General features: G+C 34.3%; 4 protein-coding genes across 6 annotated transcripts in view; all 4 read right to left on the minus strand.

Moving 5' to 3' along the window:
- Positions 1-2,134: 2,134 nt before the first annotated feature.
- LOC133197522 (arginine-glutamic acid dipeptide repeats protein-like) lies at positions 2,135-75,774 on the minus strand. Of its 3 annotated transcripts, none has more exons than XM_061333599.1 (24): positions 75,646-75,774; positions 73,749-73,959; positions 72,674-72,744; positions 66,098-66,203; positions 40,578-40,674; positions 38,919-39,072; positions 36,020-36,153; positions 34,769-34,868; positions 34,355-34,453; positions 26,987-27,067; positions 14,079-14,208; positions 10,965-11,063; positions 9,100-9,296; positions 8,695-8,832; positions 7,558-7,725; positions 5,985-7,060; positions 5,655-5,811; positions 5,326-5,494; positions 5,079-5,190; positions 4,840-4,967; positions 4,438-4,641; positions 3,413-3,595; positions 2,508-2,677; positions 2,135-2,307 (listed from the first exon to the last, which is right to left on the minus strand). In XM_061333599.1, exons 1-24 carry the CDS (start codon positions 75,760-75,762, stop codon positions 2,221-2,223), a joined length of 4,188 nt encoding a protein of 1,395 aa, XP_061189583.1. In that variant the 5' UTR covers positions 75,763-75,774; the 3' UTR covers positions 2,135-2,220. The 3 variants fall into 3 exon arrangements, with proteins under 3 accessions (XP_061189583.1, XP_061189582.1, XP_061189584.1); XM_061333598.1 differs by lacking the exon at positions 3,413-3,595 and adding an exon at positions 3,649-3,978; XM_061333600.1 differs by lacking the exons at positions 3,413-3,595; positions 66,098-66,203; positions 72,674-72,744; positions 73,749-73,959; positions 75,646-75,774 and adding exons at positions 3,649-3,978; positions 43,968-44,270.
- Positions 75,775-92,472: 16,698 nt separating this feature from the next.
- LOC133196933 (E3 ubiquitin-protein ligase TRIM45-like) lies at positions 92,473-94,032 on the minus strand. Its single transcript, XM_061332779.1, has one exon. It carries the CDS (start codon positions 94,030-94,032, stop codon positions 92,473-92,475), a length of 1,560 nt encoding a protein of 519 aa, XP_061188763.1.
- Positions 94,033-102,382: 8,350 nt separating this feature from the next.
- Positions 102,383-118,004, minus strand: LOC133196934 (uncharacterized). Its single transcript, XM_061332780.1, has 10 exons — positions 117,811-118,004; positions 116,888-117,193; positions 116,380-116,598; positions 115,162-115,173; positions 109,544-111,232; positions 108,955-109,193; positions 108,117-108,353; positions 107,630-107,826; positions 106,232-106,447; positions 102,383-105,137 (listed from the first exon to the last, which is right to left on the minus strand). The coding sequence occupies exons 1-10, from the start codon at positions 118,001-118,003 to the stop codon at positions 104,300-104,302; spliced, it is 4,146 nt and encodes a 1,381-aa protein (XP_061188764.1). The 5' UTR covers position 118,004; the 3' UTR covers positions 102,383-104,299.
- A 23,167-nt stretch (positions 118,005-141,171) lies between these two features.
- Positions 141,172-144,179, minus strand: part of LOC133197524 (protein mono-ADP-ribosyltransferase PARP12-like) — a 9,481-nt gene continuing 6,473 nt past the window's right edge. Inside the window, exons 3-7 of the mRNA XM_061333603.1 lie at positions 143,922-144,148; positions 143,603-143,833; positions 143,196-143,392; positions 142,563-142,778; positions 141,172-142,195 (exon numbers count right to left, since the gene is read on the minus strand). Of these exons, the coding sequence (XP_061189587.1) occupies positions 141,775-142,195; positions 142,563-142,778; positions 143,196-143,392; positions 143,603-143,833; positions 143,922-144,148 (1,292 nt within the window). The 3' untranslated portion in view covers positions 141,172-141,774. The remainder of the gene's footprint in view (positions 142,196-142,562; positions 142,779-143,195; positions 143,393-143,602; positions 143,834-143,921; positions 144,149-144,179) is intronic.

Consider the following 144,179-nt stretch of genomic DNA (forward strand, 5'->3'; position numbering starts at 1 on the left):
GCAGACCATCACTCACTTCTCATCTGGTTGTACACACGACAATTCAAGTGAAGGTCTGATTTAATCAGAATATAGTAACCACCATCATAATAAAGACAAAGCATGAACCTTAAGGCTTGTGTAGTCACTAGATGTCGAAAACATACATACATTTTGTAGCTCTATGACGATACAACCTGACTCTGTGTAAGGAAGAAAGAGCCCCAGACTACAATATGAGATTTTTCTTTAAAAATAATATTTTGAACAGAAGATGGAGCTCATGAAATTCAACCATACGCAACATTACCGCTATATTGCAAAAAAATCCCACTTTTCATTTCCGGTGCTTATTACCGCTACATGCCTTGCCATCAATAAGACAATTGGTGATTTCAACTCATTATACCGCTACTTACACAAATATGCCTGCGATGGCGTCAAATAATTCAATATAATTCACTCACAATGTAGTCGAAGTGCAATTAAGTACAAGTTCTATTAAATATAATTCATTCAGCCTGTAGTCAAAATACGACTTTCAAAAATTCTTAAGTGTGAAGATGTGTAGAAAAAGCATGCCAAAAAAATGTCTTTTACAAACAAAATGACTAAGGATTTTCAATAATAAAGTGAAAAAAACTCATCATACTCTAAGTTCTACTTTCAACTCCACGTGGTGAGCAGAGGGAATGGATCTTACATGTACGCATGTACATGTACTTTATATCTGTACATGCGCTGGCTAACGGAATAGGCATTGTAGTGGTAATGAATGAATCGGTAATGTACTACTTTGTAGCGGTAATGAGTGTAGCGGTAATGACTACAAGAAATGTAGTGTTAATGTAATGCATCCAATATTCTATGAAGAAAACATTGTTATTAATTACTTGTAAGGGTTATTTCTCTTAGTGAAAGGTCATTTTCTTACACTGTATAAAATACAAGGAATTTTCAGAATTTTTACACTGACATCTAGTCATCTATAACAGGTTTCTTTCATAAAATTGTCTCTCCACCCAAGTAACTAAACCATAATCATTAATGACTACTAGTACGCCTGAAAATAACGAAACACAATGTTTATTTTATATCCTCACTCTGAGGGATATCTAATTTTATTATTTTTTCATCTTTTCCTTTAAATTTGATAGTTTGTAATAATATATTTAAGACACACACACAAGATACAAGTATTACAAAAAATGACATAAAAATATTTGGACTTCTGACATTAATGGATACACAGCACTATGTCTTTATAAAGCCGGAGAAGTCCAGGAAAATCATCACACTGCAGGCCAGCGCTGCCTCAGGTGATAAATTATTGCCATTAAAATAATGCAACACTTCTTGTAGGAACATAACTTATTTCCAAGTGCTTTTGTGTTACTGACTCATTCAATGTAAAATCACATGCACATCTTGTCGAATAAAGTGTCTGAAACATTCCATTTCAATTCCAAATGCTGATTTTTGATACAAAAAACATTTGGAATTCCAATTTAAAAAAACACTGTAGTTCAACATAAATCTAATCTCAGTTTGTCAAGGTTCAAAACTGGATTAGTTTAAAATCAAGCCCTAGTCTACATAAGCAGTGCCCATTAAAATGACTAATCTGCAACAAATATGTGCTCACTTTCTAATTATCATCAATTAAAAAATAAAAAAAAAAGTTGCAGTCAGACAAGTAAGTTAATTGAATGGCAGATATACATGTATCACAAATGTACATATATACAATGTGGATTTCTATAACTTAGCACTTTTCATCGGAATGCTTCATAAAATATGTCCCAAAATTAGGTCAGTTTTAAGAAAATTCACAACTTAATGGTTAAAAGTCCTGCTGAAAGAGTTGTAATCATGTTAATTGGGTGTTCGAACTAGATTTACGCTTGCTGATTGTGTGTTTTTGAATCCATAGTCAGCTGCCTTCACAGAGAATATAACTACAAGATTGCAAGAAACTGGACTCTGTAACACAATTAAACCAGTCGCAGTCTATAGGCTGTCTGTGGTTTGTTCTGAGATCCTTGTATCACATTATAACACAGAACTGATCAGGTACTGAGTATAGATACTCGTATATAAAATACTGTCTGTTCCAACACTTTCCATACTAACTTCAAGCTATTTTTTGTCATTGCAGATCCATTTTTTTCTTGTTTTAAACTGACAAGAGTGTCACAAGTCTTTGCACCTTTAGAGTTCACCCTTTGGGGTAGGCCTGTCTCAGTGTGGGGGCAGGTGACCAAACCTTTCCCTCTCCATGGCCAATTGTCTTTGGATTGCTTCATGTTGTGCGGCTTGTGCTGAAAGCTGCAAAATGAACTAGATATCAGTGAAGAACAGTCACCAAAGAGGAATAACTCTTACAAAATCCAACAACATGAAAAAGGCATTTGCAGTTCAACACCACTATTAACATATGAAAGGAGGTAGAAAGCAATATTTTTTTTTAAATTATAAAGCAAAATCGAAACTCTATTAATTAGTTAAAAAATTTTCCGAAGATTTACCTGATGGGCCAGACCTGGATCTGCATAAGCTCTTCTATAGAATTCGTTCTGTAACATCTCTTGTTCCCCACGAGACAGGAGTCCAGCGTGGGGAGGAATGCCTGCGGGCAGGGAAGAGAGGTGAGCTGAAGGTGTACCTGGAGCAGCACTCACTGCCAGGGGATCAGCTCCTGTGGAAGGCATAAAAATTTGGTGTGGAATTGCACAGTCATAGGAATGTGATCAAAAAATTTACATTTAAAAGTGCATTTCAAAATTATAGTAAGAACTTGTATAACCATATCAGAACTACTATTTTTCAGTTCACAAATTTTGATTTCTTATGTCTTTAAAATGACACAAGTTAAAGGACTCAAAAAGAGGCCTTTGGAAATCATAAATCATATTCCAGAATTTGTACGACAACATATCGATCCAGATCTCCGAGTTCAAATTTTGAAATTTTCAAATTTGGATTTAAAGACATTTAATGAGCCATTTTTAAACTGCATTTATAAACTCAATGATGACAATCATCAAAAAATATTTTCAAGCTGCTAATTAGCATCTACAGATAAAGCAAAATGTCTAGCAACAACAACTACTCAAAACTTCAGTGCTAGAAGTCTAAAACACTTTCTATGGAAGTTCTATGCAGGAATTTACAATTGCTAGCTGTAAAAGCACTGATAGAAAAATCCATTTTTTCCCCCTTAGTCTGGAGCTTCAAAACAAAATTTCTTTAAAAAACGACTTACCTATGAGAGCAATACAAAAGAAAGCAATTTTACCTCTACAGATACCAGTTATGTGTAAAAGCAGCAAGCAAAATATTTTCAGATTTTATATGGCTCATTAAATGCATGTCTGATATTTTTTTCTTCGAGCACTGATTTTTGAAATTTCATGTTCAAATCAAAACTTACTATTAAATTGATAAACCAATTGTGAGGCAGCAGGGTCGATAACTCCGCCTGCCCCCCATTCATGTTTGGAGCGGAGGATACATTCATTAGTTACCCTCTGCATGTAGATTTGTTCATTAGTAAGACGTTGTGTACAAATTTGGTATATCATTCTTCCAGTCATTTGATCACTACGCAGAATATCTGCAATGGAAATGGTTTTACATCAATAGAAATGAATCCATCAGTATTCTTACCTGGGCCAAATGGTGTCAGAAGGGAATGAGGGGGTCCCCCTATGGGGTGGAAAGGTGATGGGGGTGGAGGTGGACCTCCAGCGTTGTTCTCCCCTGGATGTAGGTGTAGATGGGTGTGGGAGTGGGAGTGTGTATGAGAGTGGGTCCCAGATGGCCCCACCCCAACAGGTGGAGTAGGAATTCCTAGACTAGCCATTTGTAATCTGACCAATGGGTCAGCTGAAAGAGCCATTCGCTCCGCATGGAGACGCTCGGCAGATAACCTCTCTGCCACAGCCGCAGGTCCATGGTGGAAAAGTTCAGATGGAAAATGGGCACCTGGGGGTACTCCTAAATTTAACACAGTGATAACATAACAACAGATGTTCAGAAAATCTGAGATTAAAGTCTTTAACGATTCTCTGCCCTGAAATGTTCAAATCATTCAAACCACTATCGTAACAAGATACAATGTTTTCAAACAAACATTAAGAAAATTCAATAAAACTGTCCATTGATTTTTAAATTAAAATACTATAGAAGTACTTTTTTTCCACGTGGAATTAATATACGCTATACAAGATCCATGGCCAATCGTACTCGAAGTACATGTACATTTAAGGCATATAGAGGCATTTTAGAAATACATGTAATTTTCTACCCAAGGATTGAACAGAAATTGTGATTCCGCGTAATTATGACCCCCCTGGAAAAAAAGTACGTGTACAGTACCGATATATATTCACATGAATTTTATGCTTACTTCATCAAAATTTTCAATATCATGTTTAATAAACCATGATTCATTACCCAGTCTCTCTAGCCGCTCTCTCTCCCTCTGCATCAGGTCACTGGCGATGCTATTTGGAGGGTAGACCCCTGGTATATGTGAACCAGAAGGACCACCAGGGTGTCCCAAGGCTGCTGGGGGAAAACTACCGTACCTCCTCTGGAATTCTAACCACTGGGGATCCATTGGACTTGGTCCATGGGGTGGCAGTAAACGCTCCAATCCTGTAAACAGTTACCTTGGTAAATGATTTTTTAAATTTTTCTTTCTTCAGATTAATAATATTATTTCTGGTTTAAATTCCTTCAGTGGGAGAAAAGCATTAGGAATATAGCCGTAATATGGAGTTGCAATAAGATATACATATAGGCAGCACTTAATAAGTGCAAGAGCTAGATTTCCATTCATCTACATCAACTTACCCGGTGGCTTCATTTCCAAATCCTGCTTCATTTTCTCCCTCATCTCCATTTCTCGAATCTCTCGTTCCCGAATTTCTCTCTCCCTGGCATCTCTCTCACGTTTGTCCCTCTCAAGCTCCAGCTCCAGCCTGTAAAGAACATAATTCATGTTGTGAAAATAGAAAAGGTGTTCTAGTAATATTGCCTTGAGTTCTCACAAGTAAGATCATTTTTACAGCTATTGCATATTCAATCATTACCTTTCTCTGGATCCAGGGGGATACATTCCCATCCTGTAATTCAGGAGGGGGTCCATCCCTGGGTGATAGGGTCCATAGGGCCCACTTGGATGGGACATAGATGGTTCACCCCCTATCATTGGTTAAAAATAAAATTAAACATGATATGTTATCAGAACCATTCAAAATTATTTTACTTCTGTTACAAAACCTTACTCAGGAAAATAAATGGATTCAATTGACTAATTTGTGCTTTTTCTCTACCTACCCATACTTATTGTTGGTTTCTTGGCATATTCACTGAGCTGCCTCAGGGCTGGTGTGTCTGGAGGATATGACCTGGGGGTCTGTCTATCAAAGTGATGTGGTGTGCTGATCAGACTACTTGTAATCTGGGCATCTGCTGTGGAATTAGGGGGTGGGGTCTCAAGCTTCTTCTGCAAGACAAAATATTTCTAATGAAGACTTACAAAAATTCACAAAGTACAGACTTGAATTCTTGTAACAAAATAAGCTACACAAAATTTTCTAAGAAATCTGATCTGTTTGTGAAATGGCATAAATATTGAATATAACACAACCACAGTAAACTGGTACCTTTTCCTCTGGCTTGACTGGTGTCTGCTGGGGTGGGTTTGAAGACACTGATCCACTACTTTTCTGTTTCTGAGCCAGTTTGGAATCTGACAGAGCCTTCAATACAATATCACACCGGGAACAGATGTTGGAACCTCTGTCCAACACTTTTATTAAGCTGAAGAAAACAAAATTAACAATAAATTATAACGAACTTTACAGTAACACTAAAGTTCTGGGGTTTTTTTGTTTTTTGTTTTTAAATTTTGATTATCTCATACTGCAGAAATTCAATTAATATTCAATATTGCCTGAGTAAATGCTCTTCTGTACTAAAGTTGATGAATTTACCGATACTTTGTGTCCTTGCTGCCTGTATGTACTTCCACATTACACTGTACAGGGGGAGGTTCTGGGGTGGGGTCTCTTGTGACCACACCCCCTTCTCTGTCACTGTCACCATCATCCATGTCAATCTCTTGAGACTTCTCAGATTTCACCTCTGTCTGACTTGTCCCACCCTCCTCAGTGCCCCTCCTGTCTGTTGGTGGTTTGTCAATCCCAGATGACTCCAATAAGGAGGGAAACTGTTTTGATCCTATAGATAAGTCCAAGGTTGGTTCAGATTTCACATGACTGAGATCAAAGTTAATGTTTTCTGCTTTTTTGCGATTGTCTGACTCAATAAAGTCTCTTGGTTTGAAACCTGTGCTTGTAAAGCTTTCCAGTGGAGGTGGTGTCACCCTTTCTTTCTTGATTGTGTTCAAGTCTCTCATACCTGAGGAGCTTATAGCATTTTGATACACTGGGGTCACTGAAGTAGAGGCCAGGGTTGTCTGCTGCTCCAAGTAAGGTGACCTTGATACAGGAGCAAAGCTAGAGTTTGAAGAGAATTTTAGATCTGGGACAGACAATGAAGTGCTTGGCTCCTGAGTGGCCACAAACACTGGTTTGTGTAGGCCTGGTTGATTGGTTGACTCCTGCTTTTGATTGCCAACTTTTGGTGAATGCAGGGCTGGTTCAGGACGAATGGCAGATGATGATGATGTCACTGATGTGGCTGTTGAAAGTGAGGCTGTACTGTCAGAGGATGATAAGGAATTCACTGAAGTAAATACTGAGTGAGAGAAAGAGTTTGAAGTCACATGGATGGGATCTGGATGAGAACAGAATGGTTTTAAAGGGAGGGACAGTGGTGTCTTGGTTTTGGTAAGGTGCTGTGTGATAGGAGGGGTGGAGGTTAAAGGTTTGGGGGATGGGGGTTTGGGACTAGATGAGGAAGGAATCACAGGTTCAGGATGGACAATGGCTCTAGCTTGTGAAGTGTCATTATAACTGCTAGATGTAGACTTGGAGGACAGACTGGTTTTCACTTCAGTGTTGTCCACAGATCTGGGTGTACTGGGTGGAGATGAGCTCAAATCATCCTGAAACATAACAGATTTGATGAATTTGTAAAGAAATTACTTCTGAAGGTTTTGAGGAATATAATCAGGGCATTGATATAATTTAATCTGTGATGCAACCACTTCTATAACTATTCTTTTGAATTTCCCATTAGACTCTTTAAATGTGTACATTTACTACCAATAACAAAACAATCTGGAGCAACAAACCAAATCTTTCTTTGTATTAAGTAAGTATAGAATATTATGTGTGGTATGTGTTAAATTTATGCCAACTACACAAGAAATCTTGCACATAAATATTCCCCTGTGTACCAATGCCTATATATATAATTCATTAGGCACTTAAAATACATTACACTGGTATCATGGAAATAATTGCCATATACATGCCTTATGCTATTACTGTTTAATAACAAACTGGAACCAGAACATGATATATTCATGTCAATGTGACACATTCCTATCTAGGCAGGTGCTCTTTCCCTCCCCCAGCTCAATAAACAGGTGCCCCCTACCTGATTGTTGTCAGCATCCCCTTCGTTACTAAGATCCTCCAGACTACTGCTACTGTCTGAGATAGAGTCCGAGTCTGATCGGTCCTCTGCCCTCTTCTTTTTAGTAGACTTATCGTCACTGTCAGAGTTGGCCTGTCTTTTCTTTCCTTTAGCCTTAGGTTCTTCTTTCTGTAAAAGGGTGAAAAACCTTAGAATATGTATTTAAAACACTTAGAAGGATTATATATGAGAACATAATATAAATACATGTACATAATAAAGCCACTCATAAATTACCAAGTGGAATGAAAAAGATGTTAATGTACTTTTGAACAACTGGATACCAGCATCTTAAGTGTGTGGTCTGTGTTCAGAGTCTATCACATTATGTAATACAACATATTCTGAGAACATGGTATTTCTGGAATTATATACATTTCCTTAAGATTTTGGTGTTCTGGGATTAATGAAGAAGTCATTTACAGATTAAAGTAAGATAATAACTGACATCACAGTTATAATGAACTCTTGTATAAATTAATGTTGAACATTGTAAAGTGCCAAAAATGTTAATTGTAACAAAATGATGGCTAAAAAACAAATAAAGCTGAACTCTGGTATCTTGAACACCAAAATCTCAAATACCATGGATATGCCAAATGATTTGAAGTCCCAACTATTTTTTTCTATATGTATTTTAATTTCAGTATCTCAAATCCTTGGATATCTTAAAGTTTTCTTGCTATCTATCTTTATGTCTTTGTCTGAGCTGCTGGTACTACAGCTACTGTTACTACTGGGAGATTTAGGATTCAGTTTTACCCTCCCCTCTAACTACTAGACACTAACCTTGCTATCTCTCTTTATGTCCTTGTCTGAGCTGTTGGTACTGCTGGGAGATTTGGGATTCACTGTTTTACCCTCCCCTCTAACTACTGAACACTTACCTTGCTATCTCTCTTTACGTCCTTGTCTGAGCTGTTGGTACTGCTGGGAGATTTGGGATTCACTGTTTTACCCTCCCCTCTAACTACTGAACACTAACCTTACTATCTCTCTTTATGTCCTTGTCTGAGCTGCTGGTACTACAGCTACTGTTACTACTGGGAGATTTGGGATTCACTGTTTTACCCTCCCCTCTAACTACTGAACACTAACCTTACTATCTCTCTTTATGTCCTTGTCTGAGCTGCTGGTACTACAGCTGCTGTTACTGCTGGGAGATTTAGGATTCACTGTCTTCTGGTTATCTTCTGGGTCTACACCGTTGCTTTCTTTCTTTTTATTTCCTTTACCCTGGAAATTAAATTTAATTCTTAGTCACTTTTAACATACCTTTCATTATTTGTTTGGAATTGACTATAGGTTCTTTTATTTATGGAAGATGGTAACAGGATATTAAGCTGGTGGCAAAGATTAAACAAGAATAAATTTAAGATGCCATCCTTTCTTTAATAAAAGCTCAGATTCAATCCCTTTTTGAATATAGTCGATATAGTCTAACATGTTTTTTGTTCCTTCAATTGATTAAATTTTTGTAGTATCTTTGCATATCTTTCTTACTGTTTCCCTTGATTGCCTTGTTCGCATATTGTGGCGACCTCCCAGCACATCAGCTTCCTCTTTAACTGGCTTAAAGAGGAAGGGGGGATCTTCAGGGCTTTCTAGGGGGCGCTCTTCTCCATGTCGCTTGTAGTACAGGCGACACTGTGTGCAGCGAAGACTTTTGTCTTTACCCGCATGGTGCCAGTCTTTGGAATCTAGAAAAAAAGAAATAACTATATAATGAATCTCCTGGAGACTGTGTGAAGTCACATTTCATCCTGCTCCAAAAAACAAATATGTATCGATCAATCTTGACATAAGCATCAAAAGATTTCTCGCCAAAAACACAATTCTATTGCAGGAGAAGCTCTTAAAGATCATTTCTGTTCAAATGAAAAAGATGATGTATTATTTACACACGTCTGAAGTCAAACCATCATGAAAATTGATAGCTGATCCAGGGTATTATTATGGCTGTTATATACCTTCAAACTCGCAGAATCCACAATAATTGATATCCCTACATTAATGTGCATATAGCCTTGCAACAGTCTACCACACACATGGGGAAAGTAGCCGCAGAAATAAAAGTCGACATCAACTGTCTTTAATAACTCCATCTCTGCTACACAGGCTCTTTATAGATCTCGCACCTCGCAGATCACATAAAACATCGCACACAACATCACAAGATACTTTTGTGATGGTAATTTCTGTGCAATAAAGACTATTTCATTTGATCTGTTCACTATCTAAACCCATGCTATCAGTCTGCTCAAAATCATTAATACCAAGTTAAGAGTTTAAATTTCTAGTAAAAACTGTCGGTTATCAATTTCCTTCATGTGTGTAATCAGTTACTCCTCGCTTGAGGTGCCGCAAAGCTTCAATCAGTTTCACCTCAGCGAGTTTGCTGACAACTGACAGATTAAGTGTAAAAATAACAGGATCCCAGCATGCACTCTAACCATTCAGAAGTGGGGTGTAAATAGTTCTTAGCTGTCATGTTTACATCCCCACTGAGGGAAAATGACAATTACATACAGAGAATTGGAGGTCCTCTGGTGTATACCACTGTCCAGGATGTGAAAAATCATTATAAATCCGTGTAATGTAAACTACCAACCACCGTGAAACTTCTGTATGTTTAACACTTCTCGGTGGCTACCTGCCATTGTGTCTGAATTTGACCTTTGACTTCATAGTCATCTCTCATCTTACTGGAGAATGCAAACCCCAGAGGTCAACCAAAACTGCAGAGGCTAAATCCCCCCTTTGTTGCATACCTGGAGTTTCTCTATTGATCTTATTTCTAATTACAGACCCTGCACACCTGTTCTAACATACAGGGTCAATTTCTGACATTTACTTAAGTATGATAAAATGCTGGTCTTGACATGAAAAGTCTCAATTCTCTTGTCAATATTTTTGTCTTATGTAGGTGTTGACGGTTACGATAATTTCTTTTAGTCATAAAAAGGCTGCACCTCAACATGAGACCACAGGTCACTAAAATACACCTGCCTAACGAAGGAGAGGTTTCCCTGCTGTTGGAAAAACATTTCTGGTTTGACCTTACAAAATGTCTTGTTTAATATCTCTCCTTAGAGAACAAAGATCAGTGTGCATGCTGTACAAAGACGGTAATTCAATGTCGTAATGATATTGTGCACCTGTTACAACCCAATGAAGTCTTATCATGTGACAACTGGTCATGTCATCATGAATAGGCATAGTTTTACAATTCCTCATCATTCCATCTTTTGCAAGTAATTGATCTTGTGAACTTTTCCTAAGTCTCAAATTTGCATCTACATGTACTAAGATTAGCAAGTGAAAAAGTGCTTTTAAGACATGTGCATAGGTACAATCAATGATCTTACCTGTGGTTAAACAATGTCTACATGTGTATCTGTTAAGGTCTCTACTTCCACCACTGTCATCTGAATCATCCGAACACTCACTAGCTGAACTCTGCTCAACTACAAAACACATCAAAAAAAAAAATGTTCATCAAGCTACTTCATTACTCAAAAGTGAATTAATTTTACTTGTATATTTTTTAAATCAGCTTTACACAGAATACATATAGACCATATCAAAAAGAATATTTTTTATACAGCTTGTCTGCCTCCTAAGTGTATGAACAGAACAATACAGCTGTTCTTTTAACAGTTACCCTGTGAGATCTCTATGGGTTTCGGTGATAGCAGATTTTCCTTAGAAGCGTGGAATAGGCATTTTGATACGTGATAGATGCTGGCAATTTCATTCCCTTATGTACGCCAGATATATAAATTATTAAAACAATACACTTACAACAAATTATAAAGTATCCTTTGATCAATATAGCATTTACTGGAATATCAGAAATTACCCTTTGCGCCAATTTACCAAAGGCCTTAGCAGAAGGAAAGGCATCAAAAACGGCAGTTTCTCTGAAGATTGGGCTTTTTACATCACACATCAGAAAAGATATAATGATAATTATGATGCATTAGGTGTTGTGTCTTATTGCTGTGGTATTGCTTAATAAATGTAGCTACGGCTTTGAGGAAACTGTTACGAGATATGCCAACAAATCAATAGCATAATGAATTGCCACATAACTCGCCCAACTTTGATGCACATTTCACACAGAACAAAAACTTTCAACACAAAGCAGAAAACAAATTTTTAATTATTTCAGCAAGAACTGCCTACTTCATGTTTCAACTAAAGCTGTTATCAACAGAAGATTCATAAATAAGAAAGGACATTCTGAAAATGAAATTAGAAATATGATAATGTAGCTTGCCTTGAGATTATGTTAAATAGCAAACTCATCCCCTTGTCAAGAACTTGTTATTTTGTTGGGGTTTTAAGAACTGGCAAGTTTTGTGATCATTAACAACATAAGCAGCCACCTCCTTGTCAGTTTGATACCCGATCCCCCAGAATATCATTCCACACCACACTTGTAAAGATTTATAACCATATAAGTACACAATAAAAGAAATTGGATACCTTGATTACAAAGCAATCTTTCTGTTAGCAGTTAAAATTTCTGTCTCACAAAAACCTTTTTGCGCTTTTGCAAGACATTTATGCTCCCATTGTCCTGTAGCACAAATTTTTTCCATGTTAGCAGTTAGAGTTTCTGTATCACTAGAACCTTTCGTGATTTTGTCTATCATTTATGCTCATGCTGGCACCACAAATTTTACTGGGAGTTCTTACCCAAAAGGCCATTGCAACAATTGGAAACTTTACCCATAATTCCTAGCTTTACTGTAGTGTTAGATCCAATGTCAAACAGCTGCATGATAATATTTTTTTTTAAAAACTCCAACCACATCTGTTGACATATTTCATTGTAAAAACACGAACACATTCCTTGCAGGTCTCGCGGTGGGATGAAAAACACATTAACGAGGATTTTGTATTACATCTTCAAACATGCACAGTACAGTACTGCGACTTCTTGTAACATTTAAGAGCCCTCTTCATGTGTGGTATTTTCTAATTTTTATTCTTCCTTCTCTAAGGAGAAGGTGTAGTTACAAAGTTATCCTTATATAGCCCTTTTGAATGTAATCTAAGATCAGAAATGTATGGTTTATGTATAACTTACTTCAATAAAAACTTTAAACAAGTACTACGCCATCATCCTGTTCATGTCACTCCTTAAACAAGATTCTATCATCAAGTATTTCCCTCTCGTTTTATAGAAGATCTTCCTTTTATTCTAAGCTAGGCCTTCTAAGTTGTAATCCTACTGGTATCACACTGATGACAACCTTCTGAATGATCTTCAATAATATAGTTTCTTTTCTTTCTTTCTTTTTTGAAGGATTGATGGTTTTCCATTGCACAAGATATTCTTTTCAGCCTCCACCCACAAAAAAGTTAGATCCATGTACAATGAAATCATACCTTATTGAAATTGTTCCTATATCATCACTAATTTACACTCAAGACCTAATCTAACTTGGTTCCTAAAATTTTCTGAATATGAACAGAAGAAAGAATGTGTGTGTCCATTGTTTTTTTTTTTGATATGGAATCTATGTGTAACTGTTCATAAAAACATTCATTCTTCTTGATTAAGAGGCTGTGATTAGTGAACAACTGTAATTAGTGATATTTCACTTGGTACAATTTCCTGTTGCTCTATCTGATTTGGTATTACTGTATTTTGTATACCCACTATTTTCATTAAGTAATCTAAATCAATGATATTAAGTATTAGTATTCTGTAATGAATAACTACAATGTAGTGTTGTTCCACCACTCTCTTGGCAAAACAATGGACCTTAGAGTGACAATTTCCAGGATTGCACTTTTTTCCCCACTTGTTCTATCTTGTATGTAGAATTTTGTTCTCAGTTCCACTGATTACTTAGTGTTACAATCATGTTGTATATCTTTAATGATAGATATCTAGAATAGTTATCACCTCTGTAAAAAAAATTCTAGGGGGATCTATTGACACATGGTATAGTTTCCTCCCATGTGTGGTGAAGTTTTTATATGCGCTTTATAATCTTTATCCATGATTCTTTAGTGTAACATACCCATCTCAATTTGATATCACTTTTTTATATGTCAAACCTGTCAGATAAATTTCTTCTTGATCTAGTGACATTTAGTGTATCAAGCACTTACTTCCAAACCTAGTGTTTTTATAGTACTCACCTGACCACTTGATGGCGGTCGGGTGGATCTAGTGTTTTTATAGTACACACTACCACTTGATGGTGGTCGGGTAGATCTAGTGTTTTTATATTACTCACCACCACTTGATGGCGGTCAGGTGGATCTAGTGTATTTATAGTACTCACCACCACTTGTTGACACCTGGGTGGATCTAGTGTTTTTATAGTATACACTACCACTTATCTAGTGTTTTATAGTACTCACCACCACTTGATGGCGGTCGGGTGGATCTAGTGTTTTATAGTACTCACCATCACTTGATGGCGGTAGGATGGATCTAGTATTTTTATAGTACTCACCACCACTTGATGGCGGTCGGGTGGATCTAGTGTTTCTCTTATAAGGTGGGCGTCTGTGTCGTCTGTGAGGCCGATTGCTGGCAGCTGCTGGCGTTTTCTTCCAGAAGTAGTAATACTCAATCAGTTCTCCCTGAAAACAGATTCAGCAAATTTTAAATGTCTGCAGTATCACAACTTTGGCTGAAAATCATCAAGTCTTGACACTCTTTGTCAACAACTCCAAGTAGACTCGATAAGTTGTAAGCAATTAATACCTTTTTTTTAACACCACACTTGTAAATCTTAATCAAATCCCATAAAACAGGAACCCCAAACTCTAATAAAGATTAAGGGGGATAAACTTCATGCTTTACAGTTCCAAGGCAGACAAAAAAAGATGAGCACATTTTTTTTGTTAACACAGATCAACCGTTGGAGAGGTTCCCTGTATGTAATAAAATAGGAACCACAAGCTGATAAATGATAATAATGTGACACCTCTTCTCTGCTGTATAGCCATACAGACACCTGTTACAATCACAAATGGACAACCACATATAATTTATATAGCTTTTATCTGATTTATATGTGCATTTGTCCAGAATATTCATGTTGATGCTCTTAACACCTGCTAAAGGACAAACATTTAACTGCACGCAAATCGTAAACACAAACCATACTGGTATAAATCTCTTCCATATATAAATATGGATTCGAACATCACAAATACATGTATGTGTGGTCCTATATTGGCTTTTATCTGATTATGTCTGCCAGGACTCTAAAATTATTATATTAATAACAATCTGTATACAAGCAGTTAAAATAGGAAATGTTTCCTTACACAAAATAACTTGGCCCCATTATTTTATGATACTTTTATTATAGCTTATATAGATTTTATGACATTAGCAATCAATAAAACCAGTGAAGCAAAAGGCCATTTTTACTCATCCTTTTTATCCAATTTATTTGTGAAAAGAAGGAGATCTAAAAATCTTAAATTTAATCTTGAAGTGAAATCGAAATAAATGAAATTTTCATTGCATATACGACATTTAAATTTCCATGCTTGGTGTCATTAAAATTATGATCTCATTATATATATATGTACAAATTCTAAAAATTCAGAGCCTTTTAGTTTTGGTTAGAAAGTCATAAAAGCAAATGAAATCCAGAAATAACAAACAAACAAACAAACTAGCACAACGACTAAACAATCAAACCCTATAAATTTACAGTTTTTCATGTTTAATTTAAAAGTTGAAAAACCACTTTCATAGAAATAATTCTGGACTTCTATGAAATTTGTCCAGTCTGTCTGGTTTACTCTGGTGAAGTTTGACTTACATAGTTGAACAAATTATCAGTGCGACAAAGTAATAAATCGTACAATGTTCTATTCTCTCAAAATAGCGTAACTATAAATGCATGATGACCAAAAAAAAAACAAAAACAAAAACAATAGAAAGATATAATATAGAAGGGAAAATTTTCATCATGAATTTGGATCTCTTATACTAATAAAATTTAGAGAGTGCATCCTGCCTTATTGAAATTTGACAGTTTACAAGTGAAAAATACTCTTGTGGGAAAGGGTTTGATAAAACAGCAGTATATACATGGGGAAGCATTATCTAATTTCCTTACAATTTCTATCATCAAAGATGAAAATTCAAGTGAACAAGGGATACCTACAAGATAAGTCTTGAAGTTTTCAAGGGTAAAATATAGCAAATTTTGCCTCATAGAAGAACGTTCAAGAGATCAGGAGTTTTGAGAGAATTTAAGAATGTTCAAATTGCACACTTTTTGCTACTCTATGTACATTTATAAATGGGTTACCAAAGCAAACTAGTTATAGGTAAGTGTGTGAGGGCATGTTAGCAGAGTCACCCAGAGATAAAGATCTACCCATCATCAGCCAGCTAAAAGAAGGAATTCCCTGGCTGGGTGAGGGAAAAAATCTTAAATGTCTACAGACACAGAGTAGCATTCTGTCTTAATCACTAGGGCTACACTGCTGACTTTAATGAGCCGACAAATTGCTACCATTTCACCTATTTATCAGCATTTAATTGGTAAGCTACCACTGCAACGGACCATAACTAACAAAGAGAGAGAGCCACAAAATTCTCAATCAAGGGCAGACAACTGTTAAAAACATAGTCAAAGGTATAACAAGCCGGGATAAAATTGAACAATATCCCATATATCCTTCTATTGTTATGAAACAGAGTGTTTTCAAAAAAAAGAACCAGTATAAGTTGGGAGACATCAAGTTGAGCATGTCAAGTCAGTCAATGCCTATACACATACATATGTCAGATTTATATGTACTGTATTTTGACTGACAAATTGAAACACAAATGAATGTATATACATAAACTGTCATAATTCTTTAATATTAACCAATTCTGAAAAGGAATGAAATTCAGCCCACTAGCCCAACACTGAAATCAAGGTTCCAATTCTAGGTAATCTAAACCATCTGAACATCTTTCCTTAAATCAAATGTCTCCATAACTCAAGAAATACTTTCCTGTCCAATACATAAAAAATCTCCTACATCAAATGTAAGACAGCATCAATGCTGTGATCCAGGTCAGAACTCAAACCGCGGGGGATCTTATGAACTTTACACAGGCTCTTCACCAACTAACTGTTCAAACTTTTAAAAATTTCCAATTCTATGCCACAAATACGTAAACACAGAAACATGTAAAATTTTTCATAACCAACCACACATGATTTCAAGTTTAATGAAAGCTATGGTTAACTCACAATAAATTTTGGGGCAGCAGATGCATTTTCCTCAGACAAAATAAATGTGCCATACGTGTCAGGGCACTCTTAGTTCAGCTTGGTACAAGTTTCCTTATTCCCTAATATGCACTTGCAAAGAATAATTGCTGATGTAAATAATTTAATTATTGAACAGTTTTTGAATAGAAGATAATTGGAGTGAATATTTTTTTTTCACAGCTCAAAATCTGCATCTGGTTTAGTGTGGACTTTTGTGATATATTTCAGAAAATATTTCGTACCCATGTATCCTACCCATGCTGTGACTATTCAAAGCAAAAGAATTCAAAAAATGAATGTTTAGGATTTGGAATGAATTATTCACTGGCAATAAAATGTCACCAAATGAAGCAAAATATAAATAAACTCTGACATAAATATCACCTCTATGACATATAAGGTCCACATAACTGATTGTACACAGTACAGACCAAAAGTTGTGTGTATTACTAATGAAGTTGTTATGTATATGTACAACAGCCTATTATCTTCATCAAATTTATGAAGTTGATCATAAGGCAAACCTTAAACATGTGATATATGATTTCATTTATTGCATATGCCATGGGAATATTTTTTTCAAAAAGAAAAAAAAAACTGCTGAAAGAATTCCCTTCTAAAAAATAGTCCAGTCTTTCGAAAAAATTACAACCTAAAGAAAAAATCATATCAAATTAAATCTCTTTATACATACATAATCAAAACAAAGTTCTATATTAACATGCATATTAAAAATAATTTGATTTAACCAGGAAAAGCATAAACCCGGACGCTCCTATAACACTACCAGCCCTTTAACTGTGCTCCTTCTTCATACCTGATAAGGCTGAACCTTTAAACATGCAATAAAACATTTAATGGATCTGTCAAATTCCCTTTCCTCTGATCATATTGTGTTACATTGTCTGCTCCTGGCCAAAGAATGACGTATGACTTAAACACAGGTCTCAGTAAGAAAAGTTTTAACATAACTGTGGACTGTACTACACTGATGCAGTGTTCGTCTGCTCCTTGTTTATTATGGCCTCATTGTGGATTTCAAACTTCAAATGCTTCTTCCCTCTGTCTCATGATCATTCTTTGGAAATTGTAAAAATTTTGCATCAAATTCAAAGAAGCTCATTAATACTTACATTTGCAACATGAATTGCACATTTAAATGCCTTGAAACAATCTACTACAACCCAAAACACATACCAAGTGGATGTCAAGCACAAAATCCAATATGGCTGCCTCCTTGTGCTAGCCGAGCCTCCGTTTAAACATTCAGCCGACTAGGAGAAAGGAAAGCTATTAACTGTGTATAAAAGACCAAGTTTTCTATAGCACAGGCTGTATTTAACTTCTCAATACAGAGGAACGTTTTGTCAACTACTTTTAGGTGACGCTAAGATTGTATGGTTTGTAATCTTATTAGTAATAAGTGAAGATATTTATATAGGGACTTTGAAGAACACAATCATTGCTATTGAGCGTTTTATCAAGTTAATATTTGTTTGTGTAGATATTACACTGGTATTTGAACTGTTCTATGGATAATTATACACAACTTACAGATCCTAAACAACCAACATTGTCTTATGTAAACCTCAAACAAAACAACTCAGAAAGTTTACACAAGTGTGATACAACTGTCAAATTTGACTGATGCAATTATGCAGAGCACATTTTTCATTGAATAATTATGAGTAACAAGGTAAACTTTCAAATTATAGGAAAAATTAAAAATGTTATTATTTTTCTAAATTGCATAAGCCTATGCCAATTATATTCATTAGTTTTTCAGTGATTTTAGAACCACTTATGTTTAAGAAAGCACAAATGAATTAATCATAAATTCCTTATTTTCAATTTTTTTAAATCTCTTTTATATTAAAAAGGTGAATTATAATGAAAGCAATAAAGAAAACTCAAAAACTGGAGACTAAATGTTTCTTACTCAATAATAACAGTGGTCTGGGTAGGTAGGAAATTAGGTGACCATGCAAATACTGGATGGGAAAAACAAGAGGCCCATGGGCCACAGCGCTCACCTGAGTAACTTTGGCCTTGCTGTTTTTCACCTGATTTCTCTCTCTCCCCCCTCCCTCGTAGTACTTATTGTTGTCCCCCCCACCCCCGAGGGTCATGATTTGAACAATTTAGAATCTACACTACCCAAGAATGTTTCAGCTTTTCTGGCCCAGTGGTTCTTGAGAAGAAGATTTTTACTACATATTTCAATGTAAAACTTGGATTCCCTATTGTGGCCCCACCCTACCCCCGGGGGTCATGATTTGAACAATTTAGAATCTACACTACCCCAAGATGCTTTCAAATAAGTTTCAGCTTTTCTGGCCCAGTGGTTCTTGAGAAGAAGATTTTTAAATATTTTTACTATATATTTCTATGTAAAACTTGGATTCCTTATTGTGGCCCCGCCCTAACCCCGGGGGTCATGATTTAAACAATTTAGAATCTACACTACCCAAGGAAACTTCAAAATAAGTGTCAGCCTTTCTGGCCCAGTGGTTCTTGAGAAAAAGATTTTTAAATATTTTTACTATATATTTCAATGTAAAACTTGGATTCCTTATTGTGGCCCCGCCCTAACCCCGGGGGTCATGATTTGAACAACTTAGAATCTGCACTACCCAAGGATGCTTCCACATAAGTTTCAGCCTTTCTGGCCCAGTGGTTCTTGAGAAGAAGATTTTTTAAAGATTTTTACTACATATTTCAATGTAAAACTTGGGATTCCCTATTGTGGCCCCGCCCTAACCCCGGGGGTCATGATTTGAACAATTTAGAATCTGCACTACCCAAGGATGCTTCCACATAAGTTTCAGCCTTTCTGGCCCAGTGGTTCTTGAGAAGAAGATTTTTTAAAGATTTTTACTACATATTTCAATGTAAAACTTGGGATTCCCTATTGTGGCCCCGCCCTAACCCCGGGGGTCATGATTTGAACAATTTAGAATCTACACTACCTCAGGATGCTTCCACATTAGTTTCAGCTTCTCTGGCCCAGTGGTTCTTGAGAAGAAGATTTTTAAAGCTTTCAGCTCAGGTGAGCTAAAAATGATTGAGTCTATAAAATACTCTTATGAGTGGTAATATTCAGAATCACAAAAATTTAGGAAAAAATAATATTCCATATTGTACAACTTTTTGTGTCACAGGATCCTTCATTAAACAAATTAATGTTCTATACAGTACTTTGACCCTACAGTTTTTAGATTGGCTGACAGTTGTTTTTCTTTCTTTCCCTTTAACAATTTTTCACTCAATATGGGAAGCCACCAATTGCCAGTGGAAAGCTGCAAATTTAGACTTGCACTCATCACTCATGGCCATTGAGCAGTAAGCTCTGTTTACAGAGTCTCATCCAAAGGGAAGATCTCCATGTCCCATGGGATTTGAACCAGCAGAAGTAAGGATAAACTCTGTATTAAATTATAATTTATGAAATCAAGTTGTCTGGAGAATATTTCAACTTCATATTTTTTCCCGAAAATTTCATTCTGGTTCTGTTCATGAAATTCAGAAATATGTATAATCTGCAAATGCCTTTCAACTAATTCTAATATTAGATACTTTTTTCATGATCTTTGATTACAATATAACATTACTTCATATGAAATCAATTATAAATATGAATGATGGGTTTTAGATTTCAAAGACTTTGGCATTTCTCTGTCATCGCTGTTTCACCATATACATAAATGCTATCTTTTGGGAGCCTTAGCATCTGCAGTCTCTTGCTTCACTTTTATCACTAGGAAAGTTACCATATAGCATTTTTTAGCGGGGTGCTAATTTTGGCTTATTTTAGCGGTTTTGAAGTAGTCTGCTAAAATTTTAATCGCTAAATATGCACCCTTGTGCATAAATACTAAACGAAAAGAAGTCTACTTTGATCTGTATGCTGTTTAACAATGTATCTTTCATCTGGTATTAGTTTTACTCAAACTCTTGTGTAAATCGGTATCAAACATAGATAAAACGTACTGAAAACTCATCTAAAAGATGAATTTTCTTTCTTGTACAATGCCATGGAACTGTGTGTCCACCAAAAAAAGTTCCACCAAAATTATTGGCAGTCCTTTGAGCAAGCATTAAATGCCAAATTTTGCACCCGCTAAAGAAATCCGCTATACGATATTTCCCCTATAAATATATAAATGTAGACTTCTATATAGACCTGTGACAATCCAATTTCTTTGAGAGTACCATGCTAATATGGGAAGATGACAGGAGATGTGATCTTAAAAATACATGACCAAGACATCTATAATTTTCCCCATTTAAGTGGCTGGTGCTTTGATTATCAGATCATTGTACCCTGGAACCACAGTGCAGCTCTGTAATTAAGACAGCCAAATGGACCCTTAACCCTTCTTCTGGCATTTTCCTTCATTCAACCAAGCCCCAGGAAAGATCTTTTTATTTCTGATGCATCATCCCTTAAGAAACCTGTGTCATGCAGTTCAACCATAAACCAATGACCAATCAAGCATGGTTGGACAAATCTGGATTTTGTTTCTGCTAAATATACATTACCAAACAGCTGTTGTTTACAATTGTCAACAACCTGAAATTCTGTTGATCTCACAGCTTAGACACTGAGCTGCAGGAAAATTAAATCAGCTTTTCTTTTGCCCAATTCTCCTGTCATTAAAATGATGCAATGTGTGTGTTGTTTGTATAATAATGGCTGCACGCGTTGCATGCATGCAGGTGCTAGCAGCAGCGAGAGATCCTGTAGCAGGTATCAGAAAACTGATGTGCAGCAGAACTTAATCATAGCGACCACTCTATAGTCGGCTTATACCGCGACAAAACCAGCACAAAGAGGCTATGTCGTTTTTTGTAATTTTCCCTGAATGTACAACAAATTGAGACAGGAAAGTATTATTGATTATGTTAATTCTGTATCCCAACTCCACGCAAATTAAGTCGAAACCACAGCACATGGTAAGGCTGGAGTGAAATGTGACAGGCTGGATTCATATCCTCTCATTCTTGTATTGAAGAGCAATAAATTTCACTGGGGTGGATCGCAGATAGAAATAGATGATCCCATATAATCATCCATTTATTTGTCGTCTTTTCACTCTTCCACAAAAGGAAGCCCTCCATAATGGTTTAATAACAGAGGCCACAGAAAACTGAAGCTGATCTCCGCTGTCTACACACTTGATTCACTGCGCTGGAGATTCAATGTCGAACCTTATAAATTCAGTTCATGTTGAAAACAGTGTTTACAAGTAGCTTTATCTTACAAAAGAAAAGTGATTGATTTTTTGGTGTGTCCATTATTATCTTCCATTTAACTGTTTTCTCGTTACCAGATTTAATTACTAAAACATCACATTAACTGTTAAGTCAATAACTTAGGATCTAAAACAATTACATAGATATGACTTTAATATCACTATCACGTTTTATGACGAATGTTTTGCCACTGAAGGTATAGTACTCTGACTTCATTCTGTATGTATTTACATTTTTTCCTAATTATCAGGAACAAACATGCCACTAATTTTTCACATGTTTTGTACAATTAATCATTTACATAATTCTCTACACATTAGGTGTAACAACATAATTAATAAACATGACTACATTATGACACGTATCAAATTACTTACCACAGCGCATTAAATAAATGTCATCGAAAAGGAAGCCCGGGCTTCAGATTCTCCTACTTATACATAACATAATGTCATACAGATACAGAACATGATATCTTATGTCACTAGAAGAAGATTCTCTCATTGTGGCTAGCCTTGTGAATTATCATTTTAATATTAAGTACTCCATTATCATCTTTCCTGGATTCATATGAGAATTTAAAATATTTTATACAGAATCGTGATATAATAATAAAACAGGCGAACAGAGTTCCATAAGTTATTGACCAAAAACATTCTCTCTGATATACAATAATATTTTCTTTAATCAATGCATTTACAAGATAAGCCTTCAATTTACTCTTTCATAATTTTTTTTTTCTAGTGGACCATTTGTATTTTATATACATGTATATCTATACACTGTTAATTTAAGTAGAGGAAGCAAAAAAACAGATTGCAGGATAAATTAAACGATGCTTACTCATGTTAAATCATTATTAAAGGAAGTTGGGAAAAGAAATTTTCTAGGAAATTCCATCTTTTACCCTCTATATAACTCTATATAACTTACATGGTGAAAAGAACTGGATTACTGCAATACAATTTTATGAATCGTTCAGACTTGATAATGTTTGATTTTTTTTTCTACGATTTCCTTTGTCAGTACCGGTAATTCATATGTAAATATGACAAATATTGGACCCTGGGTAACATATCTCAATGTCCTGTTGAAGCTTGATCCCAATACGTCTCCAAAAATAAATTCTCTTATTCATTTGCGTAACCACCTGATACTAAAGCATGTCTAGCGAAAGCTTAAACAGTAATAATCTGAGATTATCTTGGAATCAGCTTGCTGAATGCTCTTGACTGAGTGACAGTAACTAAATGGATTGTACAGTAAACCCACACGGCCTCTACCACACTGCTAAAAACCCCAAAGTCCCAGAAACAAAACTATGCATATCCTCAATGTAGCAGTGCAAGTCTTTTAAATTTCATATACAAAAACTCTGCATAGGAAGAAATGACAAGGATTAAGATAAGAAAATAATGAAATAGCTAGACCCCACTTCCCAGACAACAGGGCAGATATAAGAGGGAGGTATCGATTGATTCTTCACTGAAACAAATCTCTTGTTAATCAGACAAGTGTATCACACAGTACATCTGATCATCACGAGTTGGATATATTTACAGGGAGAACATAGACATTTTAACAACAATCTAACGGCACTGAAACTTTTGATAAAAATAACAGTACTCCCAGATAATGCTAATACCTGTAAACGACTTGTCAACTGAAATACTTCTGATAACCCTCACCCAGTAAATAAGATTATCTAGCATGTGTGGGGACAGCCTAGTATTAGCTCATGTGCTAGTATGAGATTGTTTACACTGGTCGAGATAACAAAACTAAGAATTTGGAACACTTCATATTACTGCTTAGTGTTCATAGCCATCCAAGAGTTATCCCCCTTACTCCAAGACAAATCACATAGCAATGAAGCATTTTTTTTTCACAGAATACTTTGTGATTTCTTCCATCTCCTTAACATACTTAACTTACTAACAGAAGAATGCAATATAATTTACCAATTAAAGAAAAAAAAACCCACTCTTAATAGCCCTATGATGTGTTGTCATGAAAAATTTCATGAACAAGACTTTCTTGAAAATCATGACCACAAAAAAATAGATTCTAGAGGTCCACTGAAATATAAATCAGTTGATAGGAAATGATTAGAGAAGACATTTAAATGAACAGAGAGACCTGTCACTGCCAACATATTGCTTCAAACAACTTCAGAAGTTTTTTTTTGTTAAAATTAATACCATCTCACGACAAAAAACATAAATCATTCCATTTCTTTTATGATTTATACATTCATGTTAAGCTTATCTCTGATTCAGTTCACTACTGAAAGACATTTCTCTCTGTTCTGTCACCTCAAAACGTTTCTTTTTTATGAAGTGTACTATTGATCCATTACTCCTGCATGTTTAACAAATAAGATCAGTGCGGGCTGTAATTCTGTCATAATTGTTAGCATTAAAATCCACCATAAAGGATAGCAGTCAAGCGTTTACTTCATAACATGTCCACAATGGCAAGCTTGAAATAGTAGTCATATAGAAGAGTAAAGGTGAAGATATGATTGTAACAAAAGACGCCTTAAAACACAACATTGACAAACCTCTGATGGCTACTCACAGATAACTACCGCTGTCTGTCTATAAGACACACTTTATCCAAGTGACCTATGGCTGCTTCTCATGGACCTTTTCTAATTCTTCTTACGAATTTATTAATAGGCCATTACCTTCTGATAATAACCCAGATGACTTGCCATTCTGTTATCATAATATATAAAAAATGTTAAGCAAAAGGCTAGATGTTAGCGAGGATTCATTTGGCTGCAGTTAAAACTACCTAAACAAGAAAAAGACAACTTCAAACAACATAGGATCCAAGCACAGCGAACAAATTTCTTCCAATCTACAAAATATGCTTTGATTTTTTACATCCTTACAAGATATCACAGAAATACTTGAAGCTTTGATTTTTCAATTCAGTTCAACATATGTGTGGAAAGGGATCACAAACAGCTGCACAATACCGTCGCAAGTTTTAATTTGTAAAAGTGAACTTCATACATATTTAAATGTTGATATATTTGTAAACTGGCACTGTGCTCTGGCATGTTGGAGCAATTACCGACAGAATCTCCTGCTGTTGGAGATGTGGAAATAATCCATTAGGTTTATTTTGTATGGAGGTGTTCAACTCCCAATTATCTGTATCAGTCTGGGTGGTTAACAAAATCAAAATGGTGAGGCATATCATGATATTAAAGTGTCCATCCTTTCTTTTCTTTTTTTTTTTTTTAAATAAATTTCAAATAATTACATATTAAATTATTAACAGACTTTTAAATGAGTTATCATAATCCTTTAGAGGTTTGAGAAGGCAGATCTCATAAAACACCAATTCTGTTATTTAGTATCAGAAATGTTTTTATACTACCATTGATCTTTTAGAATATCTTATAAATATTCATGAGGATGTTTAGCAATAAAATACATCCCCTGGGACCAGAAATCATTCCTGTCGTCTTCAATGAGATGATCTACCTTGGGCCATCATATTAAATACATATAGAATCATTAACACTTAACAAATGAAATACTTTTTTTTTTGGCTTTCAAACAGTGAAACATAGCCCTCCATCACTGGTTATCTGATCATGAAAAATCTGGTAACTGCTATAAAATATTCAGCATTCTCTATTACAGTGCAGACCATATTGCAGTGCTCAGCGAAATGTATTGAATTCATACAAGTTCATCTGCATATGTCTGACAAATGACATGTGATTATCATTGTTATGGGGGACATGTTTGTTATATGGGTAATTTGTTACATGATAACACTCTGATCACTTTACTCGGATGTGTGATAAAAACAGCTGTTATCAAGTGTGCATATTACAGTGTAATGATATGATAATCAATATCAAACAAAATGACAAAGAGAAACTCGAAATAAACATATATCATTTTCATTTGCAATTCCAATTGGTGGTTATAGATAATAACGCCTACAATACTGCTACTTTTAGCTTTCAAACCCATCTCTGTAAATAAAAGTTATCTGCAATAAACAACTTTATGGGGAAAAGTCAGTTAAGATCTACATTTGTTTCTTAGAATTTTTTGTTATTTTAATCAGTAATTTCATTTAAGCATTGACTCATTATTTTTTGAAAGATAGTCTCATAACTGCAACGGTGTGTGCAAACAAATTGAGTAATACGCGTTAGCGCATTATGAAAATTTGTTTGCACACACCGTTGCAGTTATGAGACTAAATCTTTCAAAAAATAATGAGTCAATGCTTATATTTACATTTTTAACTCTTTGCCTAGACTGCAAATGTGATTTAGATTTCAACATCCCTGTATTATCCTTCGGTTAAGTTACAATTATTGGAAGAGCCATTGCAACAGCTTCTGTTCAATGCGAGCATGAATTTTGATTTTCGCTTATGACGTTGCACTTCCACGGCATTCAACATTTGTGACGTCAAAATAAAACGCATACTTAAACCTTTCGAACCCCTGTCCTTGTTATGGTGTTTTGATTGCCATAGCTTTCATCACATTATATAAGCAAAATATTAATTTATCTTTCTTTTGCGAGTTTATAAGAACTAAAATATAGACTAGAACTCTTCCCCAATTACCGATAAACAGATATAAGCATATAAATAGAGACAAGAACGCTTCCCCTAGTACCAATAAACAAAGACAAGAATGCTTACCCAAGAACCAATGAACATATATAAGTTCCAAAAAAGATGAGAAATGCTTTCTCAAGTACCAAAACACAGACATAAGTTCAAACATAGACAAGAATGCTTCCCCAAGTCTGGAAAACAGATTTATGTTCAAAAATAGACAAGAACGCTTCGATCCCAAGTATCAATAAACAGATACTCACAGTTTCCTTTCCTGGGAACAGTTCTTTTCTGATCTTGAAGAAATCTTTCCCGTACGTTCTTAACCCTTTCACAAAGCGTTTCTGAAAGAGAAAAACGAGAAATAAATTTGATATATACGTACATTGATGTCAATAGATACTTCTCATGTTTACCAACATTTTTTTTGGATCTGATTTCAATGTACATAATCTATTTTGTTCATGGTGCGTAATCAAGTTACAAACAACATTAAAAATACTGCCCTTAACCTGTTAACCACACTTAGGTGTGTGAATAAACCAGCATATTGTTTTTCATAAAAAAAGCATGTGTTGCCATGTAACCTATGTATTACAAATTGTGTGGAATTTTAATGCTACAAATAAGTGTCCAATGAACCAGGTTATCTGATTAATTCTACGACAGTGTCTCAGGTAGCCACTAGAAAGCAATATACATAGATCCAGGCTTCTCAGGTGTATATTCCCTTTACCAGGTATTCAAGAAATAGGGGCAGTTTTCTGTTACAGGGCAAGTCATGACTTAATGTGTACAAATTATCTTGCCTTTACCAAACATTACATCAAGTGATTGCCAATGTTATAGGAAACTCTAAACATCTTCAACAAACGTTCAAAACTGCTACCAAACATTCACCCAGCCGGCTTTTGATAAGTCACTTCAAATTACTTTATTTAGCCAAAGAACCAAACCCGACATCAAGTGTCCTATAACTTGTTAATCCTTATTTATAACTATTAAACACCAAACTGTCTAGCAAGCTATTATCCTATTGGGATCCGGTCTAAACAGATTAGCAGGGCTTAAATCTTAAGAATTACACCTCAGGAAATCAAATCTACATATTGTATTGCCTCAAGAATCATTTCAACATATAAATCCAGAGAGGCCTTGAAAATGATCTATTTTTCACCTAAGGGTCCTGAAATTTTTTTTTTATTTATGCCACATGCCCTTGAAATTTCCTGGATTTTTTCCCCTCTAAAGTGTGAGACACTGCATTAAAAAACCAGAAGTCTCTGATGAGACTGTAGCTCTACTGGTCTGTACATATACATGTAACAAAGAAAAAGTAGCACTTGGATTTGAAACTTTCCAACCTGCAGCAATAAATAGAATTATGTATCTTAATATAGTGTACTTGTGTGCCAAGTTAAATTGAAATCAGATCAAAACTGTAGGAGGAGTAGCGTTTTAAAAGAAATTCACAGAAATTTCTATTTTTAGTAACCATGGCAACATCATTCATCCAAATCAAAAACTGATGCTTTGAATTATGTATCTTAGTGTAGTCTACTTGTGTGACAAGTAATATTGAAATCAGATCAAAACTGTAGGAGGAGTAGCGTTTTAAAGGAATTTCACAGAAATTTCTATTTTCAGTAACCATGGCAACACTGCTCATCGAAATTAAAAACCGATGCACTAAATTATGTATCTTAGTGTAGTCTACTTGTATGCCAAATCATATTGAAATCAGATCAAAATTGTGGAAGGAGTAGCATTTTAAATGAATTTCACAGAAATTTCTATTTTTAGTAACCATGGCAACATCGTTCATGGAAGTCAAAAACTGATGCACTAAATTATGTATCTTATTGGAGTCTACTTATGTGCCAAGTTGTACTGAAATCAGACCAAAACTGTAGGAGGAGTAGCGTTTTAAAGGAATTTCACAGAAATTTCTATTTTTAGTAACCATGGCAACACTGCTCATCCAAATCAAAAACCGATGCACTAGATTATGTATCTTAGTGTAGTCTACTTGTGTGCCAAGTTATATTGAAATCAGACCAAAACTGTAGGAGGAGTAGCGTTTTAAAGGAATTTCACAGAAATTTCTATTTTTAGTAACCATGGCAACACCGTTCATCCAAATCAAAAACTGATGCACTAAATTATGTATCTTAGTGTAGTCTACTTGTGCGCCAAGTTATATTGAAATCAGACCAAAACTGTAGGAGGAGTAGCGTTTTAAAGGAATTTCACAGAAATTTCTATTTTTAGTAACCATGGCAACACCGTTCATCAAAATCAAAAAACGATGCACTAAATTATGTATCTTAGTGTAGTCTACTTGTGTGCCAAGTTATATTGAAATCAGACCAAAACTGTAGGAGGAGTAGCATTTTGAAAAATTGTTTACAGACAGACGGACAGACAGACAGACAGACAGACAGACAGACAGACGGACGGACGCCGGACACCTTACTATCGCATAAGCTCTTCTGGTCTCTGACCAGTAGAGCTAAAAACCTTTTTTATTCTACAAAAACTACTGCAAATGGCATATTTTACAGTCAATAAACATATAAACTTGCATTAAAGATCGACTTCTAAGTTATATACTGTGACTATTCTGGACATGCTCTGAACCCTTTCTTCTTTGTATTATTTTTCTATATCACTAACTACTGAGAGAATTAAACAAACAGCTTTTATTACTCACAGGAAAAAACCAACATGACAATGTATTCTGAGGCTTTAATCACGTTGCTTTATGCATTTCAAATTAAAGGTATGAATACCCAATGTGCAGGCACAAGAAAGAGAGAAATCAAATATTTACATTCTACAAATTTGTTCAATTATAGAGTGTTTATAAAACAAGATTTTCCTCTGAACAAAAAGTAATATGTATCCTCTTGGTAAAATAAATTCTAACAATATTGAAATTTAGCATTTAAACTGATACAGTATGTACAAGAGATTTCCATGTTTTAATTACTGACGGCAGGTTTAAAAGAGAAAAAAGTTCACATAAAGAAGTCTAGCTGAACCACAAACCTTTAACTATGTCTGACATTTTAACAATTTTGAATGATTTATGGCCATTGACAAGGGATGACTGTAAAATTATATATTCTTCAAAGAAATAAAACTGTTCTTGAAAATATTTTGAACTAAATGGCTAATGAGCACATAAAATATAAGGTTTGATTTTTTTTTTAAATTAGATCTATGTGTTGCTGGGTTACAAGTTTTTTAAAGCCACATCATCAGCAATTTTAATTTGTACATGAAATTCCCATCAAGATTTTAACCAAAAACCAAACCAAAAACAAAACAAAAAAACTCACAAATAGGAAGAATCAACACTGTGATACAATTTAAAGGACTTATCGCATGTTTCTAAATTATTTGAATTAAAAGCGTAAAACGTTCCTTATGACCACAGTTTATAAATTTTGTGTTTTTACTGCGGATAAACCGCGGTAATTAACCAATTATTGACTCAAATGAAAACCCCTGAATTAAAAATCTAGGTTAATTAGATAGCAATCACGTGACCCTGTGACGTCAAAGGCGACAATGGCTGATCAGCTCTTCACGTAAATCTTACTAAAGTATACGCGATACAACCTGAATTTTCTGCGTTATGGACGACCAAATCACTGATTTTATCGATATGAAATTTCATATCCAACCTTATATTTTAGAATTGTCAGCAAGAAATAATCTGAAAAATCCGTTAACATTGTAAAAATAGCAGCGACGATAGCGAGGGAGAAGCGGCGAAGACGAAGAAACTCGCCATCACAATACAATTTGATTTGTCATTTTATCACATGTATTAACTTTCTTGATTCACAAATTTAATATTACATAACTTTATTATTCTTCGTTTTTAACATAATATTAACTTATGCAGGTATGCTTTCATATGTTTTGTAAAGGATGACGGTCTTGAAAAATAATTTTCCGATCACGAAACATTGCCGTAATCAGACCTACAGATTCTAAATGTTTGGAATAAAAAACGAAAATATCTCAAAATTCTTATACCTTAGAACTAGTTAATGTTTCTATAGTAATTGAAAATCACGTTAGGAAATTAATTTTTTCAGCATTTTTCATAATTAAGCTGCATTTGTAGTTGATAACTCCGTAAATAGTGTGCAACTTCTCATCTCTCTATCACTGAATTGTCGCCTATGACGTCAGAGCAGTATTTCGCCGAAATCCGACTGAAATATGCATATTGCCGTATTTGAATTTCAACTCTCAATATCTCTTAAAATATGCTTTCAACAACGTTTATTGTATTCAGAATTTTAATAAACAAGGCTGTAGATAATATTTTTCATAAAATTAAGATTTTTGAAAAATCATGCGATAAGTCCTTTAAGAGTCACTGTATATCTTAAATATTCTTGTACCTCAGTAAAAACAAAACACAATTATCATACTACTTAATAAACGAAATGTCACATCTAAATTTGTTATCATGTTTGATCAATTCCAAATCAGTTAAACAGGAAAAAGATACATGCTAGTTGCATCATAACAGAGCTATCTGGGAATTCTTTAGTTTACTTATGAATCATGACTTCTAACTTAATAAGTCCACTTCATCACAAACAATGAAATTGAATCTGTGAAAATTTAACTAATGAAAGCTCTGATAGGAAATGCACTCAGCTTGCTAAATTTGCATGTTCTAAAGACATAATTGTAATGGGAAATGGATAAAATCCATAATTTACATGATCCTAATTGGTTTTTAAAGTCACTGCCTAGGATCTTTATTGATTTGCAGTGAAAGATGGGAGCCCAAATCTATTAGATTTCCTGCGTTTTATGAGGAAAAGCAGAGCCAATGGCTTTCATACACACATTTTCCCACCTTGCCTCTACTTAATCATTCAAAGAGAAAACATGGCCTGGAATATAATGGAACAAAAGGGTGTCTTAAAGGGTATCTAAGTATACTTTCAACCACTACAGAAGCTTTATGAAACCCTAGAATTTAAATTACTGCCACAATACCTGTGCCTCTTTGAGCATTATTCTTTATCAGAAAAGTCCTTCACTTTATCAGTGGACTAAAAAACCCTGGCATCTGATAATAACTGCTTGGGCCACTTATTTCATTTGACAGACAAAACATTAGTTTTATTATTTCACTTTATGAGCTTAAGCTCCAACAAAAAGAACGATGTCAATTATATCATGCTGAAAGCCAGGAGGTTTATCATCCAATATTCCCCTTTGCCTCTCACTCCCGAAACATCCTCCCCGCTACGAATTAATCACACCAGATATCGCCTAGCATGTTCTCCACAGCAACTCAAACAGAAACATTCAAATTGTTTTGAAAACTGAGAAAATTGAGAAAATGCAACAGAAAAAGAATAAACACGGCAGAGGAAGCATTAGGAGGATTGAGGGACGGAGCAGTTTATCTCCAGTGTTTGTTTCTTTGCTGGGTGCCCCTGGCATCTGGGAATCTGTTTTCTGTCCATGTTTCTCTACAGAATAAATCTCTTTCAAACAACAATTTTTTTCCAGCATGAAAACCAGCAATATTTACTTAAGCCTCAAACTGTGTACTGTATTTTTGGATCTTTTACATCAAATAAGCGGAAAAGATAAAAACAAGGAACTATAGACAAATCAAAGCATCGTATGTACATGTGGTTAGATTCACCTTCTAATGAAGAGGAACTTAGGACACTTCAAATCAAAGGTTTTATTTTATCAATAAAATATTTCAGTTAATGTCAAGAATCATTTCTCGCTTTTGAACGTCTGCTTATTCTTCTTTTTTTTTTTTTTTTTAGTTTCATTCTCTGAAAATTCTCAAATCAAAATTCTCATACTTAAGAAAGAACTGTGATGGAAGCTTTTTTTTTCTCTCTCTGACATATCGTAACAAAACATTAATTGTATAAAATATTTCAATTACCATTTGTTTATATATAAACTTGATCATAAAATCTCTAATTGGGCCTACATTACACAAGAGAATTTAATTTCACAGCAATAAATGGCAATTTTTATAAATTACCATTCATCATTTCCATTACATTTGTCAATGAAGTAGAAGTCTGGCCTTAAAAATGAAAATGAAAGAGAACATGCATGCAGATGCACATATAATTGTGAACAGTTATAACCCTATTTAACATACTTTTTGACATGCCTTTTTTTTAGAGCAATTTATCATGTCTTCATCACGAAGGCCTTCTTTAAATATGTATCACCTGCAATTCCTACTTATCTCAACAGATCTACATTAACATTTTCTATTATAAATCTATTAATACATGCCTTTAATGGGAAGAGGTGCCTAGCCATGCTTCAAATTAAAAGCAATATACATTATAAAAATTCAGCCATTACTTTCCCTGTCAAATGTTTAGTATTTTTCTTTATACAGTAGATCCAGATCTATATCAACACCCCATCCATGCATTCATTGCATAGATTCCAAGGCCTTTAATAATCCTATTTTAATTGATCCTGCACTTCATCAAGATATTCTATTATCATCACAATTATTGTAATCTTTTTTTTTGGGGGGGGGGGGGGGGGGAGGGGAGGGGGGGTCATAAAAAATTAACAAAATACTCTTCTCTCAGCAGCAATTGCCAACTGAGTGTATTTTCAGGTTGTGTATGTAATACAGTCAAACTTCATAATCTCACACTCGAAGGGACTGAGAAAATACTTTGAGATAACTGATGATTCGAGATATCCAGGGTAAAATACTTAAGAAATACTAAGAGTGCAACGATAAACCTTTTGACGGTATATAGCGGTATATTTTTCCACCGTTCAATTCACGATACGCTAAACTGATATCGCGGTTTGGTTCAATCGGTCCAGAATTATCCGAATCATCCATTTTGTTTCCTTGATTACACTTTCAAAATGGCTTCTGCACAAAACATGAAGTCAACGTTAACGTCTTAACGGTAGTTAAACTCATCTCCAGCATCTTATAAACCTCAGATTTAACACTGTGAAGGACTTTATCTCATTCCTAATGTGATTAAAAGTAATAGAGATCTATTACTATATATGGTAATACACGGTATCTCATCACGCGTGTATTTCAATTAAAATACGGTGTCTTGTTGACTAAAACGTGTTAACACGAGAAATATGACAACTGGTTTTCTACGTAAATAAAAGAAATAAAAGAATGAATGTCTTCCTTTTTCATTCCAATTTAAAAGGAAGATTATGAGGAAAGGTCCCCGTAGTTCCCTGTATATGTTCGTCATTGGTTTAGAATATTGCCATAACTCAAAGATCTACCTATCAATCAAATTAAGTTAACAAATTGATATTTTAATTATTATCAAAAAATGTGAACATTTGATATAAACATGTCAAGTTTAAAAAAAAAAAATATGATGACAAACTTGAAAGTCATGTATCGTGATACGTATCGAATCGTGAACTGAATACCGTGATACATATCGTATCGTGAGGTTGGTGTATCGTTGCATCCCTAAGAAATACATGGTTAGAACTTCCCAATCACTTCGACATATCCATGGTATTCGAGATACCGAAGTTCAACTGTGTAAGACATTTAGACACATTTACTAATTAACTGTAAACTGTATACTCACCAGTTCATCTTCCGTCCACTTCTTCTCAATGCTGCGAAGGGCGGGTGACTTGACCAGAGCTTGCAGCGCCTTTCCATGGTCGTAATTACAACGATGAAGCTGTTAATAAAAATTATCTCACATCATTGCATGCTACATGCTACAAATCAAATATTCATTACGTTCACTTATACTATATAATTTAGAGGCAAAATATCCTCCATTTGATACGTGAGAGGAACACAATCTTTTGATATCATAACTTGAAAACATATCTGTCAAATACCTCTAAAATATTCATCAATTTATTGACAGATTCCTATCTGTCATGTGCTAAGTTTTCACACCAGTAATTCAATTTTTGTCTGAGTAATCTTGTAAAGTAGCTCGATTTTGTCATTGTGAACTTCAGATTTGTGTGATTAAATGACAAACCGTATCCATGGCATTCATGGTTGTTTCATCCATAGAAGCTGCCTGACAGCCGTCTTCTGTTGACCCTCCATCACACATCCCAGCGAATGCGGCCACACTTCTACAAAATTCAATACCATCTCATCATCAAGCCCACTACTTCAATTAACTCTCTCAGCACTCACAATAAGACTGTTCTTTTAAAGTCTCTTCCAGTCTTATTCTTTATCCCCTTTATAAAGGTTTCTTCAGAAAAACAATGAGCATTTTCTTTTCAGCTAGATATTTCTTGCAGTCATTTTGTCAATATTTTATTGTCATTCAATTGCACTTTTGAGCATTTCCTACACACTCATAAAAAGGCCTAATTAATGTAAAATATTTCTCTCTGTAAGAAATAGAGGGGGAAAGCCTGGATAATTTGGGCCACTGGGAGGAACACTATATAATAGGTAATTTTCCCAATTGTCAAATTTTTGTGTGGAATTTAAGGGTTAAATAAAATTAACCAAAAAAAAAAAAAAAAAAATCACAGGAAATCTAATTTAGTTACCCATATCCTGTAGAGGCAATGAATTAGAAATCTGGAATCACAAAGATTTCAAACTGTAGACATTACCTGCCACTGTGGAATATCATTTAAATTCTAGGGGCCAATATTTATTGATTGGTTTAAATTACAGATTTGAGCAAAAGTAATTTCATGGGCAAACATCTTGTTATGAAATATATAGCCATATAGCCAAGTGATCAAAATTTGCACAGGATTTTTAATTCAAGGGCAAGGGGTATCCATGAAATCCATGAAAAATTGAACAGAAAAAAATGACTCCCCAATATATGGCATTAAATAGCTAATCCTCTATGCTGGTTCTTGCTACACTGGTTCCTATGCTACACTGGTTCTATGCTACACTGGTTCTATGCTATGCTGGTTCTATGCTACATTGGTTCTATGCTATGCTGGTTCTATGCTACACTGGTTCTTATGCTACACTGGTTCTATGCTATGCTGGTTCTATGCTACACTGGTTCTTATGCTATGCTGGTTCTATGCTACACTGGTTCTATGCTACACTGGTTCTTATGCTACACTGGTTCTTATGCTACACTGGTTCTTATGCTACACTGGTTCTATGCTATGCTGGTTCTATGCTACACTGGTTCTTATGCTACACTGGTTCTTATGCTACACTGGTTCTTATGCTACACTGGTTCTTATGCTACACTGGTTCTATGCTTCACTGGTTCCTTTGCTACGCTGGTTCCTACCTTGCTGCTCTGAGATACATCATCAAGTCCCCATCCCCAACAGAAAATGGGCGCCACCGCAGCTCCTCCCATCTCTCCGGATTCTCTGGCATTTGGCTGGGGGGCACATCTCGCCTGAACTCAGGCAGCCGAGCCTAAAACATGTAAATAGAGAAAATCAACAGGCTACAAAACAAAGCGCCAAAAAAAAATTCTTTATCTTTATTGAATATTTTTAAAATTATTTCAGCTCAAAATACAATGTACAGAATGTCAAATGGTGTCTGAAGTGAACATAGTAGGTCAAAAAGAAAAGTAAATTCAATCGAAATGCAATGATGAAACAGCTTTTAAAAAATCAGTAACCCTGTATATAATAAAAGAGGAAGGATTGCAATAAGAATATTAAAGATATAGATATCAAGATGTAGTGTTAAAGGATGTGGTTAGCATCCTGTTACGACATAATTCCTCTTATCTGCATGTGGCATGGGAAAATATATCTAATATCCATGTGAAAAACAAAGATAAAAAAATAAATGCAGAAACTCATCATTGAAATTCATTGTTTATTTAACTATTTTGATAGAATCAAACTGTCCATGCAAACTGATCCTGATAGAAATCAACACATTTCTGCAACTGAAAAATGCATTGTCCATACAACAACATTTGTCTAACTTATCAGCACATCTTACAGTTTTACATGGAAATGAAATCTATATGAGGAAAAAGCTATCAGCTTGCAGAATATTGGAGTGATGTTGTGGCACACTGCGTACCACGATATACTCAGTAGGAGGAAGCAGATAACGGGGGATTTTATCACTCGGTATTTGTACAAATCAGCTAAAGAGTTTTTACGAAGCAGATTTTCTCTCCCTAGTGATACTTAATTCCGCCAGGGCTGATCAACGAATCGATGTGAAAGAGTCAACAAATGCAGAGACAATTTGACAAATATTTCTAACACCATCATAAAAGGTTTACATAATCTCTGTAAGCTTAGAAATCAGAAGCTGATATCAAATCTGACAGACTTGAAAATGTCTAGGATTTGATTTTCTAGATGGTACCCCAGATATTGGAGTATTTCCCCCTTTCACCCGGATAACAAGACTTCACATGCACCTTCCATACATCAAACACTTGTAAAGCTAAACCCTAAACACACATTTCAAAAGATACTTCAAAGCTGACAAAAATTCGTCGGTGAAATATATTATGTACATTTTCTTATTGCTCAGAAATCAATCATTGGTTCGTAGTGGTGGCCCAATACTGTCTGCTTTTACTTTTAAAATAACACCTTTCAGGAATTAAGATGTTCATTACGATTGGATATAATGTTTACCATCTTGCTATGGGTACAACACTTATCATTAAAGCCGCGTCTAAGTATTAAAAGCAATTTTCATAAAATCAACACACTAATAAATCATTTATTACATCAATAAAATACCGGGTTTATATCTCTGTAAGCTCTGCAGACCCTTGTAGCCTTTAAGAGATTTCTATAAAGTAAAGCACCACGCAGACAAAAATCTTGTTAAACATTCCTTAGATAATGCAAATATAAGGCTACATAAAATCAGTCACGCTAAGCGCAAACCTTAACCAAATGAACAGCTAAAACATAAAAAGATTCGAACACACTCTTTCCATTATTAATAAATGGTTTGTAAAAATGCCAAAAAATGTTTGATCTTCACTTTTTTTCCGTGTACTTTTTTAAAAATTTAATCATCAGTGAATAAAGCTGTTGTCCTCTGAGATGTGTACAAGATTGTGCAGGATGTGCATTATATCAATGATACAGATTTAACAGCAAGCGTGGTAAAACAACGAACTACATATGTATATAATTCTAGATCCCACTCATATTGTGACCAATCCCTGTCCTTCTTAATAAAGCCACATCACAAAGGACAAAATTAGAAGCCCAAAAATTTACACCCACTTATCCTCCATTGTGGTGGCAAATTTCTCGATTTGGTCTACAGTGAAAGTAACCCATGGAGATTCAAATTACTGCCCCTTGCTAATCTGACAATGGCAGTAGGCAATTTTAATTATTTTAATTCTTTATACTTTAATTATCCTTTGTTAGACCATTTACTTAGCTGAAGAAGAGAAAAATCATAAAACCGAAATTGGCCAATTTACAAGGTTGGTTTGAAAATCAACACTCGGCAGATTAGCTTTTAACATGAATGTGTATAATCAGCTCAGCACAGGTAATTGAGAAAACTTGTTTAAATGGCTTAAAAAGTTGATAGTGCTCCCCAAAATAGCTATTATCTCCTCTCATGCATAGAAACATGCTTTTTGTTTATCTTGTGGAATTTACCTCAAGTCATCTTTTTGACAAGATTATGGATTGCTTGCTGTATCTTAAAGGTATAATTTGCCTCCACTACACTAAAATTCCCATTTCAAAAAGTATCAATTACAAGACTAAACATTTATACCACCCAAAAATTCAAGTATCAACTCATTATTAAAAGAATCATGTGTTTGATATCAGGCCAGGTCTCATCCCCGATAGCTTTATCTTGTATTTGATAATACAATCGGGTAAAAAAAATTCACTCCATTGCAAAATATGTTTGTGTATTTAAACATCTTACAAATGAAGCTAAAAACTGAAGAAAAACAATTTGTGTTATTGAATTTTACTGCTTATTCCTACTCCTCGATTTTGAATGGTCATTGTGAGGTTTTAAACTACAGGAAAATATAATCTCTTCTCACTGATACAAAAAAGACCTAGTTGATACAATAATACTAGTAATATCATGCTATTTTGCTTCCAAATGACCAAGATGAATGACACACAATAAAACACCTTGTGGATTCTGCACATGTAGGATCGAGTCAAATGATAACTTGAAGGTAAACAAGCAGATAAATTTCTTACCTGATGGCTCGGACCCACTCGAATCTCGCCTTGCGTGGTGGCCAGTCTTTTTGTTTTCGGATTATATTCTAGTACATAGAAGAAAGTATCGTCTCTTGGCTTGAAGTTCTTCGCAGAATAGATGTCTTGGAAGTGCTCAACTTTACACTTTCCCCTACAATTTCATAAGGAAAGGAGACCCATGTATTTTAAATCTTTTCAATTTTTCATTTGTATGTGATTCGGAGTCTTTTTTGTTATATTGTATTTGTATCTATACAAAGCACCTAACGCTAGGATGAATTAGAATTTAATATGTAAAAGCACAAGGACATAAATCCAGTGTTCCATACTTAATGACACTTATTTAATAACAGCTGACAAAAATGATCTTTCATGTATCACTGTTTACAGCTAAGCATGCGATATATCAACGTTATGGATCGCATATTTCTTCTGTGAACTAGTGTAAATTCTCCAGATTTTTTCATGGTAAATTTCTTGAAGCCAAACATTTGTGAAAATACTGCACTCAGCAGTTAGCACAATCTACAAATTGTCTTAATTTATTTTGAAGACAATGAATTTATGCATTTGAATGAATTGAAAAAAAAAAGCCTTTTTTTTTTTTTTTTTTTTTACATGATTATATCATGTTTATGTCATACTATAATGAAAGACATCATAAGGCTTAAATCTATGATACATACATTACTCGCCCATAGGAACAGGTAATTAATTTACATTGTATAATTTTATATGAATACATAATTGTCCACACTACTTTCTAAACATTGAAAAAAAAAATTAAAGCATTAACTTCCTAATTATAATTGTTTCACCAATGTTTTATGATTGGTTGTTTTATATTTTAGCCATTCATACAGTGTAAACTTTTATCAGATATCAACACTAACCATCATCTGACACTAACTAGATAACTCACTTAAGTGTCTGATGAAATATCAATGGAATCAATAACATAGGTACAACAATTTTATTTGAGAAAAAACAGTTCTTCTATCTTGAAGAATCAAAATTTGAACAATGCATGGGCAAAGTTGATCTGCAGGTTCAGATTATCAATCGATCAATTATAGTATTTCATTTTATAAAACATTTACTACTTTCAAATGATAATTAAATGTTAGGATAATTATTCTAAGCTGCAAGATCAAATAACCACCTAGCCTGATGAAAACAATGGTTAGGTTTGGTTTATTGAATAAAAAGTCATTGAATTGAAACATTCTCCAACAATAAAACATTTATTGACTTTTATGCGGTCACACAATCATTTAGCTACATTTAAGGACGTTGTTCACTTTGCTGTATAATGTTCAATGCAAAGAAACAACACATACTTGAGTTATTTAAGGGCTTCTCCTATTATCACTCACTATGTGCAGACTGTAATCCTAATACTACTTTGTCACCCACACTAACAAAACTTTACACTGGATTTTAGAGTTACAACACAGAGAAATCTTTTAATTTTTTTTTACTTTGATTAAACGATTCACATATACCTTAGTTATGACATTGGAAAAGAAAAACTTGAAGCAAATGGCCAAAAGGTTGTAAAATCTACAACTGATTGTTCCACTCTAATAACATGAGGTTTGAAAATTTAAAAACCAAACATTTTCAAAATAAAACCAATCTTATCATTCTAATTACCTTAGGGCCTTCACAGGGTATGTATCAGAGGCGTTGGAAATGAAGAGTTCTCTGCTCTTGATCTTTGGATCGTTCAAAGCTGAGTCCCGTCCAGTGCCTGAAAAATCAAAAATGTCAGAATTATAACCATCTAAGTTATTATACCATTTATTACATAGAAAACTAACTACTTCCTTGTGAAAATACCTTCATGTAGATATACACACTCGTAAAAAAAAAAGATGCGAATCAATTAAAGAACCTTCCACACAGTGTATCAGATAAAGCGCTGGTAAAATCCTTGTTACAAAGTCCGAGAGTTATGTATGTGTAGTAACATTTCAGGACAGGAACTGGCACACAGAGCTAGCTCATAACAGGAGATTTACCCTTACTAGTTTATCATACTTCCACAAGTGTTTTCCTGGCTACATTTTGTTATACAATCCGTGGCCCTCACCACCTTAAAAGCTTCCTTATTTTATGTGTATTCCTGACAATTATCTCTATCCTGTTTTTCAAATTTCACATCTCTCAAGTTGAAACATATATTGCTTCACTACCTTCCTAAGGAAACTCTTACAAATTACTTAATTTACATAAAACTGACAAATTTACAACTGCTAGGCTTTTGAAATATATAAAGTGATTAATTATCACACATCTTGAATAATTTCCTCAATGACTCTTGAAGCCTGATTTTTTAAATGCTTAATCACTAATACCTACAGAATCATAAATTAATTTCCAAAATCCTTGAAACAGCACAGCATTTTCTTGACTGACAATAACCAACCAAACTAACAAAGCATCATTTCTTAATATACAATGTACAGTATAAGGCCATCACGTTCCTATTCCGCAGAAGGGGGCACTGACTCCTTGATGATAATATTATAATAGACACAATACAGTTTTTTGTGAGGATTTTCTGTGTGCCAATAAATAGGTGTCATTACTATATACTAAGCCTTCATTAAAGGTTTATCTATGACCATCATGCTGTGTATTTTATACTACTGTAAGTGAAGTTATTATTGCTATGACTTATGATTATTTCTGTCCAGGTGCAACTAAACATTAAAAGATTTATTAGAAAATAGCAACTAAAATAGAAAATTATTTTTCTGTGTCTCCATAATTATAATAAAAGCTTTCCAATTCTCAAACCTTGAGGTTAATGCTCTAATGTCATCTGGATGTTTCTATTTAAGTAGAATATGAAGTTTATTGTTCTTATTTAGACTGAATGGAATATGGGACTTGGACCTCATTCATTTTCGCAAAAATAAACTCTTTAGAAGAATTTCCCAACAGAATTTACATTACAAGTATAAGAAGTTTTCTAGCTGATCTATACCAATGGCTTATTAAAAATCAATTTCCCCGATATCATTCAGCCTTAATGCTATTTGACAGATCATTGTAGGCTTTTATACCCTACCTGATAAATATCATGCGTCTTTCAATACTGGAGATTTAACTCGCCTAATTTAAATAACAGTTTATCTTTCCTCATGTCAATTTTACACAGATTAAATTTCAAGTACAAAGATTAGATTATAATGCAGTACAAAACACAGTAGAAGGTCCTAATAGCAGTCAAAAAATTAAAATGTTGATTTAAAAATATGTAAAGCTATGTTCATAATAATAAAACAAAAAATAGATAACATAAATTGTGGGATTCTATTAAGCACAAAATTATGGTTGAAATTTAATTCCTACTGCTCTAAGAAACAGTCTGTTTATCAAATATGCTCAACAAGATATCCTGTATGCTGAAGGGAGAGAAAATTGTTTCTTCACCTCCCTGAAAGATTACAGGGGCTAAGTCCGATTTATTATCAACTTCTTTTATTGCTCACTCAACTCTGACTTTGCAGTTTTCTTAAAAGTTAAATTCACTGATAGATTCATATCTAAAACTTGGGTTAAATATTACAATCTTGAGAATTTGATCTTTGCACGTACTCCATAACTTCAATGTAATTCATCTTCTTTTGTCAAATTTGTTTTCAAAACACCACCATTTTTTAATTCATAATTGGGAATCAGTGCTTATTAATCATTAGGTGATCACATATATTTTAACCTTTAGAATCCATCAGGTTTCTTTCAGCTATAAATCTGGCACACAGAAAGCCAGCTAAGTGAACCAACCAATCAAAATCCCAGAGAGCCTATAATGTCCCCTGGGAGAAAGGAGATAAATTTGTTTCACACAATGTAATATATCATTTACCTGTTGAGCGGTCAGGTAGACTATAGTTTTATCCCCCAAGATATTGGTTTTCACACACAGTGAAACTGTTTACATAGTTAATTAAATCATACCTTACTGTTCACATGATTATTTTATCAGATCTTAATCAATAAAATTTTACTAGAACACCTACAGAAAGTTTGGCAAAAAAATCATAAGAATCTGTTAATTCTTTTCCTTTCATAAGTAAAACAAATCATTCTCAAGTATTTTCTGTCATCCCCCCTCTACCCCATAGGGAACCCCTAATTGAAATCCAATTATTTACAGCAATTACAGCACACACACATTGCTGTGTTATCACTCTTGTTCTAGATGAAGCCAACATCAATTGCATGTTTTTCTAGGCTCTTAGCGCCATTCATGCACCACACATATGCCACAGTATCAGACTCCGCGATCTCTGAATTTCCTTCCAACAAGAAGCATGTCAGATAATAAACTAATTCAAAGCTTGATCCTAAAGAGGTGGGTTCTCCCTTTTTACCCTATAACTGCTGGGCCATAAAACACAACACCACAAGAAATCCATCTAATACCATTCACTGTTTAAATATAAATTGGCCTGGCTTGAGGTCTGCTGTATTTTTCTTATGCTAATGAGCATAAGGCACACATATAATGAGTCCATCAGAGGGGAAGAATATTTTATAAACTTGATTGAACATGGAAAAAATCGTTCCCTCTTATTGCAGGTTCCGCAGGTGCACTTCATTTCAATTCTTCCCTTTATCAATTTATAGCATGCAAAAACTGGAGACGATCAGTGGAAATAATTAGGATATATTGCGATTTTTACAGCAGCAGGTGATTAAGATAAGCATGTATGATTTGTGTATGGCTCTCCCAACTAGAATGGTTCAAACCAGTGAAATTGATTACAGGCCCCTCTGTTAATGGCTGCCAGTAATGGTTAATTATATACAGTAACTTGTCCGCATCTGTCAATGACATGACTTCTTTATACTTTATAGATCAAGTAATCGGCTACCAGTTTACACATCGCAATCTAGGCACTGTGATAGCCCTACAGAGTTCAGTCAATATGTCTGATAACCCACCGACCAGACAAAAAAAAATCTTATCCATTAAACAAGACATTAAATCTTCTGTTGCTTAAATCAATTACAAGAGAAAATCCTTACCTCACATGCTAGTTGGCTGTTTAACAATAAAGACCAATTTCTTTATCTCCCTTCTGAGTCACATGCTAATCCTTAATGTATATATTCCAAACACAATCTTTGAGAAACACACACCAACAAAAAAACTGTTAATAATCCTAGCACACACACACACTCCACTAAGCAGACATAAGATACACAATATACACTGTGCACACCCCAACGTGGACTGCTGACAGGTAAAAATGTCTCAGGTAGGCACACCACTCTCTCGACAGGTGACGTTAACCTCGCCACAATAAGGCCTAAAAACTTCACTCAATGCTAATTTGGTATTTTGTACCAAAGAAAAATAGGTCCTCTCTCTGTACACTGTCCGGATCTTCACACAAACAGTTTATCTTCAGCATTAATCTTCATCTGTTCATGGGCATGAAAAACCAACTAACCCTTGACCTCTGACCCCCACTAATAACCAATAAATCAATGCATGGGAGGGCCACAGTAGCTAGGATTTTTCTTGACTGTCAAAGGCAGCTAACCATTGGATTCCTCATATCAATATTTAAACAAACAAGAATCATTGCTGAGCTTTTCTCCTGCTTGGATAAATACAGACAAACAAAACTGTTTAAATTCAGCAAATATCCATTTAATAGCCTTTAACCATATTAGGACATGATCACATTCAGATGATCCGTGGAAAGAATTAAAGGTACACCATCGCTAGAATAATAACAACTTTATGACCCCTACACAGATCCCTGCTCTTAAAGGCTCTCCACAAAGAAACCAACAAAGTGAAAAGTTACTCTGCTAATTGACTTTTTATTGAAGGGTAACTGTCTCCTCAAGATGTTTTTCTTTCTACCAAAATTTGGTAGAATATTTCTTTTTATGAACCAGTATTGGTTAAAATGTCAAGTAAAAATCTTTAAGCCTTTTTTGAAATTGCAAAAAATAGGGTCTTTATAAATGTCCATGCCCTAGTTAAAAAAAAAGGCTATTAAATCAGTCTCCTGTGATGCACCCCTCCCTAAAAATCTACTTCATCTTAAGTATGTCTGGTTATCAAACTTCTAAAGTCAGGCTTTCAATACCCCTTTCACAAGGAGTTTTATGTGTACACAAACGACAAATCAATTTTGTACACTTGTATTTTATTCATATCAAATCATGGCGATGAATTGGCGCATTTAATGTACTAAAGAATATTGGAGAAGAATTAAATCTCTCATAACATGACATCGGTGGTTCTTAAGAAGGGCTACTTAAAAATCTCAACTAACAAATGGTTTTGTTAGAAGATTAAGAAGTACAAAAATAAGTCAATACAAGAAAGGAAATATCTAATTTCCACTTTGGGTAAACGATTACAACGCCAATGGCTTAATACAATGCTACAGGAGGTGTTATGCTATTTCAAGTGTAAAATAATTAAAACAGAGTTTCACAAAGTCTCAAAGAAGACCAACAGTCCAGGGATTAAACTTGGAATTAGTCACAACTTGGAATACTAATGGACAACAGAAATAAGATATGTGATACCTAAAATACATTAAAAGTACATGTACTTAGCACTTGACAGAAAAAAAATTGTGGTATGCAAATGATTTTTTTTCCTGGATGATATGCTAATTATGAGATTTCTAAAATGTGACATGAGAACAAAACAGCAGTCCACCAGGACTATACTTTTGTGTCTCAACCAAACACTATGTATACTATACTCTAATGCATGAACATTGCTAAACATATTTTCTACTGGCATGCTATAAAATCTTTTTTGAGTAGTTGCATAAATAAAATTAATTAAAGCAAGCTGGAGTAAGAAGCCATTAATCTCGTCTAATCTGAATGTCATGCCTTTTAATTTACATTCATCATCAAACAGTATCATAAAAAAAATCCCTGGCTCTCTTGCATAAAATATAAGATATCTTAAGATGATGTACTAATAGCGAGAAAGATATCCCACACAATGCCTTAGCTGTTATATTTACTTGTCTTATCTTAGTTTAATCTAGCGCCTAACATACCACAATTAACTTAGTGCTAGCGAAGCATGCCAACACTTCTCTGCTGCCCCTTAATGATCCAACAATGAATTACACTTTGAAGGTTATCGAGCCTAAATGTATGCAAATTTAATGTGTAATCACATGAAATATAGACACTCTGACAAGACACTGTAACTACCTGCAACTAAAACAGCTTTTAAACATGCAAGATAATTATCAATTAAGTTGTAGTTCATATATCATATTCCTTTCCCTGTACAGAGTTTGTGCCACTGGCATCATTTTAAGTAAATAAATATAATTTTTGTGCAGACCTATGATATATTCCTATGCCAGTAAATTTTCCAGAGGGTTTAATAAAAAGGTTTATTTATCAGCGAATTACAAACCTCCAAGTATTGTCACAGCCGGCAGATGACAGATCATTTTTAAATGACAAGAGAGGTTAACATAATTAAACATGGAAGCACTCACCTGTCTCGACTACGTCTCAAACGACAGAACTCCTTGAGTCAAATTTGTCCCAAGAATCCTTGGTTGTAATAATTATCTGTATAACTGTTTCTTAAACAGACACTCTCACCCAAGTGAAACACGCAAATCTGTGTGTCTTAACTCTGGCCAAGTAGTTTTTCTGTTCTTCACGAGGCAATCAGTGAATATGGCATTCCATAAACTACGGGCTGAAAATTCCCTACATAAATATTTCACACACCAGTGTTCCTCATACACTGACTACACAATCAATTTTCCAGCCAGCTCTCAATAAGATATTCACACACAAATTTACCTAATCAATCACTTAATCTACTTCCAGCTAAGGTTCTAATCTCACTTTTAAAAAAAATAGATACAAAAGTTTATGTGGAAATGAAGTGTAAAGACTAGGTAATAACCAGTATTAATAGGCGACCCATAACCACGTTTATATCGCGACTAAACAAAGACAAACAAGCATAATATTGTCATTAAATACCTGGGCTATCACAAACCCTACCTGAGGATCAAACACTTCACCTGTGGCATGAATTGTTAACGAGATTTACCTGTACAAAGTAATATTGGCCTGTTGTGACAAGATACAAAGTCTGCCTTCTACAGTGTATTCTCAATGACACTGAAGATAAATGCTCATGATAAAATTCTCGATTTCAATGAAAGCAACTTTTTTCCCTCTGCTCTTAAAATCAATGTTTTGTATACTTTTTAATCATACAACCTGACAGCTGCCTGATGTATGTATTTATCCTACTTAGAATAATAACCTGTTACTAATAGATATTGATTTCTATTCATTCCCCCTCAGCTGACAAATTACCCTCTATGGTCACGAATAAGGATCAAAACTAATGAACAATATACACTATAAAAGAATCTCTTTGCAGACATTACTGGAAAAAAAAATACTGAAATTATGTGCAGCCAAGTTTTGTTTTCTAACTTCTCAATTCTATAGAAACTGCTAGACTTGTGCTGATTGATTAAGGAGAGCCAATCACTTCAGTGATTACAATATTGATCTGCCCAATGAGTGTAAACCTGTGACCATCAGTTTCTGGTATTATTGTCACAATTACACAGAGAGATGCACGTCTAAGCCCCCCAACACCAACTCCAATCAATAGGCTCTATAGGCTCCCAGTGCTTACTATATGCTTCAATAAAATTCAATTCACCGAGCACCTCCTCATAATATCACTTTCTGTTCTTGTAATCAACTGTGTAATAGCGGACATTGTCACATGTACAAAACAAGCAAGCAAGGTCCTCAAAGGTCTCACATTGACTGTAAATATTGCATTTTCAATATGTTGTATTTTTTTTCATACACAGTTGAGATTTTAAAAAAGTGTTTTCTGAGGGGTCTTTTTTTGGGGGGGTAAACAAGAAAAGAAATAAAATTCATGGAATAAATCAATTTTAGTTGATGGCAATGATAAAACCTGATGGCTTTTCTAAATTCTTAATCAAAAGTATCTGTTTCCTACCTAATTAGCCTCCCATAGGTGTTCAATTTGCTGATAGAGCTCATTTCCCATCTGATCAATACATTCATGCTATCATTAAAATGAATATCATTTACATAGTTAATACACAGCAATCACACATATAGGCTGCATTGAATTCAAAATGCCACATACAATGCTAACATTTCTCATATATCAAATTTACTAAATTATTCTTAAATTATCCAAGGCAATATATGAATAGAGTTTACATCTTTCCAGGCTTAACAGTCTACATTTGATGTCTCTCAGCTCTGTAAACATCAATTATCAATCTTAATGCTAAAAGCCTGAGGAAGACTGAGATTTTTTTTTTTTTTTGAATTATTATACAAAAAGGAAAATGATTCCTAAATAGTGCCTCTAGTCTTTTCCCAGTGAATAATCCCGTTGGCTCCAAAGATTTTTTTTTACTTTTCATTCCTGCATATGATCAATACCAACATTATTCCAATTCCAAGTGTATTGCCCCAAAGATGTTGATGAAGGCAGCAAGTTGCTGAAATTGATCATCCATTTCTACAAGATAGCTGACGGAAAACCATTAATTGACATTTACCAAATAATGAATATTTCATGGATATTGCAACAGAACAACATTACAGGTTATAAATTCGAAACAATCTTTACTATCTTGAGCCATTTTCTATCACGATTTAATATACTGTTTGAAAAATACAAGTTAAATTTAACTCTGGTCATGGAGGCTAATAAAGATTTCCAAGATACTAAGTGGGAGATTGCCCTGGATGATACATCATTTGTATTCAAACAAGCAACCTTTGAATTATTAGACCTACAGTATGAGTCCAAAGCTCCTGAGGTAGATTAAGGCCAGTAAAAAGTTCCGTTTTCCCAAGTCTACCAAAGAGGCAATAATGTTGCTTGTGACAAAAATGACATTTCTTTAAAAAAAATTCTGCTTAATTACGTTATAATTGAAGAAGCCTAAATTAGTCTTTGTTGCCTAAAGATCAAAGGTTATCTTTCTCTCACGAGTAACATGCTGACTTTCCAAAATGTAACTACCAAACACATTAGCATAAGAGCTTTTTACAAGACATTTTATGATGCATTATGTATTCAGCCCCTTTTCAACAAGGTTTTACAAGCATATGTGCCCACAGTTAATTACTGTACTAGATGTTAAGTTTGCATGTCCTAAACAGGGTGATAGATTTTAGTCATACCATATTGTTTACAAGATTATAGAATATCAGATCAAGAAAATGATAATAATGGCTATTGATTTAAATGTGGTTAAAACAGGGCATAAATATATGTAAATTAAAAAGAATTTCATTTTTTTTTTCACTCCAGCACAATAAATAAAAAAAAAACTGCGCAGATATTAGAAGAAAAAATTCAAGTAATTCTCTATTCACGATACAGGATATTGGAGGTCCACAATCAATAGAGAGAAGATATCGCATAGATTAGAAAAATCTGCTACAAATAGACTGAAGGATAAAAGGAGAAGTGAAGAACAGGTAGAAACATGTCACTAAACAAGACAATTGTGGTTTTTTATTATGACTGCAGATAACATAAAATCTTATTTCTGGAATGAAATGATGAGAAACATCTCCCACTAGAACTTATACTCTGAAGGTTTACAGGAGAAAAACGTTGGTATGAAAACCTGAAATTTCAATTAACTTCAGTCCATACGGACTACTTAATCATAGACTCTCTTTACTTGGCCTCCCTAAACACGAAAGGCTTCAAGGTTTTAATACTCTAATGGAAAGCTCGGTAAATATTTGATTTCTCGCCACATGGTGGCTTTTGTTCCACTTGGCATTAAAACATAAATGACTGAAGAAAAAAATATTTAAACAGCTATAAACGCTATTGTCCGCGATGGGGCTTCCACGTTAAAGAATTGTCATTCCAAGCTGGATTATGTCAACAATGACAAATGCATTGAAAAAATGATTTGCAATTACAAGTTTGAAACCGAGATCAAAGGCAGTTCACTTTTTAAACTCCTCGTACAAAAGATTTTCAATATTTTATATGCTCACTTCAAATTTGGCAAGTTAAAGGTATACAAGGATCAGACAATTCCTATAAAAACTTTAACAATTTTAATGTATATTTAGTCCATATAATAAAAACTAATGGAGGAATGATAAGAATATTAATACACGTATTGGAGATCATGTCTGACTAGCATAAGATGTTACAGGTATTGCAGACAATAGTTCTTCACCATGTGTTTATCTATATGAATGATCGAGTCGAGTAACTGAGCATAAGCACACGTCATTGAGATAAAATAAACACTCTTACACGTATTATCCTCCTGATAACTTATTGAGTAATATATGACAGACAGTTGTAACTAATATTTATACTCTACAAATATCTATTATTTATCACAATGGGTTTTATAGTCCAATACATTAAACAGCTAGGCCTCCACAACCATACCTTTTTTTTTTTTTAAAAAACAAAATGGAACAATTAATCAAACATATCAGCATCATTTTCTGTGAAAACTTTCCCTTATATACTCGGTAGCAATTACACTGCCATGTAATAAGCCATGATCAGAGATAATAATGTTTGAGTATTGCAGGATACATCTAACGGGTAACTGTCCCAAATAAGAAGGTTACAGGTTCAACATCCAGTCTGGTTAACTACCTAAACAATAATACAATGGGAAATATCAATATCATTTCATCTGGCAGCTCCCTGTTTCTCGAAATTCTGTGACCCATGTGGCATTATCTAAATAGACATGCCCTATAAATCATTGCCTCAAAATGCATTTAGGGAGCTCATCAAAAGAAATGAGAAATTCATGGATTTTTTTAATGAGCTATTAATTAATGCACTGAATGATTTCACAAACCACAGCAAATATATTATCACTTATAGGTCAAAAATCTTTTTTTTCAAATATTTGTAGTTTTCCTTATACATAGAGACAAAGTTAATTCCCTTTCAACATGAGGACATTTTTGTCAGCCTACTCATAATGGCCCAGATCTACCAGTCACTGCGTATGGTCACTTTGACAGTTATGTCTCATTAATGAATATTAATCTGTCCCAGCATGCATTATTACAGCTAACCAATCATGGCCTACACAAATGAAGAAGAGGGTTTGCTGACCAAATCCCAAGGAGCTGTCACCTATGGCTGTCAAACATTGAATGGCCATCACTCATGCAGAATTAAGGCTGTCCCCCAGAAACAAGGTGTCTACTGAACCAAAAGGAGAATAAGGTTCTCCCCAGATTTTAAATGCAGAACATATCCCTTAGCCTTATATAGTCTCTGCCAACCTCAATCATCTGGCTGTATTACACCTTGAAATTCCAACTAACATTATTACTCTAGCAAATCCTTTGGCTGAATTTGACCCATTTCAGTTATGACCAATGACCTCCAGGCTGGAGGAAATAACTATAAATAACAATATCAGAGACCAGCACTCATACTAACGTCACTGCAACCAAACAGCTGGCTCTAAATTATGAGGGGGATTATTAATGCCCTGTTCACACGGAGAGTTTAATTCGAATTAAACGTAAGTTACTGCGAATTAAATTTGATCCGCGTTCACACGGAGAATTTAATGCGAATTAGTTTAATTTGAATTAGTTTACCGCGCATTAAATTACTTCGCATTAGCTCCGTGTGAACGCTAAGCGAAGCTAATTCGAATTAAATTTTGACGCATGCGTAAGTGCAGAATTAAGTCACAGGCCACATGTCGGTGGTCAGATATAGGTATTTGTGCTATTTTTGAGTGGAAAACAAAGGGAAATTATGATAATCACTAAAATGTGTACAGACACTATGACATTATGTCAAATCAGTGGTCAAATGTATCTGCTCAGCACAATGTGACGTGATTCGCAAAATGACGTCATAATAGCCTTACTGAATAGCCTTATTGTAGAAATAAAAATTTAATTCGCATTAGTTTACTTCGCATTAGTTGTCGTGTGAACGTAATTTAATTCGCATTAGTTTAATTCGCATTAGTTTACTTCGCATTAATTTACTGCGAATTTAAAACTCTCCGTGTGAACAGGGCATTAATATGCAAAGGCAAATACCATTGTGTAACATGTGTAGGATCAATGATGTCTACAATACTTCTGATGAACATCATATGTCACCTTTTCTCTGATAATACCTGATGCCTCATACAAAATGTAACAGGTGCTTCCATACACAGAGAGTGCAGAGGTCAAACAAGGTCAAAACAGGTCAATTGTCACCTGCAAATGAACCCCTTTATACTCACATGTGACTTTCATCAGACAGCTATAAGCTGCATGTTTTAAATAATCTACAAAAAAATACTACTCAATCTCTGTCAGCACAAGATTTACTTCACAAAGAAGGGGGAAATTTAATTTCTAGATCATTAACAGTTCAAATGACATAATACATTGCCACCAGGCTGCATAATTATGCTGCAAGGTAATGAAATGTGGATGCTTTGAAGTTAAATTGATTTTATAAAGTGACAAACAGCGTGTGGAACAGGATAGAAGCCATGTTGGAGCTTCAGGAATTCTGGGATTAAGTGAGTAATTCACTGCAGATCCTGTGTTTTACTTGTGCTGTTTGACATGCCTAAATCTCTCAGCCTGCCGATCATTGCCTCATTCCCCATACTACAAAGCAGATCCATTTTCCATCTCATTTACAATCTTAATTTTTTAAGCTTTCTAATTATTGCTGTAAGAAAAAGTACTCAGATGCCTCAGATGAAAGCGACTATCAATAGATTCCTTATCATTAGCACGAACCAAAAACTGGATTGTCTGAAATCAAAACAGGAAAAGTTTATAGAATATAAGACCTTTAATTTTGCATTTAAAGCCAGGCCAGGATTAAAATGCCTCTATAAATGCATTGCATGGGTACAACCAACAAACTGAGATAAACTCAATTCTAAAGAAATGGAGAAAAGAATCAATTATGATGTCACATTCTTGGCCTAATACCTAAGGAAACAGCTTCGATGTCAATTTAACATCAATGAGACATTGTTAATTTATAAACTAAAGCTGATTTCTGTTTTCCTTTTTGACACAGTGGGTCATTATATAAAAACCTTCTCAGCAGCTACATCACAATGGAGAGGGAAAAATCAATTCAGTCATCATATTGAGCTTTCTCCAAACACGGCAATTTCCATCTCATCAATATTTTCTTATAGGAGACAGAAAGCCTCCTCCAGATTGTTGGATCATTGGGCCGACACTGGTACAAATTAACAAAACACCACTAACTGTACCTGTTAGTGGTGAAAGCATGTAATTAAAACCAGTTTCCTTCTGATCAATCACTGATTTTTTCCTCCTCTCCTTTCTTCTTTAACCAATTATTCATTAACACCTTACAAGTAGGTCGATATATTCTATGAACTGGTAAAAGACCAGGGGGGAAAAACTGATTTTGCAGATCTGTTATAATATCTTTACTATATCACTCTAAACAGCATCTGATAGGAATATAAAACACAGACACCAAGACTTACACAGCATTTACTGCCAAATTCTTTTTTTCAGATATGCAATTAAAACAAAAGCATTCTTTCTCCCCTGGGTGAAAAAAAATCCACATATAGCTGTGGCTTTTATATCTTTATCTTAAATCTCCTAACATTCTCAACATGTTACACTTCAAGATTTAATAACATTCATCCTGTTACGAACTGCCAGATCATCACCGCCAAAATTCACCCTAAAAATTCCCCCATTAAACCCTTGCTTTTCTTTTCCCTCATTTTCTGTAAGCAGAACCTGGCAATTTTTTTTTCTGCAGGTGCACAGATCAACAGAAGATGCATTAGATTTATCACTGATACACTGTGATTTGTTTCCACTGTTTACAATGACTTTTTGATTTATCTCGCTGACATTCCTCTCTTGTGTAAACCAATACAGACACTCAACATATATAAGCAATATATTTATCTACAACACTAACAATGGTTAAATGGAATACCGACTTATTAAATAGCAGATGATATTTTAGTATACTTACCCCACTCTCTTCCTAGCCCTGATTAATCTAATCACTGTAGAAGTCTATACAGAAGGTGACAACAATGTTCTTGGTGTGGTACAGTAGATCTATCAATACGAGAACTCCTGAGCAATCGCTTGAGACCAGGTCCTATAATTCACACTCAGATTAAAAGCCTAGACGATTGTCAGACCACAGCACATATATAAGGTATTTACCTAGAAGCACTGGCCGATAGCAGTGTTTAACAAGGGGCCTGTATTACCGCCCAGTGTAGATATTCACTTAGTCAAAACACAGCAGGAATAGAGAGCTAAAAACTACTTCTGCTGAAAGAATGCAACTTCTGAAAAACAGCTCCTTGCAGCCACAGGCAATTTCAATATCACTTTTAACAATTTTGCCTTGTTCATGTGATGATGCAGGCTCTCTATCGCCCCTGGGAGGAAACAAGAATTTCTCAGCTATGTTTAATATCAGTAATAAATTTACTTATTGACTACGATGGTCAGTATAACCGTGCCATTGTAAGATGCCATAAATTGACTGGCCATCAATAATAAGTGATAATAATGATACCTAATTATCTATTGATGTGTAGACTTTGCTTACAGGGTAATATTAATGTTCTATCCTCTCTACAAATTTACATATTGGAGTCAAGGCACTTCTCAGATTCATTATCAGAATAAATCATCACTTCTTGAATTGGTTTTTGTTAGACTGGAATAACTTTGGAAAACAGTTATAGAATTAGACATAAATATCTTGATGGTATTTTTATTTCTATTTAATGATTCAAACGAAAAATATGAAAACCTAAATAAAAACATTTCAAAATCTATACATGTAACAAGAGGCCCATGGTTGTCAACATGCACCTGAGCACAAAGAAAGTCAATTCCTAATAGAAATTGGTGTTGTTGTTTTTTTTAAGACAAATCTACTCATTTGAAAGAATTTTCAGCACTGAGATACTGGTCTGATGAGTAATGCCACAAACAAAACTGGACTCTGACTAACACAAGGACATCTTCATTTACAATTTGTAGACTTGTTTGTCTTAGAAATTTCCTTTAATACAACAACCCATAGAACCTTAAACAGTAGATCGAACAATCCAGTCTACAGTACAGTAAGATTCTTGACAATCTGTAAACTTCTAACATTTGAGAATATATTTTAGATAATCTTTTTTAAAATCCCTCCAAATATCTATGTAAAAAAGATTTCCCATTCCTACCCCTGGAGTTCGGGGGAGAAGGAAAAACATAGTCTGGTAATCAAAGGTTACGAAGCTCACCTGGGTGAATGTTATCCGTAAGTAAGGCAAATCTCATTTTCTAGTTAGTGTGCATCCCAAGATCAATATCCATGCAAGATTGGTTTGGCCAGGACATATTACTTTGGGAAAGAGCTACAACGAAAGCTTTACCCTGGTCACTCATCTGGAAAACATAGGTCAAATACAGCATGCAAGTCTGGTAGTATGCATCCCTTGATGCATCATCTCTGTAAGTTTGGTCCAGGTAGGGCTTACAGTTAATTGGGAATGGGCCTATCTGGTCACTCATCTGGAAAATAAAGGTCAGATCAAGCATCAGAGGCATGCACATTTAATACTTTCCATCCTTAGATCATCATTAGCCTTAGATCATCACCCATGCTAGTTTGATTCTGGTAGGGCTTACAGTCACGCATTTGGAAAATATGTTAGATCCAGAATCTGCAGTAAGTCTGAGAGTGTGCATCCCAATATGCATCATCCCCCTTAGTTTGGTCCAGGTAGTGTTAATAGTTATTTGGGAATGGACTTGCTCCTAAACTTTAACTGGGACACCAATGCTGACAGCAACTTTGGGTGTATAACATAAGCTCATCTTGACTTTATCTAGGTGAGCTAAAAAAAAAAAAACCCTAGTTTACTACTTCATGCTTTGAAAAATAAATTTGACAATTTGTTGCTGTGTGACAGTAGTTGTCAGGGAGATTTTTATACATACATGTATGAATAAAGTATAGCTTTAAAAATCCTTTTTAGTGTCATCTCTGCCATGGGACCATGGTATATTATACTGAATCTACACTACATGAGAATACTTGTATATATTAATTGAAAAATTGCAGTCCTAAGCTCTTGAAACTCTTGAAGAACAAAAATCCCTATACTTTTCTAACTATGACTGTATTCCCTTTGTGAAATCTCCATCTCAGCTGGGCCATATCTTGAACAACTTGAATATTCACCACAAGAAGACTCCTTGTCAGTTTGACAATTGTATCTCTGTAGTTATTTAGGAGATTCTTCCCTTACAAGTCAATATGTAAAACACTGGACATCCCTTGTAGCCCCATCCTAGCCCTGGGGGCCACTGTTTGAATAATCTTGAATCTTTAATATTTCAGAAAGCTTTATTTAAAAAAAAATATGTCATTTCCTGCCCTGTGTTTTTCGATAAGAAGTTTTTTTTAATGATACCACTCCATTATTCTATTTCTCATCTCCTGTGAACCTTCATTCAAATAAATTAGGAGCTCCATCATCCAAAGATACTTAAGCTTTGAGGTTTTGTATGAATGGAAATTAAAATTCACACTTGTATTATAAGAGTACTGATAGAAAACATGCTGCATTCAGATACTGTTAGAACTTGCTCTTCATTTAAGAGTTGACCATTTTCTACTCTGCTGTTGTGTATGATATCTATAGCATCTTTTTCCTTAACTTCAAGTGCTTCATCTATCAGCATTAATCCTGTGCTCCTATCAGGAACGTACTGAGACTGACAGACACACAGATTAGACATTTCCTGTGTATAAGTGTAATATATTTCCACAATGAAGCACTTTCCCTCTACTGTGTTCATTGTTTACATGACACTAAAAAGCAATTTTTAACATGATTCACTTGGTTCAACACTTGAAGTTTTAATCAAATATAAGCAATAGATTTACAAGGAAGTGGTAAACAGGTTTTTCTTTCAAACAAGAGAGCAGCTAGACAATTTAGTTCAATTTATATAGGTGTACTTTTTCTTGCTCTATACCACATTAACTTTCTATTAAACTAAAGCAACCTTAAAAATTCATTCAATCCATAGCATTTTTGGGAAGTAATGAGAAACATGATTCAACTAAACTCTGAATACATACTGAAATTTTTTCAAGAGTCCTTTCACAATCTAACCCCAGTGAAAGGCAAACAAAAAAATCTGAAATTTTTATAACCATCACACAAATAAAAGTTAAACGAATTCTATAGCATCAAAACAAGATGTGAGTCCTGATATCAAGGAAGTCAGTCAAGTTATAAGGATAACTATCTTGTGTTACCCAGTGTAGGATAACTAGCCCCAATAGAAGGGGATAACTATTTAGTGTTAACTACCTAGCATTACCCAGTGTAGGATAATTAGGCCCTTTAGAAAGGGAAAGCTATCTAGTGTTACCCAGTCTAGGAAATTAGCAACTACTGATGGGGATAACTATCTAGTGTTAAGTACCTAGTTATCCAGTGTATGATAAATAGACCCTATAGAAGGCGATAACCACCTATTGATAACTGCCTAGTGTTACCCAATGCAGAATAATAAGGTCCTATAGAAGGGGATAACTAGCTAGTGATAACTACCTAGTTTTACCTAGTGTTTGATAATTAAACCTTATAGAAGGGGATATCTAGTGTTACCACGTGTAGGATATGTCCTATAGAAAGAGATAAGAACCTACTGATCAGGGTTCTCACTAGGATTTTGCTAACTTGAGTCCCAGGACTCAAGATTTCTGACAAGGTTGCGTCCCAGCTAAATTTGATGCGTCCCAGAAAAATAATGTTGAGTCCCAACTGAATTATTGCAGTATCCTTCCATCCAAACATCAAAAAAAATCTTTCATTATTTTAATAGTCTGTTTACGAAATATTAATATATTCAAATATGTAAACTGGTGATGCATCCAAGCCATATTCTAAAATACAAACGTAATCATTTGCCATAAAAATAAACTTGGTTTTTATAAAGCTAAAATTAACTGTTGCATAATCAATTAGTACCCTAAAGTTGACTGTATACAATCACAGGTGTCATGTGCAATGAGGCGTAACTAATCCTGTCGGTCGTCTGCAGTGGATGAAATTCATGAGAAATTCATGAGATAATCAAGCCACATTGTGTATACAAGCAGTAATTATGGTTTCTAGATAAAACTCAAGATTCAAAAGTTTTTTTTTTTTTTTTTTTTTTTTTTTTTTTTAAACTGCTTTGTGTTTACAGCTATCGGAGTTTGGCATGCGACACTATTATGACTATCTTGTAATCAATCCCTGTTTAAAAAAAAATAGAAATAGGTACAAGAAAAGTTGTTTCTAGGATAAACTTTATGATTGTTACAGGAAGGTTTCGATTAAATATTTCTTTGACAAATCCTAACATCTGAAATCTCCGGTTTTCGAAAGCACCCGAATTTTCTCGCTGACGAGGACTCGTCCACTCATGAGTCCGCGGACGCATCGTTTTTAAGAACCTTGCGTCCCAAATAATTTTGGTGCATCCAGGACGCAGATTCTTGCGTTAATGAGAACCCTGACTGATAACTGCCTAATGTTACCAAGGCTAGGATAATAAGGCCCTACAGAAGGGAAATAACTTCCTAGTGATAACTGGCTAGTGTTACCCAGTGTAGGATAATAAGGTCCCACAGAAGGGGATAACTACCTAGTGATAACTGCCTAGTGTTACCCAGTGCAGGATAATTACTAGTAGCCCCTATAGAAGGGAATAACTATCTAGTGTTAACTACTTATTGTTAACCATTGCAGGATAATAAGGCCCTACAGAAGGGGATAACTAACTAGTGATAACTGCCTAGTGTTTGTTACCCAGTGTAGGATAATTAGGCCCTATGGAAAGGGATACTGTTAACATACTTATTTTAGTGGTTATCATATATTATCACCTTTCACGCTGCTTCTTTTCCACTCATTTATGCACAAGCTAATATACGATTAAAATCAACATACATGCCATTGTTAAAATTTTAGTGCACTAATTTATGATTGTGCTAGTCAGTTGAACAGGGTGAATGTGCTAGATTTTGAGTGCACTAATTTTTGTACATTTACAGTTATTATAACCTCCTAGTGATAACTACCCAGTGTATGACGATTAGGTCCTATAGGATCTTATAGAATCTCATAGTGATAACTACCTAGTGTTATCCAGTATATTATAATTAGGTCCTATAGGATCTTATAGAATCTCCTAGTGATAACTACCTAGTGTTACCCAGTGTATGATAATTAGAACTTATAGGATCTTATAGTAAACTCCTAGTTATAACTACCTAGTGATAACTACCTAGTGTTACCCAGTGTAAGATAATTAGGCCCTATAGGATCTTATAGTAATCTACTAGTCATAACTACCTAGTGATAACTACCTAGTGTTACCCTGTGTAGGATACTTAGGTCCTACAGGATCTTACAGTAATTTCCTAGTGATAACTACCTAGTGTTATCCAGTATATTATAATTAGGTCCTTTAGGATCTTACAGTAATCTCCTAGTGATAACACTACCTAGTGTTACCCAGTATATTATAATTAGGTCCTATAGGATCTTATAGTAATCTCTTAGTGATAACTACCTAGTGTTACCCAGTGTAGGATAATTAGGCTCTATAGGATCTTATAGTAATCTTCTAGTGATAACTACCTAGAGTTACCCAGTGTAGGATAATTAGGCTCTATAGGATCTTATAGTATAATCTCCTAGTGATAACTACCTAGTGTTACCCAGTGTAGGATAATTAGGCTCTATAGGATCCAGCAAAGGATTAACTCTCGTCAGCCCTAATGTCCTGATAACCATGAGATAGGACAAGCAGCATATTTAACATCAATAATAGAGTTCTGTTACAGGAAGACATCTGAGCTGCAGGGATCAAAGCTGAATATGAAGACTGCTATTATTTCATCTCTACAAATAGCTATCAAGTAGTGGTATGGTAATATGAAATGCAATTTCCATATTGACTGAATAACTGCAGGGCCAGTCTAACGAAGAGGCTGGATTCCTGTTAATGATCGGATTTTTTTTTTTTTTTTTTTTTGCTCCATCAGGAATGAGTTTTTGTATTATTCTCATACTTGGTTGACACCATTAATTGATATTCATATAAATGAAAATGCATTTTTTTTCTGCATATAGATTTGTAAATTAGTTAATCAGTTTATATATATTGTACACATAATTACCTGCACCACAATGAATATACTTCCAGTGATAAGAAAATAAGAATATTACCCAGTCTTATAGCAGAAATGTTTACTTTGCTTTAATCACAACTCTATATCATAATATAGACATCCACTTCAACAAGGGAAATTGATACTTTACTTAATTAATTCTTTATTAAATAACTTTAAGCCATACGACCCATTAGCATAGAAGAAATGTTACTATATTATACATATGCATTTTAAGAATCTATATGATTGGTGAGTATGGCAACAATATATAAATCTATATTGTTATTTATGTTGGAAATGCTCTGCACATGTATGCCAGAATGGGGGGTTCACTACTGGGCAAAATAACATAACAATTATCTGTGACATCTAGCTTGGTGGTCAGGTTGGTTATTGCACAATGTGCACTTCTAGACTAGCATGGGTTAATTTACGTTTGGTCCATGTTCCAATCGGTTCAGTTCAAATCAACAGGCTCTTGAATTCTCCATCTTCTTTCAGATCTTATACATGAGTAATCCTTTATCAATGCAGCTCAGAAATACATTGATTGATTGTATGTTGTTTAAAATCTCTTCACATTCTAGAATTTTTCACTCATACAGAGATGTCACCATTCAGTGATGGGCTTCAAATTTAGACCTTTACTCGGCACTCAGCCCTAGGGCCATTAAGCAATGAAGAACCTTTATCGGGCCATTGCCTGCTGTGACACAGGGCCTTAGTTTAAAAGGTTTCATCCAAAAGACCTGCAATTTCACTTCAAAATGCTAAGGGCTTAGCAAAGGAACAGTTGCTACCTATTTCTTATCGACTTAGGTCTGTTGCGGCCTGGGCTTGAACCCACAACCTTCCGATCACAGAGCAAACATTCTACCAACTGAGCTACCAGGATGGTAGGTCATGATTACAAAAAAAAATTAAGTTTCCAAATTTTTTTTTTTTCAACATTTTTTTTCCTCATTAGTACAAAAAAATTTTTGTTGGAAACTTAATTAAACTGAGCATCTGATAAATAATTACATGATGGTAAAAACAGGTCATAGAAAAGACTACCAGCAGACACAGATATGTCTAGGATTTAGGTCCATCTGGCTTTTTGATGCACAGATTCAGCCTGCATGTGTGATTGTTTATAGAGATATAAACTCTCTATCTTCAGAGTTATGATATATAGTCTAAGCAAAGACTCCGCTTCCTATTGATACAGTCTGGTAAAGAAACATGAAAATGGTATTTAATACTTCTTGGAAAAAGTTTCTAACCCATGCAATGCATCACTACCATTTTGTATCACATGACTTTAGCATGATTTACCTATCAATGCAGTGGATTATAGGTCTGAAATTGCTTTATCTAGAACACCCTATCATAACCCCCTCAGCTGGAGATGATGATAAGTTCTGACAAACCCTTATCTCTCAGCCCTCTGTTTATCTTATTTATTATTAGCACTTTGTCTAATAAAGCACTCTTCCTTTCTGTTTCAGGAGGCAGTTTATTCAACATCATTTTCTGGAGACAGAATGGTTTTGTGGTTATATTCAGACTAGACACTCAGAACACACCAGAAAAAAAGAGCAGTGAACAGATTGAGAGTTAGATAGGTGTAACTTTCTTTATATTCCCCCCGCAGTGCATTACTTCCTCCTGTGGAGTATTACTGCATGATCCCCATTGTCTCTCAGTGACTTACTGATCGCCACCCTAGAGAGTTTTCATTTGTTGTTAAAATCTGACAACAAACCAAATCCAGTAACCATATTTGTGAGAAATTATCACTACGCAAACATTAAATTCATTGATTACTTTTTAGCCAGCATGTTAAACATGCATTAATCTAAGCGAATTGCTCTTTTCTCAATACACTATTCAAAACATGTCCAAACTGATTGAATTAGCATTCTACGAGAACAACTGGGATTACATTAGATACACACATTTTGTTTCCGGGGAGCTGAATGCTCTCTAGACAGACACTGATTAACTTGGGTGGGATGCAATAACCCTATGCTTTAATTGATACATCAATACAAGTTTATTCACTCACTCTAAAGTTTATGTGATATTCTGATCACAACATCTCAGCAAAAGAAAACAGATTTTTGATTTGTTGCTGCACCTTTGGGAAATGCTAGAAGAAGCAATGGAAGTTGTTTTGCACATTAAAAGCCATCTGAAAACATATCAAGTGTGAAATAGCATTTTTGAAAGAGCAATGAAATTCAATCTCTAATGGAAGGAATTATCAGCTTAACAGATTTTTTTTTATTTTCTGTTTATCATGGCTTAATTTCAAATGTTAAAGATACCATCTTACTCAAAGCATACAAAAAATTAGCTAAGCATTCCTTTTCAAACACAAGCCAAATCCTGAAAAAAAATGTCTGTGCAATATTCATAAAATAGACAAGGCATGCAGGTGGCTGGTGTTATAGCCCTGTGTATATATACAAGTTGATATCTCTTGTACACATTCTATGTGGAGTTACACTGTTTAGTGAATCAATAAAATTATCCAAACAGATTTGATATCTCTCACCATACATACATTCCAGAAATACTCTACACCATTTCAGTAAGCCTGCCTATTTTGTCAATAGTAAATTATTAGTCTGACAACTTTACAATGGCAATTACATCAAATAATAATCAGGATCTTCGTTTCTTGTGTTTATATATACATTTGCAAATAACTCTGATACCTGAGGACATAGAGCTGTTAAGAGGGGCTCAAATTTTTTAAAAATCTATTATGTACTTTCCAAATTGACAACAATGGTCTTTATATTATACCTTTACTGTTTACAATTTTTTTTATTTAAAAAAAAAAAGTTGCTTTTCTTCATTTTCATGACCTTGGGGAGCCTATAATCCTACCGAAGAGTCACACAGAATCAAAAACATTAAAATTCTAATGATACTTCCAACCACCATATCATCACCTATTCCCCTTCTAAATAAAATTGATTTGAGGGAGGAGAGTTCTAGAAAAATTTACAGAAAATTCCCCCAATACAGCACATTGAAACCGTTCAGAGATCTCCCAAATTTAGTACCAGCATCCTTTGCAAGCAAAATTACACAGACATCAATTCTGAACAAATTGACAACCAACAAAAGCATAATCAATTCGCAATTGCCAAGGGACAGCATATGAGGTAAAATCCCATCAACCAAGTTAGCATGCCATTACAAAGAGAGAAAAAAAACAGCAGTCCACCACAGGCTAACTTTTATGTTTTCACAGGATTTTGTTGTTGTTGCCAAATCTATCTGATGTTAAGAAAGAATTGAACAGAGGAAATATAAGATGTTCACCAGCACTGATCAATTATCGCTGTGCTTTGTAACTCGGTATGGAGCCCCCTGTATACCTTGCTTTAATATCTGATCTGGGTATTATTGGATGTATTGGCAAAAACTGTTATTGCACTAACTTCATGACATCAATATAATCATTTAAGAGCCTCTTCAAATGTCATTGATTTGCCTGTCTAGAATATCATAGTAATTCTTACAAGGAAAGATTGAGATTTAGAAATTAAAAAAAAACCATCAAAGAAATCCAGCTTCCTTGGGTTTTAAAAACAGTTTAATATATGTTTACTGAATTCATTAATAAACAAAATGTTTCTAGGAAAACACTTGAATTACCAAAGGTCTGTAAAAATAATGCACATTTAAGTGACTTTCTGCAGAACTGTAGAGCTTGACAAGGGGGTACTTAGTAATTTACAACATCTGTTAACAAGAATAATGTTAGCTACAATATGGAAAGTGAAAATTAAGGAGCACCTCATCAGCTGTATTTATAATTTATAATGCAAGACAACAGCATTTTATTTTATCACTCAGAACTACATAGACGGTTTTCTAAAAATCTCATGAGTACCATAAATATACCGTTATCAGGTGTACAGCATTTAGTTTTTAGGGGTGCAGCTCTATCAATCATAATGGTTGTAGGAAATGAATTGATCTAAAGAATCAAATCCTAAAACAAAAAATAATTTTAAAATCAATTTCTTGGTTTATGGGGAAAAATCTAAACTTCCTCTGTGGTCTGAAAACATATATATATATTGATACAGTATCTCACCAGTATAGCAGAATATGGTATAAAGATATTACAAACATGCAGTTTTGCAACCAATGGCTGAACACTGATCTGACAGAAAACAGCAGGCTAGTTTTGATGGATTCTAATTTCCTTGATTTTTGCGAGTTTATGAATTTGCATTTTTTCTTCAATAAATCAAAATTTAAAAGAAAATCATACATGTAAATAATGATTGAAGAAACTTGATTGTAGGTAAAGATGTATGTATATGTACACTTGGAAGGCAGTATCAATTGAAATGGTTGTTTTCTATAACAGTTAAGCACCCTACAATTTGAAAGCATTATCTCCCTTTATCATGCTCACAAAATAAATCCAGAGGCAGTAATTCTCTACAATAAGGACACAATCCTATAAAACAATCTTGCTCTGTATCATATCATTATAAATCAGAAATTGGTCAAAATCACATGAAACTCAGAAGTTTCTGTAACTCATCAGTAAATATAGTAAATTGCTGCAAAGTGTCAAACATCACATCAAAAAGTCTGGAAATCTGAATTCCTCAAAGACAGACAAACAGACAGAGCCATACCAAGTTATGTCCAATTATACACACGACTTCTCTCAGCATTGCATTGGTCTAAATAGTACACTGGAGTCACACACAGGGTTTGACACTAAGGCACGTCCGACCGACCCTGTCTAGTAAATAAGTGGTCCGGTCGTGTAAAATGTTTGTGAACTAGACCGACTGGTCGCGTGTATGAAATAAATGATAACCCTCATTTCAGTCTTTCAAATAAATATTTCTAAAAAGTTTTTTTTATTTTTATTTTTTTTTAAATTCTTATTTGTCTGATAGTAAACATCACCCATCGCTCTGTAAAACAAAACTTCCCTGCATTACACAATAGCTATTTTTAGTCCGGCTGTAATAGACAAGTTGCGATGGGAACTAGCTTCGTTTAGTATTTAAAATTAGTATGAAGTTATTGAATAATATATTTTTTAATTCACAATGAATTTATATTTCGGGTAATTATTTTTATACTAAGTTCATTGATTGTTCCTTAATTAAGTCTTAAAATATTTGTATGTCATGCTTAACCCGACCTGCTAGCGACCTATGGAAGAGTCTTAACAGGTGCGAGAGACGGTATCTTTATTGAAGTATGGTTTCAAAACTTTTTTCCATTATAATTAGCAGTTTATAAAAAGTCAATTTTCAAGTTTGGTCAGGATTTTATGGTCAGGGCTAGTAAAAATTATTGGAAGTAGCCCTTCTGGTCTAGTACTCATAAAAGTTGATGTCAAACCCTGACACATAACAGTTTTAGTTTTACATGTACTGACTACTGTCCTTTTTAAACGCACTATTTTAAGCATGTTTCTTGCACCAGGACTTTGAAACTACTGGCACTGTCTGCAGATACCTACAGATTAAATGTCTACATTACACACTGTATTTGGTGTTTTCGTCTTGCATCAGGCATTAGTAGACATTGTCTACAAGTAAGTAGACCTGTCTACAGGTATAACACACTCACTACCTACAAATTAACTGTCTAAAATACTCACTATTTTCAGTATGCCTGTCTTGCACTAGGAGTTGGAAGACGCTGTCTACAGATCAGTAGACACTGTCTACAGGTATAATACACTCACTACCTACTGATTGTCTACATTACTCACTATTTTCAGTATGTCTGTCTTGCACTAGGAGTAGGTAGACACTGTCTACAGATAAATAGACACTGTCTACAGGTATAATACACTTACTACCTACAGATTGTCTACATTACTCACTATTTTCAGTATGCCTGTCTTGCACTAGGAGTTGGTAGACGCTATCAGGAACTTCTGAGGACCTGAAGTACCACTTGATTGTTACCACCAATGTATCCTTCTTTGTCTACAAAAAAGGCTTGAGTGTTTTAATGACAAGCTTAGCAATTTTCTATGGCTTTTACTGGTTCTCATCAGGCTATTATATAGTTATACAGCAAATTATGAATTCAAATAGCAGCCATTTCCCATTGCCTTTTCATAATGTCATCAGTAATGTACTGTCAGTGTAGAAAATTATATGCATTTGCTCTCAGGATAAAGATCAATGGCAAGTGAAGGCCCCCGCTAATCAAAATTACACACGACTTGTTACCAAGTCTGCCACAATACACTGTACATCTCTAGCTATTTGTTTCTACTTACTCGTCTGACACATATCTACCACTCCTGGTAAAAACCAAACAAAAACCGAAAAGATGTCAACCTTCTTAAAATCTGGTTGTCACTCCATCAAACGTGTAAATCTTTATTAATGTAAGTCTAATAGGATTCAAAGCAAATAACTCAGTTAGAAAGTCTTAGGTGTATGAGATTGTGAAGTTAAAACATCCCTGGGGATAAAAAGCGGGGCCCAGTATATCATCTCTCTACCTAAACCCCTATTGATTTAAACCAGTGTTGAATTCTCAGGTAAAGTTATCTGGCAATAGCAAATGCCTGCTCCGTGTAATAAAACCCTGCTGTTTAGCACGCAAGCATAAAATATTGATGCTCAGTGATAAATGGCAACGTCAGTACGCTACAATGGGCCGAATGTGATATTAAGTCTCAGTGTCTGATCTTCATTAAACCCTCGCGATTGAAAATCAGTCAAGTATTAATGCACATCAGCGAGATAGCCTACCAGCAATTAATCAGTAATTAACACTTCAAGATAGCACTGTTGAAAAAATAATCTTTTATCATCATAATTTTAATACCATAAATATAATTTCAATTAGGAATTAATATATAACCACTTGTAATTGCACAAGATAATGGATTAAAGGCAAATGTGCTTTCAATTTTGTTCATGAAATAACAGTTTGATTTTTCCATGTATTTGCTATTTGGTGATAAATATTTGCCTTTGTTTGCATGTATACACATAGAAAGACTGCATTAAAGTAAGTATTTTGTTTGCACCTAGTTTTCTCAGATCAGACAAGGGAAAATGAGCTTTCATAAACATTTATTCAGGCTAGGCAGAAGTTTGAAGTCCCATAATCTATAAGTTTCAAGTCCTTTTTTTTCTTAAATAAGACAGAAATACACTTCTGTCTAACTTAATAGCAGCTTGAGACCACCTAATTATAAAACATTCAATGAATAGGGTACCTTACTTGTTCATTTCAAACTATCAAAACCTTTATCTGGCTCTTGTCAGTCACATCAGATTGTCAGTCTAAAAGGCTAGTCTCATAATCAATAGTTTTCTTCTACTCTAAAGCTGTGTTACAAGGGAGGTAACCCTGTCTTATCATATTCTACAGAGTTTTCTATATTATGAAAGAATTGTTTGACAGTTTCTAATATGGCTCAGTGATTTACACTGATCATGAACAGTGTATGTAACAATGTTATTATATTCCTTCCTTGTTTTTATTCCTTAAAAAAAAATTGTGGTCCAATCACTTACAAACATCTTACCTCTGTGCTTTTACTGGTATTTAAAAATGTAACTGGTTTGAACTAAACTATGTTTAAAATTTTTTTTTTTAAAAGAACAATATTCCCACTTATTTAGTAAAATTATGCCCTCTAATGATGTTCTTTATTAATTCTGTATGATTTCTTATCCATCACAATTTAATAAACTGTGTCTGAGCAAAGCATTGATTATTGGTAGTAGTGATTAATGAGGATTTTGTCACGTGTTACACTAACACAGCTATTTACAAAAGATGTTTAAAGTCTGAAGTCACAATAAAAATGCAAACAATTTTGACAATGAAAAAATATACAAGTCACAAGCAGGTGAAAATAGCTGATGTAAAATGCAAACATTGTTACAAATGTACCACACTAAAGGATTTTTTTTTAATATGAATTCCACTCAAAATAAATTTCGAAGAAAAGAGAATCCTAAGATTACTAGACTGGTGCATAATTACTTATCAAAATCCTACAGGAATTAGTTTTAAAAACAAAATCTCATTATTAAAAAATATTTTTACTATCAATACCATTTAAATTATAAATTTGGGCAATCATATCAAATAGCAAGTGAGGGGTCTTTTTCATGAAATTCAATGTAAATCACCTCCTGTTTTGGTAACACATTAACAACACTATAACTTGAGTACAATTTCAGTGATTACATAATTAATTATTAATTTTTCATATAGCCTGAACAAACACGATACAAAGCAGTGGCATTTTACATTAAATGCAAATTAAAACCACAAATTTTCTCTTACTCCAACTACATTAATATCATCCTTATGAGGTTCTTAATTATCACCAATATTCCACAAAAGCAAGGAAATATCCCAGATGTTCACTTTATGTTCTTTGTAACACTAAGCCTACACAGTTTTGTAGGAAAGAATGAAAATATCTGCATGAAATCAACAGATTTGTAAATGATTGGGTGATCAATCAGGATTACCAGAAAAAAGTCTTTCTTCACCAGTCAGTCACACAGAGCAAAGATTATTGTCCTTTAAACAAAAATACAAGGAAATGCTTAATATTGCTAGATTGTTGAATCACAGTTTGATGCAATGAAATCCTGTTTTGGACCTCCTAACTACCTAAAACCAAAGCATGTCCTGCACATAATTTTCAACTTCACAGGTAAAAAGTTAAATATCAAAACATTATAATGTATTCAAAATATTGCATCCTAATTCATTTTCATTTGAAATATACAAATGAAGTTATGTTAGGTCATCCACAACGATGGCTATAAATACATATCACTGTTTGAGTTGAAGGTCAAAGGTCAATGCCTTGGCAAAATCTGGTGGCAGTAGAAAATATCTCATCCTGATTAACCATCATGTAAATTTAAAAAATAATTCTTAATAAGTCTTCCCCACCAGTAGAAAAACATGTTTAATCTTCCTGAAATAAAGATCAAGGTCATCTCAAATCATAGTATTGTTTTAGACTATACAAATGTATATGCTTATAATAGGTCACCTACACCATTCCTTACACCACCTTCACTGCACATTCTTGCCACTGTACATGCACAACCTATGTAAGATAATCGTATTGACCTTTGGTTCCAGTGCAGTTTAATTTTTTAACATTATTTTGTGTAATGAATTGTTATAAAGGAGAGGACGTTCTAAGTTTTAAGAACTTGTGTCCGATCCTTTTGTTGTAATATCTAAATAATAAAATATGTTCAAATCATTCTTGCCAAGCAATTTTTTTAAGAAAACAAATAAGAATACAATGACATTAAGTATTTTTCCTTTGAAGAATACATTTCAAAAAGAAGGCACCCCTTGGTTCAAAACAGCTCCAACTATAAATTTACTATCAGATACTGCTTCTTACATAACAAAATTGAAGGGGTGGTGATAATAATGAGGTGGGGAAATTTTCCTTAAATAATAAGAGAGTTGTATTCTTTCACAATTAGCAGTATATAACCTTTCTTTTAAAACAGCTAATCACCTTCTTTCATCTACTCTTTTCACCATTTTGACAGTCTTAACTAACCCAAACTAGATGAAAAGAGCACTGATAGAAACAAATCTGAATCTATACTTCTGTATATTAAGAACATTTCCATTTAGTTTGACAATTTGTATCCTTGTACTTCTTGAGAATTTTTTTTTAATTATAGGTAATTGTTTCACGTTAATGTATAAAACATTAACCTTCCCCATTTATTATACCCTATTGGCCTAGTTTCTATTATCTGAAAAAATTCGATTCTACAATGCATAATAATTCTTGCACAATATTAAACAAGTATATGTAATCTTTTGTTTCTTGAAAAAAAAAAGTTTACCTCCATTATTTACAATAAACTAATTTAAATAAGGCCTAGGAAAAAAATATGTTTTCACTTTCCTGACTAACCCTAATTTATAGTGCAGACCCTAATTTTTTTTTTTTTTAAATGCTTTTGTCCCATGCAAGAGCAACTTGGGTGAAATAGTCGCCAACTTCGCAAGCTTTTCAAGACAGAGAGAAGTTTCAGTCGCCTTTCTACTTTCTTTTACAATTATAAAATCATCTTCCTTAAATTAAACAAGAGGCCCAAGGGCCTTAACAGTCACCTGAGTATAAAACAACAATCCACAGAAGATCCATAGAGTATAAAATAAACTGATAGAAGAAGCTTTTGTAAATCTTTGATTGTCCCTTGTGGCCCCACCCTATCCCCAGAGTCCAGAGTCATGATTTGAAAAAACTTGAATCTATACTAGCTGAGGATGTTCCCATGTAAATATACCAATCAAGGCTTTGCTGTTCTTGAGAAAAGAATTTTTTCAATTTTTAATGATTTTTTCTATGTAAAACTTTGATCATATTAAAATGACTAATCATGGCTTTGCAGTTCTTGAGAAGAAGAAATTTTTCTATATATTCCTATGTAAGACTTTGATTCCCCATTGTGGCCTCACCCTACCCCCGGGGGTCAGGATTTGAACAAACTTGAATCTACACTACCTGAGGATGCTTCCATATACTGTATTGACCAATCATGGCTTTGCTGTTCCTGAGAAGAAGATTTTAAAAGATTTTTCCTATATATTTCTACGTAAAACATTGATCATCCACTGTGGCCCCACCCTACCCCAGGGTGTTATGATTTGAACAAACTTGAATCTACACTACCTGAGGATGCTTCCATATAAATATGACTCATCATGGCTTTGCTGTTTTTGAGAAGAAGATTTTAAAAGATTTTTCCTATATATTTCTATGTAAACTTTGATCATCCATTGTGGCCCCACCCTACTCCCGGGGGTTATGATTTGAACAAACTTGAATCTACACTACCTGAAGATGCTTCCACATAAATATGAGCAATCAGGGCTTAGCTGTTCTTGAGAAGAAGATTTTTAAAGATTTTTCCTATATATTTCTATGTAAAACTTTGATCCTCCATTGTGGCCCCACCCTACCCCTGGGGGTTATGATTTGAACAAACTTGAGTCTACACTACCTGAGGATGTTTCCATACAAATTTCATCTTACCTGGTCCAGTGGTTCTTGAGAAGAAGATTTTTAAAAGATACCATTAATTTTTCACTAATTCTTAATTATCTCCCCTTGGAAGAAGGCGTGGCCCTTCATTTCAACAAACTTGAATCATCTTTACCCAAGGATAGTTTGTGGCAAGTTTGGTGGAAATTGGCCCAGTGGTTCTTGAGAAGAAGTCGAAAATGTGAAAAGTTTATGCACGACGCACACCCGCACGCCAACGGACGAAAACAGATAGCAATAGGTCACCTGAGTCACTCAGGTGACCTAATTAGAGAAAAGTGTAATAAATAGTCCCCCATAAAGCCGTTTTCACAGCAACAGTTCTGAAAATCTCGGCAGGTATCATCATGGGATCGTATGTAAATTATTGATGCAACACATCTTGTAAATGACCACCGATGTTTTGTTATTAGTTATTAAAGTACTTTCATGCAATTTAAGACACTTAAATGATATACTGATTATAAAACATGAGAGATGTAAATAAGCTAATTGTATAAACATGCATTACGGATATAAATAGACGGGTTAAACTAATTCCCATAAAGGCACGAAAAATGTCATCCAACATTTTTTCCTAATCTTTTTTTATTATTCTCTCAATAACATAGGTCTAATCAAGAGAATATTTTTATTCATTTGTTTTACTTAATTTTAATACATAAAGTACAAATATAAACATTTAAGAAAACAATTTAACCCCCCAACCCAACATATGTCCACTAAATTGAAAACTCAATCATGAATATAATAATGATTTTTTTTTCTAGGTAGATTTGAATAAGAGTTTTATTACAAAGTTTAAATTCATTTCATATCTAAACATATTATGTGAAACTTTTTTTTGAGTGTTAAAAAAATTGAAGAGTGGGGTGTCTGTTGTTTATGGTAGAAATATATAGTCTCCCTGATTTTCAAAACTTCTTCCTGATTTGTTGCGAGGGAGAAGTGAAGTTTCTCTAAAGTATGGGTCTAGTTTAGTCCCTGTCATGTATGAAAAATTCTACTATAAATTTAAGTCACATTAGTGTTATTTCTACAGATTTTTTGATAAAAGAAGTAAAAAAAAAAAAAATAAAAATTGCCTACCTACCTACCCTAATTTTTTTCTGCCTGAAAGCGGAAACAGACATTTCTTTTTCTAGACCTAATTGTTTATGTATATATACATGTACAGTAAAAATTGCTTATAGGGAAGTCCTAAGGAAATGAATTTTTAGTTCTACAAAACCAAATTTATTTATATACAGTATATATATTAAAAAGTGTTATGATATCATAATGAGGGATGGGAAAAAAATAACTTCCTTGTAACAGAGATGTCTTTATATACAAGTTCCTTATAAGTGTTTTACAAGTGTTACTGTATATATTTACCAGTCTGAATTCTTTGATGCTGCACACATAGTAAGGATTATCCAGCCTAGGGTTTTCCAGGTAGATTGTGTCTGTAATGGTAACATGAACAAGTACATATCATAACAAGAGGCCCATGGGCCACAATGCTCACAAGAGTCACTATGGCACTCCTTTTCTTCAGATTTTTTACCTATAATATATTGTTCAACCATTTTAGTCCTACCCTACCCCCAGAGGTCATGATTTTAACAAATCTGAATCTACACAACCTGAGGGTGCTTTCATATCAATATGACTAATCATGGCATTGCTGTTCTTGAGAAGTAGCTTTTTAAAGTTTTTCCCCTATATATACGTATGTCAAACTTTGATCACCCACTTGGGTACCACCCAGGGATAATGATTTTAACAAACTTGAATCTACACCAACTGAGGATGCTTCCATGTCAATATGACTAATCATGAGTCTTTGATCTGCAACTCTGTTGTTCTTGAGAAGAAGATTTTTAAATATTTTTTTCTCAATAATCCTATAAAATGTTGATCGCCAATTATGGCCTCACCCTTCCCTAGGGAATCATGATTTAAACAAATTTGAATCTACAATATGTAATGAAGCTTTCTGACCAGTCGTTCTTGAGAAGAAGATTTTTAAATGACCCCATCCAATTTTCACTACTTATTTATTAACTCCCCTTGAAACACAACATGACCCTTCATTTCAACAAATTTGATTCTCTTTCACCAAAGGATGCTCCGTGCCAAGTTCGGTTGAAACTGGTCCAGTGAGTCTAGAGCAGATGAAAATGTACAAAGTTTACAGACACCACAACAACAGACAATGGACAAATTTCAATCAGAATAGCTCAATTCAGCTCAGGTGAGCTTAACAAGCTCTATATCCAATATGAAATCCACAATGCTTGCCATACATCTAATTTTTTTTTTTTTAATTGTTCTAACCATAATAAACTACTATCTTTCTTACACTAGAATTTAAATTACTAGATGAAAAAACATTAAAATATCTTCTAAAAGTGATGTCATACTAGGATACTCTACTGCAAAGCATAATAAGCTAACAGATACAAACCACCCTGTCTGTATGTCACCCCGTTCTCTGCAGTGTATGAGGAAATCTGGTCCCCAATTTTTGTGATAAATCCTGAAGCCTGCCATTTGGACCCTTTCCTGCCCTTTCTGATGGGAATGACCACGGGGGAGGGTTGGGGAAGGGGCGGGGCCTCAACAACAGTATGCATCTCTTCTCCTTCCTCCTCTTCTTCACACTTTATTTTCATCTCCTTCATTAAAAAAAAAATGGCAGTCGTAAAAAAAAAAATATTAATTTGGGCTAATCCAAAAGAAGATATGATAATTGACAGAGTGTACAATAGTGATAAATTATGTGTGACTGTCACAACTATTTCAATATACAGTGCATGAAAACCTTATACTGACATCCGTGGAGAGATGGACTAGGGAATATCAGAGAAGAATTACTTCATTAATACAAATCTTTTAATTACTCTCTGACATTAGTATAATTAATTGTCAATTACTATGTAAAAACACATTTCCATATTCTATTTCTTTAAAAAAAGTTCTAGCGACCATAAATTCTCCATTTTAGATCATGCATGATGATGCTGATGAGCTAAAACTCTACATTCCAATGATGGCTATTATTTATATTGATATACCACAATAGTATCACTATAATATTTCTAAAAATATACGAAAGTAAAAACTCTCCTAATTAGCAGCCATGATGTGTTCTATAACTAAGTATTGGCCTGTATTGCACTGTTATTATGCTGTTGACCAAGTATTAATGAAGCAATCAAAAAGGCAAAGCGAAGACATTAACCTTTCTGAGTTGACCTTAAAGCGATTTAGAGCATTTTCTTCATCATGTCATGAATCTGTCATTTCTTCCTTCTCTGATTCAATATCATTAGATAAAACAGTTTCATAATTTTTTTTCACATTTTTTTCTGGCCAGTCTTATAAATTTGTAGGGAAGACTTGTGACTTGAAACCTTGGCTATTCTGACAATATTCCAAATATATATGATGCTTAAACGAGTCAAAATCTTAAATTCTCCATCAGCATACATCAGTATTGAGATCATGTGAGATTGCATAGCAATCCCAGAATTCAATCAGTCGTGGAATTTTACACTCTATATGTGGATTTAACCTTGTTTTATGACCTTAATAGCACATTTTAGCAATTTCTGTTGAAATCACAAACACTCAAGCCATTCATTTAGCTATTTAATGAATTGAGAAAATAATAAATATTAATACATATACATATCATAGCTTGTTGGAGATTATCATGCAGAAACAATATCCATTGACTGGGTGAACAGGTTGGTCATGCAGGCCTGACAAAGATCCTCATGAAGTCAGAGCACCTTCAGCACTAGGTCAAATACAGCAAAACAAGCATATAGCGAAGTGCCACAGACCAACAATTCATTATAAACATAATTTGTTCTATCATTCATTTCACATCACATTTTTAAACCATTGAGGAATGAAAATCACTTCACTGTAAGTGTTAATTCATTATAAGCCTGTTTGCTATAACCATGTTTCACTGTATTTCATTTTGCCTATGAAATCATATCAAATAACAGTTGATCAGTCACTTCCATGCATACAGTATCCTGAATTTCCTCTGTCGGGATCAATGTTGTCTATTTACACGGACACCCTAAACTTCTGTGTTTCTTTTTACTAGAACCCACTGAAGTGCTGAATAATTTTGTTAGTACAATTTATTCTAATTACCTACATAACTCTAAATAATTCTGTGATAGTTTGTAGATCCTAACAGGGAAGTTTGTAAACAAATGCCCTCAGAATGACATAAATTAATGCAAGATATTCATAATTTTTTTTTACTTTTCACAGAATAACGTATACCCGAGGCTGTTATAATAAAAAGAGGGTGCTACGGCATCAAGTCAGCAAATTACCTGGAACTCCTTCACAGTCGGACTGACACTGAAATTGGTAGCTGGTTTACGGGGCTTTGGGCTGTGGGTTCGTCCTTTACTTTTGCCAATTCCACTGCGGTCAAATTTTTCCTTCATCTTCTTCACACACTTGAAATCAATAACATTTTATCATGACAAAGGATTTTCTAAAATGCCACATTTTTCCATACGAGATATCAATGTCTTATATCTGATATATATTTTTATATATTAAAGAGCTGTGATTTCACTGGTGATTCTAACATATTGTAGGTGTGATAATATGGTTCTCATGTACAGGTGATTGTTACACCTTACATTTTCCTTCTTCCCTATCTAACCATCTGACAAAGATATTCAAGTCTAATTATATAACATCTCAATTAACACAAAACGTGTGTTTACAACTGTTAAAATAATGAACAATGGGCTTACCTTAGGAAATTAAAGATAGGTAAAAGTCAGAAAACAGAACAGATCTATCAGTTTTAATAAGATGAATTTATTATGCAGATGGAGATTCTATGCATAATTACAATATATTATACAATTAAATATGAATGGATTGATTTTTTTGTGAAGACAACAAGTTATAATTATAGATTTCTATATGATACAAAATCAAGTAATCATGTTCACAATGTTATAATACAAATAAGCAGAAACATAAAAAACATTATTCATGTCTCTCAAATACGTAAACATATTTGCAACTTTGGTCCCTATAAAGCTTATAGTAGTTGCTCTAAAAACTTTAACGTAGTCATTCATCCATAATATGTAGGTCAGATCTAGCTTCCAAAGCATGTCTGAAAGTATACATCCCTAGATGCATCACCCCTACACATTTGGTCACCATAAAGCTTATAATTACTTGGGAATGGACTTGCTCCAAAAACTTTATCCTGGTCACTCATCAAGTAAATGTGGGTCATATCCATCTTCCAAAGCAAGTCTGGTAGTGTATAAACCTAGATGCATTTTATGTGCAATTTTGCACTCTCTACCATCGGCTCATACATTCACCTCTGTCATCATCCATGCAAGTTTTGTCACCAAAAGGTTTAATTGCTTGGGAATGGACTAGCTTGCTCCAAAAAGCTTAACCTAGTCACTCATCTGGAAAATGTAAGTCAGATCCAGCATCCAAAGTGTGGCTGGTAGTGTACATCCCTAGATGCATTATCAATGTTAGCTTAGTTACTATGACTATAGGGCTTATACATGTAGTAACCTGGTATGGACTTGCTCAGTTACTCATCCAAAAAGTGTAGGTCAAATTCAGTCTTTGAAGCATGTCTGGTATTGTCCATCCCTGATGCATCATCTTTGCAAGTTTGGTCACCATAGGGCTTATCGATACTTCAGAATGGACTTGCTCTAGAAACTTTAAACTGGTCACTCATCCAGAAAATGTACATCATACAGCATCTGAAGTAAGTCTTTTAGCATACATCCCTAGATGCATCATCCATGCAAGTTTGGTCCAGGTACTGTAGGGCTTATAGTTACTTAGGAATGGACTTGCTTTTACCAGGATGACAATGCTAGCTAACACAGACATCAACACCAGAGGAATGACATATAAGCTCATCTCAATTTTGTCAAGGTGAGCTAAAAACAGAATAATATATATTCAAAAAACACAACCTAGCTACAAGAATTTTTTTCAAGTATCTTTTTTTCCCTGGTATTTTTTTTGTGAGGATTACAGAAATGATTTTAAAAATGTTCAGTTTATGAGCCTGTTGTTGTCAGAGTTCCTTATAGGACTCTACATCAAAATAAAATTGTTTTCTGTTATGAACCCTTTTGGTTTGGTAAACACTTAAAGGAAATACTTTCCAAAATTACACAAATAATTTCTCATTATGCATGTCTCAAAACAATTACCGGTGCATGTATCACTCCCTTGTCTGTGAAGTTTTATGCATAACTCCTTAGATGGAATAGTTTAAGAGCCCTAATGGCCACAACACTCACCTGAGTTATCTTAGTCAAATGTACAGCTGAACTTCGTTATCTTGAACACTGATATCTCGAATACCATGGATATATCGAAGTGATCTCTAAGTCCCAACCACTTACTCTTTAAGTATTTTACCTTGGATAACTCAAATCCTCGAATATCTCAATGCTTTTTCTTTGTCCCTTCGAGTTTGAGATAACGAGGTTTGACTGTACTTCAAAAGATTTTTAAAAGATTTCCATATCTTTTGTCTCATGAAATATCATGATCCCATTTTGTGACCCCATCCAAGGGATCATGACTTAGCCAAATCTAAATCCACACAATATGGGATTGCTTCCATATCTATACGACTCATCATCATGACCTTGCTGTTCTGGAGAAAATATATAAAAGATTTTTCTCCGTTTGAATCTAAACAATATAGGATTGCATCAATATGACTAACATGGCCTTGCTGTTTTGGAGAAGATTAATTAAATATTTTTTCCCCTTTATGCTGCTTATATTTGACTTTGATGACAATAAACTCACTTGCTTTACTGGATGGCCATGTTTTATGGTATTAAAATGTTTAGAAGCATTGTTTCACATGGTCTAAAACGGAATTTCTCCAGAAGTTTGCTTTTATTTATACGATTAACATTCACTTATAAAAGCTTGCATAATTTTGGTAATTAAGTGGTGTTCTACCTATTTTCATGTACAAATACCATTCAAAGGAACTTGTGCATTAATTGCCTTTCTTGTGTTCATAGTTGAGTGACATGATAGTAAATCTATTAACTAGGTATAAATCAACAATGCATGATTATGCATGATTTTCTATCAGCAAGACCATATGCACTTTGTTAAAAAAAAAAAAAAAAGCTCACAACCTGCTTGTTTACACACATTGTCAATACTCATGTAAAGAATGTTGAGACATTATACAATTTCATTTCACTATTTGTGTTTAGGTTATTTTCCTACCTTCACAATGGCTCGTTCCTGGTTGTATTCTTAATAGTTGGGAATCTTCTACATTTTCTTTCTGAATAATTGCTAGAATGAAATTCAAAACCAACATTTTAAACTACCTATGTTAACATTCAATACTATCATGAATATACATAGAAAACATGCAGAATGAATTGATCAATAAAGCCAGAGACAATGATCTGTCTTAAACACTTAATGGTTTGTCTTATATCTAATATGACACATTGCCCACACATTTAATGTTGAGGTGTGACGCAGTTGATTCTCTTACGGAATTTATTACATATGAACTTAGTTACTTACAAATCAATGAACATGTTCTACCTATTACATCAGAGGTCTGGAGACTGAACTTTATAACAAGTTGTTTTCCTTTACATTTCAAACACATTGATACATATTCATGTCTGGTTATATCTATGCTTGATACATATTGTTTGGTGTATTTCAGAGGAAAAATTTATGGGCTGTATGTCAATCTCTTCCTCTATTCTCATTAGGGATGTGTGGTTTTATCAGAATATCGGTATAACATATTTTTGCAGATTACGAGATACGTATTGTGACACATAGAATAAAATACCAATATTTAAAACATTGTTTTAAATTCAGGAAATAGTTAATTTTTAGTTCATACTTTTGAATTACCATAATTGTTAAAAAATTATGTAAAATAGTAAAACATCCTACCATCCAAATATGCTCTATTAATATATTAAAAAAATGAAAACAAGAGGCCCAGGGGCCATATCTCTCACCTGAGCACTCTGGCTAGGAAAATGCAGAAATCAGTTTAGTCTTGAAAAGTTTAAATATAAAAGTGGTTCAGGGGTTGATCTGAACTAGCTTGAATCTATGCTTCATAGGGATGCTTTTGAAGTAATATGACAAATAATGGCTTTGCTGTTCTTAAGAAGAAAATTTTTATTGATATATATTTGTATAACTATGATCCCCTGTTTTGGCCCCCCTATTCTCCTAAGGTTCATGATTTGAACAAATTTGAATTGACATTACCTGAGGATGCTTCCATTTAAATATGACCAATCATGGCTATGTTTTTCTTAAGAAGATTTCGAAAGATTTTTTCCTATGTATTCCTATGTAAAACTTTGATCACCCATTGTGGCCCCACCCTACCCCTGAGGATCATGATTTGATCAAACTTGAATCAACACTACCTGAGAATGCTTCCAAATAAATATGACCAATCATGGACATTGGCTTTGCTGTTCTTGAGAAGAGGATTTTTAAAGAGTTTTCCTATATATAGTATTCCTATGTAAAACTTTGATCGCCCACTGTGGCCCCACTCTATCCCTGGGGGTCATGATCTGAAAAAAAAAAACTTGAATCTACACTACCTGAGGATTCTTCCCTATAAATATGACCAATCATGGCTTTGCTGTTCCTGAGAAGAGGATTTTTAAAGATTTTTCCTATATATGTTTTATTATGTAAAACTTTGATCGCCCATTGTGGCCCCACCCTACCCCTGGGGGCATGGTTTGAAAAAATTTGAATCTACACTACCTGAGAATGCTTCCATTTAAATTTGACCAACCATGGCTTTGCTGTTCTTGAGAAGAAGATTTTTAAAGACTTTTCCTATGTAAAACTTTGATCGCCCATTGTGGCCCCACCCTACCCCTGGGGGTCATGATTTGAATAAACTTGAATCTACACTACCTGAGGATGCTTCCATATAAATATGACCAATCATGGCTTCGCTGTTCTTGAGAAGAGGATTTTTAAAGATTTTTCCTATATATGTTTTATTATGTAAAACTTTGATCACCCATTGTGGCCCCACCCTACCCCTGAGGATCATGATTTGAACAAACTTGAATCTACACTACCTGAGGATGCTTCGATTTATATAAGTTTCATATTTTCAAGCACAGTGTTTCTTGAGAAAAAGATTTTTGAAATGATGCCATAAATTTTTTATGAATTCATAATTATCTCCCCTTGGAAGAAGGAGTGGCCCTTCATTTGAACAAACTTGAATCCCCTTTACCCAAGGATACTTTGTTACAAGTTTGGTTGAAATTGGCCCAATGGTTCTTGAGAAAGAAGGCGAAAATGTGAAAAGTTTATGACGACAACGACGACGACAGACAACAGACAAATTTCAATCAGAAAAGCTCACTTGAGCCTTCAGCTCAGGTGAGCTTAAAAGTTATGTTTCACATATCTGTTAGAAAAGTTAATGAAATTCATTTGAAATCATAGTAATAATTTTGTGTAAATAATATCATGATATTATCATGATTTTGGAAAAAATCATGATATATTGCGATACAAAAATTTTGGCTCTACTCATCCCTAATTCCCATCAAGTCCATCAAACAAAATGTTCACCCATCTTGTGTGCAGACTGTATAAACTGGTGTAGAAAAGGGTTTTATTAAGGATAAATAAAACTTCCAATTTCTTCCAAAATTCAAATAATGTATCTTTGCTTGAATAGCTGCCTCTCTCTGTTGAGAAGTGATATCTGTTTTAGTGAAAGAACTTGTTTGGCCAAGTCACAAAATTTGGTGAAAAGTGGGGAAATGTCACTTTAAAGTTCAATACAAAAGCTCGAGTCTTGCAGTGTAAAAATTACCGCAGTAAAGCTTTTTTTTTCTTAAGCCTGTACTTTGGGTATTGGGGCTAGGGCCCACAGAAATGAGAATTTCAAGGTCAATTAGGCCAGATTGGGATTTCAAGAAAACCCCTGTCATATGAGAAGCAATTTCAAATAGACAAGCAATTGTTAATAACAACTCAAGAATATCAAAAATACCTAAGGTATGAGTTATAATATTTTATAACTTACATCAAGAACAAAATTTTGTGTATGAAATATCAATTAATAAGAAGGAATCCGAAATGGCTGACCAACAAAATGCTTGATTTTATTGAGAAACATGAAATAGAGAAACTAATCTTGACCATAAATAAACTTAGGAAGTTTTTCTTTAAGAAAACTTCCATTTTGGAAAGATACAGGTTTCAGTTACTTAATTGGGATTCCTGTTGAATTTCGGCCCCAGATCGGCACCAAAATTATAAGTGACATGTCGTCATTCAAACACCTTAACGTCCTTTTATTCTCAAAGGTAAAAAACTAAAACTGGAATTTATCAAAATCTTTGTAAAGGTAAAAAAAGGGGGAAAAAAGGGAAAAAAACTAAAACTGGAACTTATTGACAAATTTTGCTTGCACATAATATAATACACTCGCTAAGATGTATTCTATCGTTGCATCTAACTATGATATTTCCATTTCATTTTGAATCTTGATTTTTGTGTTTATTTTTATGTAAACAGGTGAAAATAGAGAAATGGATATGGAGAAAATAAATGTCTTGTTTCTTTTTTTTTTTTTTTTTTTAGATACACTCTTGCATGCATATCATTGAACATGCATTTTAGACAACAGTTATATACTGCTTTTTCTGTAGGAACAGAAAATAATTCTAATTGCTTAATCCACATCCACAAGTGATAACCCAGAAATCTGAAGATTAAGAAATATTATCTATGAATTCTTACTCTGAATGCAGAATTCAACTGAATAAGGAACAGTACTGCAGTACATTTTGTATCATTTCTTTCACTAATTGATAATGTTAATCTGTTAACATATATTCATTGCAAAACTTATTTTTAAAAAAATTCAGAAATTAACCTTTGAATACCAAGATCACTAATTCCCCTTTTTAACATATATATATTTTGGCACAACTCTAAAACAGAATAAATACTACAGTACCTATTGTGTACCACTGTTTGAAACAGAAATATTCTGTTGACATTTTTATTTTGCTAACTTTACTATACATACAATTAAAAAAAAAAATACATCGAAATACCAGATAACACTTTAATCAGGGACCTATATACTTTAATAAAGATTAAGCCCATCCTTTTTTAAACTTGGGCTTTACATTTTTTTAGTACGTGCATATATTTACATTCAACAACATGTTTTATAATGGAAAGGTTGTGTGATTATAATCAATAAAAATCAATAATTAACATTTAATCAACATTCAGAAAAAAATATATTAGCCTAACATTCATCCGGATATGACTCATGATAGGCCTATTACACGGTACAAGTACACAGTCAAAGGCCAAATGGCTAAGTGGCCTCTCCTTACTTATACAAATAATGTCAGTAAAGGGTATTTTTTGTGCCTATGTCAACCTAAATCATGTAAATCTGGACAACCTACCTGTTAAATAATTCCTAGGCATTTGTAAACAAACCAACTACAAAAAGTGCACACTCTCGAGTCAAAACGCACGTGGCGTTACGAGGTCGTGTCAAAATGCACCCTCTTCAGCCAAGCGTATCGGTGAATTTGATGAACATTTGTCAGAAAAATACGGGAGAAAAAGGATAAAAATGCAACCACACAAACAGATAACAAACCTCATGCAGTGCAGTTGCCTATTTCTTCTTCTTTGACAAAAAGAACATTTTAACAACAGACAATGCGATATTGCAACCGGTGAAAAACAAACAAAGAAATTCGTGATTTTAAATTTCCGCCATTTGTGTCAGCTTCCTGTCATGACTTCCAAGAGCCAAGTGCGGTAACTCGTATTGTGGTCAGGTCCGTGTCAAATTAGAGGTTTAGAATTTTAATATATTTTTTTCAAATTTCTAAATTTCAAAAACTCGAAATAATTTCATATTTTGAAATTTAGCTCAAAAATCTAAATGTTCAAACTTCCAAACACTTTTTAAAATTTAATTCTTTAGTTTTTTAAATATTCAAAATTCACCACCACCACCCCCTCCCAAAAAGAGAAAAAAATACGATTTTCGTACTTCAAACTTTTGTTGTTTTTTTTTATCTATCTATTGTTCAGAAAGTGTATGCCTAACAATGGAAGGTTTGGTACCATTTTTGTCTTTTGATGTTTTAAAATTTACTTCAAATGTCCAATTTGGACAGGCTGCTGGGACAAAATAAATACTTGTAGAAAAAAAATCTTCCAAAGGCTTTTCTTGTCAACAACATCAGTTCAAAATGTACGTGCTACATGCCTGATGTAAATGCAAGGCAATCTGAAAGAAACCCATGGCTCCTAAAAATGAAAAAAAAAAAAAAAAAAACTTTTCAGGGATTACATTTATGCCCTACACCAGGCTGCAAGATTGAATAAAATTATTAAAATAATAAAATTATATTAAAATAGATATACGATTTAAATACATATACACTCATATTTTTCTTTTATGATTGAGGGGTTCCTACTCCACAGTAGGGACTTCCAAGAAGAAAGAAACGTGGGTGACAATGCGAAATGAAACTATAGGGGAGAAAGTCTGCTAAATGATTATGTGATGCGTATAATTTGTTTGTTTATCTGTATTTGTCACTAGCTAGTAGTTCGCTTCGAAAAAGGGGGTATGCATAACTCTTGTCTTCTCTGCCAGATAAAGCCTCTCCGCAGTTAAACCTATATGGCCTAGAATATTGAAATCCTCCTCGAAATAGTGGATAGACATTGGGTACCTTACGACCCATTTGAACCGCAGGGTCCCTCAGTATGTGGATAGGTGCATGCAAACCTAACGCCCAGCTATGGGTCAAATAGCTCCACTTCCTTTGGACGGCTTGGAAAAGTCAAATGCAATGGAAGAAATTCCAGACATAATATCCACTTAGAGGACCATGAAAGCAAAGGAAAACATTCATTTATGGGAAGGACAACCCAAATAGAAAATCAGTGATCCTTTGAGTTCAGGGGTATTGGCCAGCAACCCCAAATACAACATAACAAAGACACCATAGAAACCTTAATCAGGGAGGGATAGATTTCGTACACGATACAGGAAGTGTGACAGGTATAACCCCCAATCCGATAAGAGATTCGACCATAAAACAACTCAGAGAGTGGGCTTCTGGAATTGGCCCACCATACTAAACAGGAAAACTGATCATAATTACAACAAAAGAGCTAGGTGCACAGAAGTTTATCACATTTGAGTACAACTCAGCTTTCCATAAACTGACACCGTCAGTGGTCTGCTATGCATCAACGGGATGAGCAGAAGATGAAAAATCTGTGAATGCTTACAATAGTTCTGCTATCTTGGGCGACCTAATAAGAATGCAAGAGTGATAGAGGCTGTGCACTTTTTCCCAGTGCTACATTTATGACACCCATAAGAATCCATTACCCCTTGGTGCATATGGAACTAACATTGAAGGTACCACCAATTTAACTTCGCCTATAGAACATTATTGATTGGGACTCAGAGAAGGATTATTACCCATGTATTGTCCCCGCTGTACCAGAGAATCAACAACACTCCTCATCTCGGGAAACAAGGAGAAAATGGCTGTGGATAGACCACATATGTAGAATGCACCCGACTTCGATCCTGAGGGTTACATTAATTGACATGGACGCCAACTGGAAAGAGAAGGAGGACTAGACCCAAAGAGACCTGGAGGAGATCAGTTGAAAAAGAAATGAAAAAGAACAAATGGACGTGGGGACCGTGTCCAGAGGCGAGCACAGGATAGGATAGCATAGAAATCTCTTGTGACGGACTTATGTGCTGATCATGACGAAGAAGACGGGGGGGGGGGGGGGGGGCTTTGAAAATCTTTTCAAGGATAGCAGTGCCACTATTGATCATGGTGATGGAGATATTGTAAGCATATGAATGGACAAAATGTCAATTCTACCAAATCAACCATACTGAGGACATGAGAGGTGACGTAGGTCATCACGTGATTCAGTGACAGGGGTGTGCAATTAAAAAAATCAAGTACTAGCCCACGGGCTAGTGGCAGCAATAAAGTTACTAGCCCCAAGTAAAAAGTTACTAGCCCAAATGTAAGGGGGGGGGGGGTAACAACTACATGTAATATTGAAAAAAAAAAATAGATTATTGTTGAAAAAATCAGGGTTTTAGGGTCATTTTCTTTAAAATTAAAGTTTAATCCTCACTAGTTAAATTGAATCATGTATAAATAAATTATTATGATAGAAAATAAATTCGAATTTAAATAAATTATTTTTCCCTTTTCTGAGCATTGCACTAGCTCATCTAAAACGAAGTTAAATCATTTTTTTTTTCATCCTAAATTATTGAAAACAATGGAAATATATTTTTTGTAAATCACATAACACTTATCTTTCAGTTGATTGAGTGATCGTAAATAATTTAATGAGATATCTGCCTTTATTTTAAATAAACAGAGGAATAGAGGAAATTCGGATTAGAAAAAAACTGATCGTTTTTGGAAGTAAATAAGTCAGGAAGTGCTGCAAAATGGATAAGATTATGGAGATTTACGAACAGTTAGGGCATGCTGCCTGGAAACTTTTCATTTGGTTGGGAATTTAATGGCAAAAATGAGTGAAAATACCGGAAGTGATTTTCATATATTACATTGATATTTTTAATTTTTACTAGCCCAAGGGGCTACCTGCATGCAGAAAACCACTAGCCCGACCCCCAAAAATGGTAGCCCCGGGCGTCGGGCGATGCTAATTGCACACCCCTGAGTGATAAAGTCGTCTTGATTCAGCAACAATGCAAGATAATTCTGGCAGTTGATTTTCCAAAATATGTAGTATTTTTTCTAGTTACGTGATATAGATTTCTGGATTTCATGACATTTGGACTATATTTTAACTGTTTTCAACGTTTTGTACGAACACAACGATGTTTTAACATCGGATGCTGTCCGATTTTTAGTGGCTTTGTTTCCACTTTCACCTTCGCCATTGTGAACTAACTTTTTCAATTATAAATACAACCTACATGAACAAAGACGCCGTGAATACACTTTTCGTGCTCGAGATCTAAATACCAAGTTAGTATATATACCTATATCGGTGTCCGTTGGTTCTTCGCTCTTTTTCGGAAATTAAGTGTGCTTAACGTTGAAAGATCCAATGAGAGAATTTTACAAAAAAGACAAAGTATTTTCGGAAACGCCCTACTCTTTTTCAGAAGGGCAACTACGCTACAAAGAATATTGCTTGTTAGTTTGCATTGCTGTAGCCAAAAAAAATTGACACCTATTGCCTCCCCATCCTAGACCTAAGGGTCATGGTTGGGTCTACACGTCCGTGCGTATTGTACCCGCCCATTCCATTGTCTATCATTAAATGTTTTGATTGTAACAGATGGAAATGACGTAAGCTGCATATTTCAAATTTTGCCAGTTAATGTTCCGCGGTCTTAAGGAAATCCACTGGAATCAGCTTTTGAAATGAAATTTTATGTGAAATATTTTATGACCTTAAAAGACCCTATTGATTTTGAGATCAAAATATTAATGATTCAAAACACACACGCACACCCTCACACACACACATACACACACGATCTTCGGATAGAAGTACACAAAAAGTTCTACCCCCCCCCCCCTCCCCCTTCAAGTTAGTGCTTTGCCTTAAATAATTTCATAAGTACAGTATATAAATAAATTTATATGACGACATCATAATTTTGTTTCCATCAATTATTTAAATGTGTAAATTGTCACACGTTGGACATGGAGTTACACCCATTAACAAATCGAAATCACTGAGGAATTCTAATAATAGTTTGTCAGCATAACTCCTGCACTGAATTTCCTGAAACTTTGTAGGTATTTCAGACATAATGTGTAGATTTGTATATTACCAAGAAATTTTGATTCCATTATTTATCTAGATACTTTAGCCCAATTAAATTTGTGACATACAAATATTTGAATGCCCTTATATGCAAGAAGTTTTGATGTGATGATTTTTTGCAAGTAATGCCCCTTTTTGAATTATACTGTGTATATAAAGTGCACCGTGCCATTCATTCTGTGTTGCATTGTCAAGTTTGGGGGGAGCGTGGGGTGTATGAGCTTGCTCACTTTTTCTTTCATTTGGCCCAGTTGTTCTTTAGAATAAGACGGTATTAACATGATTTTATCCCGTTTTTATCTCTCCTTAGAAGAGGATGACCATCTACACAACTGGGTTTATTTAGACCGAAGATTTTCGGTGGCAAGTCAGGTTGAAGTTAACCCGGTGGTGAGGTTAAAATTTTTTTTAAAAATATGAAAAGTTAATACAACGACAAGTGCCAGACGACAGTCTGATCAGGAGTTCAGATACATTTGTTTAATTTAAAATATAAGAATTAACCATCATGTATAGCATCTTGTGGAATTGGAATCTCGGTTGAAGTACAATCTAAACCAAAGAAAGTTGTCTATGTAGGAATCTCCCCAAATACATAAATATAACAAGCATTCTGAGAGTATTGCATTAGCAACACTAGTCTCCTACCGGCAAGTGTAATCTGGTTCCCGTTAAGAATTGAAATGCCATAATTCCGTCAAAAATCAATGTAGCGGGACGTGTATGCAAACTTGGTCTATAACTAATCAAGGTTAAGTCGTTTACCAAAAATCAGCTCAATATCTGAAAGCTTTTAGAAGAAAATTGCGGAAAACCCTTAAAAATTGTAAAGGCCGTAATTCCGTCAAAAATCAATGAAGCGGAACGAAATGCAAAACTTGATCTGTAACTCATCAAGATACACTCACATACCAAAATCAGCTCAATATCTGCAAGCGTTTAGGAACAAAGTGCGGAAAACCAAGTGGGACAGACTGACAGACAGACTCAGAGGAAACCTATAGTCCCCTCCGGTTTCACCGGTAGGGGACTAATAATAAAACACAGTTCTCTTGCTTTAGCATCATCAAATAGGTGAAGGACAAAGTATGGTAACGGCTGAATCTGGCCCCTTATTTGATGTAAAAATCAGAACACAGTTAAAATTGTGTTAGTTTGTAGTTAAGAACTTAAAATGATGCTTGTTTTAAACCAGCACTAATTTTGATTCAAAGCTTACACGGAGGCCACAAGAGTGTGCAGAAGTAGGAGATTTTCCCGAATTTCCCCAATTCTGGTGGAATTTCATCAAATTTGAAATACTTTTCACTTCGGGAAACCTAGAGCACATGCTTGTCTATCTGATATTTTTAAACACAAGATGCGTCTGATACTAGAGTATGAAATATATAAATTTGGTAGATAGGCAAGCTTGTGCTCTCGTTTTCTGAAACAAAATTGCTGTAAAAACGATGAAAATTTGCATAAAAATGATATAATTCGGAAATTGACATCTTATCTTACCGTCCTGTGACCTCTGTGTATTCCATTACGTAGAACCAATACTCATTCTGTGGCAGGGGTGAAAACAGGGTTTTTTTTTTTGTTTTTTTTTTGTTTTGTTTTTTTTTATAAACTGTTGCATCATTCTAAAAGACACCCCAAACCATGGGCCAAAAAGGGTTCTTAGAATATCTTGTCCTTTACATACAAAATATATGCCTTAAATTAGATACTTTGAATGATTCTCTACATTTATTATATATCCATCCCTCTCCCGTTAAGTAGTGAATTATATACAGTATAGTTAATAACCTATCTTCGATTAGATTTTGTAAGATCAACATCACCCGATGGCATATGGAGAAAAAAACACAAACACGTCTACTGTTTAAGGAAATTCCACCCTCCTGTGATGTCATAGGTTTTAGCAAAACAGTTATTAATTTAAATCCATACCCTATAGAAAAATATCTTTCGAAAGAATGTTTTCAATGGAATGTAATGAAAAATATTGTAAAGTAAAAGAGTTAAAAAATAGAATATTTTCCTTATTTAATAAATTATTCCAACCTTTATAAATGTTGCAAAGGGCAGTAACTCTTGCTGATGTATCTTCATTCAGGCATTTTCTATATTGTACTTCTAATGTAAAATGGTTTCCCTGATATTCACAATTAAAACATATTTATAAAGTAACAATTATTTTGAAACTTTCAGCATCAGAATTATGTATTTGAAGCAGTTTTTACATATTTGTTTTAATACTGTTTACTAAAATGTACAATTTTTTATGCTGACAAATACTTCTTGCTTACGAATAATGAATCTCGCGGGAGACCAACGCTCGAGGGTTACCTTTACCCACAAATGAACAAACTCATGAATTTTTACTTTCTCCTGAATGTACGAGTTACTCACGAAATTACGTCCCCGCCAACCACTGAAATGCTGGTTTGCCCACACGAGCAATGACCCCCCCCCCCCCCCCGAATAAAAATGATTCCACGCAGTATTTCGAATCTGCACATTAACCGTCTAAAGGGAACGTAGATCATATACTCTAAGAAATGTCCTTCTTATAGTCAACTTATTTTCTTGATGATGTTATTATAATGTTATCTTAACTTCAGCATAATTTTCCAACATTTTCATTTTTTTCAAGTCTTCTGTAAATATTCTGTTTTGTTTTTGGTTGTAACTATTTATTTTGTGTGCTAAGCTCCTCAATTGCTTTTTCTTCAATCAGTCTTTGAAATTTTCCAAAACTTTCAGAAAGTATATGCTGTCTGATTTACATAGCTGGGGTCGAGGGGACATATTTACGCTACGGCTTTCGAGAGCAGTGTTTCTTATATTGTTTTGTTGTTTGGTTTTGGCAAAATACTCACAAATAGTATCTTTAACCAGGGACTTATATACTTAGTATATAGGTCCCTGCTGGAACCTATCAATGGTATAAATTTTAGAATTTTCTTACACATTCTATGTAAGAAGAAATTGATACATAGATTAAAAAAAAAACTGTTGCCGGTAGACAGCAAATAAATTAAATCTATATAAAGATGGCCTGATATATACATTTGAAAATTCATATGGTTAAAATAGGTCAGAGGTCAAGGTCACGAGGTCAATAACCCTGGTAATTCTTCAAAGCAATATAGGAGCAAAATATCAAATTCCTATCCCTCAAGTCTTACATTCAGCACTTTGCAACTTTAGAAAATGGCTGCTCGATTACTGGACACTATTTTTTTCTTTTTACCTTCTGTGTCTTTGCACAAGTTTGTGTCTGTTTATTGCTTAACACCACCTTTACTTCAAATCAATTATTCCAAATGGATAATTATTATAATTATTATTATTATAATTATTATTTTATTTTTTGAAATTTCATAAATTTAAGAACCTTCATTACAATACACGTTCTATACTATGTCTCAAAACATATACTGCATCATACATCTGATGTTACATACAAAGCCCTTCCACACTTGCCAGTATGTAAACCGCAAGACTTCTCTACTTTAAAGGATTTCAAAAGTGTCAGAACTCTTAGTTAACTTGGAACATTCATTCATCACTATGTTTGTGCCTTTCTTGTTCTCATGGGCATTAGACATTGTTAACAGTAACTTTTTTACAGTCTCTGCACTTTACCTTCCATATGCTTGCTTGCATAGGGGGTAGAGTACAACGTACCATTAACCTCCTTTTTCCTGAATGCAAGTATTTTTCCGTGGGCTGTATCCACAGGTACTTAATTGTTTTTGTAATATTTTTTAAAACCCATTGTATAATAAAAACACAAGATATCTAACCCCGAATTACATGGAGTACCCCCCCCCCTCCCCGAATGGCTGCAATTTATTTACCCTTTTAAAAAATGCACTGGCAGACTGTTTATTGCCATTCTCTTCTTCGATAATTTATTTACACAACCATATATGGCATGCTTGTCTTCATTTCTTTCATCTCCGTAAACAGCTTCAAAACTCCGCTCGCCTACTAGAAAAGTCATCTTACATATTGAATTAAGTGATATGTACTAATCTCGGGCAGAGCGCGAATTAAAAAAAAGTTGGTGTGTGTTTAAAAATTCAATTCCAATGTTTAAATATTGCAGTGAATAAATAAAGAAGATGGACGTGACTGGCGTGTGATCTGCAGGAATAAGGCGTACGAAACATTTATAGTTTAATTTGGTCGGCTGACCACACCTGGACATACTTTACAAAGTTGCGCACATGGAAAAAAAAGTTACATTTAGTTTGAAATACTTTGTCAAATTTAATATATCAGTCCGCTCATCTTAATATTTACTACATGTAAAACTTAGCAACGCTTCACATAAATAATAAACACATATAGGGTATAGTTAAATGCAATTACAAGTACATGTATATATAAGGGTATCAAAAGGTTGGAAGAATTGCTTTCGCTTTCGGTGCAACACAACCAGAATTTATCTATTTGAAAATAAATCAATACATAAAATTAAACTGACAAAAGAATTGATTGTGCTAAAAAAAAATATTAACGCTCAATGCGAGTATCGAACCAAAAATATTTCAAATTCATTGCACTGGACGGATAACGCATACTACTGAGCCATATCACCGCTACACATACTTTACGGTCTTAAAAGCGACAATGAAGCACCTCACTTACACATTGGAATTTTTTTTGGAAAAAAGTTAATTTTTTATCGTCTCTGAATCTTCTCTCCATTTCTTACAAATGTTTGTTAGTTTCTTTGAATTAAAATGCACACAAATAACGTTTCAAATTCATGAAGAGATGACTCAGAGATAACAATTTTTTTAGAAAAAAGTGTTTAAAAATGTAACATTTTGTACCAAATGACCTCATCTAGCCAATTTTCAAGTTCTTTTTTCGCAAGTCAAAATATAATATCGAGAAAATATTTCCCTTTCCTATTTCACCGGAACCCGATACATGAAAAGAATGCTAAATTTCATGTGACAGATCAATGAAATTTTCACTTTTCAAGTGCGCCCAGATTCCTGCCGAATGTCAATCAAAAGCGCCCTTGTTCTTTGTTAACGTTTTAGATTCAATCAAAGAAAACAAAACGATGTCTTTCCAGTGTAATTTCAGAAACATACTTTCAAACTCTACTTAAAGACCTTTACCTAGAACATGTTACTTTTGAAGGACAGCTTTTTACATGTATGTAATTGTATAAATGGTATTTATATCATTTAGAAAAATTACATTTTTTTTTACACAACTTTAAATATTCTGACGACAACTGTAATACTATTTTCAATGATAAACCCATTATTTTCTGATATTAAAGTTTTCCAGTCTACAATAGAAGCAATTCCCAAAGAACTCCTGTCCTTGGAATACTTGTCAGTAAAAGAGCATGTCACATCTTTACCTCGGTCGTCCGAATTTATAATTCTGAATTCTACTGTCAATTTACATGTCCATTCAGTACATCTGTCATCTCCCGAACAACTTAAAAAGAGTGCTAGGGCATCATCATGCCTTTTACAAACCACGACCCAAGTCATATCTTGAAAACCGAAAGATGGACTAGAGAGTTTGCCCTTTCGATAATTCAATAAGAGCACACTGAACGTATGCTGGAATGATTGGAAATTATTCAGACATCCCAATTGTCTCACTGCTTCTTCTATCTCTTTTAACGAACTTTTATCGGATTGTTGATCCCTTAAAGTGGCTATTTTTAAACAATCTCTCATTTTATGAATTTTTTCATCAATGTCAATTACGTAGTCAGTTTTTGTTGAGTAGCAAGTCTTCTCCAGTCTTTCAAAGTGTTTATCTACAGCTATTTTCGCCTTTTCCTTTGTAACAAACATTTGCTTTCTACTGCCTTTGGCCTGGATCGCTTTGGTTAATTTTTTACATTCAGCTAAGGTCTTTTGAAAGCCATTAAGACAATCAAGACCAAACTCTTGCATTTGTTCAGCATGTGAAAAGGTTTTTTCAACTGATTTTACAAATTCATTGTGTAATTCATCCAGGATAGATTTAGTTTCTGTGACAACTTCAGACACCAACTGCAAAAGCTGTTCTTTTTGCCTTTTCAGTAACTCATTGTTTTCCCTTACATCTTTTTGGCTTCTTTCCGTTCGTTTCTCGATTTCGTCTAGTTTACAAATGAATTCCTCTATATCAGTATTTGTGTTTTCATCGTTTTCAATTTCATCAAGGGTCTTTACAACAACACATTTTCTATGCTTGGTTACAAAACATATGCTACAACAGAGTTCCTGATGATCAAAACAAAACACTTCCACATCTTTGTTTGCATGGATACAGCAAGCCTCCCCTACTTCTAGTGATTTTAAAAGTGTTGTCTCGTCTACGTTTGTCACATTATGCATATTGTTATCCTTCTTTCGTTTATGGAAATATGTAAGACATTGCTCACAGTAACATTCCTTGCAATCGGTGCAATGGTATTTTGCTGCATTTCTTTCGTTGGCGTGCTTGCACGGGGTGCAGAATATTACTTTTGATTCCGAGTCCGTTGATTCACAGTCAATAAGAGACATCATTAAATGATTTGTAGGTAGCTTTTGAGTCCATTCAGTCGAAGATATGTTCGGCAAGGTAACTTCCATCCGACATATTGGGCACTGGAATACACAGCGTTCGTCTTCTTCCCCCGTATGTGTTCCTTGTACGTAGCTCTGGATACACTGTTCGCAAAACGTGTGTAAACAAGGCAATTGTTTTGGCAATTTCATTTTTTCTAAACAAATTGGACATTTCAGAACACAGTCTTTATCTTCCGGTGTCGCCATTTTTACTTCTTTAGTTACTTTCGTTTCTATTTAGGGGAAATTAAATACATGTATGTTTTTTTTTGGGGGGGGGGGACATTGATTTGATTCTTTATACAACCAAATTCACATGACTAGTATTAATTGAAAGTGGGTCATTTTGTACCTTTTTTAGCGTTATCTGCCCTTGATGGAAATAAATTCCCACAGTGAATGATTCTTTAAATTACATCTTTTTTTTTGATAATGAGAGAGTTTATATGCAAATTTGTATGAAATTCAAATTGCTTTTTACAATATCTTAATAAAATACGCTACCGATCACGGTAGATTAGTGGTAGGGCGTTCGCTTCGTGAATCGGGAGGCCCGGGTTCGATTCTCGTCCGCCGCCGCAAACATACATTAAACATACAAATGTCATGTAGGTAGAGACTGTTCCTTCGCCAAGCCCTGCCCAGCATGCATGAAGGTCTTTCGGATTAGGCATGAAAACCCGAGTGTGATGTTGTACAAAATTAATGGCTGACTGGAGTTCCCGTGTCATGGTAGGCGTTGGCACGATAAAGAACCTTCACTGCTCAAAGACCCTACGTGCCGAGTATGAAGTCCTTCACCAGTATATGGTGACGTCTCGATCTATATTAGTAAAAAAAATCAAAGTACTGAAAGTACTGAAAGCCGGGCTTTAATATGTTCGAGTGTATTGTCTAATCCTAAATTAGTAAATATTTGAAAATCTTTCTTTCTGATCATTGATATTTAACAGGTAGAGTTTGTATGATTATAATTAACAATAACCCATCTACCAATAAAATTTACGGTCCAGAACCCAACGTTAAGACCCCAGGATAGGACTTCGTGATATTTTTAATGAAAATACATTTATACCTTTCTAAACATTAAGCTCACAATGGTTATGCATGGTAACAGTGCACTTTGAGTGGTTTTGCTGATTCATACAGGCACATATATAGTATCGGAGGAGCTAGGGGTGTCACCATTTTTCAAACATAAACTTTTACAATGGACAATGTACATTGAAAGGTTGATTGACTCTTCGCAATCAAATTTAAATTGGAACTTTCAACTCACTCTTCGTAATATAAACCAGGTATTTGTCACGAGCGACGAACAGATTTACTAAAAGCAAAATGGATAGTCTAATTTTGATTAGATTGTACCCATCATTTTATTGTAGCATATTAAAAGTACGGTAATTTGGTAATGAATTAATGAAATTCGAAATGTGAAAGTAAGTTGTAGCCCACCCCTACTCCTTCTCCAACGGAATAGGATTTTCGGGTTTGGACAATTCTCCTTTTTTCTGATAATGATACTACATGCCTGTATTAATCAGAAAAGAAATATTCTTTATTTTTGGTCCTCTAGGAAACCAGCTGCACGAAAATTATAATTATCTAATCTTTATGACATGAATATGAGTCTAGTTCTAGTTCCAGGTTCGGCCATAATGGTCATTGCCTGAGAAAATCATGATGTATTCAGGTCTTTATGGCTCGTACATAGATGGCTCTTCATTCTGAACAGGAAGTTTTGAAGCAAAGACTAACCAACTTTTTCTGAAAAATTATAATGTGTTGTACTTAGATAAAGACTAATGAACATTTTTATATGTTGTTTTCTTTTAATTATATATTAACATAAACGATTTTTATTTCCCAGCACCCTTGAGAGCTTGCGTGTGTTTTAAGACCATTTTTTTTTTTGGAATGCGCGCACACACTCAATATACTGTAAAGCGCTTATGGAGCACATGCGAGATGAATCCAAGGTGACATACCATTGACTTTTCACTAAAAATTTGATCTGAATTTGTAAGCATAAAAATTTTCGACGCTAAATTGATTGTTAAATGGGTATAAATAATTTATATATTATACATAAACATATTCACATGAAATTTCTATCTTAAAGTTTACGTTTTTATTTATTTATATTCCATGCTTCACAGAATATAAATCTTTATCCCAGTCATTTAAATTAATACTATTAAATTAAAATATTAACCAAATGGAATCGCATTGTTTATTTCATATTATGAAAGAAAACAAATAGTTTTGAACTTCATTTACATCACCTTTACACAAGATCTTAGTCGCCCGCGTGGCGCAGTGGTAAGAGCGTCTGCTCTAGAGTCGCGAAGTAAGGAGTTAATCCTTACGTCGCGGGTTCGAATCCCACTGTGGGACGTGGAGACCGGTACTTCCGTTGAGACCGTATAAACCAAGGGCCCGTGTCGCAATAGGTGCTTGCACGAAAAAGATCCCTCACTGCTCAACGGCCGTAAGTGCCGAGTATAGGACAAAATTTGGAGCTCTCCACCGGCAAGTGGTAGTGTCTCCATATGAATGAGTGAGGGACGTTAAACAACATACAAACAAACAAACACAAGATCTTAACCATCATAAGGATTTCTGTTCGAAATTATTTATTAGAAAGGAGAAAGTTAATTTAATTGCATTCAGGGTTATCGAAGTAATACCGTATTTTCAAACCCTTTTCTTTAAACGCATTCAAATTTTAACTTTTTTATTTGAGTAGTAATATATTGAAAACATTTCAGCATTACCAGTATTACAACTGTAAGATTAATCTTCGTGAATATTTACATACATACATCATTAGGCTAAAAAAAAAATTGTTTGTTTCCGGTTATACCCGACTGACCTCCTACACATTTTTTTTCAGAAAATTACGAGTATCCGTAACTGTCTCTTTGTTTTACGAATTCGTAATGGCGGCGCACTTGTTTGCTGCAAGTAGTCGGTGTTCGCTGTTATTTTATGCCGTTAATATAATCATAAAATCATCATCTTTTTGCAATTATTTTGAAAGGAAAAATTTAATAAATTGTCTCCTGTTAAGCCGTTTTCACAAGATCAACCCTGAAAATATCAGCAGGAATTAACACGGTATCGTACCAAATTACATCTAATAAATGACCACCGATGTTTTTAAAATTTATTATTACATTAAATTTCTTGCCATTCAAGACACCTTAATGCTATACTGATCTTAAAAAAAATTACAGATATCACGACATTGTCAGTGGGCTTACTGTTTATACATGCATCACGGACGTAAATAAATATAGGTCAGACTAATTAAAATATAATATCAGTAAACGAACAAAAAATGTCATACAATTTTTTTTAATTCTACCAATAACATATGGCTAGTGAGGGGAATATATAAGTCATTTGTTTTATTTAATTTCACTAATTTAAACATTTAAGGTCACTAATTTTAACTTTTAAGAAAACAATTTTTTACAAAAAATGTTTGTCTGTCAATTGCCAAACTTTTTTTAAAAAGAATGTTGAACCATATGGTTTGCTGATTTTTCTTTAGATAGATTTGAATTAGAATTTAATTTAAAAAAAAAAAATAAATTCATATTGGTTTAATAATTTATGTAATTCATAGTTAAAGAAATGCACATTTTTAGAGATATTCTTAAAGTTTCAAACAAACACTACTTTTATCGCCGACTAGATACACCAGATACACCATGTACAATTGTCAGGCGACCTAATTCAGGCATAACGCACATTAATTAATTCTTTAAACTCCAATTTACTTATCTATTTATTTGCTGAAAGACAAAACAGAGAATATAACCACTCACATAACATCGACGAAAACGATATGAAATATAGGCAACCTGTCGAAAAGCCCGCGCTTATTGAAAATAGTTCGCTTACAATATGCATTCAGTAGCGTATGTGCACAAATTGTTATATCACGATAATAATAAAGTAAATATCTAATTCCTCTTTCAATTTAATTCTCAAACAAAAATATTGATCAATTAACAATTCCGTAGATTGAGATGTAAAAAAATATTTGTTTAAGTATCGTCTTTCAATGTGACTATTTTGTTTATCGGAAGCGTCTGCTTTGACGCTGTTAGGCTTTTTGTTTACTTTTCTGAACATGTGCTATTTATAGTAAGGCAGTCGATCACGATGCCTACAGCCAGGACTTTGCTTTCAGCAAAGCCCGGCTAAAAAAATCGAACGGGACGTAAAAAACAAACAATCAATAAAACATGCTCTTTTCATAGATTTCAGTGTAAAAATCAAGGTACAATTAATGTTCACAGAACATGTCACTGTAACCCTAGAACCACAGGCCTTTAGATCTCTTTAATCCGACTGACAAAACGGGGGGGGGGGGGTTATAATTTTTTTTCATAGATAAATATTTGTATATACCCCCAGTCTTGTCAGTCGAATTAAAGCGGTCCAAAGGCCTGTGCGTAGAACCAATTCTCGGAAAGTATAAACAGGGCATGAAATTATTTTATTTATCTAATAATTTTTTTTTCAGAATTACAGGTAAAAGTCTTTCCAATAATTTCAATTTTTCTTGAGTATCAGCTATGAAATCACTTTGACAAGACTTTGCCTTTGCTCTGAACATATGCTCTGAAACCTAGCTGGTAGTCAAGAGAATCAGTAAATATCTAGCACCTAGCTGCTAGGTAAGCTTCATAGCCGTAGGAACTGGGGGGGGGAGGGGGGGTACCATAGAAGTGTACCATAGAAAACAGCTTCTTTATGCTTGACCCCCTCGACAATAACGTTTTTAGTTGTTTTTGGCTTACCAAGGTATTTTTGCTTGGTCGTGTCCCCTCTAAGCTGAAAGTGTTTTGCTATGACCCCCTCTCAGTCAGCCATCTGCATAAAAATTGCTTCCTTTGGGAGTGTACTATGATTTTTTATCTGAATGGACGTACATGTACCTCTTCTGTCAGAAGTAAGTCTGCTGTATCTTTTCAAATATTGTTATCCTTTAAAATGTTTAAAACGAAAATGTCACTGCGCAGAAAATCACCGCAGGTACTTGTGGACCGGACCCTGCTCCTGCGATACCCCCTCCCCCCGAATTTTTTTTTATAATTATTTTTTTTTATCTCTTACCACTTCATGTACATGTTCCTGAATAACATTCGTTACCCCTATATATATATATAGAGAGAGAGAGAGAGAGAGAGAAGTGGTAAAAGATAATAAATAAAAATATATATTAAAATTAAAAAATTAAAGAGGAGGGGGGAGTGCATCGTACAAGCAGGGTCTTGTAAGTGTACTTCAATTTATGTCGTCCATGAAGGATGTGCATGTAAGCATGTACATGGAAGTTATGCACAAAGGAAATGCAATATACTAGATGTATAAATGCACGCCAAAGTAATCAATGAAGTCATTGAAATGATACTGCAAAATCTTATCACCAGCTTCAGATTCGAATCAAGACTTATTTATCAACAGGATTCCAAGAATCCAGAATCCATTTGAAAAAAAAAATCATTATCTTGCTTTCTGGTCAAGAACACTTCAAGTAAAGACAAATATTACAATTCAATTAAACTTTATTTTAAACAGTCCAGAGGATAAAGTACAACAGGAAACTATAATATTTAAATAAGAGATGAAATAAACTAAAACAGTTCTAATAGGACTAAAACCACCAGTCAACTAATGGAAGGAAAAAGTCTAAAATAACTTTAACAAGAGCTCTGCCATCTTGCTAAGATGGCCTAAATAAAGTTGAACTGTATCTTATTGAAGGTTGTAACACATTTTTTGTGGAGTATGAAAATAATAAAATCCACAGTACTGGTTCTAGCATTAAAGAGTCATGGCAAAAGAACATTCAACTTTTGTAACAATCAATCCCTGTGTGCCAAGTATGACTTCCTGGTGCTCCTTCAATAAAAAGACCTTCTGAATTTGATACCTTTGAACGTTGTGACCTTGACTAAATGTCCTTTGTTCTGTGTCATAATCAACGTCAATGCCATTAAGATCTAGCATTTTAACCTTAAAATCAAGTGACCTTGTACAAATGACCATGTTGCTTGATTGTTGCACTCTCTTTGGTAACATGGAATCTTTGAGCCAAGCACAATCTTTAAACGTTTTCCATCATCAGAGTTATTGTCAAGGCAACAATTTTAATTTGTAAAGGCTATGACTTTGATCTTTGTTGGGATCAGGTCGTACCCTCAAGTCATAAGCGCATTTTTCTCATGTATAAGCTTCTAATGTTTCTGCATAATTTCATTGAACAACAATGCATATTTTTGTATCCCCCAACTTTGATCTTGTCTAAAATGACATTGATACTGGATCAACCCACCTCTGGACACAAAAACCTTTGTATTAAGTACAGTACCAGTATGAGCCTCTGAAAGTTAATATGTTCAGAAGAGAATTTCACTTCTTATTCCTATCATCAGTAGATTAAAAAGACACAAATTTTGACGAATTAACCTGAAAAGGAGCACGTATTCAAATATAATGTATTATTTCTACAAAATTTGGAAAAGTTTCAGAGATAAAATACAGACATGGTGATTCCAGTATATACTCCAAAACTTTTTGATGGGGGGGGGGGGGGTAGAGTGAAGGCCAAAGGTAGAAATGAGTGCATACTATACAGTAGCATTATATTATCTCAAGATGGACATCTTATACAAATATATTAATTACATACTTTTCCACTGATTACCAGTTACATACTTTTTCTTTGATACTATGGGCATGGGTCATTCATGGCCACAGAATAAGTAATCAGAGACTCAAGGGCCACAATGCTCACCCGTTACCTTTCTCTTCCAGATGGAGTTATGAACACATTGTGAATATCAAATTAAAGTCTTCCACCACCACCCCACCCCTTTTGAAAATTTTAATTATTAAGGCTGGACGTTTTTTTTTAAATTGTAGCTTTGCTGAAATCTGATGTGTCCCTGAAAAATTTTATTTCTGAAGAATTCTACAACAGGGCAAGGTCTTAATAAGTTTGAATTTACTTGGGGATATTTTACAACTAAATAAGACTTATTTTTGAGTCTGCTGCTGTTTTAAATTAAAAAAAAAAACATCTTCTTTGTACTCTCTGATTCCCTATGTTAGCCCTGACTGGTGCTGAAAGTCATGATTTGATCAAAGTATAATCTACATTATTTAAGAATGCCAATAAAATTTTTTCTCCTCTGGCTCAGTGTTGCTTGAGAAAAAGATTTTTAAGAAACTCCTCACATTTTAATCTCTTTCTGGATTTTCTCCCCTTGACATGTGGTCTTTCATAAAAGCAAATCAAATCCTCATTCAAGAATGCTTTCTGCTAAATTTGGCTGAAATTGGTGAAATGGTTCTGGAGAAAAAATAAACACTGTTAAAAAAACTTTACAAACAACACACTACAGACAGACAGGGACACCAATCAGAAAATTCGGCTCAGGTGAGCTAATAAAGAGGGTTTAAATTACATACACAAATAGAGACCTCTGTAATTTGTCAAAAAGTCAGCATATTTTTATAAATATATTAAGTTAACATTAGAAAGCATGATAATCAACAAGCAAATAATCAGTATTCATTAGTGATTTACTAGTAATCAAAAAGTCAATGAACTGTTTTAGAATGGAGATAATACAATTTCACCTCAAAATCATGAATTTTGCAACAATAAAAAGTTCTTGGAGAAACACTGTCTCTTTTATCATCCCTCAATTAATGTTTGGTATAAATCTTCCAGTTACTGGTATTCATGGATGATATTACTCCAAAAACAAAATTACTCCGTTTGTAAACAAAAATTGGAGCATTGTGTTTTTATATGTACAGTCAGCAGGATGAAGGAGACTATTGATCTTTGTTTACTTCTGTTCATTTCCAAGAGATTTTGTTGACTTGTCTCAACATGAAGACATTTAAATAATTGCTTAAAAAGAATCAGTATTCAAAATCAAATCTTGCAAATTTCCTGCACTTTTGACTGTATTTATAAACACATATCATTGAAATACAAGCATACATGTACTACCTTTTTTTTTCTACAGAGACAGATTTTACTTTCATATACATTTCATTTTTAACTTTGTTTCATGAACTTGGGCTACAAGTCATACATTATGCAAATGTGCTGAAATTTTTCAGAACATAAAAAGTACAATTTAATTATCCTGTAAAGTGTTTGGAACAAATTGAAAATAACAGTTTGTAAGATGTATGTATTAACATTCTACTACAAGATAAGTTTATAATACATACATGCCCCAGTCTGGTCAATAGTTGGGGAAATTTGACCAAACTTGGGCAATCTCACTAGGACTACTACAAAATGGACAGATGTTTGAAAAATGAGTAAAAGGACTCAACAAAACTTGAAAGTATAAATTATGGCACATCTTCCAGTCTTATTAAGCTTTTCTGTCAATCTTGGCTATTATTAGTTATCCAGGTTCAATCAAGGGTGTAGGGGGATTTAATTTACCCCGGGTTTTATTCCATACACCCTGAGGCCGAAGGGTGTATGGAATACAACCCGGGGTAAATCCCCATACACCCTTGATTGGATCTGGATAACAAATTTATTTCCTTTGTACCCAAATAAATTATATGGAAACAAGTCCAATCAACTGTGTTTCAAGCTATCAATAAGATTTACTACGTCTTACAATGCATCGTGACGTCATGTTATTTGCTTTTTATCATAAACTATGCATTGTGACGTCACGTTATTTACCCCCGGCTTAAGTCAGGTGTACGGAAATTTACCCCCGGCTTTGTAACCAACCAAAGCTACATAGGAAATAATGTTTCTCATTTAGTATTCAAAAACTATGGATAAAACATAAACTTTGCAATCTCTGTGACCTTGCATGCTCAAAATGACCTTGGTCCAGGGTCTAGATAATATATTCCTAGTTATTACTGGGTAGCTACCACTTAACTAAATGTGAGGACATTGTGAATTTCAAAATTGATGAGCAACTTTAAAATTACTGTTGCTGGACCTTTATAGGGAAATAAATAAATGGAATCATAAGAAAAAGCCAGCATCCAAAACTTCAGTAAAATTCCACATCATTGATTCACCACCGATTACAAAATAAAGTAGAATACATGTACGTGTATAATGTTGTGTACTTTTGCTACAATGGAATGTGAACCATTTTGGACTTTTAAGGTCCAAAAGATATAGAATTATAAACAAGTCCTTCCAAAAGCCATAAGAATCCTGCATGAATCTATAAAGTTGTGCAAGAGGTGTCATGACTGTACCATTCAAGGTCATGGTGACAGATTCTATCTCCTTATTCCCCTCTATGAATCCGAGAAGTATGTATCCTTACCGAGTTCTATGATCTATTTTGGTATCATCTGTATTATTCAGGAGAGAATCTGTTTTTCTGATATCCAAATGAAATCGTCCATCTAGTGGTGTCTCTTCTTTCTTGAGGTACTACCACTATCTGATCTGCTTCAATGTCCACATAATCAAGTTCATTACAAAAAATATCATTTAGATATTTTAAATATATAGTACATGTACATCATTACTGATTATATCATAAAGACATACCGGTAATTAATCAATGTAATATTCACCTTTTATGGCACATACATGTGTATTGTATCGCATAACCCTATACATGTATCACAATGCAACAAATCACTGAATTGTATTTTATATGTACATAATCAGACTGAAATACCGGTAATTACTCTAGTACTTCATGTCTAATGTAAAATATACATTTGTTTACATCAACCCTATGTTTCCATCTTGAACCTTCATTGGGAAAAATATAAGCATGAGTGAAAAATACAAAATAATATGACACATGTATTCACATATGAATATGTTTTGTATTTTCTTTTACCAATGATTTCAGTACAAGCAAGTACACCCTGTGCAGCTTAAAATGGCTGACAAAGTTTACAATATCAACACAACTCCTGGCATATACTATACTCACCATTGCTAATGTTGGCCATGGTTGCCTCTATTTTGATTCATAATGATTCCCATTTTCATTAGCAATGGAAGCAAGTTTGTTCAGCTTGCTTAAAGTAATTATCATTCCGATTGAAAAAACGATTGAACCCATCATTTGTTTAAGATTTCTATACATTCATCTAATAAGTGATTTGTATTCTGATCCTATGACTCCACCAATATCTGAATTATCAGATTTTGCCCTCTCATATGATCAAAAAAAGAAACCAAAAACATATCATGTTGTTTCATGACACTGGTGGGATCTAAAAACAAAAGATCCTAAATTACCAATTAATTATACTACCTTATGTACAAATTCATCCATAACAAAGATGTTTTTAAAGACCTACAAGTAATCAAAAATACAAGACTGAGAACAAAAATATATTGAAATGTTAAGTTCCTTGGTATAAAAAGGTTTTCCCTATCCATAGCAAAAGATGATGCAGTTATCCTTCCTCGTGTTTATTGGATGCTGCACTTGTCATCCGTCTTCTTCCGTTCTGGATAATCCATCCTTTCTACACGCCCAGAAGAAGTCCGGTAAGAGAGACCTGGCGATTCTAATGGGCTTACCTGAGAAGCAGGTAAATCTGAAGGTGAAGTTGGAGATGACAGATAAGGATTGCTGTACACCTGTCCTATCCTTACAGAAGGTTGAGCACCAGCATTCTGAGCACTGCTTGCTTGAGTGTAGGCTCTGCTTGGGTAAGCCTGAGCAACATTAGAAGAGTTTGAGGCACTGCTAGAAAAATTCTGGGCATTACCAGAATATACATTAGCAGGCAATGGATTGAAGCTGCCAGCAGTTGCTCCCAAAGACGTTGGCCTGCTCGCAGACATTGAAAATGGAGCAGGATTGGAAGCAGATGAAATAGAATCATCATCTTTCTCCTTATATGCTATCAAGTATTCTGGGTAGCTCTGGTTTCTATCAAAAACAACAAATATTGTAGGGTTGGCCATGTTATCTACACAAGAATCATACCTCTTGTGACCTTCCCCTGGGATGTTGGGAGGACATTTCATGTCCCTTTCCCCTTTGGTATAACTACCAATCAGAACCTTGGCTTTTAACATCAGGCGCAATGGACCTCTTGTGTAGCAATTGCTGTACTTAGAAGTGGTAGCAAAGTATGACCCTTGGCCATACATAGTGGCATTTTTTCCACTCAATCTAAAATCAAAATTGTTGGTACAAATTCCATAACAAGTGTCAATGGAATCTGTGCCATGAAATAAACTTCTCTCATCAACACTTCCACCTCTAGCCTCATTGATTCTTTCCATATTGGTTTTCTTCCTATAAACATGAAAAAAATGAGAAAAGCATTAAAAATCAATTGTTGTAAATTTCTTCTTCTTCTTTTTTTAAACAAAAATAAATATTTCCTCCATCCCCATCATACCTAGTCATGACTCTGAGACTTAAATATTTTGACCTTTACAGCAATGAACAAAATTTTTTTTCACTGAGAGAAGTGTTGCAACACATGATTTAATACAGCATTGGATCCTGACTTTGAATACATGACCTTGAGGGGTTTGAACCCTGACTTTTGACCTTGTGAGTGAAGTTGTAACTTAGTAATCAATAGGGGTCATTTACATCTTAGGAGATACTAGTTTGATGTCTATCAAGCAAAGGTTCTAAATGAGCAAACACTAACTTCTTATGTACATCTTCCTATGTCCAGAGTAGTTTGACCTTTAACCTAGTTACCTCAACTTCAGGGTTCACCTACTCCTTAGGGAGTTTTAGTGTACCAAGTTTGATGTCTGTCAAGGGTTCTTTAGATATTGAGTGGTCAACACTTGATCTACCAGAAGACCAACAGACCTACCAACATAAAGATCCATTGGCCAGTACAGACCACTAGCTATGCTCTTTTTTTTCAAAGGGGAAATATTGAAACCAACATGTGGCAGATAAATGGGCAACATCAACAAGGAGCAATAGCATACAATACAGAGATTAATAAACAAATTATTAGAAAGTTTTAGTGTGCATAACATTGTTGTACATCTCTACTTAAAAGTCATTCATTGTTATTTGCTTAATCTCTATACATGAACTTGAATTTATCACTTTCCCTTGAGAAGCAGAATATATTTCCTAAATTTTTATGATACAAGATCCGCTTTTGTTAATTCTATTCTACTTAGGAAAGCAGTACTTTTGGAGGAAAGCAGCATAAAATAAAGTACACAGCTAAATGCTATGTATCTCTCTCTCTATACAGTACATTCAGATATGGGCTAAATCAAATCTTTGTTTTCGCGAAATATTGTACATGCTAAATATAGTACATTTACAATATATAAAACTTTTCAAAATAATAACCAATAAATGGGGTATTTACAAGGTCAGCACAAATCTTCGCAATCTTGACTTACATTTTGTACTCATTCCAAAGCTCCAGATTCTGTACGCGATAAATATTGCAGATCTGAAAATTCTCCTCCTTGAGTGTACTGAAGAAAGAAGACTTGACATCCCTGAACTCTTTGTTAGATTCTTCCAAATCCACCAATTCAAAATCATGTGCCAAATCCCATGGGGCCCAACCTGGGGGTTTGGGGCCTGGATGTGATACTGCAAGGTATGGTGGACTGAAAAATGAGTAATAGAGCTTGATTATGAAATATTTGCAAATATCATACACATTTGTATGGGAAAATCTAAGGTACAAATAAAATCAATCTAAAAATAAATTAAATCCTACCTCTGAATTGCTTGTTATCATTTTTTTCACATTGAAACAAATATATTAACATGCTTATTAATTTTCACATTGAGATTACTATGTGCTTCATTATTTCTACCAATCAGGGATTTATCTTACTTAAAAGAGCATTGTGTGAGATAATTTTGGATCCAAAAGCTAAGGTCCCCTTGAAGATGCAAGAAAATGCATTCCTGTGATTTAAGAAAGGGGATTGAAATATCATAAATGAAGATTTTTTTTTTACCAAACACAATTTGAATGTCCCTCTCCTATTTTACCCCTGACTTTTGCTATAAATGACTTTTTTCAATGCAGCATTGATCTTTTGAATATAATCTTAAGTCAAAATTAAAGTCATACAACTTATGGATCATCAGAAACAGCATATTCAATTGCATTAATTCCAATCAAGGATTCTAAATTTATTAAAGCATTAATTTTTCATCTCATTGACCAGTGATCTTTTAAGATAATAAACCTGTGTTTAGATCATATAAAAAAATCTGGGTCATTTGCAACATCATTATTAAATTCAATATAATTAAAACATAGGTTCAAAACTTACAGCCTGGACATCATTTTAATATCTTACTGCCCATGCAGTGACTCTCAATATTAATTGCATACATTATTTGTTGTCCAGAAGTAAAAGAAACTTTGAATACTGTATCAATTTTGATGGTTTTGGCCACATACCTCAGGACAAAGGGAGACAGAAAGCAATTTTTGTTCCCCTTTACCTACAGATGCTTAAGACCAAAATTGATTGAAATCAATTCATTTGTTCCAGAGAAAGCTAAAAATATTCAAAAGTTTTGCCTCACAAAATTCATAACTTTTGTTCCCCTTCACCCATAAATACTACATGTCGAAATTGGTTGAATTTGGTTTCAGTTCCAGAGAAGAAGCTGAAAATGTTCAAATTTTAACTACTGACACATGATAAAACGTCGAAGAACAAAATCACAGATAGCAATGGGTCACCTAAGTGACTCACATGACCTAAAAAAGGATGACTAAGTTTTTAACACCTTTATCTACATGTCTTAAATATACATTATCTTACAATGATTTTGCTGCCACATCAGCAAGGGAGAGAAACACTGGTCGACGAAGAATCTTGCGAACTTTAGCTGTATCAATATTCATCTGCTGAAAACCTGTGAAATCTATCCGATACTTAAATCGGTAGCTTTCTCTAGTAAAAAGGTAACTCTTTTGTCCCATGACATATTTCTTCTCTAATGTATACTGGAATCTTTCCTGAGAAGAAAAAGTAAATAGGCATATAAATCTGAAAATGAACTGAAAGTTTACATATGTTAACAGAGAAATTTTATTACCCGTGTTGAAAGTGATGTATTATGGTTTTTTTTTTTAATGTTTAATCATTTCACTATATACAATGAACTACAATTCTCACTGACTTAACTAAAAATTAATCTGTGAAACTTGAAATACCATATTGACACAAATCTGTTCCTCAACAGAATGGACTCTTTATTAATATGTTCTAAAATGATATTTAATTTTATTATTCTATAACAACAAACCTTGTCATACAGAATCCACCGATTGGCGTCATCCTGATAGTACCACCTCCACTGGGTGTGGAATGACCCCGCAGCTAATGGCTTCTTCTCCTTGGCAAAGGACGCGGTAGACAGCCGCCTAATGGCAAGAACGTCTTGTGTACTCAGTGGCTCCTCTCCGTGGATTATCTCATACACTACTCCCTTTTCTTCATTAAACTTCATGTGAACTCTGTATTTCCTCTCTTGATATTCCACCTAAATATATAGTTCCTTATATTACTAAGAATAAGAGGTAGAGTAATAATACAGTTGTTGATATGGCATGAATGCAAGAAAGTAATTTCTATATTTAATTTTTAGCTTGTGTTATTTTTATGTACCAGAGAATACACCCTAAGATTTTTACCTACTCAAGACTTATAATGTACTTTAATTTTATTTTGTCCACTAAGGTGAAAAAAGAAAAAATACACTTGGACAATAACCAGCTATATGCAGTATACATTGAAATCATCAGTTAAAATACAGCTTTTACAAAGTACATGTAATTCTGATAGATTGATTCACATCTGTGATTTATAATAAATGACCTTACAGAGGAGCAAATCACTCTGATTACTAAAATATAATATAGTCAAATCTGGATATTTCAAATATGGCAGGACAATCAGAAATCTTGTGCAATATTCAGTTGGTTCAAGATATCAAGGTTCAGATTTGCATGCATAAGGTTGGGACCTATGACTTACTTCCATTACATATATCTCTGCTATTTGAGATATCTGTGTTTGAGATACCAACAATTAACTGTATATCAGCCCTAATTTATTCAATGTTTTAAAATAAAATTTCTTACTTCTCCCCCTTCCATGTCTTCTAGACTGCAGTAGCTTTTTTCCAGTTTCTGGTTTTCTTCATCATCAAAGCTGACCCAGTCTCCATAGATACGGATCTGCCAGAGGTAGGGGAGCCGGGTGTGGTGTTTATCACAGTTCCTTTCCTGGCAGGTTGCCAACAAACTACTGACACAGATGTCTTTTTTGTGGGCATCCTTGTCTGTTATACTTTTAGATGTCACTTCCTGTGCAATATTATCTAAAATAAACAAAAAAAGAGTACGTGAAAAATCTTCTGTTTCTGAGAAATGATTTTGTTGTTAAAATAGAGCTTATTTTGTCCACATGGGGGAAAAGTTTGATGCCTGTCAATCAAAGTGAATCTGAATTGAGTTAGCAGGATTGATGCAAAAAAAAGTTCAAAATGTATATACAAACTGAATCAAATGCAATGCAGTATTGAGAAATGCATTAATGTTACCTCTCATATGTTGAGTATACATTATAAAATTGGAAAATAAGTAAAATTTAATGAGTCACTTCTTATTTAATGTCAGATAACCCTTCCTAATTTTCAATTACCTGAGACTTTCATATTAAACATAATACCTGGAATGGATGCCTCAGTGTCTGGATTTCTAGCAACATCCAGGAATTCCGTGTCCTCCACACCAGCAGCCCATCTGTCTTTTCTATCTAGTCTTCTCCTCTGGGTGGAGACCTCTTCTGTTGGCACTGGAATGTTTCTTTCATAACTCCTATCGTAAATAACCTTTTCCTCTTCCTCATCTGTCTCCTCCTCCTCCTCAACATCATCATCTTCTTCATCATCATCATCCTCCATGTCATCAGACAAATCTAATTCATCCACATTACTCATGCATTCAGCAACATCAACAGTGGATGCCCCATCACCTGGATTCTTTTTGCTTCTTGGTTTTCGTGGCATATTGATGAGAAATTTCAGCAGGGCTAATTTTTCTTTGGTCCACTTGTCCATCCTATACCATGACAGAACCCACAAGTTGTGTGGAGTCTCTAAATCATGTCCTCGTGGACAGTCAGAATCTTCACACTTATCTCGAATGTAGTTATAGCAAATATGAAGATAAGGACAATCATCACCCTCTGGGCACCTTTTTTTGTGGCAAATCTGGGGATACCTGCATTGTACAATAGTTTTTATTTCTGCATCTTTAAAAGGATTAAGGCCTAGTTTTGCTTTCAAGACCCTATTGTGACCTTTTGTAAATGTATGCCCTTTTCTACATTTGAAACCACGTTTGCACCATCCATTCAAGAAGAAGTTACAAATATGAAAATGGTTGCAATCCTTACGGTTACATTTCTTATTTCCTCCAAAACCCATATGATCAACACACACTGTAGCATTGATGAGGAAGGGTCTAATAAATAAAGGTTTGTGGTTCCTTTTGTAAATTGATAGTCGCTTCTTTGGCTCCATTATCCACTCATCAAAATTTGATGGCAAGGGAGAATATTCCTCTTTGAATTTTGATACACTGGCACATCCACCCATTTCCCTCACCAGGAATTTGAATACTTTAGATTCTGAGAAGCTTACATCTGCATCGTCCTCAAATTCACGGCTGGGCTGCTCCGTTATACCGTCTTGGCTAGACTCCTGACCTCTGTCACTTCTCTCCGTATTACCACCCCTGCCACCTCTACCCCTGCCTCTGACTCCCCTTTCACTCCTACCCCTTGCAGGCTGTGAACTCCGACTGCTCACACTTTCATTGTCAGAGTCATTCCTTTGATAGGAATCTCTATCATCATTGGATTGACTAGGAGCATTTCTTCCTCTGCCTCTTCTCCTGTTACCACGACCTCTACTTGACTCTGAAACAAAGCTGGACACACTTTCATTATCAGAGTCATTGCCCACATCACCCTCCTCTGGCATTTCTTCTCCATCTTCCAGTGCACCTGTTCCTCCTTTTCCTCTTCTTCTCCTTCTTCCACCTCTACCTCTTCCTCTCTGAGCCTGGGACTCTTCCCTTCCACCACTATCTGCGTTCCACCCATCCATAACAATTTCAGTGTTTTCTCTTTCCTGTTGCTCTCTCTGCCTGTTTCTACTTTGTGTTCCTTGTTTCTTGTCTTGAGCTAGTGGTGGTTTATCACTAACAACATTCACACCAGGCATGGTTAGCTTCTTAAGGTGCTCTAATGTTTCATTGAGGATTTTCTCTTCATCACGCTCTTCTTTCTTTTCCTGTTTTGCTTTTGATTTAGCACTTTTTTCTTTACTTTCCTTGGGTCCCTGTTCTTCTTCTGTTGATCCTGAATTTAGACAAGGCAGATATAATTAAACAGTCAGTAATTTACCTTACAACTTCAGTTAGTGTTTGGGAAAAAATATTCTAACACTGGACATTTAGAGTGACAGTCTGATGCACTTCACGGGACCAAATGAATTTTTGAAGGACCAAAACTTTCTATTAACAAGGCCATTTATGTTTATTAGTTGTTTTCCAAGGCTTTCAAGTCAGTTGCATTATGTGCATTACAAATTGGCAACCTATTACTGTCTTTATTTTCGTTAACAGGATATACAATAATAATAAACAAAAATGAAAAAATAAAATAGCAATGTTAAGTACATTTTTTATTCAGTTATATAAACTAAGAAACTTTTTAAAATGGTGTTTTGTTTATTTAACTAGGCTTAGATCTCATTTTCTAATTTCATTTTTGTACAACCATGTCATTTTTACTACAATTTACTAATGCATGAAATTAATCACAAATGGAATACTTAGTTAAATATGATTATTTTTAACTAGTACTATTATAAATCCTTTACAATTATTTTTGAAAATTATTCAAATGAAAGAAAAAATGTTTGATGCATGTATATTTACAACCAATGGTAGAAAATGGCAATTTCTGAACTCTCAATCAGTGGTACATTGAACTTCTGAGTTTGCGAGAGTCACCTGTATTATACAAATGCTTATAAGTTAAGAAAAAAAACTCTTAATATTAAGAAGCCTTCAGATATTTGACCTAATATTTTATCTTTATCATTGGATGAAATCAGTTTTCATTGGATTTATTTGACGGATTGGTTCTTTTGAGATAATAAAAAAAAAAAAAAACTCTTGAGACTACAGATACTGTGAGCACCGAGCTCACAAAATGACACCTCCCACTCCCATATGAGTACAATGACAAAGTGCATTTCTTGGCAGTATTCAATGAAGAGATTCTTTGAAAGTTCCAACAAATTTCATTCGGGGTTTAAGAAGAGTTTAGTTAACCAAAAAAGTATAATGGCAACATCCATATTTTGCCATAGAAAACCCTATAAAATCTGTCTGATTGAAACGTAAAATAGGAGGTGCACATGCAATTGCACTATGTAATGAAGATTTCTGTGAAAGTTTCATTAAACCTTATTCAGTGGTTCCATAAACTAGGACAATAATGGAGTTTTATGAAATACAGCATAATAAACAAAGTAAAGCTGCTTACTACATGTGTGCTGTGTACTTCTCTTCTAATGGCGTGGGATATGTGCCTATAGTTATCTCTTGGGACACAATATTGATTAATGACAAGGTTACATGAAGATGGAGTTTGATGTTAATAACTAAACATTTTCATAGTTTTTGAAAATTATACTGTGCCACCAATGAATTTTATTCTTTTTTAATAATAGAATTTAACAAGTGTTAGGAAGAAATAACTATATATGCAAATCTGCAAGTTTTCTTCCAGAGTCAGTGAGCTGATCGAACTTCAAGTACACTTTCTCCTGACATGTTTACAAACTCCCAAATGCCCAGACAACATTCCAAGCTTGTGACCTGGGGGTCAGTACATATGATTTTGATTACATAATAACAAATTATGCAATGACTACAAATGGAAAATACTGTCAGGAAGACGGTAAAATTCAAAAAGTAGTATTTTTTAATGATTTGAAAAGTTTATTCTTCCGATTTGTCCTGATTCAAAGACATAAATAGAGGCTATTCAGTGTACTGTAGTTCCATTTGGATTTTTTTCACTAGTGGGACAGGACCTTTGTATATTTTCTCACTAGTGCAAGGCACAAGTGAAAATATGAAAAACAAGAGGCCCAGGGGCCACATCGCTCACCTGAGCACTCTGGCTAGGAAAAAGCAGAAAGCAGTCCAGTCTTGAAAAGTTTTGATATAAAAGCGTTTCGAAGGGGGTGGTGGTGGGGGGTGGGGGTGGGGGGTGGTGTAGGGTGTTGATTTGAACTAATTTGAATCTATACTTCATAGGGATGCTTTTGAATTAATATGACAAATAATGGCTTTGCTGTTCTTAAGAAGACAATTTTAATTGATATATCATTTGTTTGACTATGATCCCCTGTTATGGCCCCTCTATTCTCCTGCGGGTTCATGATTTGAACAAAATTTTAATCTACATTACCTGAGGATGCTTCCATTTAAATATGACTAATTATGGCTTTGCTGTTCTTAAAAAGAAAATTTTTAAACATTTTTTCCTATGTATTCCTATGTAAAACTTTAAAAGCCCATTGTGGCCCCACCCTACCCCAGGGGGGTCATGATTTGAACAAACTTGAATCTACACTACCTGAGGATGCTTCCATTTAAATATGACCAACCATGGCTTTGCTGTTCTTGAGAAGAAGATATTTACAGATTTTTCCTCTGTATTCCCATGTAAAACTTTGATCGCCCATTGTGGCCCCACCTGACCCCCGGGGGTCAAGATTTGTATAAATTTGAATCTACACAGTGATTTTTCTACATTTTTTAAAAGGGGCCTGGGCCTTTACAATTGGGAAAAATCATCGACATTTGTGTAAAATTGGGAAAAATCAATAAGATTGAAATAAACCTTAATTGACAGGTAAAATAAAATATATAAGTAAATGTAACATCATTTATTCAAAATATTTACTACAAAATAACAAATTAGACACAGTTCTACATTTTTAACTTTTTTTAATCTTCGAAAGATGTCATTAGTTGTGACCGTCCTATATTTCAATTCTTTTTTTTTTTTTTTTTGCCATAATGGTAGACATAAAAAAAAATCCTACTCATAATAGCCATTGAAGATGATATAATCTGACATGATTTAAAACAAATCATTTTTCTTCTAGCTTTCTAAATCACCCTAATGATTGTGCTGCAATTACCCTGCAATATTAGTTGCATCTGCCGGGTGTAGAAACAGTTTGATTTTCATGGAATCAGGGATGCTTGTTGTAGAACTACTAGTTCTTGGAATTACAAATACAGCTATGTTTCGCCTGTTCACATGCATCTTACACTTTCTTACGATGTATTTAGTTTGACGTTTGACATGATCCATGTGTTTTTCTATGTCTTGTAAACGCACAAAATGATCTGCTGTTTTTCACTATTATTTTAAGAGTATGAATGACCGAGAGCAATAGCGTTCCAATTTAGATAAGTCGTACATAAAAATTTCAATATAACAAAATCAATAACGGTTTTTCTGGGGGGAAAAAAGCAACTGAAATTGGGAAAAAATCGGTAATTTTTGATAGGGGAAAGGGCCAATATTCGGACCTAAATTGGGTGTAGAAAAATCACTGCTACACTACCTGAAGATGCTTCCATATAAATATAACCAATCATGGCTTTACTGTTCTTGAGAAGATTTTTAAAGATTTTCCCTGTATATTCCTATGTAAAACTTTGATCGCCCATTGTGGCCCCACCCTACCCCAGGGGATCATGATTTGAAAAAACTTGAATCTACACTACCTGAAGATGCTTCCATATAAATATAACCAATCATGGCTTTACTGTTCTTGAGAAGAAGATTTTTAAAGATTTTCCCTGTATATTCCTATGTAAAACTTTGATCGCCCATTGTGGCCCCACCCTACCCCAGGGGATCATGATTTGAACAAATTTGAATCTACATTACCTGAGGATGCTTCCATATAAGTTTCATATTTTCAAGCCCAGTGGTTCTTGAGAAGAAGATTTTTAAATGATGCCATTAATTTTTCACGAATTCATAATTATCTCCCCTCAGAAGAAGGCATGGCCCTTCATTTGAACAAACTTGAATCCCCTTTACCCAAGGATATTTTGTGGAAAGTTTGGTTGAAATTGGCCTAGTAGTTCTTGAGAAGAAGATGAAAATGTGAAAAGTTAACGACAACAACAACGACAACGAAGACAGACAACGGACAAATTTCGATCAGAAAAGCTCACTTGAGCCTTCAGCTCAGGTGAGCTAAAAATCCTGTTTCACAAGTAAAATAAATTCCACATTCAATAAAAAAACTTTGAATTTTTTGTTTGTTATATTTTCTTTGATTTCCCTTCGCCTCTGACTTTTTGCAACATAGTGTGGTCATTGTTAAGTACTTAGTAGTTGAGATGTCATACTGTAGCCATTTCAAAATTGAAAACTGTAAACAGGGACTTTAACAATAATTGGCAGAAACTTTGGCACTTTTAGTCTCTGTCAGAATGGTTTATATACTTTCACTTATCTTTTTACGGGCTAGGGAGTAATTTTACACCAGTCTTCGTGAGGGGAGAAAAATCTTGAGTTTTGCTGCACTCTATATTTTTCCCAGTGTGTAAAAATATCATATTTGTTTGATATTTTTACACACTGCAAAAAAATATCACCAATATTCAATAAATATACAATGTATTACAATATTTCACTTTGAAAATGTAATAAAACAAGAACTCTGTGAGCCAATGATCACTAATAATACCCCCGCTCTTATGTGAATACACAAGTTCATTTATGGACAGACAAAGGGATAAACAAGAAGTTGACATCGGATTCACACAAAAATGCATCCCACCATATGACATGCCTAACCAAAGAGTGTGCTAAACTTTCAAGCATCTGTGATAAGTAGTTGCAGAGAAAACTGCAACAAAAAAATGTTATATATAGTATGGACGAATGCACGGATAAACAGAAAGTTGACATCATATTTGTACTAAAATGAATCCCACCTTATGGCATGCCTAAACAAAGAGTGTGCTAAACTTCCAAGCATCAGCAATGAGTAATTGCTGAGAAAACTGCGACAAAAATTTGTTATGAATGGTATAGACAGACACTGGGATAAACAGGAAGTTGACATCAGATTCATACGAAAATGAATCCCACCATATGGCATGCCTAAACATGCTAAACAAAGAGTGTGCTAAACTTTCAAGCATCAGCAATGAGTAATTGCAGAGAAAACTGCAACCAAAGTTTGTTACAGACAGACAACAGCTAGACAGACAGACACACAAGGCAAAATCAGAATACCCTCCTCTCCTTCGGAGCAGGGGTATAATAAATGCAATTACAAACAGGCTATTTTATCAGTTGCTTTACTTAATAACATTTTTACAGTCAGGTTACAGTTTGTTTTGCTGTAACTAAATGAATAAAAAATAATTTATTAAGCAAACCTTCCACACAGATGATATTGAAAAGGATCTTCAAGGCCTCTTCCGCTGCCTTTTTCTTTGCTTCTTTCTTTGTCAATGCATATCCTTCATAAGTTCTGCCATCAACCTCCGCAACCACACACACAAAGTCATTATTGGTAGGGCAGTCCTTGTAACTGACTTGGGTCTTCATTTCATTTAAAGCTGTCACTGGGTGCTTGGCAACAATCTTTGCTGAACCTGTAACATTTCTAGCCATTTGTAATATGCCAAATCTTTTCATGTGCACATGATGTTTTATGCATATAGTTTCTGTATACAGTAAAACTCATAAGGAACGTTGATATAAAAATTCTTGGTTACAATGAAGTAGTTATATCTTTTCTCCATCTTTCTTATTATTATATTTTCTTTTATGGTATAAAGAATTTTGGTCATAGGAAATATTAAAAACATTAATGCAATTTTTTTGGTGTCTTTATAACTGATTATCCAAATGAAATCATTTCCAACATTGTGAAAGTGATACCAGCTGAAGCCGAGGTCTCATGTTTTGGTGGTAGCAACGGGGGTGGGGGAACCCGTGGAGGATAAGCAGGCTGCATTTCATAGCTGGGCTGCTGCCCTATGAAATGCAACCCTCTTATTTGTTGGGGTGGCTGTTGATACATATTTGGATTTCCTATTGGAGATGGGCCTCTGAAAGGATGTTGTATTGGTGATGGCATTCCAAGTAGAGATGGCTGTCTAATCGGTTGATTTACATTGAGACCTGTGGGCTGCCTTGGAAAACAGCTAGAATTTATTCCAGACCTGAAGTTCTCTTGCCCTGGACCTGTAATACAAAATAGGACTGACATAAGAAATCTAAATTACTAGAAACAGATATTGTCAGATACTACATGTTTATCTCATACGCTGACTGTTAAAGCTAAGCTTTATTCCATGTGTAATACTTTATCCAAACATTCTCGTGGGAACTGGAACTTTTAGTTATGACCCACTTCCTTGCATCAACACTTGAAAATAATATAGTTTTCAAGCATTTTTTTGTTGAAGTTCTTTTGTTATTAAAAAAAAATTTAAGAAAAATGTTTGTTAAAAAAATAAAAGTACTTTAATTTTTTGTTGATTTTGAGGTTTGAAGAAACCCACAAATTTATGACCACCTCGAAACGTAATTTTTCACATACATTACTACACAACAATTCTTCATCCATGAAATCAAATCCCCATGAACCCATATTTTTTCTCAAACCATGAAAATTTTCACGAAAATATATGATTTAACAGTATCTGTTTATCATGATAATTTTTTTTAAAAATTTGATCTTACTACTTTTAACACACAGTATATCTGCTGAAAGACTTTCATCATCTAACTGCACTTTCCTTAATAAGTTCTTTTCTTCTCCTAATTGATGAAATGTATTCTTTGCTATAATGACTTACGCTGTCCTCCACTGGAATGTCCTTGACTGCCACCCCTAGGAAAATTCCTGCCACCTTGTGATCCACCTTTGGTGTTTCCTGAGGGATTTCCTCTTCCTGAATGCCCACCACGATGCTCTCCGTGAGATCCACCTCTGGACTTTCCTTGATTACCACCCCTTGAAGATCCACCTCTTCCTTTATTGTCACTCATATTCTCTATGATTTAAAAAAAAAAAATCAATTTTTAATATACCAAAAAAATCTTAGCTCATTATAGCTGTAGAGTTAATCTTGAACTTGAATGAAACAGGAAAGATAACTTGATTTATATGATCAATACAGATGCAATGATGCATTCATGTCGTATTCAGTGGCTGAACGAGAAACGTCACATATTTTTGACCTCATTCACAGGGTCACAGCAGGATACAACAATTCACAGAAAATGAAAATATGTCTCGTATTTTGATTGTTCATCAGAAACCCCTAGTTTTCTTTAATTCTCGCTCTCGTATAAAAAGCCAGAAATCTCATTTGATGCCTCATCAGTCAGGGTTGAGATTGAAATCCATCATACTGAAAAATGACTGATAATTGTCATTTCTACAAACTACATAATGTACTGGTAGATAATTTTTTTAATTATTTTTGTTAATTAAATATGACTTGTTTTCATCATATTTCCATTCCAAAGTTACATTTAATTCTTCCAACCCATATTATAAGATATAGTACACTATCCTGCCATGGACCCTTGTGTAGAGAAATATCTTGACAAACGATTAAAACCAAAATAAATTAGTGCACCCTGTAAAACTAATGAGATAATTAAGTGCACCCAGATCTACCAATTGGATAAAAAAATGATGAAATATGGTCATATTTATTTTTAGAGGTAACTTCAATCTAATTAAAATCAGATCCTTTGATCTGCTCCACAGGCCTTTAGATCATTTTAAACCAACTTACAAAAAAAAAAATGGGTTGTTGAAAAAAATAAAACTATGGAACTCCTTACATAGGGTACCCACTTATTCACATATAAACAATCTACGTTACTACCAAAGTTCATTCCAAAATTCTGTATTCTTCCCGAGATATTTAAGAAATATTTACATCCACTGAATATCATTTCCTTTATTTCTTATGAAAACCATTGCCATTTATCAGTCAGTAAACGACACAAAGCAAGCCACCTGCATAGATTTCTGGAACAACGGCTGTTCCATCAATTATGCAAACAATGACATACACAACTATAATACAATATTTAACATATTTAATTTTACTTTGAATGTTTTTTGAAACAGATATAAATATACACAATAAAATGTCTTTCTTTGTTTGTTAGTACTGGAATTAATGTCGCAGCTATTGCAGAAAAAAATTACATAACCCGCTTACGCAGGTTATGTATTTTTTCTGCAACAGCTGCGACATTAATTCCCGTACTAACAACCAAAGAAAGCATTTTATTGTTTAAATGAATTTAATTTTTGAAGAATCATGAGGACATGAACTACAACGCTTCACGACGGCATATTTCATGAAGCGCGTTAGCGCTTCATGATAAATATGCCAGCGTGAAGCGTTGTAGTTCATATACCTCATGAATTTTCAAAAATTAAATTCATTTCTTATATTTACATTATTTTTCTGATGAGTTGCCACAAATTACGCTATTCAACTGTCATTTTTTTAAGCAAAACAGTTTGAACTATAGTTTTGACGTCGAGTGCAGTATTATGACGTAACAATGGAGATATTCATGCTCATCCATGTAGTTCATGAGAAAATGAACAGTCTTCTAATTTGCAAAGAATCTTAAGGAAAAATATTTGGAAATGTACAGTAAATATGCTGAAATCAATTCCAAAATTGACCTTATTTTTTTTACTCAACATTAGCTTGGGCCTCTGAATAGTTACACTAATTGTAAAGCAGGAACAACGGGACAAATTTTTCCCAGAATTTATCTTTTCTCTCTGAATATTTGTTTATTAGCTCTTAGTCTCTACAAAATTTTATCTGATTCGATCATATGGTCTTACTAAGTTACCACCACCATTTTAGCGGTCTAATTTTTAAAAAATCAAAAGGTATATTATTTTTATACATTCCTGACCAGGAACATTTCATTCAATCATAGCTCTTTTTACATTAATAAACAACATGGCTGTGCAGTTGTTGAAGCAGACGTTTTCTAATTTTTTTTTGGCGTTTCTATTTTTTTTTTTTTTTTTTTTGCGAAAGGAATTTTTACTGACTTAACCTTATGATCTGGAGTAAAAAATCAATTTTAAAATGTTAAAAGATTGTGCAAATACTGTAAATGTATTATATTTAGCGTGTACGAAATTTGGCAGAAATTGATTTTTGAACAAATTAGCGTAGATTTGATTTAGCACATTTCTTAATGTTCTTATTTGTATATATGTGCAAGACATTTAGCGTTGCACTTGAATTAGCAGATGTTTCTTTCCACTAAAGGCACTAAAAAGAATACACAGCCAAATGTAATAAGTTTACAGTACTATGCAGCTGTTCGCTGCAGTTCAAACACCATCTGTATACATGTAAATAACCAGGGGCCCAAGCTTATGTCAAGTAAAAAAAAAGTAGGTCAATCAATTTTGGAATTGATTTCAGCATATCTCGGGAAGTAAAAGGAATTTCGGAATGAACTTTCGTAGTAATGTAGATTGATTATATATAAATAGATATGAATAGAAAGTAAAATTTTTGAGCATTCGATTTAAAAGTATTTTATTAGCGAAAGTGGGTACCCTGAGTTCTATACCTTGACATTTTTTTATACACCCCAAAACTTTTTTAAGTCGGATTTAAGCCAATCTGATTAAAATCAGATCCTTTGATCTGCTCACATAGATCGATCGCCACACATTAGGACATTAGGATCTCCTTGTGTGTTGATCTATGCGAGCAGATCAAAGGATCTGATTTTAATCAGATTGGAGGTACATGTAACTCTATATTTTCAAATAAACTCCAAATAGTTTAATATGATGTTTTTCATCATTATTCTAAAATATGATGAATTTCAGTCATTACTAAAAATCAAGTTTATGACTATAAACCATCATTTTTAAAAATGAGGATTTTCAGTCTCATCCCTAACTGATAACCTTCGAACACAGGGTTTGAAATTAACATTTGCCCACTTGCAATGTTCCATGTGGGCGACTTCAGATTACATTCAAGTTGCCCACATGGCGATTAGAAAATATTTGTTTTTTAATTTTATCCGAATGTTTTGTATTTTTCTCTTGAAAAATTTTGTAATCACTAAAGTGCTTTATAATAACCAGTAAGAAGTACTTATACATAAAGCGTCTGAGTGATTGTGTCGGACACAATGTGGCATCGACGGGTCAATGAGCCCAAGAAACCAAAATGTACCGTTGTTATTTGTGAATGAAAACGTGTCATGTGCCATGTGCTTATATAATATGTTGACGGTGCGACCGTTGGGGCGAGCGCAGTGTTCACTTCATTATTATGATCCGCCTCTTCAAACCGCACGAGACATTTTGAACGTCTAGACTGTGACGTCACATGACGTTGTTAGCTGCATTTCCATAAACAAAGTTTAAAAAGTGCAAATATTTTAACAAAGAACGTTTAATCTACTATCTGCATGAAATATCCATTAAATTAAGGTGAGTTTATTTTGTGTGAATTTTTAGTTGTTGTCACCGCGTGAACGAAGTTAGCAGCGAGAACAAGAAGCGATGCATTGTGGGTCAGAATTACTGCGGAAACAAATTCTATTGAATGAATGTGCAGTAGTCCGAATTTTCTCTTCGCCCAGGCGTTGTCGTTAGAGCTCGCAGTGACGAGCGGCGCTTCGCGCCACTCGCTGCGCTCGCTATTATTGAATAACCATATCAGTCTTCATAAACAGAAGAGTTCCACTTCAAATTTATATAAGTCGTGCATAATGTTACAATGGATAGAAAAGAAACACAAAGCATATGATAAAAAAAAAATAACGAAAAAATGGGGTTGTTGTTTTTTTATTCAATAGAAGGTGTGATAATTTGTGGGCAAATAAATTTTGATGTGGGCCCCAGAATTGCAAGGTTCAGTAGCCCACATGGCTATCAAGGATTACAATTTAGCTTAAAACCCTTTGAACATTTTCCAAGAGACTCAATGTTCAAGTGGCTGAGGGAACTGAACTTTCATTGTTCACACCAGTATTATATCCTACCCCTCCTCCCCCCAAATAAATACACAGCACGGAACTGGAAATGTTGGAAATTATGAAAATAGTTGACATTCAATTGTATTTTTCGCAAAAAGGGGGGAGGGGGGAAAAACCTTATGGAAACCTGTTCTTTCTATTTTTATGTACAAGAAATATGGTTTTTTTAGAACTGCAAATGAATTCTGCGATTTTCCATTTCAGGGATCGACATTAACGGTTGTCCGATTGACCGGGGCAAGTAAATTCTCAGTACGGGCAAGTGAAACTGCTGATGTACTTGTCCGATCGGGCAAGTGAATATTTGATAGATTTTTTAAATCTTACATTAGTTTATGAACAAAACAATAATTTGAACATTTGATTTCTACCAGGAATATATGACATTCTTTTTGTAGTCGGAAATTCCTCGGTAGCGCCGTTTATTCAAAAATCGGGTTCGTTATTCCATTTTTCTTTCTGGGTAGTTGACAAAACTGACTTCTTAACATGCATTCTTATTATGAAATATGATAAAAATAGCTCATTTATTTACTCACTGAACATAAAGAAAACCAGTTATTCTCGGCACACGATGTATTCTGATTAGGATATTTATGTTTCAAAACATGGCCACTGTTTTTCTTTGGCGTGGCTTCAGTTTTTCAGGGGGAAAAAATCTAAATTCACAAAAAGATCATTAAGAAAATAATTTTCAAAAATATGAATTTTATTTAAAAGGAGATATTGCTGCATGGCAGTGTGAGTTTACAAGTATTTAAAATGTAGCATCACCTGCACATCAAGATATTTTTCTGGCACTTAACTTGCCAAATATAAAAAAAAATATCTCACTTTATTTACAATAATAAATTAAGTTATCGGTTTCCCTTCTTTCTAAATTTTGGGCAACCAAGTTTTGTATTCGGACAAGTCAAAGTTTGAGTTCACTTGCCCAAAGGGCAAGTGAATCTGTAAGTTGATGTCTATCCCTGCATTTTTATTATAATCAGATAATCAGTATATTTAGATAGACATAGAAAAAACACCAATAAACAAAATACACCATCCTGAAATCGAGCTCCTATGATTCACTTAATTAGCCGTATAGGTTTTACTGTAATTTAAATACCCACATTTTTCATGCAGTACTGCCAGTATTTCCTTCAACACTGTTCAAGGTTTACACATACATTGACATGAAAAGACACCATCTGTAACGACTGTACAGCTTGAATACTTACTGCTTTATACATCAACCGTACAAAAGTCCAACATTTATCAACCTTTAACATGTCGAGTTGAATAGATATGAGTTCTCGTTTTTAGAAAAATAATTTACTTTCGTTTTGCTTTCTAAGAAATCAAAGGCCCGAAAGCCCTCGAAGTCGAAGCAAAGTAGTGTCAGCAGTGTGCATTAAAATTTATTTTTCAGCACTAGTCCGATCTGGCAAACAATAGCAAAATTTTACTAGCTCGAATCACTTTTTAATTACTAGCCAGGTAAGCCCCTTTTAAAAAGGATGAAAAAATGACCTCCTTTAGATTTATTCAACAATTAAGGCAGCTCATTATTTAATTTCAAAAATTAATTTCTATGAAGCCTCCGTTCCGTCATTTTATTGTCAGTTATTTGATCGATTTGCTAAACTGGTTTGTTTCACACATTGATGCAGTCCGATGCGATATAAACTGATAAACATTTCAGGCCCGGATCTAGAATTTTTTCAAAGGGGGGGGGGGGGAGGAAAAAGGAGTTGTTATTCCGTAAGTTCGTATAGTTAAATGACAACTTTTAAATATAAATACTCAGGCCCGTAGCAACGGTTTTAAAAGTGTGGGGGGGGGGGGACTTGCCAAAAAAATTGACAAGCAAAAAAAAAAGTATGGGGATTTTGTCACAGGCACTTGGAGTATGCCCCCCCCCCCCCCGCCCCGTTTTTCCATTTTTTTTCTTTTTAAATCTGGGATCAAGTCATGTTTTCCTTCTATAACCTGTTTTTATAAATATCGTTTTCGATATTAGTCGATATATTTAAAAACAGCTTATATACAAAAGGGTTACATTATCGATAAGATATAGTGTATATTAGAATACAAAAAGATGGGAAAAGGGGGAATCCATGCACTAAGTGCCTGTGTTTCTAATGGAAAGCACTCTACCTAGTAGTCATGAAACGATTTATCAAAATAAACCAAATGTATAATAATAATGATTAATTCAGCGCTGGTTCACCTATTTAAAAAAGATAAGCTTGTAAAGAACTGACTGCTTACTCAAAACACCAAGGAACCAATATACATAAGCCCATTGAGCTCATTTTGGTAACTTTAAAAAACTGTCTTGCGCTATAAGACAAACTTTAGAGAATAAACCCGAAACATTCGCGTTGTAACGCAAAATTCTCGCAAATAAGTAAAACACGAATTTACTCCTAGAAAAAATACTGTCACCTTTAAATATACCTTTGGTGTTTCCCGAAGATTTCCCCGCTTTTTGTTGCTCTCCGCGATTCTTTCCGTGAGATCCACCTCTGGACTTCCCATGATTACCTCCCTGCGAGTACCCACCCCTTCCTTTACTGTCACTAGAATTATCTACGAAAAGAAAGCATACCTTTATTCATCCTTTCAGGCTCTGTGAATAATTTGTGTCTCGCGACAGGTCCTCATCACACATTAAACCGGGTCCGTAGAACATTATCATTTGAATGATTCACAGGTACTTGTGGACAGGACCCCCCCCCCCCCCCCCCCGGCAATTCAACCCCGAGGTTTGTTCGACATTTTTTTCACAAATTATATTGATTACACTTATTCATCATGTGTACCATACGAAAAAATCGTAAAACCCCCAAAATACTCGTTCCACACAAAAATACCCCACTATACATTATAAGAGAGAAAGGTATGCCACTCCGGTTTGTTTACGTTGTACCCCCCCCCCTAGTCTTTCTGGGTTTAAAAACGTGTATTTATTTCATTTTAACCTAAAATGTCGGTTTACACTGTCTCTGCATATATTTCTGTCATAGTTCATGTTATCGGATTGACTCTGCATCTCATAAGAATCCCACAGTTAATCCTTAAACAGCATTGTAGTCAGCGCGTTGAAAATTCCTTAAACGCAACAGAAGTGCATAGAGAATTAGAGAATACAAATACAATACAAATATTTTATTGGCACAAACACAATTACAGTAATTGGTAAAGGCCCATACAGAACACATTAATAAGTATAATAATACAGTAGAACACAACTAGAATACAAACAATTGGTGTAGCAAATAATGTAGTGTACTCATCAGATACTAGGTGATTCATAACAATGTAGTTACTCATTTATAGCTGGAACATTTTTTCTAATATCAAATATTTGACATAAAAATGAAGATAATATTTTAAGAACCCTTTTACACCTGGTTTTCATCAATGATTTTAACAAATTGTCATTATTATGGATTGTTTGGTTGAAATTAGGGAAAGTAGATAATTTTGTTTTGAATATTTTTCTCTGTACTTCATATTTCGGACAGAGCAAAATGAAATGTTTTTCATCTTCAATATCAAGGTTTTGACAAACTTTACACAACCTATCATTTTTATTAATTTCAACATATCTACCTTTTTCAATTTCTAAATTATGTGCACTTAACCTAATTTTTGCTAAAAATGATCTAACATGCATTGACTCTAGTTTATCAACATAATGTGCACGTTTATTATTAAAACAGAAGTTTCGATAGAATGATAGTTTTGAGGAGTTCATAATACTTGCATTTTGTTCTTGTAATATTTGATCATGAATACGTTGCTTAACAATGCTAAGCACTGGTTTCAATGACATATTAAAATTTGTTAAATAAGAAAACCCTAAGTTATTAAGACAAGTCCTTAAACACATAGACCATGTGTTATTTTCTTTAGTTTTGATAAAAATATCATGTGCTAATGTATGTTCAAATGAAATTAAATGATCAAGGTATTTGATAGCAAACATAATAATTTTTGATCTGACTGGCAAACATTATTTGAAGTTTTGCAATGAACTCCTAAAATTTCTTTCAAAAATTTAATATGAAACTTTTCATAAGATGCCGAGCCTGAATTTTTTATGACCGACTCAATACCCCAAACTTCGCCTCCGTATAGCAAAATGGGAATTACCATGGTATCAAACAATTTTTCAAGTAATCGACAGGAATTATGTATTCCAAGGGTTTTCTTTATCTTGAATAAAGCTTTTCTGGCTTTATCTACCAACTGAGCTGCAGCAAGGTTAAATTTGCCATTACATTTAAGATTTATACCAAGATAGCAATATTTGTCAACAGTTTCAATACAGATACCATTTATAGTAAAATGGTTTTAAAAAGTTTTACCATTAGAATTAAATACTATAATTTTTGATTTGGACGTGTTAATCTGTAGCTTCCAATTAACACAATAATTTTCAAGAATATTCAGGCTACATTGTAGACCATCAGGACTACTTGACAACAAAACTAAGTCATCTGCATATAATAAGCAGTGTATTTTTGTATCTTTTACTAATATTGGATCAGAGTTAATACTGTTCAATTCATCAACAATTTTGTTTATGAAAATGTTAAAAAGCAAGGGACTTAGTACATCACCTTGTTTGACACCTCTTTCAGATATAAATAGTTCACTTAACCCCTCATTAAACTTTATTTTGTTCATGGTGTTCGCATACATAGAATAGATCACATTGAAAATTTTCTTTGGAACACCATTTGTTAGAAGTATGTAAAATAATCCTATTCTCCAAATCGTATCAAATGCTTTTTTCAGATCAATGAATGCTGCATAAACTTTTTTCTTTTTGAGTTTGTAGTGGTCAATTATTGATTTTATAGAAAATATATGGTCAGCTGTTCTGCTGTGTTCCATAAAGCCAATTTGATTTTTGCTAATCTGATTATTATCTAGAGTAAATTTGGTTAATCTCAAATGTATGATCTTATTGAATACTTTCCCCAAGTTTGAGCTTATTGATAATCCTCTATAGTTGTTTGGATCAGATTTACTACCTGTCTTATGCAGTGGGACGATAAATGTTTCATTCCATATTTTAGGAAACTCCCCCTTTTCAAATACAAAGTTAAAAAGTTTAGTAAGTGACTCAAGCAAAGTATGTGTACTATTTTTTATCATTTCATTTGAAATTAAATCAATAGCTGGGGATTTACCATTCTTCAGGGATTTAATGGCTTTTTGTATTTCGCTAGATGTGATTGCACTATTCAGTACATTTGTGTCAAAAAATGACTCTTGTTTTTTCTTTAGCTCTTCAAATTTGTCAATAATCTCCCTTTGAAATGAATTAAAATTTGAATTATCTAAAGATAATTTTTTAAAATGATCCTTAAACTTGTCATGGGGTAATACATCATCAATTGGGCACTTTGATGAACGATCAAGTTTGTTAATTAATTTCCAAAATGATTTAGGATTGGAATCAAGGGAGCTTTCTAGTTCATTACAAATCTTTTTTTTTTTGCATTGTTTCTGCTCGTATTTACATCGACGTCTGAAACGAGAACGAAATGAATAAAATGCTTTTCTGTATTCAGCATTAAAAGGGAATTTGTTAACTAATTTTTCATATTTTTAACTGAAGTTCTTAGTTCTTCACATGAGTCTGAAAACCATGGTTTTTTGTTATGTTTCTTTTTAAATTTTCTACAATGTATTTGTTTATTACACCTTTTGACAAATTTGGCTGACGTGTGCTGTTTCAATTAAAATTGAGTTAATTTCATCAACCATATTATTAACATTATCAAAATCTTTCTTCATGAAATTGGTAATTTTACTTTTTATAGTTTCACTTTGAATGTTAGACTTGAACAACTTAATGGCTTGATCAGTCCAAATGAATTTGCCTGGTAAAGGAGCAAGTTTTGAATATATTAAGAATATATTAACTATTATGATAACACCCGAGAGAGATTATTACGTCAGGCCAAAACTCTCTCGGACGTTATCGTAATAAGTGATACATTCTTGGTGTACTTCCGTTGCGTTTACCTATTAAAGAGGCTGGGGGGTTGTGGCCATTTTTAGACTATATGATCTCCTTTAGAAGAAGAGCTCCATATGAAGATATAGAAAATGATCAAATTTTAAAACTAAAATTTTTGAAATTTTTCTTTGCCAAATGATAGTTGACAGCTTAAGATATCATATCTAAAAAATTAAGTTAAATCTGGTGGTTAATTTGTGGTTAATTTGTTGACCCCCCAGCCTCCTTAAAGGAATTTTCAACGCGCTGACTACAATGCTGTTTAAGGATTAATTGTGGGATTCTTAAGAGATGCAGAGTCAATCCTATGACAGAAATATATGTAGAGACAGTGTGAACCGACATTTTAGGTTAAAATAATATAAATACATGTTTTTAAACCCAGAAAGACTAGTAGGGGTACAAGGTAAACTAACCAGAGTGGCATACCTTTCTCTCTTATAATGTATAGTGGTGTATTTTTTTCTTGGTTGGAGCGATTATTTTGGGGTTTTTACGATTTTTTCGTATGGTACACATGATGAATAAGTGTAATAAATATAATTGGTGAAAAAAATGTCCAACAAACCTCGGGGTTGAATTGCTGGGGGGGGGGGGGGGTCCTGTCCACAAGTACCTGTGGAATGATTAGAACATTCTATCGACTCCTACATTAACCCTTACATATTGTACTCCTAGCTAAATCATCGACTGGCCTCAAAAACAGCAATACTTCTATGATATCACTTAATAAAGAGTAGGAATGAAAGAATAATGAAACAGAGAATGTTACAGATGTAGATCTACAGGGATGTATAAATAGCATTATATAAACCGGTACTAAATAAAGAAAGTAAATTTGTATTGGACTAGTCCGAAGTATCTGACGTTTTCCAGGCTTTTTTTTCACGATTTTGATATTTTACGTGCCTGGAAAACGTCAGAACCGGCGCCATTACGAAAACTGGAAATTTCACCGTCTCCAACCGGAGCTGATTTTCGATACTTGCGAACTGAATTAAATGCCAAACTTACAATTTATCAGTAGCACAATGCTTCTAGTACTCACCAATATCGATGAAAAGAAAATATCAATCCACATTTCGATACATGTCTTGCAAGATTTTAAAATGCACGAAATGAAAAGAAAACTCGACGGTCTGATAAAATGTTTTCACCAGACTGTATATTTCATAAACAAGCCATAAAAACAAGGTTGGTGAGTACTAAAGGCATTGTACTATTAATAAGTTGTAAATTCAGCATTTAATTCGATTCGCACGTATAGAAAATCAACCCGAGAATGCCGCCTCCGGTTGGAGGCGGCGAATTTCCAGTTTTCGTAATGGCGCCGGTTCTGACGTTTTCGTGGCATGTAAAATATCAAAATCGTGAAAAAAGCCTGGAAAACGTCAGATACTTCGGACTAAGCTTGGACCAGCAGATGACCATAAGTCGGTTACAGTGCACAAAAGTACGAAAGCCTATTAGGATCAAACTACGGTAAAAAAAAAAAATTTAAAGGCGTTATAACGCCTTTTGAAAAGGCGTTATAACGCGGAAAAAGGCGTAATAACGCAAATAAAGGCGTAATTACGCCTTTCCAAAAGGCGTTATAACGCGAAAAAAGGCGTTATTACGCCTTTCCAAAAGGCGTTATAACGCCTTTTAAAAAGGCGTCATTACGCCTTTCTAAAAGGCGTTATTACGCCTTTCCAAAAGGCATTATTACGCCTTTTAAGAAGGCGTTATTACACCTTTCCAAAAGGCATTATTACGCCTTTCCAAAAGGCGTTATTACGCCTCTTTTTTTCAATACATGGCTTACTTAGCCCACCCTGGGGGCTGGTTATAAATAGATTTCCAGGAAAAAAGATTTTTAAATGTGTAAAATATTTTCAATGTTAAACCAACTTAGTCCTTCTCTGATGCCAGACGCCTCTACCAAGGTGCATGGATTTCAGAAATTTGGTTGAAGGCTAATTGCTCATTATACCTATGCAAATACTTTGCCTTTTTTTTACCAAGAGGAGAGAAAAATATTTCAAATTTGTCATGAATTTTTAATACGTGGCTAGCAAAGCCCAAAGCTGGTTCTGCCTACATGTAAATGTATATCCTGGATTTTCAAAAGTAGAGTGTTGACTTCTCTTAATATGCATGCAAAATGCAAACAACTGTCTGCGAGATGTGCAGGAATATAGAAAATACTATAATTTATAATATTAAAACTATAATCTAAATATTGCATAAATAAAGATGGCTTTGGTTCAATCTTTCATATATTTACTATTTCAAAATAACGCCTTTCCATTTTTGGATATAACTCCTTTTCAAACAGGCCGGTAGTACAAATGCGAGTGGGGGGGGGGGGGCACACCCCCACTTTTTGAGAGAATATTCTTGCTATAGTTTAAATATAAAAAATCATTTATTGAATGCTTGGTCCCTTCACATTTTGTTGCAGCATGGTCAAACTCGGGCAAGTCATTGCATTTAAAAAAAGTTTTACCGAAAAATTAGAATAAGTTTCCCCTCAAGTTTAGGCAGTTTATTTTTTTCGGGAGGGGGGGGGGGGGGTGTTTCTTGTTTTTTTGTTTGCTTGTCAATTTTATGGGACCCCCCCCCCCACTTTAAAAGTACGGGCCTGTCAAAGACATCATAATGGCCCTTCAAAAGGCATAATAACGCCTTTTAAAAAGGCGTAATAACGCCTTTTGGAAAGGCGTAATAACGCCTTTTGGAAAGGCGTAATAACGCCTTTTGCAAAGGCGTTATAACGCCTTTATTTGCGTTATTACGCCTTTTTCCGCGTTATAACGCCTTTTCAAAAGGCGTTATTACGCCTTTTTTCGCGTTATAACGCCTTTTAAAAAGGCGTTATAACGCCTTTTAATTTTTTTTAACTGTAGTTTGATCCTAAATGGCTTTCGTACAAAAGGCCTTGTGCAAGGAACTGCAATGTTAATATCGTGAATCTCAGAAATCTTTTAAGAATCCTCTCTACACTGCACACTAAAGAGTTCTGATTCTATGGTATTTTTCTGCAGTTGGAGTGATCTGCCCTTAGATCTAAATTCCAATAAATAGAAATTTACAGTATATTACTCAATTTGTAATCAATTCAAGTATTCTTAACGTTTTAAAAGGCCAAGATAAATTAATTGAACACGCTATTTCTCCATGGAAGTAAACAACAGCTATTTCTGTTCACTAATACTGTGTTGTGTTTACATATTTTTCCTGGGGGTAAATGCCACGTACCATATATTGAAAATTAAATATATAAGCTCGATATTTACATCTTTTTTCAATATAATTTTCTCGATGTCCAAAAAACATTTTGCACTAGTGTAGAGAGGGTCCTTAACCTGCAACTTGAGAGAAAAGAGGAGGGGGCAAGGCCGTTCCTTGAATACTAGTATATCAAGGTCAATGAACAATATGTTTATACACACAAAGATGTAGATTTTAATTAAGGAACTAAAGGATGGAAGTAAAATTTAAAGTATCATGTGGTATGAAATCAACGGTTAAGGAGGGGATGCCGTTATCGTGGAAGATAAAAATCAAAGTACTGTGAGTACTGATAGACGGTGGCATGAGTGATTTTGTTTGATTGTTGTTTGTTTTAATTAAAACGTCCCTCTCGGGAATTTTTCACTCATAATGAGACGCCACCATTGCCCTTGGTGGGCTGCAAATGTTATATCTATGCTCAGCACTCAGGGCCATTGTGCAGTGAGGGATCTTTTTTTCTGGCAAGCACTTACTGCGACACGGGACCTCAGTTTAACGGTCATCCGAAGGACCGGTCTCCACGTCCCGCACTGGGATTCGAACCAGCGACCTAAGGATCGACTCCTTACTCCTTGACTCTAGAGCAAACGCTCTAATTACTGGCCACTGGCATGAATGAATTAAATTAAATAAAATGATATGAGAATCTGTCAAATGATATGGAAATTATGAAAGTTTGTTGCAATTTTTCACAACACGTGTATTTGATGAGTTATTTTATATTTGCGTCAGTATGATGAGGACATATATTAATTGAAGTTGTTAAACAATTTATTGCATGAAATTTTCTACATTTATTTAGTTTTATTATAAAATAATGTTTGAAGAAAAAAAATGCGCTGAAATGCCAGAAACGAAACTTGATCATTTCAATTTTTTTTCCATTAATTAATCCTTAAAACAATTCATTTTACCCTAAATGTTAAATTAAGGGAATCAAAGGTTCTAATATATTCATGTGGTGACCGAACATATTTATTTTAAGATAGCTTTCTAAACATGCAGGTGTGGTTCCATTTAGGCGCTCTTCCAAGATAGATGTGCATATTTTTTTTTTAGCAGAAAGGTGTTTGAGATATTTGAGGAACAATTAATAAACCTATTGTGAGTTGCAGATATGAGCGAGTATCAGTAAATTCCGAATTCATTGTACTTTCTTCGCATAATTTGAAAATAATCTTATCAGCATGCATTTCAGCGATATCAAGTATCAATGAAAAAATTAAATTTTACAACAAAAAGTGTCATGAAATCGTGGTGTTTTGAAGTTAGAAATTGTGATTTTATAATTTAAAATCTTATACTCTGTGGTTAATTATCAAATTTTGCTAATCTGGAATAAAATTGAACTCGCAATATTTTTTTAAACAAAAACTAACTTTTCTTAAATTATATGGTAAAAAAGGAAATGATGAATCACCTTTGGCGTTGTACTGTAGATTGTGCGACATAAATCATATGCTGAAAGATAATGAAATAGACTTTATCTTTGGATCCCCATTTTTGCCAAATTTCCAGTAATTTACTTATTTCTATACGGTTGAAAGACTTCGAGAATTGTACAGTAGTTTTACCTTTTTGTTTGATATATATATACTGTTCGAAAAAAGAAGAAGAACAGAATAACAAAATATCTTTCACCCTCTATTTCTCTTAATATCTTAATATGCCCTGACCCCGCTAGTCATTGCGTAATACGAAGTTTTGAAAACACATGCAGGAGAAAACTGCCCTATATTAAGTCAACTGAATTCGCAAGAAAATCCTAATATTTCATGTACATGTATTTGTGTAGCTTTTTTCTTACACTTTTTAAAGGGTAAATTTTATTCGAGGCACGATAGAATTTTCAAATACAAATGAAATATATGGTAACTTTTGTTCGTCACAGTCCTATAATTATAGCTTTGATAAATTAGCATCCTTTCAGTAGTTTTTGTGTCCGAGATAATTAGGCAATGACTTTTGTTTTCAGATAGAACCGTAATAAACTTTGCGAAATGGCATCGTATCTGCCTTCAACAACTCTCTTTTATGTAAATTTTAAGATGACGTGATTTTTTTTTTTCCATTCCGAAAATATATCTTTTTCTACAGTAATATAGTATCGTCAACAGATACTAGAAATTCAAATAATGAAAAGACACGTAAAATTTCAATAAACTGTATAAGTATTATTGTATAAAAATTCCACAAAACGTCTCAAATAAAACATTTAAAGGCCGAGGTTTTCAACCGCTCGGTTTTCCTCAAGTAAGTTTGGTGTGGGGTGGAGCTTAATTGAAACGGCTGTGAAGCCCCGAGGGAACCAAGCTGGCTTGTGTATACCTACCTATATACACAGGATGTTACCTGTATATTACCTGTAAATGTTTTCCTAAGACATAGTTTAACTTCGCGTGTTGGTCAATCGAAATGTTGATCGTCAAATTTATGAAATAAAACATGCTAAATTTTTTATGTAGACTGATTCCTTTAGTTCAATTCTTTTTTTAAAATATGTTTGAATAAAGGAGACAGTTTTAGTTTAATTTTTGCGTTAATATATTTCATGCAGTTCTGCAACAAGGAATACGCAGTCCTCGAATCATGTTAACTGAATTTTCGGAAATGGAGAAATTTGGGGATCGACGCTTTCCAAACATGGAGTATCTCGTAATTAGGGAATACCAAATTGGGAACATCTCGTAATAAGCGTTTGTCACACATCCAACAGCGAAGAAACCGCCGAGAGTGTCTTGGTTTAACAATAATTATTTTATTTCCTAAGATGGTAAGGTGTAATGTGAAACCATTATCCATAAATATTTTCCCCCAGATTATATTTTACTTTTAATAAATTTTATTGAATTTTTACATTTCCACAACGTAAAAAAGGCCGTGTGTACGAACTGACTTTTTGCATTTGTTTCATGTTCAGCAAACTTTATGTACGAATTGACTTCTGTGGTTTGCATACGAATTGACTCCTTATATACGAATCAGTTTTTGTACGAGTTAACATTAAGTCGGCGTAATTTAATGAATATTCATGAGGCGAGAAATATGATAACGGCAAATATCAGGAATTAAACTTTGCGCCCCTCAACAAAATGTCATTGAAATAACTTGAGAACCATGTACATTTTATTTTCGAACGTCGAAACGACTCCACTTTCATTATTTTGTCTCTGCAAAAATCGCCGCTAGGGTCCCCGTCATTTTACACTGTTGTTTATTCATCGCCCAGACCAGCAGCAATAGCCTGTGGCTATAAATAGCCACCGTCTAAAAAGTGCGGTAATAATATTTATCACGGAATTACACATACATATTAATGTCTTTACTGTAGTTCAAGATTCTAAGGACATCGGCTCGAAGTACAATTCATAAATTGTTTAAATTCATACTTTGTTTATAATAACGATGCAGCCCAGGCTAAAGCATAATAAATATAGAGTGCATGATTGTGTGAATAAAATACATGTACTATAGGAAACACAATACACACAATGTCTTTATTGCGAAGTTGTAAATCAAATATTTTTGAAAATTATCGTGCCTTTAAACTTCAATTAGAACTTTGAACTTATATCATTAATTATTCATCTAAGTAAGCTACTTTAAAAGTGAATTGTGTTTTTATCATACTCCACTCATCTCCAAGAATATCTGATAAAACATACAGGGGCGTTAGTTTCTATTGAACCCTCCCGTTTTAAGTAAAGGAGAAAGACCGAAAAAAACTTTCCATTCTGTGAGAGAAAGTAATGATCTAGGGCCGTATGCTCGATATTAGTTCTTTCTCTCACAAGATGGAAAGTTTGAGGTCTTTCTCTTACTTAAAACATGATTTTTTTAGAATCAACCCCTAAAACAAAGTAGAAAGCCTCCAAACAATTCATGGAATCCCAACACTTATGTCATGTATTATTGAAAACAGAAGTAACCAATAAGCTTCAATGTCCATCGACGGTCGTGGGAAAACTCAGCCGAGATTCCTGCGCAAACTAAAAGCGCGAAATGTCTGTGTATTTACATCCACTAAATTTCTTAAGTTAACACCGCCAGGCATATCACCTCTACAGATTATTTAAGCAGTGGCTCTTCCATCAATGAAACGAACAATGATGTTCATATCAATAGTACAATATTTAACCTTCTTAATCCTTTTTTAAATGATTATTTGTACAAATATAAATATACAAACAATAAAATGTCTTTCTTTGGTTGTTTTGTTTGTTTGGGAATTAATGTTGCAGCTATTGTAGAAAAAAAATTACACAACCCGCGTAAGCGGGTTATGTATTTTTTTTTCTGCAACAGCTGCAACATTAATTCCCGAACTAACAACCAAATAGAACTTTTTATTGTTTAAAAATTCCGCTATGTTACAGGGATTTCAACAACCTCGTTTAAAGTCAGCATTTCGTAAATTCTATGGTCGTTATAATATAATGACTTTGTTCGCAAATATAACCTATCATTGTGTCGTATTTTGGCTGACATGCTTCATACCAATTGTTACGCCTTTGTTTTTATACTGAATTTGATTACAGAATGTTCTGTCTACCTGATCAGTACATAGGGCTCGGAGCGGGTGTGGTCGGTCAACAGGGGATGCTTACTACTCCCAGGCACCTAATCCCACTTCTGGAATTTTCAGGTGTCCGTGTTTTATGCCCTGTTCACAGATTTGTATTGTTTATAGATTTTTTTTTAGATCGATCTCTGCTCGTTATCTTCACTTTTTTCATCGAAACTTTATTATTCAAACGTATCAATATACACATGTGTACGGGGGGGGGGGGGGGGGGCTTTCCAAACCCACCAAGTGACCCTGATTGACTTCACCCAAATATACCCTCAGTCCCAATTTATCTGCTTTCCTGTCATATTTGCCTCAACTACTCCTCTTTGGAAATTTTCTAGATCTGCAGCTGGTGTTTTTGCAATTTCCGAAATTTCCAGAAATACATGACTGTACAGTGACACATACTAGTTAATTTACCATGCTCTTTGATTTGTATTATTAACACGTAGGATTATTTCATAAAAATCGATTTTGAGGTGTTGCAACTCATATCACGTTTTAACCTTACGGATTTATGGACTAGCTGACTATCGAGGTCTCTCTACCATCTGCTCTTATGCACAGGCATCTGATGAATGGTTCGTGATTGCCCCTCTACGGTATATGTCGCCTGCTTTACAGCATCATTAAAGATAGAAATAAATCGAAGGGTGGCCAGTTATTTATTTGCTTCTAGCATTATCATGATTTATAACAGCAAAGAAAAAATCCTTAAATATTAAAGAAATATGAGCTGCAACTTTGATGTCAGCAATTTTTTGCAAAATTGTAATTAACTTTTAAATGACAGAAAAAAATAAAGTTTTAAAAATTCTGTTGTTAATATTTGCGACAGAAGAACTGTTTATAAGCTTTGATTGAAGCAAAATTACATTATTGTCCTGTACAAATATTGATTTCTTATATAATACTATACATTTTTCATGATACATATTCCTTTGTTCTGAAACAATTTGATACTTTATTTCTGTCTAATTGACCAAAAAGGTTTTTAAAAATTACATGACATTCAAATAGAAACATGACTCCCCACCTTCAAAGCAAGAGTGAATAATGAAATTGAAATAACATATTAGAAATATTTATTTTTCATTTTAAAACGATGAATGCATGTTCAATCCATCTATGAAAATACATCGGGATCGGTATACCTGATATAAACGCTCTGCTCTGCAGGCGACACAAAAATTCTCTGAAAGGGGGGGGGGGGGGGGTTGCACCAACCATTCCTCAAGTGCCTGTGCTCTTATGTTCCATATATATATTCTTGCTGCACATGTCAAGATGCATGTAGTATTTTGTTCGGGCAAGTGTTACATCTTTTTTAAATCCCTGTCTTAATGTCAGCAAATGTGATTTATATTTCAAATTCCCTGCATTATCCGTCCGGTAAGTTACAATTAATGGAAAAGGCATTCCAACAGCTACTACCGTCAAACAGTTCAATTGTGAGCGTGAATTTTGCTTTTCGCTTATGAAGTTGCATGCAAGAATCTTTTAAAAAAAACTCAGAGGGCGGGGGAAGGGGGTGTCTACCTATGCCTGTGTTTGTACTAAGCTAATAAGTATATAATTATGTACTTTATTGATCATGATTGATTGTAATGAATCGTATTGCTTTATACAATGACTTACGATGTCCTCCTCTAGGATGACCATGACTATCTCCCCTAGCAAATTTACTGCCGCCTTGTGATCCACCCCTCGTGTTTCCTGAATGTCCACCACTCTGTTTTCCATGAGATCCACCTCTGGATTTTCCCTGATTTCCACCTCTCCCTTTCCTGTCACTCATAATTTCTAAAAAAAAAAAATGCCTTCATTTTTCGCAAAGTTTAGCTGTTTTGCCTACAGTGCTTGTGGACAGGGACAGGACCATCCTCACCCCCGGAATATACACATCTGGTCCAAGGATATTTTTATTCGTTTTCTTTCATAAATTATTCTTCTAGCACACAGTTACAATGTATTCCATATGGAAATTCCAAAAAATAAATAAATAACGTAGAATTAATATTTTAGGTCAAAAAAAAAAAATGTGTGGTTCCGGTTACACCTAAAAAAAAAATAATGTAGGTAGGTAGTGATTTCCATGAGATCCACCTCTAGATTTTCCTTGATTTCCACCTCTCCCTTTCCTGTTATAATTTCTACAAAAATGCCTTCATTTTCAGGCACGTAAAATATCAAATCGTTAACATCAGATATATCGGACTACCGAACTAAATGCGCGAATCATTAAATTAGCCTATTCCGTGATGTTTACTGACCTTCTTTCCAGTCTTCGACTCCGCCATTTTCTCTGTTGCAAAGAACCTTTGCAAAGGGAATTAGACTGGACCCCTTGATAAACGAGTAACCCACGGAATTACGTCCCCACGAACAAGTAAAATTTTGCATGCCCACGAACATTGACCCCCACGAATATTAAAATGATTCCAGAGTATCCTTCCGAAATGCTTTGCATCATATACCTACCTACATATTGTAGAACAACATTTGCATGTAGCCTATAGATAGATACATGTGTATCAGTTTGGAGCCTGACTTTTATGTAAGGTGTGCAAGGAAGACTAAAATATACTATTTTCTCACACATTGACGGATTTCACTACAGTAAATAACAACCACGCTTTTTGAAAAAATGAAACTTTTTTGTAAAATGTAGATCATTTACTTTATGGATGTTTATAAGATCATAAAATGCAGAATTGTTTGCAGTTTCTTCATACGTTTTCAAATTAAAATTTAATTGTATAGACGTTGGTGGTGATTTCACAAATGCGCGAAGATTAAGTTGAACATTTTGTCTAGATGATTTCATAAATTATTCTCGTTTTCAAGATCCTTGAATTACATCTTGCTTAGTATCTCAAGAATTTTTTTCTTCATAATTTTGCATAATTCGTCAAAAATGTATGAGCCTTATTAAGCTAAAATTGACTGCACACTATTTTTTTCCTCACTAAAGAGTTACTTACACAGACGACTTTATTTTGACCCTATCCTGATGAGACGACATACTTTGGTCAGCTGGTGCAACACAGTTTGCAAATTGACCCGGAAGAACTGGCGAAGAAAGGATTTATGCTTCAACATCGAGATCAGATAGTCGTATTTGAGTGTTTACAGACGACAAAATGAATGTTTCAGCAGTACTTAGCTATGTGGTACAAATTGACAGATTCGGCGACGGCAGTGTTATGGTGTGGGACACGATTTCATACAACCAAAGAAAACAGCTGGTTCACATTCAAGGCAATTTAACGACACAAAGGTACCGATATAAAATCTCTCAATCTCACATTCATCTAGTCATTAATACGTTAACCGGAAGGGAAATTGTTCAGCGTGACAGCGCTAAGACGCATACAACAAATGCTACGGTTGACTCATAAGCGAATCACAGTGTTGAACATTTGTGGAACTAATTGGATCATTCTCTATATCAAGAGTTGTTCCCGCTACGCTCCCAAATACATATCTGTCAACGCTTGATATACAAGATTCTTCGGAAACATATAAATGGTAAAAAATTAAATTAAGTTTGTAATCGTTTTAAGCGATGATAGAATTAAAATAAATGATAAAATATCATCTTCATTGATAGTTACATTAATTTATTATGATTTGAATTCTACATCTTCAATTTTTAAAATCTTGTACAACGAGCGTTCAAGGGGTGTAGCGGAAGACTACTCTGGAAAGAGAATGTAATTGAATAAGTGCGTGCGCCTGTGTGAATAATGCAGCCGCAACTATAGTTGGCAATAACTGGCAATTTTGGATTTAACCGGCATTGCCTAAAAGGCCACCAGTTCTTCAGTTCTATGTCTTCTTCACTTCGCATGATATATTAATTGCAATAATTACATTTCAAAGAGTTGATTCAATGCCAATACTTTTACATACTGCGTTAGTTATATAGGAGAATATAAATATATATATGAGAAAATACATCTTTTGGTAACAGCAGAGCTAGCGCTCCATAGTATACAACGTCATTAAATCTAAATATGACGTCACAAGTGTACATAAAGGATGGAAAACAAAGATTTTTGAAGTTTTGAGCTTTCAGTTTTTATTTTATGCTTCTATTTGAATTTCTGTGAAAAAATTGGGATATGGGGGAAGGGGTATTCTTAAGGTGATCTCCTTGCTATGAACAATTTAAATAATAACTTGAAATTTTGTGATTTTGTCATATCCTGTGCCTATAAATTTGCCTTTTTGGTAAAACAATATTTATATAGTTTGATAATAATTATTGTTTGATGAAATATCGTTGGATGATGAACACAAAGAATTGCACAATTTCGTCAAAAAAAAAAAAAAAAAAAAAAAAAAAAAAAAACTGACCAAGAGAAGGTGCTTTAATTTACTAAATATTATATCTAACAAGCAGTGACAGTATGTCCGTAGGGTATGTGTTTGTTATTTTCAAAAGACGCAGCGAGATAATATTTATCTTTGAAATGCCTCTGTAAGTTTGCTGAAACCAATGAAATGGAAGAATTTTTTTTTAAAATCCTTATAGCAGCGATTTTTGGTTTAATTTTAAATCATCATATTCAGATACATATAAAAGAACACAAAATACACTGCATGAATACACCATTGTGAAACCAAACCCAACCGGGACAAAGAGGGTTTTCCGGAATCCAGTAAAATTCATCACAAAGTAAGGACACATATAATTTAATAAGTTTAGGTTGGTTACTAGTACATACATGTATCTATGAATAATAAAAAAACCGCACAGATAATGATAATTTGGGAAGTTTTAAAAAAAAGATGCAACAATGCAAAAGATGCAACAATTATTAAGGAATGTTTTTAAGTTTTGTGTGAGTGATTGGTGTGTAAATCACACAGACCTGTCACGTAGGCATATTTCATGAAGCACGCTTCAGCCATAAAGATGTGGCTAATTATATAATCTATATAGATCATGAAACACCTGAAGTTCATGGACATACTCAAGTAGGAACCCATACCAATTCAGGATTCGAGAGTTGTGGCCCAATAATGATTCCATTTCCTGGTGACCTTGACCTTCGATACAGGATCACAATACACCATCATGAGCAATAAATTACGAAATTTTCCAATTAATTGAAGTGTTTTGACCTGGGCATGATATTGTAAGACATACATGTACTTAAACAATAAAATGCTTTCTTTGGTTGTTAGTACGGGAGTAAATGTCGCAGCTGTTGCAGAAAAAAATATATAACCCGCGCTATTTTTCTGCAATAGCTGCGACGTTAACTCCCGTACTAACCAAAGAAAGACATTTTATTGTTTATATTAATATCTGTATAAATAATCATTTAAAGTAGAATTAAGAAGATTAATTATTGATATGCACGTCAGAGTACGTTTCATTGATGGAACAGCCACTGATCAATAAATCTGTACAGGTGATATGCCTATAGTGTTGTTCATAAACTGATAAACCGCAATGGTTTTATTTAGAAATAAAGGAGTAATTATTTATTGGATGTAAATATATGAGGAATATCTGGAGTGGAGAAATTGTCCACTTTGAAGTGCCCAGGGTGAATCATGAGAGCAATTTTAACATTTCTTCAAAGTAAAGACATCTGTGCTTGTTCTCATTTTCGGAAGTTAATCAGTTTTGTACTCAACTACTTGATTCTAATAATTACAAATTACAGCTTAAATGACATTTCACATATCTGAAAATGATGCATCACCACATTTAAACAACAAAAAAACAGACTGTTTTTATGACAAATTACATATGCTGATTGTGTCATGCAAATTACTAGTATACACATGTACAAATCCTTATTGCACTTCCGTTTATAAAAAAAGCATCAAAGATACTAGTATACCAAGAACCACCCTTCAATTGTGTTCTTTATATGCAATCAAAAACTCTGGATAGCACTGGTTCCTGTCAAAAATAACAAAAATAGAAGGGTTTCTGATATTGTCAACACAGGAATCGTATCTCGTGTGGCCTTGTCTAGGAATTGTTGGAGGACAGGTAATGCCCTCTCTCCCGTTGGTATATTTCCCAATCAGAACTCTAGCTTTAAACATAAATCGAGTGCACCCTTCTGTGTAGCAATTACTATAAGCTGCTGATACTGCAAAGTACGACCCTTTCCCGTATACAGTTGCATTTTTCCCGCTGAGTCGAAAGTCAAAATTATTGGTACATATACCATAACAAGTGTCAACTGAATCAGTACCGTGAAAGAGACTTCTTTCATCAACACTACTCTCCTTTTTAGCGAGAACTCTTTCCATATTTGATTTTTTCCTGCAAAAATTCAATTGAATTACTATCACAATAATAGACTATTCGAACAATTGTGTAAACTTTCTATTTTGTAAATTAATACGTAGTATGCAGTGAAATAGGTCCGAAGTGGTAACTGCATTCAAACAATGAATTACCGAAGCTTAGATTTTGTTGACTGACAGTCTTTTCTAAATAAGGACTGATTTTCAATACTTCGAATAAACTGGTGTACACACCGATGATCAACAAGAATCAACTGCTGACAAAGATGATTTTAATATAAGTGTCAGCTACTTACTTGTTATCATATTTATTCATTTAAATATTATGTATGTAGAAATGGCATCAAAAGCATCATAAATAGATGCAGATAAGGAAAACTTACATTTCATATTCTTTCCAAAGCACCAGATTCTGAATGCGGTAGATATTGCAGATCTGAAAACGGTTTTCACAAAGTGTCTTGAAGAAAGAACTCTTTATCTCTTTGAATTCTGGTGTTGTTTTATCTAGGTCAACCCATTCAAAGTCATGCGTTATATCCATTGGATCCCACACCTGAGGGTGTGGTTCAAGTGCAGGTACATTCAGAAACTTAGGACTGGAAGAAGAGTGGGAAATAATTAAAAAAAAATATATCTGTATAAAATCTTTGTATATTGATTGAAAGCTGAAAAGAGTCGAAATATAGAAAATCAAAATACACTTAAAAAAGCCAAAAGATAGTTTAAAATCAAATAAATTATTGTTTTTCATTGATTCTTTTTTCTAGTATGACAGAAGAACCATTGCAAAAACATCTGATCGTCATAGACATGTTTTTGTTTTTACTCATCTTGATGACATTAAGGAAGAGAGTAAATTCTGGAATGGAATATTAATACAGTTGTTTCCAAGGGATCGCACAGTTGATGATGTGTGCAGAAGCTTTATCAGATCAGTCCTAATTTAAGCCCTTCTCAAATACTTTTGCTGTCAGAGGACGGTCGATAATGCAAGAATTGACCAGCTTACTTACAATGACTTTGTTAAAACATCAGAGAGGCACACAAATTTCGGTCGTCTTGCAATCAAGCGAAGTTTGGAGGTGACATAGTTTAGCTGTGTCCAGTCGACGAATTCAATCCTGTATTGGTGTCTGTGATTTCGTCGGGTGAATAGGTAATTTTTTTGTCCCATTATGTATTTCTTTTCTAATGTGTATTGAAATTCATCCTAATATAAGAAACAAATTTTTACTATCTATCCTTCCAGTATGTTAAACATAGACTACGAGTAGATACATGTACATTACTTTTCAGATTTTTTTTTTCATTTCAGTACTAAATTGTGAATACTACATTGCACTGCATATACCGGTAAGCAAAAATAATCTTATTGAAGATATAATCAAAATAAAATAATAAATGTTATTGACCATATAACCTTTTCATACAGGATCCAGCGCCGGAAGTCATCTAGGAAGTACCACCTCCACTGAGTGTGGAATGAGCCCGATGTCAGAGGTGAGTCTTCCGTGGCAAAAGAAGTAGTAGATAGTCGTCGTGTTTCCAACGGGCAAGATGTGTTTAGTGGTTTTCCACCAGACTTTTCTATGATTCCATAATCTTTTGCAAATTGCACTCTGATTTCGAAACTCTCATTCCGAGCCATAATCTGAGTCAATGTAAAGTGAAGGTAGCTGATTTTCAAAGAAGACTTCTTGAAAATAACATTAACATGTTTAAATAAGGCAAGCACGTACCTTTGCAACTACCGTGTCCTCTAGACTGCAGTAACTTTTTTCCAGTTTCTGGTTTTCTTCGTCATCAAAGCTGACCCAGTCTCCATAGATACGGATCTGCCAGAGGTAGGGGAGCCGGGTGTGGTGTTTATCACAGTCCCTTTCCTGACAGCCCCCTGTCAAACCACTCAAACAAATGTGTACCTTATGGGCATCCGGTCTTTTCACACTGTTTAGTGATTGTTCCTCTGGATAAAAGAAAATTAAGAGGCCATGGAC

This window comes from Saccostrea echinata, unplaced genomic scaffold (genome assembly GCF_033153115.1).
Source record: "Saccostrea echinata isolate AGI-Se365-2 ecotype Australia unplaced genomic scaffold, CSIRO_AGI_Sech_v1 ptg000030l, whole genome shotgun sequence".
Classification (NCBI taxonomy): domain Eukaryota; kingdom Metazoa; phylum Mollusca; class Bivalvia; order Ostreida; family Ostreidae; genus Saccostrea; species Saccostrea echinata.

Bases quoted from the DNA above. Each gene is read 5' to 3' on its own strand.
- LOC133196934 (XM_061332780.1), bottom strand. From the start codon at position 118,003: ATGAGTGACAATAAAGGAAGAGGTGGATCTTCAAGGGGTGGTAATCAA. The intron at 116,599-116,887 runs GTATCACTTTCA...GAAATGTTACAG, and splicing joins TGAGACCTCGGCTTCAGCTG to GTTCAGCAAAGATTGTTGCC. The intron at 108,354-108,954 runs GTAAGAAATTTT...CTATATATTTAG, and splicing joins AAGACATGGAAGGGGGAGAA to GTGGAATATCAAGAGAGGAA.
- LOC133197522 (XM_061333598.1), bottom strand. From the start codon at position 75,762: ATGAAGGAAAAATTTGACCGCAGTGGAATTGGCAAAAGTAAAGGACGA. The intron at 72,745-73,748 runs GTTTGTATCTGT...TTACCATTACAG, and splicing joins GGTGACATACAGACAGGGTG to ACACAATCTACCTGGAAAAC. The intron at 5,812-5,984 runs GTAAATTCATCA...TGTTTTCTTCAG, and splicing joins AGCAAGGACACAAAGTATCG to CTTAATAAAAGTGTTGGACA.
- LOC133196933 (XM_061332779.1), bottom strand. From the start codon at position 94,032: ATGGCGACACCGGAAGATAAAGACTGTGTTCTGAAATGTCCAATTTGT.